Source organism: Microcaecilia unicolor, chromosome 12 (assembly GCF_901765095.1).
Source record: "Microcaecilia unicolor chromosome 12, aMicUni1.1, whole genome shotgun sequence".
In the NCBI taxonomy this organism is placed as follows: domain Eukaryota; kingdom Metazoa; phylum Chordata; class Amphibia; order Gymnophiona; family Siphonopidae; genus Microcaecilia; species Microcaecilia unicolor.
Window position 1 is genome coordinate 4,047,716 of NC_044042.1, and position 123,644 is coordinate 4,171,359.

General features: G+C 44.1%; 3 protein-coding genes across 10 annotated transcripts; all 3 read right to left on the reverse strand.

The window, feature by feature from the left end:
• Positions 1–8,946: 8,946 nt before the first annotated feature.
• TMEM81 (transmembrane protein 81) lies at positions 8,947–9,747 on the reverse strand. The gene has a single exon (XM_030221614.1). The coding sequence runs from the start codon at positions 9,745–9,747 to the stop codon at positions 8,947–8,949; it is 801 nt and encodes a 266-aa protein (XP_030077474.1).
• A 3,092-nt stretch (positions 9,748–12,839) lies between these two features.
• On the reverse strand, positions 12,840–42,835 carry RBBP5 (RB binding protein 5, histone lysine methyltransferase complex subunit). Of its 7 annotated transcripts, XR_003943962.1 has the most exons (16): positions 42,753–42,835; positions 41,542–41,567; positions 40,087–40,259; positions 38,179–38,319; positions 35,951–36,113; positions 33,341–33,450; positions 32,858–32,977; positions 32,470–32,623; positions 30,867–30,938; positions 29,495–29,612; positions 21,801–21,870; positions 21,143–21,372; positions 20,536–20,727; positions 17,898–17,971; positions 17,631–17,786; positions 12,840–13,193 (listed from the first exon to the last, which is right to left on the reverse strand). XR_003943962.1 is itself a non-coding variant. In XM_030220544.1 (15 exons), the coding sequence occupies exons 1-14, from the start codon at positions 42,769–42,771 to the stop codon at positions 17,904–17,906; spliced, it is 1,542 nt and encodes a 513-aa protein (XP_030076404.1). In that variant the 5' UTR covers positions 42,772–42,835; the 3' UTR covers positions 12,840–17,786; positions 17,898–17,903. The 7 variants fall into 7 exon arrangements, 6 of the variants coding, with proteins under 6 accessions (XP_030076404.1, XP_030076401.1, XP_030076406.1 ...); XM_030220544.1 differs by having other exon boundaries at positions 12,840–17,786; positions 20,650–20,727; XM_030220541.1 differs by having other exon boundaries at positions 12,840–17,786.
• A 16,773-nt stretch (positions 42,836–59,608) lies between these two features.
• Positions 59,609–106,433, reverse strand: DSTYK (dual serine/threonine and tyrosine protein kinase). 2 transcript variants are annotated; one of them, XM_030220793.1, is made up of 14 exons: positions 106,216–106,433; positions 91,643–91,651; positions 84,917–85,305; positions 74,043–74,700; positions 71,543–71,778; positions 71,084–71,167; positions 70,625–70,801; positions 69,171–69,300; positions 67,121–67,277; positions 66,859–66,991; positions 66,140–66,253; positions 65,632–65,746; positions 64,677–64,811; positions 59,609–62,266 (listed from the first exon to the last, which is right to left on the reverse strand). In XM_030220793.1, exons 1-14 carry the CDS (start codon positions 106,379–106,381, stop codon positions 62,079–62,081), a joined length of 2,691 nt encoding a protein of 896 aa, XP_030076653.1. In that variant the 5' UTR covers positions 106,382–106,433; the 3' UTR covers positions 59,609–62,078. The 2 variants fall into 2 exon arrangements, with proteins under 2 accessions (XP_030076653.1, XP_030076654.1); XM_030220794.1 differs by lacking the exon at positions 91,643–91,651.
• Between the last annotated feature and the right edge of the window lie 17,211 nt (positions 106,434–123,644).

Here is a 123,644-nt window from a genome sequence, read left to right on the forward strand (position 1 = left end):
CAATCCATGCTTTTAAATATACTCAGTAATTTTGTTCTTTATAATAGTCTCTACCATTTTGCCCTGCACCGATGTCAGGCTCACCAGTCTATAGCTTCCCAGATCACCTCTGGAACCCTTTTTAAAAATCAGCATTACCTTGGCCACCCTCCAATCTTCCAGTACCACGCTTGGTTTCAACAACTGCACTATCAGGACGTGGACCGTTCAGTCTGCTAAAAAGTTCCTTCAAATCAGGCCAGGCCGCAATATCACTGACGCCTTTTAACTGGGTCTGCAGGTATTGATCAAAGCAATCTCTGTCTGAAACACTTGACTTCCTTATAGCAAAGAATGCTTTATCATCATCATTGTCATTACCATCTGCATTAGTCTTACTGCTAATTCATCACTTGCATCTTCGTTATCATTGTCATGCTGTCCAATTACAGAGAAGGCAGTCACAAAGTTGAAATCATTGTCTGCTGTTATGCTATGTTTCATCTGATGACAAACTCTGAATATATTCAAAAGCTGATGCAAGAATGTCAAATGTATGGAACCTCTTCAGTCTTAAGGCCAGACAAGCAGACTATCAATCCAGTGGACTGTCAACCCAATGTAAAATTTTCCACGGTATGTCCAGCAGTCTGTTGGGATAGAGACATAGGTCTGTTTCACCTCTTCAGTCTTAAGGCCAGGCAAGCAGACTATCAATCCAGTGGACTGTCAAGCCAATGTAAAATTTTCCACGGTATGTCCAGCAGTCTGTTGGGATAGAGACATGGGTCTGTTTCACCAAGAACTGCAACCAGCTTCAGCTTCATCTCTGCTTCAAAGTGACCCAACTCATCACTGATCTGTTTGGCTGGAGACCCGTAACCAGTTCAACGAGCTCAAGCAACTCTACTGTTCTCGTAGGCTGTTTTCCCTGAACATCAAAATTTAAGATGAGATGATCCACTGTTTGTGTGATGAGCATGAAATTGCAAAATTCAGTTCCAGGTTTTGCTGTTTCATTTGGTTTACTGAGGAATCATCATTTAGATCTCTCTGCCACTTTTACTTTTAACTGCAAGCATCAGAAGTAACTAGGTAAAAGTAGTAAAAATTGGTAAAATTATTACTTCTGTAAAAGTAATAAATATTTCCTGTACTTCTTTACAAGTTAAAGTAACAAAAACACTTTTTCTTAAGAACTAGTTATATTTACTTAGGGCCTCTTTTACAAAGCCATGCTACTGATTCCCGGTGCAGCAAGCGCGAGGAAGCCCATTCAATTCCTATGGGCTTCCTCTCATTTGCCGCGCAGGAATCAGTTACGTGGCTTTGTACAAGAAGAACTTAGTTACTGTACAACACTGGTTGATGGCAACTGAATGATGTAAAAGTTGGTTTCCTAGGCTGCTTAAAGGTGGCTAAAGCCAACTTGATAAGAAATTTCTCAGCCCCACGGTCTCTGTGTAGGAAATAAAACTTTTAGTCCCTGCTCGGCCTGTAGTCCTTTCATGGGCTGAATGGCCCCAGATGTGGTTCACGCTTTTCTCCCAGGCACGGAGTGAAATTTATACAGAGTACCACTGATCCTTGGTAGAGATTCTTTTTTATGTCTGCATCTTTCCTGGGGTTGCTGGGAGAAGTGCAACAACTCTGAATCCAGTGAAGCCAGAAAGGTCAGGCAATTACATAAGACAGTGGTTCCCAAAGCTGGTCCTGGAGGCACTCCAGCCAGTCAGGGTTTCAGGATATCCTCGAGATAGGTCTGCATGCAGTGGAGGAAGTGCAAGGAAATCGCTCTCATGAATACACAAGTGTGGGTATCCTGAAAACCTGAATGGCTGGGGTGCCTCCAGGACCAGCTTTGGGAACCACTGACATAACAATATAAGCATTGCCATACTGGAACAAACTGAAGGCCCATCAAGCCCAGTATCCTGTTTCCAACAGTGGCCCAATCCTGGTCATAAGTACCTTGCAAGATCCCAAAGCTTTAAATACAAGAATCAGTATTTTAAACTGAATCCTCATCTCAACTGGAAGCCAAAGATGAGAGATCAATACTGAGGTTACATGATTACATTTTGAAGTATAATTTCTGAAGCAGAAGTTTGGGGAATCTGTAAAGAATTTAGGACATATTATGGAAGACCAATAAACAATGACTTACACTTGTAAAAGTGTGGAAAAAAAAACCTCTACAAAAAATTGTACCAAAATTCTCATAAGACAAATTCCAGAGTCTGCAAAGTAGGTACAATTAAAAAAAAAAAAAAAAGCTGTAATATTTTTAAAATAACTTTGGAAAGACAGGGAGGAAATCAAGCAAGACACCTACTGTAAGTACAGAATTTAAGAAAGGATAGGTACTGAACGGCCATCTAGCAAAAAAAACTAGATGGGTAACAATGAGATTTTCTTTGTGAGGGAAGAATCACTTAAGTTTTAGCAAACATTAAGCTGAAACCTGTTGGCAGCCATTCACTGTTCAATCAGCCGAACAGTGTGCTGTGTTAAAGCATCATCAATCCTTGACTCAAGTGAAAAAAGAACTGTAAATCGACAGCATAAAGCTTATAGTGTAATCTTAAACAAGATAATAATTTGCACATCATTGTCCTATATAGATTAAAAAGTAAGGCAGAAAACAACAGATCCCTATGGCACACCTGAATCAATCTGAGTCCACCATGAAAACGCAGTACTAGGTTCGAATCTGACAGGAGTGCTTCTTCAAGAACAAGCAAAAAAAGTTTGTTTCACGAAAAATGAAAAGGGCCCTAGGAAGGCTGTCGTCTAAGCGATTTCTCCTCTCTCCCCTGCCCTCCCCTCCATGTCCAGTGACTCTCTTCTAAGCGATTTCTCCTCTCTCCCATCCCCTCCATGTCCAGCCATTTTCCTCTCACCTCCCATCCATGTCCAGCGATTCTCTCATCCCCTCCTGCCCTCATCTCCCACAACAGCCCTCTTTTCCTTCCTGCCGCCTTGCCTTTAAAACTTTCCTTTTACCTCAGGTCGCAGCGGCGGCAGGCTCGGCTCACGTCGCCTCCAGCCTTCCCTTTCTTTCCCTCAAGTTGCAGCAGCGGCAGGCTCGGCTCACGTCTCCTCCAGCCTTCCCTTTCCTTCCCTCAAGTCGCAGCGGCGGCAGGCTTGGCTCACGTCGCCTTCAGTCTTCCCTTTCCTTCCCTCTCAGTGGCCCGCCCTGCTCTGATGTCATTTTGTCTTTCCGCGAGGGCGGGACACTAAAAGGGAAGGGAACGCTGGAGGCGAGCTGATGTAAGCTCATTTGCATACAGTTACGAACCTAGCCTGCCAGCCATCCAGGGACGCAGATGATTTCAAATAGGACAAAACTGTACCAACACTCCAAAAACTGTCAAGTCGATCAATTAAAATTGCCTTCTGCCTCGCTGCACCCTACGCCTGGAATAAACTTCCTGAGCCCCTACGTCTTGCCCCATCCTTGGCCACCTTTAAATCTAGACTGAAAGCCCACCTCTTTAACATTGCTTTTGACTCGTAACCACTCGCCTCCACCTACCCTCCTCTCCTCCTTCCTGTACACATTAATTGATTTGATTATTTTTTGTCTATTAGATTGTAAGCTCTTTGAGCAGGGACTGTCTTTTTTCTATGTTTGTGCAGTGCTGCGTAAGCCTTGTAGCGCTATAAAAATGCTAAATAGTAGTAGTAGTAGGGTTGATATATCAAAAGCAGCAAATATGTCAAGGGTTTTACCAGAAAATATTGTAAACTGCAATCAAAACCAAATACTACATTAATTTAATTCAGATCTTTTATATTCCACTCAACCAGCCAGTTCAGAGCGGATTACAAAAAGGGAGGCATCAATTAATACATACAATAAAACCAATCTAAAACAGAAACTGAAAAGTGTTTCAGTGTTTTGCATTGACCTAAAACCAAATGGATTCTTATCCAGATTATTTTGATCAATAAAGTTGCAAAAAAAAAAAAAAAAAAAAAAAGCCACGTGTTACAATACTTTGGATAAAAATGGAATTGATGATACTGGCTGATAATTGATTGGCAAAGATGGACTTGTTTGTATTTTATGTTTACTTTAATAATTCTGTCTATATGAAACTCTATTGTTAATTCCTGAAAAATTGTTTCCGTTCTCTTAACGTGATCCACACTGAACTTCTTTGAGGTATACGTGGAATGTAAGAAACACCGTTATGCTATGCATCTGATCTGTCACTTTTCTGGAGAAATGCAACAGCGTTCTCTTTAAAAACACAAGGTACAATGACCCTCTTTCAAAGACTTGTTTACACATCAGTCACAGAATCAACAATGGCGTCTTTCATAGCCTTAAATGTAGATATGGGGCACTCGTCAAACTTATAAAATGGAGAAAAATGATAACAGATAGAGACTCTGTGGTCAATCCAGTCTGCCCATCATACCATCTACTCTTCCTTCCTCTCTCCTTAGACAGCCTTATGTATTCATCCTATGCTTTCTTGAATTCCAAGATAATACTGTACTTGACTTTAATACATGGTGGAAGATGATCTCTCCGTATATTAAAATAGGGGATAGTGATTGCTGAGAAAAGCAGTTGCTTGTTAAGTGTCATCAAGTATGGAAGCATATCGCTATTTTTCTTCATACAGTTCAGAATGTGTTTAATGGCAGTAATTATATAATATTGCCACTTGGGTTTTTGGGCCGTTTGTATTTCTTTTACGGTATGTCAAAAATGTTTTTTAAAAATGTTGAACTGAAAGAATCATAGGATAGAAAATAAAGTTCTACATGTTTAGAGGCTGGAGAACAATTGAAATTTAATGGGGGAGAAGTGCAAAGTGATATACAGGGGACTGTTTCTCTGGTGCCGATAGGTACTCAATCCTAGTAAGTCACCACCCAGGAAAAGGACCTCGGGGTCACTGTGGATAATTTATTCAACTGCTCAGTTCAGTGAATGGCAGCAGTCAGAAAACCTAGGATGTGAGGAATTAATAGAAAAGCAACGGAGAATTACACAGAAGCATTCCGATATGTTTTGATTTACAGTGCAGCCACAATTTTGGTTGACCAATTTCTCAAAAAGAATACAGCAGAACTAGAAAAGCAAACAGAAGGGCAACAGAAATGATAAAAGGCATAAAAACTACTGCTAGACGTACGCAGTGCTGTACACCTGAACATGAAGAAACAGTCCCTGCTCAACAGAGCTTACTATCTAATCAGGACAAACAGGACAAATAAGGGATAAGAACAAAGAGTAGAAAGATTCCGTGCGGAATCCACAAGATTAGCAAGATTCCATGCGGAATCCCAAAGAGTAGCAAGATTCCATGCGGAATCCCAGACTACTACTGCTCATTTCTACAGCGCTACTAGACATACACAGTGCTGTACACTTGAATATGAAGAAACAGTCCCTGCTCAACAGAGCTTACTATCTAATCAGGACAAACAGGACAAATAAGGGATAAGAACAAAGAGTAGCAAGATTCCGTGCGGAATCCACAAGATTAGCAAGATTCCATGCGGAATCCCAAAGAGTAGCAAGATTCCATGCGGAATCCCAGACTACTACTGCTCATTTCTACAGCGCTACTAGACATACACAGTGCTGTACACCTGAACATGAAGAAACAGTCCCTGCTCAACAGAGCTTACTATCTAATCAGGACAAACAGGACAAATAAGGGATAAGAACAAAGAGTAGAAAGATTCCGTGCGGAATCCACAAGATTAGCAAGATTCCATGCGGAATCCCAAAGAGTAGCAAGATTCCATGCGGAATCCCAGACTACTACTGCTCATTTCTACAGCGCTACTAGACATACACAGTGCTGTACACTTGAATATGAAGAAACAGTCCCTGCTCAACAGAGCTTACTATCTAATCAGGACAAACAGGACAAATAAGGGATAAGAACAAAGAGTAGCAAGATTCCGTGCGGAATCCACAAGATTAGCAAGATTCCATGCGGAATCCCAAAGAGTAGCAAGATTCCATGCGGAATCCCAGACTACTACTGCTCATTTCTACAGCGCTACTAGACATACACAGTGCTGTACACTTGAATATGAAGAAACAGTCCCTGCTCAACAGAGCTTACTATCTAATCAGGACAAATAAGGGATAAGAACAAAGAGTAGCAAGATTCCGTGCGGAATCCACAAGATTAGCAAGATTCCATGCGGAATCCCAAAGAGTAGCAAGATTCCATGCGGAATCCCAGACTACTACTGCTCATTTCTACAGCGCTACTAGACATACACAGTGCTGTACACTTGAATATGAAGAAACAGTCCCTGCTCAACAGAGCTTACTATCTAATCAGGACAAATAAGGGATAAGAACAAAGAGTAGCAAGATTCCGTGCGGAATCCACAAGATTAGCAAGATTCCATGCGGAATCCCAAAGAGTAGCAAGATTCCATGCGGAATCCCAGACTACTACTGCTCATTTCTACAGCGCTACTAGACATACACAGTGCTGTACACTTGAATATGAAGAAACAGTCCCTGCTCAACAGAGCTTACTATCTAATCAGGACAAATAAGGGATAAGAACAAAGAGTAGCAAGATTCCGTGCGGAATCCACAAGATTAGCAAGATTCCATGCGGAATCCCAAAGAGTAGCAAGATTCCATGCGGAATCCCAGACTACTACTGCTCATTTCTACAGCGCTACTAGACATACACAGTGCTGTACACTTGAATATGAAGAAACAGTCCCTGCTCAACAGAGCTTACTATCTAATCAGGACAAATAAGGGATAAGAACAAAGAGTAGCAAGATTCCGTGCGGAATCCACAAGATTAGCAAGATTCCATGCGGAATCCCAAAGAGTAGCAAGATTCCATGCGGAATCCCAGACTACTACTGCTCATTTCTACAGCGCTACTAGACATACACAGTGCTGTACACTTGAATATGAAGAAACAGTCCCTGCTCAACAGAGCTTACTATCTAATCAGGACAAACAGGACAAATAAGGGATAAGAACAAAGAGTAGCAAGATTCCGTGCGGAATCCACAAGATTAGCAAGATTCCATGCGGAATCCCAAAGAGTAGCAAGATTCCATGCGGAATCCCAGACTACTACTGCTCATTTCTACAGCGCTACTAGACATACACAGTGCTGTACACTTGAATATGAAGAAACAGTCCCTGCTCAACAGAGCTTACTATCTAATCAGGACAAACAGGACAAATAAGGGATAAGAACAAAGAGTAGCAAGATTCCGTGCGGAATCCACAAGATTAGCAAGATTCCATGCGGAATCCCAAAGAGTAGCAAGATTCCATGCGGAATCCCAGACTACTACTGCTCATTTCTACAGCGCTACTAGACATACACAGTGCTGTACACTTGAATATGAAGAAACAGTCCCTGCTCAACAGAGCTTACTATCTAATCAGGACAAATAAGGGATAAGAACAAAGAGTAGCAAGATTCCGTGCGGAATCCACAAGATTAGCAAGATTCCATGCGGAATCCCAAAGAGTAGCAAGATTCCATGCGGAATCCCAGACTACTACTGCTCATTTCTACAGCGCTACTAGACATACACAGTGCTGTACACTTGAATATGAAGAGACAGTTCCTGCTCGACACAGCTTACAATCTAATCAGGACACACAAACAGGACAAATAAGGGATAAGGACAAGGAGAAGCAAGATTCCGTGTGGAATCCCAAAGAGTAGCAAGATTCTGGAATCCCAAAAACTACTATTACTAGTACTTATTTCTATAGCACTACTAGATGTACGCAGCACTGTACACTTGAACATGAAGAGATTGTAAACTCTGTCCAGCAGGGACTATCTAATCAAGACAGACAAACAGGACAAATAAGGGATGACAAAGATTAGAAAGATTCCATGTGGAATCCCAAATACTATTAAGTACATTATTGCCACACTGGGACAGACCAAAGGTCCATCAAGCCCAGTATTCTGTTTCCAACAGTGGCCAATCCAGGTGACAAATGCCTGGCAAGATCCCAGAAAAGCTCAATACATTTTATGATGCTTATCCCAGAAATAAACAGTGGAATTTCCCTAGTCAATTTAATAATGTCTATGTACTTTTCCTTTAGGAAGCCGTCCATACCCTTTTTAAACCCCCCTAAACTAACCATTTCTACAGTGCTCCTAGATGTACGCAGCGCTGTACACTTGAACATGCTCGACAAATCTAATCAGGACAAATAAGGGATAAGGACAAAGAGTAGCAAGCTTCCGTGCGGAATCCCAAAGACTACTACTAATCACTGCTACAGCGCTACTAGACATACGCAGCACTGTACACTGAACATTAAGACAGTCTGTGTTCGACAGAGCTTACAATCTAATCAAGACAAACAGGACAAATAAGGGACAAGGGAATTACTAAGGTACATCTGCCTTCTGAAGGAAGGCTAAACAGGTTAGAGATTTTTATTTGGGAGAAAAGGATGGGCTACGATATAGTTTATAAAATCATTAGCAGAGAGGACCAGGTAAATAAGAAACAGTTATTTTCCTTTTCAAATTGTTTCATATTGTTGCCCCTACGTGTATTGTTGAAAGGTGGGGGAGGGGTTTCACTCAATGAATGACCAAGCTGAGAGGCATCTAACTTTGCTAGATTTAGAAAGGGGCTGGACGCACCTTAGGAGAAATCTATAAACATATGGACTTAAAGAATCTGTGTGTGTTTTATTGTAGCCCACTTACAACTGTGGATTGTGCTCGATATAAACATATTTAAATAAATAAAACTACCAGTGATGCCTGGAAGCAAGAAGTAAGGAATGGATGCACTTATCTTAAAAGCTAACTTGTACAGAAACACGCACACAGGTCCTCAGAATTAGAAGTGTTTTTAAATCATAAATAGGGAAGGTTATACTACACAAGTTGCTATACACAACATTGAAATGAATAGGTGACAGGGCAATCTTGGCTTTTGCAAGGGACCAGACACATTTCAGTCTTCCTGCTCCTCCAATATGCTTTGCTTTTTTAAAAACAGAAAATACAGTATCAGCCCCACTATGAGGGCTGCAAGGAAGCCACTCCCTCCACCAATCAGGCAGACATACAGAGCCTTCGTCTGCCAGGGTATGTCCTTCTTGACCTCTCTATCCTTGGGCTTCACTTCTTCGGCAGCAGCAAGTGCTTCAAGTTTTTCCTTACTAGTCAAAAATTTTTCAAAGTCAAGATTCACCAGTTTTTTGGAGATAATTTTCACACCAAAATACACCCTCTTGATCAGCTTTAGGTTCACCACCAGCTGCACATCACAACGGTAAGTTCCTGCATCCTTCTCAACAGCCGGGTCAAAGCGAATTGTGTAATTCTTGGTCTTAAAGGGTTTGAAGAGAGCATCATCCGTGGTAATAATGCCCCTGGCAACCCTCCAGTTGTACAGTAGACTTTGGCTTCCAGTGCCGAAGACTATGGTGGTAAAGCAACTGATTTTAAACGGACTGCCTACAGCAACTGTGAACGTCTGTAACCCACACACCCAGTTGGTCAGGCAGCTCTGCCGGCGAACTTCACAGTTGGTTTTAGAGCCATCAGGGAGAATAAGGCACACCACATCATCCTTGTATCCAAGCCCACAGGTGACAGAACAGGTTGTGCTATTCACCAACACCTTAGCCGTAACAGTTCTAAACTCTGCTGGAAAAGTTATGGTCTGGAAAGTCACTTCTTTGGAAGTCACCATCCAAGGAACAGAGGAAGCAACCAATATCCTAAGATAGATAGCATCCAAGATCTTCATGTCTCCTGCACAGTTTTCAGAGCTGCATCACAACCCTCTAATGTGGCTGGAATTCCATATAGGTCTCCTCACGATGAAAGCCAAACTGACTACCGCCCTCTCCCTGGAAGCAGGAGTTAAATACAATCAAAGGGCCACGTCCTTTTCCATTGCACAGTAGATGTAACAGCAAGCACGATGCAGAACACATTTTAAAGATCAACAAAGGTCACAGATGGCAGTAGTGTAAGTCTCCTGAACCTTTCCTTTGACAGACTATTTTCCCCAATTCTATTTAGTTGCCAAGTGATGCAAACAAAACTATTAGCATTAAAGTGCTTATGATGTCACAATGATGCTAGATCAGCGTACATTTGCAACATCTTCTAATAATTTGCACCTCCAATTTTCTGAAGCTGACTCCGTGGCAGTGAAGCCGTGTAGTCTTCTTAGGGTTCGTAATTGCCCTGCCCTCGAGGGAACTCTGTATAGTTGCCAGGGAAACAAACGTGACGTCAGAAAGAGAAGGGACCAACCACAGGCAATCACACTTGCTCTCACTGCCCCGCCCTCAGAGGGAACGGAAGGCTGCATATAATATTCACCCACCGGAAGTTCGTTCCCTCCCTCCTAGTTCCAGGCTTGTCGTCCGTCCGTCTGTCCCCCCTCCCTCCCAATTCCAGGGTCCCCCCCCCACCCCCCGTCCAAATTTTAAAAGTCATCCTGACTTACCTCACACGGTAAAAAGCGTGCAGGCTCGGCACTTACTTCAGTTTTCCCTTCTCTGTCTCTCAGCTCTGGTCCCGCCCTTTCGGAAACAGGAAATGAGGGCGGGACCAGAGCTTAGAGACAGACAAGTGAAAACGGAAGTGCCGAGCCTGCACGCTTTTTACCGCTGCTGCCGGCCGCCGTAACCCCGACGAGGTAAAGTCAGGATGACTTTTAAAATTCGGAGGGAGGGGGCCTGGAACTGGAAGGGAGGGAGGGACAACGACCATGGAACTCGGAGGGAGGGAGGGACGACGACCCTGGAACTGGGAGGGAGGGGGGGGGGACCCTGGAACTTTCCTTAAAAGCATTAATGGCAGAAGGTGATTATTTTGCTCGCGCCAATTTCATTTCAATGAGAAATGGGCTTTTTACTACTACTACTACTATTTAGCATTTCTATAGCGCTACAAGGCGTACGCAGCGCTGCGCAAACATAGAAGAAAGACAGTCCCTGCTCAAAGAGCTTACAATCTAATAGACAAAAAATAAATAAAGTAAGCAAATCAAATCAATTAATGTGAACGGGAAGGAAGAGAGGAGGGTAGGTGGAGGCGAGTGGCTCCAAGGCGCGTGGAAGAGCTGGGCGGTGCCAAAGAGCCGAGCGCTGCTCCCCCAAGCTGCTGTCTGGGGCGCGATGGAGGAAATGGCTGGGTTTGGCCTGCAGAGGAGGCTGTGAGCATACTTCTCATTCAGCCTGCGCCTCCTCCGCTCCATCCCCGATTCCCCGGGGATGTTTACTCAGAATTTGCAATACAGACTTAACTAGAAGATCCAGGCTGTTGACAAACTAAAATCAGAAATTCCAAAGAGGAAAGGAACTACAACAACTTTTCTCTATTTTTCATAAGCTCACTACCCGTCGTCCCTCATGAGAACACTCGGGTCCAGCATCTGATACTTCAGCCAATTACTTTTCATCAAAGATTGAGACACTTCAAGCCACTTTCCCACCATTGTTTAATATCTCTTAACAAGTCCAGCTCTCTTCTTGGTCATCATTCAATATCCCTTCCTTAGAATTTCTCTCTAAAATATTCTAACAGAAAAGTGCTACATTCTGTTCTCTGGATCCAATTCCTTCCAGTTAGTTAAAGTTACCATCTCTTTAAAAAAACATTAATAGCCAACGTTGGAGCAATGTTTGAATAAGACGGGAATCAACAGCGGCTATTAATCTTTTTTTCATCTCTAGCCAATAGTCCATCCATATTGAGTATTTGGAGTGAAGTCACAAAAGCAGCAAGGAAGAGGTCCATCAGAAGGACTGATTGCACTATATATAATTTTAAATGACTATTATATATGATTAAAAGCTTTTATATGGAATTTAATTTTCACAATGATTATATAAGTTAGTAATTAATTGTGAATCATTGAACTAGGTTTATAACCATGTTGTGCTGTAGGAATGAATAGTCATTGTGGGCATCATGAAAACCTGACTAGCTGGGGAGACTCCAGGATCAGATTTGTCGGTGTCAGCTAAACGCGCTGTGATTGGCTGAGAGAGACCCAGAGGGGCATAATCGAAAGGGACGTCCAAACAGTTTTGATTTGGGCATCCTCGCACGTCCCGATCCTCTCCGGCGGTGGTCATTTCGGGCACGTAACAAAAACACGTCCAAGAGAAGGGTGCCCATCACAAAATCTGAAGAAAAAAACGTCCAAGTGCTTGTCAGGGACGTCCTTTTTTTTTTTTTTTTGAGAGTGAGGACGTGTATGAAGCCGTCTTTGGCATGCGCAGAGCAGCCAGCATAACGATTGGCTGCTCTGCGCATGCTCAGCTGGCCGACTGGCTTCCCCTCCTTAGGAAGGAAATCGCGTGCAAATGAGCTAACAGCGAGTAGCTCATTTGCATGCAATTTCCTTCATGCATGCCCGTTTTTTTTACCGATTCGCTAAGGGACCGGTAAGGGAAGGGCTCTTTCCGTGGATTTAGTGCATCTGGCTGCAAGTTGTAGCATCTGTGCTCCTACGCTGCCAGCTCACAGTACTGGTATAAATGCTTCATGGATCCTGTGCACAGACCAACCAGTTGTGGCCAGTTCAGTGGTCTATCATACAAAAGCCCAGCGTCTGAGCATCCTCCGTGCCACCAATCCACATTCTACTGATTGAATGCATAGTACAAGCTCTGGCCACAAATCCCTCACTCATAAAAGGCATAAGATAAAAGTTATTTTAACAAAATCCTCCCATTCCAAATAAGCTCTGGATTCTGAAGGACTGATCATGCCTCCAGTAGTATTAGGGAAAAGGGGGCCAGGAGCAAAAAAGAAGGGGAGAAAAAAAAAGGTAGAGGCCACCAATGAATAAGGAAACTCACAACATAATTATCATGAGGGTCAAGGCTTAGATGTCCAAGCTAGTTGTGTTTTATTCAGTATATACAATTAGACAGCGATTGACAAGTTCTGTACAAAACTACATAAAACAAAAATGAATCCAAAAGAAACAAAGTATGTACATAATAGGATATGGGAGATTTTTTTACACATTACCAGCAGTTCACATAACAAATGTGGTGCAAAGTTTAGCCTGGAGATTTCAGCAGCGTACAGTGACAGACACAGACAGTTTCTGCAGGCAGATGGCAGCAGTCTAAGAGAGCGGGGTTACTGAGTGGCGAGCGTCCCGAGACCTGCTTCAGAGGCCTGCTAGATGCAACCAATGATTTAAAATCATCTTCCCGGCACCTGCAATTAAATCGTCATGCTGATTCAGTAAAACATGTCATCTGCCACACTCTTGGGGAAAAGGAGAGAACAGGGGTCAAGCGATTTAAGGCTGTCCAACTTAAACGGGAGCTGTGTAAGCAAGATGTTAAAAGGTCATAAGAGACACATTTTACTTTTAAGTACTGAAGCACAGCAGTGTTGTCTAAACTCTGCAAAATGACAGCATTCAAACCACCTTACACTGGAGTACAATTTAAAAAGCAAACTTTTATTTATGCCTGTTCCAAAATAAGGAAATAATACCACTTCCCTATCATAATGCTCTGTGAAGAATGAGTTACTTATCAAAGCAGGATATTTCTCTACAGATCCCAGGATCACCAGAATACTGCAGGACCCACTGAGTACTGATTTCAGCTGTCTCAGCGTATACCGGTCCACCCCCCCACCCCTCCATTTACCAGAATGATTACTGCCCACCTGTCAGAATAGCCAACGATGCTGTAAAAACAGATGAGCCATGGAGCTACTGGGTGGGGGAGGGGAGAGGAGAACCTCACTTCAACAGGGAATTAATTAACAGGACCTGAATCAAAGCTTAGAGGTGGGTGGCCAGTACTACTGAACTTGATTAGGGCATGTCCATTACTATGGAAGGAATGCCAAGGAGCTGGTCTGGAGCATAATTTGGCAAAGGCAGGTGAAGTAACTTGCACACTCCACCAAAGCAAGGCTTGCTGGATGCCAGACGAGAGAGTTCGGGAGCAAAAACTAAGCAGTCAGCAACCGATTAACTACAGCACAGCCTAACAAATGCCTTCACTTAATGTTCCCTCTGAAAATCCAGGTTGTGGGGCTTATGAAGGAACACTGGAAGAAATAAAATATAATATCTTTCTAGGGGGGGGAAAAAGGATCTTTCACAGGGGGGGGGGGGGGACAGGGCACAGTGGAAGCTCGAGTAGGGTCTGAAGTAACACGGTTACGAGGGGAAACAGGAAAACTACACGAGCTCAGCATTCCTCGTCTGTCTTCACATTTGCAAGTCAGTCCTAAACGTCAGCCTTGCTCTAACGATAAACTGGAAAATGGTGACTGCAAAGGCTGAACTTTGCTGACTGGCAATCGAAGACACAAAGGCACCTCAGCTCTCCCTGATGTAGCCAGCTATCCCCCATAAACCCAAAAGCCAAGCAACAGACCTAAGGAAAGGAAGCAGAGGACAGGCTCCAGCTAACTAAACTTTGGGAAGCCACAATTGGTAATGGAAGCCAAGGACAGCACAGATCAGACGCTCACCAAGCATAAGACATGCCTCAATCCTGGCCATTTTATGTCTGGCACAAGCTGCGTTATCTCGAACAGAGAGAATGCTATAGCAGAAAGAACACGTGATCACAGAATCTAAACAGTACATAGGTCCCAATAATCCATCCCTGTACACTCGGTACATTTTACCAATCTGTTTTTCCATTGCTAGATAGTATATTTATTTTTCCTTTTATGAACGAAGCAAATCATATTGTGAAAATCAGCCTGCTGCCATATGATTCTGCTTACACCAAACTGGAACAGGATGGCTGAACAATGCCGTTTTTGGCCACATCTGTGTCAGTGGCATGGATTCCTGAGTGTACTAGGAAAAAAACAAACAAACCAGGGAGCACCACTTGTCTGCCAGTTACATTATAGATGGAACCCACGCTTTTCTGAACTGCTGGGAAAGCTGGAGCTGCTTAAATACAATCTGACATGAAAACACAGAAAAGCTCAATTCAGTCAAAGGTCAGGATTTCCCACCTGTCATACACTCAAAATTATTCTGTCCACTGCATTTGTTAAAAACCAAGTGTAATGACAGAGGGTAAACAGGGTTTTCAGAAGGCAGATAAGGTAAAGTCATAGCCCCTCCCGATGTTCAGCTGCATTTGACCAGCCAGGATCAGCATCTGGCCAGTTAAATGCAGGATAACCGGCTATCCGTCAATATCCAGCAGTACATGGCTGGCCATACAGCCCCTGAATATTGCCGGTTGTATCGGGCGATATAACCGGCTATCCACCGATTTTAAAAATCAGACCGGCCAAGCTTGGCAGTCATATTTGGCCACGTGAAACCCTGGAATTATCTTTGGCTGGTCTGACTAACTGGCCAGGGCTATTAAGCTTGATCAGTTAAAGTCTGACCAGCCAAAAGTTAAACCTGATATTCAAGGCTGCTCACCGTAAACTGACCGGCACTGAATATCGGCTCTCGGCACCAACCGCGGGGGTTAACAGGACTAACTCCCACGGTGTGAAAACTGGCCTCAATAATTTTTCATAATCACATATCGGCTTCTAAAGGAATCTGTGAAAACTCAGACAAGCTTAATTCAATGTTTAAACTAAATGAAGAATCCAAAGTAATTGTTTTACTGATTCACTTCCCTTAAAGAAAGAAATGGGAAGGACAGGACACTTCCTTTGCTTTCCTGGCTCTAGCAGTGGTGATAAATGGATCAAATGTTGGGAATGAACAAGAACCCCAGACACATGTGGAGAAATTAGCAGTTAACTGCACCAAACACTCTAGTAATTGGGGGTTTTCCCCATTAAAAACTGCTACCAATCACACCCAGGAAGATAAAAGGTTTAAATCTGGATGGAATTTGGTAGCATTTCAACCTCATGACCAGAGAAAGAAACGGCAGAAGGGTTAGGGACACTAAAGCTGTACCTGATAAACAAAAATCCGTTCGTTCCTGCAGATTCATCTTCTGGGCAGGGAATGGGGACAGGGAAAGTACATTTACAGAACCACAGAATTGAGAGATTACAATATCAGCATCAGCACAAAGATGACGATACCAATGGATGACAAGAGAAGGCGAGTCATGAGGGAAAAACTTTTAATCACGGGAGACTTTTCAACCAATAGGTTTTTTGTTTATTTATATCTGTGTGGGAGGATTTAATTTTCATTTTTAAGTATTAGGATAGCTGAAGTTGCTTCTGGATTGCTGCAGGACCAAACTTGCTGACCGTGTGAATGAATGCTGTGGGAAGTACGTGAGCCCTGTGATTCGAGACGTGTGTGGCAAAAATTCAAAAGAATTAGTCAAACTGCTGCAAAGAACTGTCCCTTTGAGGTGGTTATCTACAGCTCTTCAAGTCAATGCAAAGGGAAAATGAAATGCAAGAGACCAGGCTGTTTTTCCCTGAAAGATCACCACACAATCAAGCTGATCCTACGACACCACCTCAGAAAAGCACCCACTCTGTTGTATATTCCATCACACTTGTGACAAAACCACATGCGAGCCAAAGGATTTCAATCAGTGAGTGAGTCAGTCCTTAGCGCAGTATCATACACCGATAACAAGTGACTCAGCGATGGCCGTGATACTCTTTTATCATTTCACATGAACGTAATAGCTTATAATACAGAAACATTTTCATTCCCAGTCCAGAAGGGGAGAAACGTTTTGATAAGTACTTGAATCTGTCAGGGAACAGGAACTATCAGCAGCATGCACCGGCCCTCCGTGCATTTAGGGGGCTGTTCTATGACTGAGCACATGTTCTGAGGGACCCTTTCCTAGAATAGCATTTAAATACTAGTATAACCTGGTATCAGTGTGTCTTACGTTAATGTTCCTGCAGTTACTCCAACCGCAGACCTTGCTTAAGTGCGGACCCATGTCGTTTACAGTATTCTGTAAGCAACATGTATAACTGGCAGCCCCACCCCCACCTTTTACAAGCCCTTACAGACAGCACATACAAGTGCGAAGGCTCTACACATTTACATGTATAAGGGGTCTAGTTTAGAGAATCACCTTTTAATGTTCCCAAGTGCACATGAACCCAGAGCTGCTCCTGAAGGGCAGACTGCTATCGTAAGGTGGCAGGTGAAAAGCGGAGGGAAGAAAAGCTCCCACCAGCTTCTCTTTTTTCCAACAGCCAGTGACAAAGATGGTTAAAAAAAACAAAACAAAACACACAACTGAATACTGTTGAACCCTACAAAAGAGAGCCCCCTTTCCTGAACACAATGGCAAGTACGATGGGCAGCATGTCTAAAGCAGATAAAAGGACCTTCATTCAAAAAGTCAACATCCTGCAGTCCCGAGTTCATTAAAAACAAAAGAAAAACCACACGTACGCATTAAAAACTAGGTAAAAAAATGTTTCTCAGCTTCACAGCAAGGGGCTGATTTACATGTAGCAAAATCCGACTCCTCCAGAAAAAAGGATACGTTGAAAACAAGAGCACAGCCCCTCTTCCCCCCCCCCCCCCCCCCCAGCATGCCTTGTTCTCAATGCCTCTTCCCAAGATGCAACCCCCAGGTGTCCAACAGTGGAGAAGAGGGAAAGAATCTTCCAAGACCACCTTTTGACTTTAAAAATACATCCTGCCAACCAGAGACGTCCACTGATTTTAAAGGTTAACAGTCGCTGACCGAGCCACACCTTGTTCCATTATTGTCCAGCCCACATTGTAGAGGATGTTACCAGAACAGAGAGCGAGACGAAGAGGGATGCAGAGGGAGTAAGGTGGGCGTATGATTGGCAATGTGTTTGCAGGAATGCACAATCATCTTCACAACAGTTCTGAGATGCCACCACCTACAAAGACCAAAACAGACGTGAAGAAAAGGGTTGTTAGCAGGTCTTAAGACATGCGATACCACTGCAGAGCCAGCAAACTGCCTCTGGATTGTAAAAACTGTCAGTCACCTCGTTCTATAGCAAAGCAGACTTTAGGAGAAGAGGGAGCGAGGAGACCTCTTGGCCCATGAAACCTCCTGCTTCTAAAAACAGACCAGAGAGATGGTGTGTAAAAACAAGCAGATCAGACAAGGGGAGGCTGCCACAGCCCTGATCAGCTAAGCTATTCCAAAAGCAGTCTAGATTTCCAGCACCTTTCCTGTCAAGTTAGTTCTTCAGATTTGCTTTCTGGGTTGGGGGGGGGGGGCAAGATATTAGTTTTATAGTGCTGAGATTTATTTCTACCACCCTGAAACAAGAACAGAACAAACTGTTTAAATCAGGGTTTCCCCAAGTCCAGTCCTGGAGTACCCTTTGTCAGCCAGGTTTTCAGGATAATCAACAATGAATGTACATTACATAAGTACATAAGCACCGCCATACTGGGAAAAGACCAAGGGTCCATCAAGCCCAGCATCCTGTCTCCGACAGCGGCCAATCCAGGCTTCAAGAACCCGGCAAACACCCCCCCCCCCCACCCCCAAAAAAAAAAAAAAAAAATTTTTTAATAATGTTCAATGGACTTTTCCCTCAGGAATCTGTCCAAACCCCCTTTAAATTCCGTAAGTCCAGCTCCTGTCACTACATTCTCCGGCAACGAGTTCTAGAGTCTACCTACACGCTGAGTAAAGAAAAACTTTCTCCTATTTGTTTTAAATCTACCATATTCTAGCTTCATCTTGTGTCCCCTGGTTTTGTTGTTGTTTGAAAGTGTAAACAAATGCTTCACATCTGTCCGCTGTACTCTGCTCATTATCTTGTAGACTACATTAATACACTACTTCCATTATATGTGGCACGAAACGCCTAGCCACCCGCCTGGGGCTAATCCTGTGGCCACCTAGCGGGTCTATTCCCAGCACAGCTCGGGTCCACCTGAACCTGCCGCTTGTGCTCTACACTAGCAACCCTCCACCCCCACGCACTATATTCCACTTGCCTCTGGGCGAGTCTCTCACCCACAAGTTATTCCCCGGCGATTGCTAAGACACTGGGGCCACACTCCAGGGGTCTCACAGTTCCTAGAAAGCACCCAGACCCCAAAACACAAACCACCAGGATTCTTAGTCAGTCCAGACAAGCAGAGTCAATAAACTAAAAAAGGTTTATCGGCATAAAAATATTGAACAGCACACAAAAACAGGTAACAGAATATGGATTAATATTAAACTATCTAAACATTCAGTCACTACCTAGACAGTGCCTGGGGAGGAATGGAAATATAGATGCTCACAGATCACCGAGACCCTACGAGCATATATTCTGTAACCTTTCTCGCTCCTCTCCCTGGCTGAGACTGAAGGAAAAGCCAGTACACCCTGGCTGAATTTGAGCTCCTGGGCCAATCAGAGCCCAGAATAACATTTTTTTTTTTAAACAGCTGCCACATCACTGCAGGTTACTTCCTCTCTGTGTTAAACTAAAAGGAGGAACAGTCATTTTTTCTGCCAGCTTTAAACGTAAACATGCACCACCTGCTGGCCACACTACAGAAATGCACTTCATGAAATATAATTTATATGCTGGAAAATTCACCATTTTGTCACAATATGCAAATCTCTTTTATGCACATTCATTTTGGATATATGCTGAAAACCTAATTGGCAAGGGGTACTCCAGGACTGGATTTGGAAAACACTGGTTTAAATGACACCTTGAGTATTTTATGAAGGCAGGTAATCAAATGTAAACAAACTCCCAGATACATCTTTCAGGAAACAATATGCCCACACTGTCTGATCACCCTCTCCCCCTCCCAGTACAATAGACTATGTATCACATAAGCAACAGGAGCAGAGTTGTAGCAGGTCGGATTTAAAGTAGGGTCTGCATAGCAAGGGAGGGATTCACGACTGGACAGAAGCAGATCAAGTGAAGCAAAGGACATGCAACAGTCTAAATTCTTACCAATGACATGGAAGACACAAGAGCCCTTTTTAAATCCTATTGGTTGATTTGGAGGTCATGATCCCATGGCCACTGGATGTTCTGCGGATTGCCCATGGTGTCCATTTCAGAGGGAAGGGAATAATTTTTAAAAACGGAAAGCTATTCTGTTTCCACTGTTTTTTTTTTTTTTTTTAAGGAAAATATAGGTCAATATACGTCAACAACATTCTGAAATGCAAACTTCCTTCACTCTCAAAAACTGGGTTTATAAAACAAACAAACCTTAAGAATGCCTGTGGTAATTCCATCCCAACCAGTGTTAGGTGGGAACTGTGTGATCTGTGACGTAATCACCTCAGTGTGTGCATTATCCACTACTAACACATGGATTGCTTATTACCAGCAGGAAAGTGATCCAGGCTCTTGCCAATTCTGGACACAATGATTGATCACAGTACAGAACCTTCACCTCAGAAAAATAAAAATGCTCTTCTAACGGAGCAGTTTCTCAGGACTCCCACTGCACCATTAGAACATCTCGCTCCAAAGCTGTAACAGAAGCAGTTACACAGCAAGCAACATGCACCCGGCTCGTCACAAGTGTACCCATCCTCAGCAGCATGTTAACACTGACAAACAGTAAGCGAGCCGGGGAAGACAGGACAGAGTAGGGGGCCTGCAAAGCAAGCTGCTGCTGCCGCTCACACAGGGTCCTTACCTGTCAGGGGCTGTCCCAGCTCCGCCTGCACTTTACCCTTCACTGCTCCTTCCAGAGGCAAACCTCTGTCCCCTTTGTAGATTTTCGGTTTAAAGGGAGAGTCTCTCTCTTTACCTTTTGATCCCTTCGGCCTGCCTGCTTGCTTCTTCTTGGACTTCCCATCCCCCTTCACGCCCAGCAGGGGGTGCACTTCTGGAAAGCCAGAGACATGCCAGTAGTGAGTGAGTGCCACTTCAAAGACAGATATAGTACTATGAAATCAGGCCGCTCCTTCTGGATGCAGAACACCCAAGATATAAGGAAATCGTGAAAATGTTACAGCCAAAAGGGAAAACAAAGTTAAAAGAAACCTCTCTCGATATTACAAGATTATCTATGCTTCTTTGTTACCCACTCTAGACTCCTTGGAGTAGCAGGATATAGAATTATTTAAATAAATTACTATACTGAATTTTAAATGTGTAATGGAACAATATCAATAAATTCCTAAAATGCAAAAGAATAAAGTTTGCAAACAGTGTCACTGCTATTCACCATACAGAAATTGTTACAGAGAGAGACCGCTGCTGTAGAAGTGGTCAAGCCCTCTGGCGGCCGGTATACTCACCGTCCACAGGCACTCCTTGCAACTCCACAGTTGTGGTTTTCGGTTTTTTCTTTAGCGGCTGAGACCCGTCGGACATGGCTTGCCGTTTTTTCTCCGAACCTGTCCCGTCTTCGGCAATGGATATCTGCACAGTGTCAGGGGGTGGCCCATACGGGTTCTCCTCAGGGTCTTCCACCTCCGGAGCAATGGGTAGGTAAAGCAAGGCCTTGGCGTCTTCCAGTTCCTCGTCACTGTGTGAAGACGGAGGGTTGATTTGGTTTTCGGTGTACTATTTCTCCTTCAGTACAACGAGAACTCGCAGCACATCAGTAACTTCGTATTTTGAATAAAAGGTAACCCCCCCCCCCCCCAAAAAAAAAAAAAACCCACAGGACTGCAAGACATGGCCTTTATCATGAGAACAGGAAAGACATACCGATTTGTATACAAGAGGGAAAGAAACTGAACAGCAACAAAGCAGAAAAAACAGGGACCCATGCAAGCCCCAAAACCACCTTTTTCATTTGGTGGTAATAAGTTGCCCCGACTCTACCTTTAATCCAGATTTACAGTCTCCAAGTCAACAAATCAGAAAGGCCACCGTAGAACAAGGTTTGGAGAGTTCCATTTGTGTGTACACCTTTATTTAAAACCTGCCCAACTGCAGCCCATCCCTTACCTGCTACAAAACGCTGCTATGGGATCTACGCTGGTTACATCCACTTCCTCATCTTCGGCTGCATCTGCACCTGCACGACCAGATAGGAAGAGTTAAAGAGTACAAAAAGTCCTAAGACATCCAACTCTCCAGCTATACCTGTTCTTTGTTATAGACATGGTAGATGGTTGGCAGAAGAACTTGGTAAACTTTAATCCTGTAGCCACCAAATGCTTAGTTTACTGATTGCCAGACACCTTCATTCCATTTCAGCCTGTAACCCTAAGCATGTCTCCTCTTATCACCAAAATACGATGGCTACCTAAAACATAAGAGTAGCCATACTGGGTCAGATCAATGATCCATCTAGCCAAGTATCCTGCTTCCAAAAGTGACCAAGCCAGGTCACAAGTATAAATAGTAGAACCCTCCATGCTACCAATCTCAGGGCAAGCAGTTGTTTCCCCATGACTGAATCAATAGCAGACTATGGACTTTTCCTCCAGTAACTTGTCCAAACCTTTTTTTAAACCCAGATACACTAATTGCTGTTACCACATCCTCTAGCAAAGAGTTCAGAGTTTAACTATTCGCTGAGTAATACATATTTCCTCCTATTTGTTTTAAGATTTTTTCCATGTAACTTCATTTGAGTGTCTCCTAGTCTTTGTACTTTTGGAAAGTTCAGTTCTACTCGTTCTACACCACTCAGAATTTTGTACACCTCAATCATATCTCTCCTCATCTGTCTCTTTTCCAAGCTGAAGAGCCCTAACCTCTTTAGCCTTTCCTCATACGAGAGGAGTTCCATCCCCTTTATCATTTTGGTCGCTCTTCTTTGAAACTTTTCTAATTCCGCTAGATCTTTTTTGAGATATGGCAACCAGAAAGGAACGCAATACTCAAGGTGCGGTCGCACCATGGAGTGATACAGAGGCATTATAGTATTTTCGGTCTTATTCACCATCCCTTTCCTAATAACTCCTAGCATTCCGTTTGCTCTTTGGCCGCCGCTACACACTGAGCAGAAGATTTCAGGATATTACCTACAACGACACCCTGGTGGTCTGTACTCGTACTTCCTCCTGAGGCCGATACTCGGACTGCAAGAGTTAGCTGGGCTGCCTACTACTACTACGTATCATTTCTATAGTGCTACTAGACGTACGCAGCGCTGTACACTTGAACATGAAGAGACAGTCCCTGCTCCACAGAGCTTACAATCTAATTGGGACAAACAGGACAAATAAGAGATAAGGACAAAGAGTAGCAACATTCTGTGTGGAATCCCAAAGAGTAGCAAGATTCCGGAATCCCAAAGACTACTACTACTACTTATTTCTAAAGAACTACTAGACGTATGTAGCGCTGTACACTTGAACATGAAGAGACGGTCCCTGCTCCACAGAGCTTACAATCTAATTAGGACAGACAAACAGGACAAACAAGATATTCAATGCCGGGCCGTTTCTGGTGACCAGCATTGAATATTCGGTTTATTTTTGGCCGGGTTCAACTTAACTGGGCAAGTCAATATCCAGCACTAGCCGGTTAAGTTGAAACCGGCTAAAGATAAGCCTGCTATTTTGGCCGCCAAACTTAGCTGGTGATGCGCTGGATATTAGCAGATAGCTGGTTAAGCGATATTTAACTGGCCTGTTCAATAATGCTGCAGATGGTGGCCTGCATCTCTCCCTGTGTCGTACACTGTTGGTTCTCAGGCCTCCCATCAACTCAGCTCACTGCAAATGCAGCAGTTTCAGGCTCCACCACTGGAAGTTGCCTAAACTGTTTAAAATTAACTACATTTTGCAGTGCCTGCCAAGAACATGTGCCAAAGGACTGCACAGAAGGCTCAGACATGCTCATTAGTGTGCCAAGTTATTAAGATCCCACTCTGCCCCCCCCCCCCCCCTTCCTTCTTACTCTCTTATACAACATCTCTCCTCCTCCATCCCTGTAATTCTGGAAATCCAGAAAGGTCTACTTGTGGATTTATTTCTAAAAATGAGCACAAAAGGGTAAGACAGCTTGTTACAGTGTCCCTACCAACCTTTCCCAATCTATGTCAATCTGTCTGTCTCGTAACCTTATCTTGTCTTCCTTTCTTCAATAGTCCCTTTCCCCTATGTGTCCTGTCTGTCCTACCCTTATTTGTCCTGTCTGTCCTGATTTAGATTGTAAGCTCTTTTGAGCAGGGACTGTCTTTTCTTCATGTTCAATTGTGAAGCACTGCGTACGACTGGTAGCGCTATAGAAATGATTTATAGTAGTAGTATGTTCTCATGACCAGTGGTGTGCTGGAGCAGGCTCTCACAGGCTGTCGAGAGCCGTTTGTTAAGTTTTTAAGAATTTTGGGAGCCGGTTCTCCATGGCTACTTTAACAAATGGATCCCAAAATGTGGGCTTGGGCCCCTCCTGAATTCTCTTTTACTTTGCTGGCGAGAGAGAGCCCCCTGTTAACAATTTACCAGCACACCCCATCTCATCTCCTTTAGGCTTTGCTAACTCCGATACCTCTTGCCATAGGACTACAGAACGCGCTTTCCTTAAGAAACAAACATGACTTTATCTGAGACTTAGTTCATTACCATCATTTGGATATCATCTATCTCACTGAAATCTGCTTAGCAGATAGTGACATAAGTACATAAGTAATGCCACACTGGGAAAAGACCAAGGGTCCATCGAGCCCAGCCTCCTGTCCACGACAGCAGCCAATCCAGGCCAAGGACACCTGGCAAGCTTCCCAAACGTACAAACATTCTATACATGTTATTCCTGGAATTGTGGATTTTTCCCAAGTCCATTTAGTAGCGGTTTATGGACTTGTCCTTTAGGAAACCATCTAACCCCTTTTTATACTCTGCTAAGCTAACCGCCTTCACCACGTTCTCCGGCAATGAATTCCAGAGTTTAATTGCGCATTGGGTGAAGAAAATTTTTCTCTGATTTGTTTTAAATTTATTACACTGTAGTTTCATTGCATGCCCCCTAGTCCTAGTATTTTTGGAAAGCGTGAACAGATGCTTCACATCCACCTGTTCCACTCCACTCATTATTTTATATACCTTTTATCTTAATCAAGCTTGCCCTCTTGACTACCTATATCTACTTGATAGGAATGGGGGAAGTCTAGCTGTTACTTACAAAGTTTTCTCATAGAGTATCACCCCCTCCTTGCACAAAGACAGTTCAATTCATACTTGGAAAAAAAACACTCTCTAAAGGCTGGAATAATATTTCATCCACCCATACTCAGCTGCTTATTCTTTTCGTGATACCTCTGCCAATGCTGGTCCAGTCCCTCAGTTTCACACTAAGATAACACAAACTCACACTCATTGCTGAATCCTGGTAAATCCAAAGCTTCGATCTTTTTATAGGCATCAAAATTCCTCTTACCCTGATTCTCTTCTACTGCAGGAACACCCTATGCCCACTGACCCTCCATTTCAGATTCTCAGGACAACTGTGGAGAGCGAGAGCTTAAGCTCCAATTACAAATATCCACTATTAAAAAAATGTTGTGCGTGTTAAAAGTGGTTCACCCTGTTTGGTCAGTTCTTGACCCCCCCCCCCCCCCCCCCCCCGCCGCCAAAAAAAAACAAAAAAAACAAAACACGCTTTCAGACTTATTTGGACTTCAGCAATCAGCTGCCTAGATTACTGTAATCCACTGCTTCAAAGACTTCCAGTCAGATCTTACATGACTGAAAATACTATAAAATACAGCCATTAAACCAATTACCAGTTCTCCTAGATAAGACTATTTGCTTCCAGTTTCCTAATGGATCCCCTACAAAAGCCTGATGATTGTTCACTGAATCCTATGCACTGACTGTCCGCCTACTTGTCCAGTTTGTTACGCCTTACTTCCCAGCTCAGTGACTGAATCCATAGGCGGTCGGTGGCCCAACTGTTTGGGGGGAGCTTACATCCATAATTGTCTGACAACAGAAAAAAAAAAAAGTAAAAATAAAAGTCACAATTAATATATTTTAATAAATTTAGATATTAGATATGTATCATAAGTCAAAGAACAAAGTGGTTGCTCAAAGCATACATACAAACCACAATCGCTCAACTGCAAAACACTATGCACAAACTTGTGCAAAAACACATTCATAACCTTACCAAACCATAACAGTACTAATTTCAAGGACAGGACGAGCTACAACCTTATGCGTGGAAAGGCAGCACTGTAATTACACCGGGCTCTAAAACACCAGTACACAACCTAGTGAAAAAACAAAAAGGGCTGCAAATATTACACGCTAGCAGAATGCTGCACCTTGACCACACATGAAAAACACATGACAACAGATATGAAGGCAAAATACTGCACTGGAAAGTTACCAGAAGTCAGACTCAGCATGCAACCAATACTAGAAAAATTGAAACTTACACGAAAAATATCACAGATGCACATTTCAAAAAGCCGACATATTCCAATTAATACATTCTGAATAAAATACTTTTTTCTACCTCTGTTGTCTGATCATTTAGTTTTTCTACTCGCTTTGGTCCCAGTGTCTTTTTTCCATTTGATATTTTTTCTCTCACCATGTCCACCATCCTCCTGTGTCCTTATGCGTCCTGTCTACCATCTGTAGCCCTGTCCCTATCCTTTCTCCAGTTTCATAATCTGCCCTCAAAGTGTTCCGATCCAGCCCTTAAATTCAGCAATTTTTCCCCCCTCCATCCATATCCAGCATTTCTCCTCACGTCCCTCCCCTCCATCCATGTCCAGCATTTCTCCTCTCTCCCTTCCACTCCATCCGTGTGCATCTCCTTCCTTTGTCTTTCCTTCCCTCCATCCTTGTCCAACATTTCTGCTCTCTTCCCTGCCCTCCACTCCATGTCCTACATTTTCCCTCCCCTCCTTCCATGTGCATCTCCTTCCTGACTTCCCTCTCCTCCATCCACCCATGCCCAACTCTTCATTCTCCCCTGCCCTCTCCTCCATCCACCCATATCCAGCAAATTTCCTCTCCCCTGCCCCCACTCATCCATCGAGGTCCAGCAATTCTCCTCTCTCTCCTGCCCTCCACTCCATCCATCCATGTCCAGCAACTTTCCATTCTCCCCTGCCCTCTCCCCAATCCATATCCAGCAAATTTCCTTTCTCCCCTGCCCCCTCCATCCATCCATGTCCAGCATCTCTCCCTTGCCCCCTCCATCCATGTCCAGCAACTCTCCTCTCTCCCCTGCCTTCTCCTCCGTCCACCCATATCCAGCAAATTTTCTCTCCCCCTGCCCGCCCCTCCTCATCCAGCGATCTCTTCTCGCCCCCTGCCCTCCTCTCCTCTTCCAGCGATCACTTCCCCTGCCCCCCCCCTCCTCGTCCAGCAATCTCTTCTCTCCCCCTGCCCTCCTCTCCTCGTCTAGCGATCTCTTCTCTCCCTTGCCCTCCCCTCCATGTCCAGCGATTCTCCCTGCCCTCCCTCAGCTCCCCGACAGCCCTCCTCTCCGCTCCTTTCCCCCACCCCCCCACATTTACCCATTTTATTTTCAGGCACAGCGACGGCAGTGAAGAGGACAACACAGCGGGCTCGTCTCCAGCTTCTCCCTTCCCTCACACAGTGTCCCGCCTTCTGTGATGATGTATTTCCTGTTTCTGCGAGGGCGGGACACTGTGTGAGGGAAAGGCTGTGTTGTCCTCTTCACTGCCGTCGCTGCGCCTCAAAGTAAAAAGGTTAAACATGCGGGGGGGGGGAGGAATGGAGAGGAGGGACCGTCCGATGGTCCGAGAGGTGCCTGCAGCGCTGCGCCAGCCCTGCGTTTGGGGGGGGGGAGGCAGCAGCCAGGGGAAGGTCATGGTTGGGCACCTATGATTGAATCGTTCAACCAAGTCTGCACATGAGCCACACTAAGATCAGACTAGTCTAGCCATCGTACCAGAGCGGCCCTTTTCTTACAGTTGGAGCCTTTTAGTGACACTAAAAAATACATATTTTCAATTTTGCTTTCTTTTCCCGATTCCAGATGAAGCTGCTGCAGTTTTGTGACTGGGTTGGCCTGAGGCAAGTTAGCCAAAGACTGTTTTAGCCTATCCCTTCCCCCGCTTAGTCTTCCTGACCTACCCCTCCTTCCCTACATATTTTATTCTTTTGTTTTAATCTATATGCTTGTGAACTATTTCCCTTTGTTTTTAATTGCATTGTAAAGCACTAAGTTACTAGCTTGATAGGCTATATACCAAATAAGGAAGAATTAGATCTTACCTGCTAATTTCCTTTCCTTGACTTCCTCTAGTCCAGTTTAGACACAAGGGTTTCTGCCAGATACTTGTGACCTGGATTAGCCACTGTTGGAAGCAGGATACTGGGCTAGATGGACCACTGGTCTGACTCAGTATGGCTATAGATCAAGAACCACAGGCCCAGTGCATTAGAAGAACAAATTCTGGGGTAAAACTTTACACTTGTCATTCTAAAATCCAAAGGCTCTGAGGAGTTTTGTCTAAGCCCCCAACAAGGCTCATTACCGGGGAACCACCCACTTGGCAGTGTGTGGCAGTTTCCACCTAAATTGCTCCTTCTACAGTCCCAGATGCCTCTGGAGCCAGCACTGTGCATGCTTTCATGGACACTGCTGCTCCTGGTAAGGCCACTCAACTCTTCTACACACACGTGACTGCAGTCAAACTCACCGATACTGTAGTGACGACTGCTGCTGGCCACACAGCACCTGCTATGCTTATCCTGTGCTGCTATTTCAGCCACTTTTCCACATGACCTTAGCACTCCTCTAAAATCACGGCATCAACCTGAAACAGCCCTTCTCTGGCTGCCCCAGGAATCCCTGTGCTGCCTTTAGTGTTCCACTGAGCTCTTAACCTCTGGACTCCTCCGAAAAGAAGGGAGAAGCACCAAAGGCACAAGCCACTACAACTCCTGGGACAGACCAGGACGAGCATGGAGGAAGGCAGGGGAAGCCCGACACCACCAGGGTTGCCTAACCAGAATCAGCCGATTTAGCCTTCTTGTTTCTCTTTATCTGTGTGTGTGTGTGTGTAATACATATGTATATACACACACACACACACACATATACGTACACACATACAGAGTCAGGATCTGGTCTGTGGACCACAGGAGGTGCAGATTCCTTCTGTTAATTAAAAAAAATGTGTATATATATATATATATATTTTTTTTTTTAATTAACAGAAGGAATCTGCACCTCCTGTGGTCCACAGACCAGATCCTGACTCCACAGTCTTGCCTCAGCTACCGTCCACTGGAAAGTGAGACGTACCTGCTGGCTGTGGACTGCACAGGCCCCTATACAGGGTGACATAAAAAAAACAATAGTTCTCAGATTCCATTTGCTAGTGGGAGAATATAAAGCACATGTCTGTTTTTCAGGTGCCCTTGGCCTGGATTGGCCGCTGTCGTGGACAGGATGCTGGGCTCGATGGACCCTTGGTCTTTTCCCAGTGTGGCATTACTGATGTACAATGAATATGCATGAAATACATTTGCATACAAGAGAGGCAATGATTGCATTTAGCTTGCGTATTCATTGTGGGTTTCCTGAAAACCTGATTGGCTTGGTTTGTCCTGCGGACCGGGTTGAGAACCCTTGGTCTAGAAGAAAGAAAAGGAATGCTGAAACTTGAAAAACTTTCATTACCCTGTACAGCTCCTCTAGTTTTCCTGAAATACAAAAATCTCAGTGCATTATGCCTGGAGCTTTCTTGGGATTACCTGTCTGCTCCGGCTCGCTTTTGTCCTCATCTTCTATATCAAATTCAGACTCTCTCTCCTCATACTCCACGTTCTCATCCAGTTCCTTGAAGTCAGGAGCAAAGGCACTCCAGTTTTCCTGCACCATAAGGATAAAGTATTTTACACAGTGAAGACAGAATGAACTGCTGTAAAGAAGTTCGCTTCTGAAAAACAATTCTTCCTCTTCTGGGTCACACTGTTACCCGCCAGCCACAGCCCTTGCACACTTGTCATCGTGTTTAAAGGTGTGCCGGACAGCTGACGGCATCAATGTAGGACCGAAAAGAAGCCCAGCTAAAGCTCCTCATTAGAAGGTGCTCATATGCAACAGTCTCTCTCCTCTTCATGTTTAGCGCAAGTACAGAATTTATTTTACTACCTGTAATCTCCTCATCTGCCATTGCTATGGACCCCCAGATGTAATGACCCCTTGTAGGAAATGGCAGGAGACCTGTGGAGGTCCAGAAAGTTTGGCTGCCTGAAACACGGGGTCTGCAAACTACAGCGTGCATGTCACGTCTCATGTTCCTAATTCTATTCCTTCCTCTTGCTTCTCTGTTTCCATCCTTACTTTTCACCCTCTTGTTCTCTCCTCTCTGTTTCTCTCTCTTCTCATTGCAAATCACTGATTCTTATTCTCTCCTTTGCTTACCACATACTCTTATTCCCCAGTTTAGATCTCCCTCTCACATGCAAACATTCTCTTGCTTTCTTGTCCATAACTGTTTTGGGCTCTAGCCTCTTCTGCTCTCACATACTTTTACCTCTCCCACTCTTGGATTCCTTCCTTTACACACACACACGATCAGTTGCTCTCTATTACCTATTCCCACCCTTCCTCACTTTGTTACTTCCCTTTTCTCAGCCCCTGCCTCCCAAATGCACTCTCCTCTCTCACTCCCACCCCCCCCTCCTGTACCTTCACAGGTGATGAGCAGCCCCAGCGATTCAAGCAGGTGGCTGCTAGCTGGATCTGGGGTCTTCCCTCGATCACGTCCCGCCTGCACAGAAACAGAATTGTCATCAGAGGCGGCAGAACGCGGCCAAGGGAAAGCCCCTGATCCGGCCGTCTGCTTGAATCGCTGTGGCTGACAATCGTCTGCCAAGGTACAGGAGAAGGAGAGATGCTGGATGGACCCGAAGGGGGTACCTGGACCGGGGGAAAGGAGAGGGCGATATGCCAGTATTTCTGGCCACAGTACCAGGGCGAAAAAAACCCCCAAACGAACAAACCAAAAAAAACTGGCACTCCTGAAGTCCACATGGGAAGGTTCGATGGTCCAGATTGCGAACTGCCATTTGAGTAGCCCTGGTCTACATACTGCAAATGAATCCCAGGTTTAAAACCTACCACTTGATTCTGTGCCCATATAGACACCACGCCACTGGAAATGGAAGCTATGATGGGCCGGACAGGATGCCACTGGAACAAAAGAGCAGAGCAGAAAGCACAAGAAGAAAATCAGTCCACATCACATTGATTCATATATGAAGAGAATTCTACAGAGTTCTGTCTCTCACACAAACACACAACACACGCCACTTGCTCTAAACCTATAAAATCATACTACAAACCACTTTATTACAATATTTCAAAAACAATATATGTATCCTTTCAAAAATAGAAAATATATAAAAAAGTGTGCACACATGAAATCCCATTTGTCTCCCCTATTATCACACATCAAAAAAATGTAAACCAAGCTGTACTCAGAAGGCTTATTCAGTTCATCTCTGACTCTACAGGTATCGGATCATATCATACAGAAGTTTTCAAACTGAAGCATAACAAATCCAACAGACAGTTTCCTGTGAGTTCATAAATGCAAATTCCTCCAGTCCATAAGGGTGTTAGCGTTTTCCGCAGCAGCTTAGATATTCTGAGACAAGTGTTGCACTTGGTAGTCCTAGATTATGACCATGCTAATTTATTTATTTTTATTTGTAGCATTTGTATCCCACATTTTCCCAACAATTTGCAGGCTCAATGTGGCTTACACTTGCCGTAATGGCAGTTGCCATTTCCGGGTAACAGAATTACAAGTGGTAATGTGTTAAGTTGCATACATACATGGTAACATACATGTAACATACGTGAACAGATCATGGTATAGATATATATCATGTGCATATATATGTTAAGGAAGAATAAATTATAGTAATACATGAACGTTCCTGAGTACGAAATTGGGTTGTATCATTCTTTAGGTCATCGACTATGGAGAGACCATATTCGACATAGAGATTGAAGTGGTTATGCTTATTCATTAGTGGTAAGGAGGTTGATCAGTCAAGTGATAAGATTTCAGTTATGTTTAGGTCGTGTAAAGTCTTATTATTTAGTATTTAAGATGGGTGTTTATGGTATGCCTTCTTGAACAGATCTGTTTTCAGTAGCCTTCGGAAGATAGTTAGGTCTTGCGTTATTTTTATGGCCTTCGGTAGTGCGTTCCATAGCTGCGTGCAGATGTATGAGAAACTATGACTGAATATTATACCATTTAGATATACAGATCCTGAAGATGCCATTTTGGCGAAACACAGAACAGTGTTGGGCTGGAAGAATTTGCATTTATGAGCTCACAGGACGCTGTCTGTTGGATTCGTTACGCTTCAGTTTGAAAACTTCTGTATGATATGATCCGATACTTGTGGAGTCTGAGATGAACTGAATAAGCCTTCCGAGTACGGCTTGGTTTACATTTTTTTGGTATTTGTGATAGTGGGGAGTACTAACAGGATTTAATTCACGTGTGCACACTTTTTATATTTTCTGTTTTTGAAAGGATACATATATTGCTTTTAGAACATGATAATAAAATGGTTTGTTATAGTACAATTTTATAACTTCTTTATTTTGTTATATACAATTTAATTGTTTAGAAAGAACAATTAGTGTGCTGTTTCTATATTTTGTAATTGAGATTGCTCTAAACTTAACATGCTGCGCTCACAGCCACATCCAGCAGCAGCTCCCCACGGGTTCCATGCAGGATTTTCACCAGGTTCCCGATGCTTTTCTCCCAGATGTATAGTGCGTGCTGCCGCGCTGATCCCGCCACAATGTACTCGCCATCGCCAGAGAAGCAACACTTCTTCCACGGAGTCCTACAAACAAGGGAGTGTTACCCTTCTTATTGCACGAGGATAACAGCCAAAAAAGGTGTGAAAAAGAAGGTTTCTAGGGACATCGCAATAGTACAGGTGTACAAGGGATCACATTTCCCTACGTGTGAAAGGGAGACTGCAGACCGTGCAAAGACAAACTGGCTGCGTAGAAGGGATACAGCGCAATGATCATACTGCAGCACGATGGAAAAGCCGAGTGCCTTCTGCTCGTACCTGTTCACCAGATCCTGCAGCTTCTGCATTGGTTCTGGCTCGCCATCTCTCCCGCAGGTCAGGATTTCCCGTCCATCATACACTCGAATGATTCTGTCTGCTGTGTTTATTAAAAAGCAACTGTAATGACAAAGAATTTACAAAAAAACAAACAAACATAAAACAATGTAGAAGGCAGAGATTAGCTGCACGCTAGCTTTTCACAAACATGTACCTGCTTCTTAAGGAACCGGTTTTGGGTCTCAACTGACGTCTTACAAGGAACTGTCCCCATACAAATCACTCAGCTCTGCTATACGTGATACGTTGTTTCTGCTTTGGCCATGATTACAGTTAAAATGAGGGTAATTATTCACCTCAAGCCAGCAGTGGCAGAACTGTGTATGTGTGTGTTTAGGGGGTGTAGGGGGGGGGGGGGGGGGGGGTTAGTACTGGAATAGTAGGAGGTGCTACAGACCTACTAAGACTGATACGAAAGCTCACCTTCCTTTGCGTGCAAATTCTATGGATTTAATAGCTGTGGTGTTACTTGTCCCAGTTGTTACTCTGAAGGAGGCAACCAGCTCCTGATGGTCTGTTTTTAAGACCAAAATCTGTAGAGAAAAGAAGCAGGAAACAAATCAAGAAATCTCTTGTCGTGAAGACACAACGTGTAGAACACAAAAGGCTTCAGGTGAATGAAGTGTTTATACTAGAGAGATGTGCACAGTCAATTCTATTCCCCATCCTATTCCCAGTCAGTTCTTTTCCGTCCCTAAAACATCCCTACCACATTAAGTTTAATCAATTTGATAAACTGTCTCTTTCGAAGCACGAATTGAGGCAGTTTTACATATAACTAAAGATACTTGCACTGTCCCTGATGGGCACACAATCTAAGTATATTGTACCTGGGGCAATGGCGGGCTAAGTGACTTGCACAGGGTCACACGGAGCTGCAGAGGGAATTGAACCTGGTTACGCAGGATCTTAACCCACTGCCGACCGTTAGGCAGCAGTGGGAATCAAACCTGGTTCCCCAGTCTGCAACCCATTGCACTAATCATTCAGCCACTACTCCGCTTGCATTATGTAGCTATAGTTCAGGTTCCTCTTTCCCACATGCATCACTTTGCACTTGCTCACATTAAACGTCATCTACCATTTAGATGCCCAGTCTCCCAGACTCATTTCTCACAATCCTCTTATGGAGGGTTAAGTGACTTGCCCAGAGTCACAAGGAGCTGCCTGTGCCTGAAGTGGGAATCAAACTCAGTTCCTCAGGACCAAAGTCCACCACCCAACCACTAGGCCACTCCTCCACTGTTGCTACTATTTGGGATTCCACTAGCAACATTCCATGTAGAAGTCGGCCCTTGCAGATCACCAATGTGGCCGCGCAGGCTTCTGCTTCTGTGAGTCTGACGTCTTGCACGTACATCAGACTCACAGAAGCAGGAGACTCACAGAAACAGAAGCCTGCGCAGCCTTCTACATGGAATGTTGCTAGTGGAATAGCAACATTCCATGTAGAATCTCCAATAGTAGCAACATTCCATGTAGAATCTCCAATAGTATCTATTTTATTTTTGTTACATTTGTACCCTGCGCTTTCCCACTCATGGCAGGCTCAATGCGGCTTACATGGGGCAATGGAGGGTTAAGTGACTTGCCCAGAGTCACAAGGAGCTGCCTGTGCCTGAAGTGGGAATCGAACTGAGTCCACCACCCTAATCACTAGGCCACTCCTCCACTGTTGCTACTATTTGAGATTCTACATGGAATGTTGCTATTCCAACATTCCATGTAGAAGTCGGCCCTTGCAGATCACCAATATGGCCGCGCAGGCTTCTGCTTCTGTGAGTCTGACGTCCTGCACGTGCAGGACGTCAGACTCACAGAAACAGAAGCCTGCGCAGCCTTCTACATGGAATGTTGCTAGTGGAATAGCAACATTCCATGTAGAATCTCCAATAGTAGCAACATTCCATGTAGAATCTCCAATAGTATCTATTTTATTTTTGTTACATTTGTACCCTGCGCTTTCCCACTCATGGCAGGCTCAATGCGGCTTACATGGGGCAATGGAGGGTTAAGTGACTTGCCCAGAGTCACAAGGAGCTGCCTGTGCCTGAAGTGGGAATCGAACTCAGTTATGGTTCAATGACAATCGCATGCGACTGCTCCATATTCTCTGCCACAGATTTAAGTGTCAGTAGAACACTGAGTTAACACACCCTGCTTGAGCGTTTTCTTCAGTGAATGGTTGACTTTTGTTTACTTAGTGAGTGCAACTACCTCCTTGCACAATGCTAAAAGCTCGCTTACCTCACTGGGAGGTCATTCAGATCAACTTCAGTTTTTAATGGCTGGAGTCCATGAGAGAGTATGAGATTGCAATTATGGCCTACACAACCTATCCAGACCTCATCATGAAATGCTGCTTTCATATTGGCTGTATTATCAGTGCTCAGTGGAGATTATACTCTGCCAAAATGCTCAAAAGAAATTGATAAATATTTTCACCAGTTTACATCAATGGTCTTCCTCATTGCCACAATTGCTGAAGACATGCACCTGTTTTCATCAAGGTGATCTTCTCTTTCAAAATGTTTTTTTTTATTTTTAGCTGAGGTATTGGTGTTAAGTTTCCAAGAAGACGTGTACACAGGGACATAATGTGTTCCCCCCATCCCTTCTCTCCCTCCCTCTTCACTCTTGATCAATCCCCACCTGTCTCTGCAGTAGTAATGACTTTTTTTTTAGCACATTCTCATGGATTTCTGCAGGTTTCCCATTGTCCCCAACCCCGCGCACAACTCTAATTCATACCAGGGGGTTAAATACAAAGAACGCGTTAATCAGAATCTTCATCTGGAACAAACTAGAATCAGTTTTGACCAGATACCTCAAGTACAACTAAACCATAAAATGAGAGACCTGTAAAGCTTCTTTAAAAAATGCTAAAAAAAAAGTGGCTGGCATTACTCTGTTCCATGTCCTTTGTCCCCCCAAAAATAAAAGAATACATGTAAACTTTATTAGGGATAGATTTGAATAAATCCTCATGAAATGTTACATAAAAGCTACTCCCGAACATGGTAAGGGCCTCACCTTCCCTTTGGCGTTGCCTGTGTAAATATACTCCCCCCGCCGATCAAACGATGCCACCACATTGAGATCAGAATCATCATCCACAGGCAAAACCACATGCTTAGAATCTGACAGCGTCAGCATCACAGGGGCAGATTTCATAGGACACACAAGTACCCTGTTCCTGTTGCAAAAAAGGGGCAGGGGAGAAAAGAAAAGACTGCATCATTTAGTCTCTCTCACAGAGACAAACCTGAAGTAGAAAGCTGAAGCCAAAGCATGTAAAGAACAGAATAGCACATTAATCTAATCATCTCCTCATGAGCACAGCAAATAAAGGAACAATGATCTAAGGTGCAGTAATCTCGCAGAGACAAAATCTCAGAAGCTTTCTGAAAATTTAGATACGCTACATCAATTGGCTCTCCTTTATTCACTTGTATACCCAACACTGTCTATTAAAATGTTCTATTATGTACTCTGTTGACATTGTATACTATGGACGACGAGGGGCAGCCACAAAAAGTGGAGGAACCCTCAATTCCTGCGTCAAAGTAGTTCAGCAAAAACAGGAGTAGGATGATCTGGCCCTTTCAATGACGAGGAGGACGTATATACACATAAGGACAAAACTCAAAATGGAAAATATGTGCATATGGTCTCTATGGATTTTGATCTGATTTGTATACAATTTCTGTAGACTCCTGAAGCAGGCGCAAAGGCGCTGAAACACAGCTGCTGTGTCGAGTCACTTGATGTTCTTTAATAAAGACTTTTATTGGATATACGTCCTCCTTGGTCATTGAAACTAGTATACTATTAGGCATATTTTCAAAGCACAGCCTTCCAAAGTTCCATAGAAGGCTAAGTGCTTTGAAAATATGCCTCTATGCCATACTTTGTATCGTTATTTGAATATTTTTACTGCTGTAATTGTTACTTATGTTTAATTTATTCTTACTGTACACTGCATTGAGTGTATCGCTATGGATTTACAGCCTGTTTCACTAACAAAGTATTACTGTGGATTCTTTTGGATTCCTATTAGGTAAATGAGACCTTTATTAGAGGTTCTAAAATCTACAATGATTAAGATATATACAATGATTAGCTATATAACTAAAAAGAAACAATGCCTATCTATAAACAATCATTACATCACTGGTCTCTACATCTAAGCAATGCTAAGAGTTCCTAGACCAGGAAAAGAAGCAATAAAACAATCATCACTGGTCCTTACATCTAAGCAATGCTAAGAGTTCCTAGACCAGGAAAAGAAGCAATAAAACAATCATCACTGGTCCTTACATCATCCAGGCTCTTATCAGCTGGGGGGCCCTGTTCACAGCGTGTCCACCCATACATGGGCTTCCCACTTCACTGCCAGAGGCCCTTCTTTTTTTATTAGGTTTAGAACTCATGTTCAGAGCTATGGAAAATGACAGAATGCTTGAGAAACAAGCCATACTGTGGGAATGTGGTCTCATGTTTCTCAGTCCAGGTGGCCAGTCTGAACTGGAAACAGGCTCCACCTCCCCCTTCACATACCAAATTAATTAGAGCTGTGTCTTATCTTCTACATTCCAAAATATTTTCACACAAAGTTAAACAATCATTTTTAAACAGAATTACTTCTAATCAAAAATACAGACCACAAGTGCACTGGTTGGTCAAGGCAGAGTTGAAAAACAAATCTTTAAAATTCACTTATTACAATTGAGTGAATTCTTTCAAAAAGGTGGTAAATAAATACTATTTTTTAATAGTAACTATAAAAAAAACAGTAGGGTAGCCATGATTTATTTTTTTAAACGGGGGGGGCATCTCCCACACCCCCTCCATACCTTAAAATCATCCCTGCTGCAGTCTTTGCCCGGACAGCGGTACTCATAGGCTACCTGTGCCTGAACCAGGACTTCCTCTCTGAACCGTTTCACCATCCATAAAACAGGAAGTTGCATCAGAAAGTGCGGGAAAATTCAGGGAGAAAGTCCCAGTGTAGGTCGCATGAGTGCCGCTGCCCGGATGAAGACTGCAGCAGAGATGATTTAAAAGGTACCTGGTGAGATTGGGGGGGGGGGGGGGGGGAATCTGGATCAGACATGGGGGGGTGTACGCAATTCACGCACCTAGTTTAAATATGCCGCTGCTATAAAATATGTATTTAAAAAACAAATATTAGTAAAATTGCACAACTAAAGCCTGAGTTCTGTTAACACTTATCTTTTATTTCAAGTACATACACTTACTGATCTCTGGGGTGGAACTGGACTTTGAGAATCGGAGAGGGGAAGCGGAATCTCTGATCACAATCTCCAGACAGGACATCCCACAGTGAGACAATGTTATCTGTGGATGCACTCACCAGCTTGTGGCCATCTCGACTCCAACTGCAAGAAAAGCGCAGTTTAGATAGTGCTGCAGCAGGAAGAATCTCGCACACAAATTCTTCCCCGGTACCAATGCAAGTGATTCCCACCCAACAATGGCTCCTCTCTTTACAAATTACAGAATCTTTCACAGTCCATGCATACAACAGATTCCAAGAGAATCTGCAAGCTGACATAATGGCTTCAGAAGACCTCTTCCAGAAACAATACCACAGGGATAAGATGTATCCTGTTCACACCAGGGTTTGCCACACTACCTGGGCCTAAGAACATAAGAATAGCCACACTGGGTCAGCCCAGTATCCTGCTTCCAACAGTGGCCAATTCAGGTCACAAGTACCTGGCAGAATCCCAAATAGTGGCAACGTTCCATGCTACCAATCCCAGGAACAAGCAGTGGTTTAAATAAACAAAACAAACTAATATATTACTTTCCCAGTTGGAGACTGTTCAAAGCGGTGAACATTCAAAAAGTTACACTATAATACAACAAATCATTCAAATAAACAATACACAGGCAGTGCAAGGGTAGCGGGTGCCCTAGGGACACTTAAACATTATGCCCCTTTAACTTGACTTTCAGGCCACTACCTGCAATCTGCTCCCCCCCCCCCCCCAAAAAAAAAAAAAAAAAATTAATAAAGTCAACAATCATGATCATCAAACAAAATTCCTATAAAAATGCAAGTTAAAGTATGATCTGGCTATTCTTTGAGTTGTTGTGGCAGTAGAATCTACTGTTTGCTTTGACGGCAGCTGCTCTTTGCTGCCACCCCAGGCAAGTGCCTAGTCATGCCTAATAGTTGGGCTGACCCTGCACACACAAATGTAAACCAATCCCCAATCCCATAAATTGGGAAGGAAGATCCACTTGTTCACCTTCTTTTTTAAAAATCATATAACTGGACTCCAGTCTAAGTTCAAACAGCAATACTATTTCACAGTAAGACTACAACTACTACTACTACTACTATTTAGCATTTCTATAGCGCTACAAGGCGTACGCAGCGCTGCACAAATATAGAAGAAAGACAGTCCCTGCTCAAAGAGCTTACAATCTAATAGACAAAAAATAAAGTAAGCAAATCAATTGTGTACAGGAAGGAGAGAAGGGTAGGTGGAGGCGAGTGGTTAGGAGTCAAAAGCAATGTTAAAGAGGTGGGCTTTCAGTCTAGATTTAAAGGTGGCCAAGGATGGGGCAAGACTTAGGGGCTCAGGAAGTTTATTCCAGGCGTAGGGTGCAGTGAGACAGAAGGCGCGAAGTCTGGAGTTGGCAGTAGTGGAGAAGGGAACAGATAAGAAGGATTTATCCATGGAGCGGAGTGCATGGGAAGGGGTAAGGAAGGACGAGTGTGCTACAATCCACTGTATTACTCAGGAACTTTCATGCAATACCATAATGTTCTCTTCTTTACCATGTATGTATGCACATGGTATACACATATACCATGATTTATTCCATATATGTTATGTTCCATGTATGTTACCATGTATGTATGCACCTTAACGCAATACCATTTATAATTCTGTTTACCCGGAAATGGCAACCGCCATTACGGCAAATGTAAGCCACATTGAGCCTGCAAATTGGTGGGAAAATGTGGGATACAAATGCTACAAATAAATAAATAAATTTGATGCAGTAACCATTTCCACCAAACAGTATACACAGACCTGGCTTACATTCAAAAGGCCCAAGTAAGAAACTAAAAAATCCAGGAACATTTAACAAAGATACATGCTTAGTATTTAGTGAAAAATCCTTACCATAAAGAACAGACAGGATGGATATGTGCACTAATAATTTTGGCGATTCCCCTGGTTAAGAAATCCCAAATAACTATGCGGCCATCGTTACAACCCACAGCAAGTAACGTGCCCCATCTGTTAAAGGTACAAGTGAGAGCCATGCTAATACAGTCCAGTGTGCCATCAGCCTCCTGGCAAAGGAAACACAAATTTAGGATCAAACACAAGAGAATGGTTCATGCTACTGGGCTGCAGACAGCAATGACAGGACTTTAACACGTACATACAACAAAGAAGTTACTCATTCACTGTGTTCCCTCAGTGATTAATTATGACTAGATATCTAAACAAATAGTAAATATCAGTTTTGATCTAATAGCAAATTAAACAGACAACTACTACAAGAATCCAAAAATGATCAGCAATGAAAATGGCAAATGATGAGATTCTAAGAACTTAACCTGGAGGAGTCATCTCGGATTTTGGAAGTAGAAGTACATTATCAGTTTAATATGACTTCCTCAGTGAATAAAGTACAGTAAAGTCTCGATTATCAAACCTAAACAGGAGCAACCCGTTGCTGGATAAATAAAGTCGGATAATATGGAAAACAATGGTAACCCCTCAAATGGTGCAGAATCAAACACAGGGTCCCGGCTCACAACTGTGCTGTTTTGCAGTAAAAGTGGGGTCCCGGGTTAGGAAAACGGAAACAGAAGCTGCGTGACGTCACCAGGGATGTGTTGTATATGCTGCTGGATGGTCAGATCAGTGAAGGTTGGATAATTGAGACAGTACTATACTAAGAAATTCTCATTGTTGAAAAAGCGGAGAGCTGTTCGTAAATACTTTGAGCTGCCAATGTTTAGATTGCTTGTTCAATCTTTCGTTCTATTTCAGCTGATTACTGTAATTCGATTTACAAAGGTTGTTTGAAATTTTTGAAGCACAAGTTGCAGTTAGCACAGAATGCAGCTGTCAGGCTAACACTGTTTTTAGAGTTGCAGTAATTTCTAACATCAGTACTTTAACTCATAAGGAATTGTATGGTGATATACCTAATATCTGCCACCCTATTTTCAATATTTAACTGATAATAGAGTTTATGATCTTACAGACCAATTACTTTTAATTTTTTATCAGTCAGTCATGTGAAATCTAAATGGCCATTCAATGCTATGTTGTCCTATCAAACTGTGTTATTATGGAATTCAATACTTTTGTCTCTTAGATTAGTCCAGAATTATAATCAGTTTAGAAAACAGCTAAAATTGTTTGTATTCGCTAAGTTTGTGACCATGACTTAGATAATACCTTCCTAGCTTACTTTTGTATTATTATAAATTCCTAGACAATGCTGTAGTTATTCTTTTAGCTATATAAGTATATGCATGTTAGAAGACTCAGATGTAATGTAATACAGAACCAATACAGCAATATTGGAGTAATTAAGAAAGAATGCATTTGACTTACCTCAGGGTAGTTTTGGCCAAAGGACTCTGCAATAAATTAAAAACAAACACCTGTATTAAGTGTCATCTAAGCCTTTACATTAGATGTATTTTTTTAGGAGGGGGCACCAATAGGTGGAGGAGTAGCCTAGTGGTTGATGCAGTGGGCCTGCTGAACTGGGTTTGATTCCCACTGTACCTCTGTGTAACTCTGGGCAAGTCACTTAATCCTCCATTACCCCAGGTACAAAATAAGTACTGTATTTAATATGTAAACTGCTTTGACTGTAACCAGAGAAATATGACATATCAAGTCCCATCCCCTTTCCCAGCTCTGTCAGAATTAGTGCTGGATCCTGGTGCCATTAACCTTCTTTTGCAATTGGGGAATGTGTCCCCATTTCAGCAGATACGTCACCTCATTCTTATCCTGGTTACTTTACTGCATAACATTCCCGGTTGATAGTGACTCCCTATCCCCTGCGCTCAAAGGGCTGACTTTGTTATCAGTTGTGAGTGATAGATATAGTAACAAATTGTATATCTATGACTCACAACTTATTGTAAGCCACACTGAGCCCGCAAAAAGGTGGGAAAATGTGGGATACAAATGCAATAAAATAAAAAAATAAATAAATAGAGATACAGAAAAAAAAAAAAGCTGGTCTGGAAGTCAAACCAACAGCTAAGGTTCCAGTGAACCTTCCTCAAAATGGCCTGGGATGGTGTCATATTCGTTTCATAATAGCATGAAAATGTGCAAGATGATGTGTAACAAAACCCAAGTTGTCCTGAAAGCCTTAAATTCACTAAAAGCATTCTAAGAACTGAAAGCACGGGTACAAATGTAATAAATGAATAAATAAATAGCGACCCCCCACCCCCCCCAAACTCTGACAGATGCCCAATTTCTGTGGCTGCCAACTGGATCCAGATTCACAGAACAGGGTTGAATCAGTCCTGGGTTTACCTATTGCATACCCTTAAAAAAAGCAAAGACTACAAGTCCCAGCATGCACTGGGGTGGGGGGGTAAACCAAGGCTGACCAGATCAACCCTGTCCCGCGAATGAGCCTTAGGTGAAGCCCAAAGCACCAAATGCCCCACTGCAGAAGCCCCTGGAGCAAGGGAGCAGCGGCCCCGCATTGATGGGGTTCCGGTCGGGAGCCAGCGGGGGGGTGACGGGCCTTCACGTTCCAATCCCCACCCCCCCTTCCCCTCTTCCAAGCTCACCGAGCAGCTCCAGATTCATAGCTCCGATTCCTCCGCTCCGCTGTCGCCGCCGCCGCCGCCACAGCTCGCGCCTAACAACGAGGGAGGCCCCGCCCCCCGGCTAGGCCCCCCGCCGCGGGCTGCCCCGCCGCCCGCCTGACTCCGAGGCCTCGGCCGCCACAGCAAGGCCGGGGCTGCCGGAGTTGGACCGTCTTCTACCACGATCCCTTAGCTACTCTTTAACTCGGGAGAGGAGAGGAAGACGTCCCCGGCCTCCCGCCGCAACGATATCGGGGGAGCAGGCGCGCTGCAGTCGCCTTGAGAGCTGTTGTGCACTAGGGCGCAAAGTCCGGCGGGCTGCGCGAGGCCAGGCAACAAGGTTCCGGGGGAAGCGGCGTTTGCGCATGCGCCCCTAGCCATGCCTTGCGCTGCTCTTGGGGTGGGAGGGAGCACGTCATGATTGGGACAGAGAGAGCGCACCTGTAAGGCAGAAGGTTTGTACCCCTCCCTCCTCCTCAGGACCCTGGTGGTGGAGTAGGAGGTATAATATGAGACTCTAAGAAGAGAAGAAAGAGTTAACTGAAAGGGAAGAGAGACAGAAACAGACTATAAGACACATAACACCACTGAAGAGCAAAGTGGACAGCTATGACATTGCAGCAACAATGAGGTTAGACTTAATCAATGAACATGATACTTTTCAAGATAGTTCCACTACAAAACAAAGCCATGGAACTGTTTATGGGAAATAAAACAGCAGATCAGACAATACTACTACTACTTATCACTTCTATAGTGCTACAAGGCATACGCAGCGCTGTACACCATACACAAAAAAGACAGTCCCTGCTCAAAGAGCTCACAGTCTAAATAAGACAGGTAAATAATACAGCTCATCCATAGCATCTCCACTCCACGTTTCTTAAATTCAAATATAGTTGTATCCAGTGCGTTTTTTCTAGTAAAAAAAAAGGTGTCGGTACTCAAATGCTAGGTCACCCTTCACAAGTGGGGTGACCACTGAGGGACCCACCCCATAATTGTCAGGCCCCCTGCAACCAGTCACAGAATCTATGACAAGGCAGAATTGATGTGTAGAGCCTGAGCGCTTTCATTAAATCTTGGGGTCCATGGGTCAATTTTAGCAGACAAAGGAAAAGGTGCTGGTACACAGTACCCCCTCAAAAAAAAAGCCCTGGTTTTATCTCACCACTTTCCCCAGGAAGCCATCCCATGCAGCCATCACCATTTTTGGAAGAAGTATTGAGTTAGTATTACACCTAAGTATTACACCTAAGTTTGTCCCCTCATGCTAAAGCCATTTTTCAACTGAAAGAGGCCCACCTCTTCCTTTTATACTATGGCAGCGTTTAAACATGTGTTAGAATAACCACACTACTTGGAGTAAATGTTTCTAAAACACAATTAACATTTGCACTGACTGGGTAGAATCTCAATGGCTTTTTATTTATTTATTTATTAAGAACATTTATAACCCACACAACCTGTAGAGCTCTTCAAGGTTTACAATGAGTAAATTCACAGAGATCAAGAAAGCCTGAGCCGATAGGACTTCTATCTATTCAGAGGTATGCTGGTCACTAAATACCTCTAACAATGTTTTTAGCTCCTGCCTAAATTGATCCAAGACCTTCAAACACCTTATATATGTAGGTAATTTGTTCCATAATTTAGGCCCCCAAACTTTAAAAGAAGACTTGTGATATTCATCAAGCCTGAAAAGATGGCACCTCTAAAAGGTATGTGCTAGAAGATTGCAAAGCTCTTGCAGGTTGAGAGTATGCAAAGCAGAGGACATAACTGGAGAAACCAGATTATTTCTCACTTTGAAAACTAATAGTAACTTTTAAAAAGTGATCCTTTATTTAATTAGGGAGCCGATGCAAACTTTTTAAGATAGGAGTTACAATACTCTGAACAATTAAATTGAAGTTCAACCTTAGCCTGTAAAATACTTAATCACTTTTTGAACATGCAATTTCATTGTTAGGTTAGAATCTTATCAGCTGTAAAGGACTAAAATACAAGCTGATGCATGCAACTACCTTCTCTTACATGAGCACGAAGTTGTGGAATGCATTACCTACCACCTTGAAAACTATTGACGAAATAACCAATTTTCGTAAATCTCTGAAGACACATCTCTTCAACAAGGCCTACAAAGAGAACCCACAACCTTACTAAATCACCTCGCCAACTACCCAATTATGAAAGTCTACTTTCTATACCTATCTGCCTAAATCTTCTTTTCTCTCACTTATTTAACATTTTCACATCACTAATTGTATCTGGCATCCTGGAATGACAAAGCCATAACAGGACTCTGTAAGCTACATTGAGCCTGCAAATAGGTGGAAAAAATGTGGGTTACAAATAAATAAATAAATAAATCATGGGCATTTTCGATAGAGAAGGGCGTCCATCTTTCGATACAAATCGGGAAATGGGCGTCCTTCTCTCAGGGTCACCCAAATCGGCATAATCGAAAGCCGATTTTGGGCACCCTCAACTGCAGTCCGTCGCGGGGACGACCAAAGTTCACGGGGGCGTGTCGGAGGCATAGCGAAGGCGGGACTGGGGCATGCTTAAGAGATGGGTGTCCTCCCGATAATGGAAAAAAGAAGGGCGTTCCTGACGAGCATTTGGTTGACTTTACTTGGTCCATTTTTTTTCACGATCAAACCTCAAAAAGGTGCCCAAACTGACCATATGACTACCAGAGGGAATCGGGGATGACCTCTCCTTACTCCCCCAGTGGTCACCAACCCCCTCCTACCCTAAAAAAAAAATTTTAAATTTTTTTTTTGCCAGCCTCAAATGTCATACCCAGCTCCATGACAGCAGTATGCAGGTCCCTGGAGCAGTTTTAGTGGGTGCAGTGCACTTCAGGCAGACGGACCCAGGCCCATCCCCCCACCACCTGCTAAACTTGTGGTGGTAAATGTGAGCCCTCCAAAACCCACCTGAAACCCACTGTACCCACATGTAGGTACCCTCCTTCACAGGGCTATGGTAGTGGTGTACAGTTGTGGGGAGTGGATTTTTTTTTGGGGGGGGGGGTTGGGGGGCTCAGCACCCAAGGTAAGGGAGCTATGCACCTGGGAGCAATTTGTAAAGTCCACTGCAGTGCCCCCTAGGGTGCCCGGTTGGTGTCCTGGCATATGAGGGGGACCAGGGCACTACGAATGCTGGCTCCTCCCATGACAAATGCCTTGGATTTGGTCGTTTTTGAGATGGCCATCCTCGGTTTCCATTATCGCCGAAAATCGGGGACGACCATCTCAACATTTAGGTCGACCATCTCTAAGGTCAACCTAAATGTTGAGATTTGGGAGTCCCCGACCATATTATCAAAACGAAAGATGGCCGCCCATCTTGTTTTGATAATAGTGGTTTTCCCACCCCATTACAGGGCCGTCCTGCGGGGAAGCCCTCAGGAAAACTTGGGCGCCCCATTCGATTATGCCCCTCAATGTGACACCTAGATTTCTCATAGAAATAACAAATTGGGATAGACACAAAATAATAATAAAATCAGAAGGAATTCTAGCGATTAAAGACCCAGACAGAATGAAGAACTGAGTTTTCACCATGTCCAGTTGAAGAAGAATACCCCACAACCATTGATTAACAATATTCAAATAGTAAGTAAGAAAGTATGTCTTCTGCATACAATTTATAAGTGAGCTGAAAATTATTCAGGGGTCTACATAGGTAACAAAAAGATGTTAAACAGCATAGCAGAAAGAGCTGAACCCTTATGGCACCTGATATGGCAGCTTAGTTGAGCATTTAGAATCGACAGAAACAAGATATTTCCTGCCAACTAAAAAAAAGATTTAAACCAATGAAGGACTAAGCCACTCAGCCCAATAGATCGAAGTCTGTTGATCAATATGGTATGATCAACTGTTATCAAAGGCTGCAGATGTGTCCAAGCTTATCAACAACAGGGTTTACCTTTATCAAAACCCTCTGACAGTATCTACAATAGAAATCAGCAATGTTTCAGTATCAAGTATCATGCAAAAGCCTAAAACCAAATCGGTCCATATCCAAAACATTTTACCTGTCCAAAACGTCAAGGAATTGGTCATAAATCAGCTTTTCAATATGTTTCCCCAGGAAAGGGAGCAATGAGACAGGCCTATAATTAAGAACCACATCAGGATTAAGCGATGGGCACTTTAAAAAAAGGCCTAACAGATCTCTTCAAAGCATCAGGCATAAAACCTTCAGAAAATGACAAATTGATAAAATTACCTCACTAATTTGATGCTTCAAAGACTTAAGGATTGAAGCATGACATGCATCTAAGGAGAAGTAAGACAACTTCACTCTTGAGAAAGCCTTAACACTTAGTCAGTATTTACTGACTGAAAAAAGGACTATAGAACCAATGGACAGTTTAAGTCAGCCAGCAATGATTGGTTCTCAAATTATTGTTACTTTGTTCACAAATCCCTGGCCAAAATCTTGACAAAGAGGAATGAGGTACTGTCCATGCTAGGATCAACCGTTAAGCGCCGAACAGCAGAAAACAATTGCTGGGTTCCAGAAGGAACTGACAATAACCAAGTTAAGATGCTCCCTTTTTACCAACATGCATGTACTTTTTATATGCCTGCAATTCTAGATTGTAGGCTAGTATTAAGGTAGTTCTAGATGGACAGCCTCTCCAACTTCTGCTTATGTAATCTCAGATCCAAAGTATACCACGGAGCTCTATGGTGGCGTGCTCTGTGACATTCACTGTGTAGGGGCAACCAAATCCAGTGAGTTAGATAACATTGAATTCCAAGACTTAAGAGCCACGGAGACGTTTGTGCCATCAAACTTTGTCAGGTTTGCATTGATCGCCACCTTCAAATCCAACAACTTCAATGAGTCCCGTGATCAATAGCTCTCAGAACAGCTCAACATGAAGGTAGTGTCACCAATTGCTTGTAGCTTCATAAACAATTTAACTAACTAATGATCAGACCAAGGAACCTTTCTCACCTCAGTGGCCCCAACCCTCTAGGCCGACACCCATTTATCCACAAAAACTAAAGTACGGCCAGCAATGTGGGTAGGTTCCGCTATAATTTGTTTCTAGCCCAGAGCATCTAGCATCTAAAAAAAAACAAGACATACAGTTGTCTTGCCTGCTGCCACGAACCTGCAAATTAAATTACCCCAAATCAGATTTGCGAGGCTGATCACCACTCTGAGCATTTTATACATTCAACCTCCATATAACATGAATGTTGAGGTCCAAGATATTTGGCCATGTTATAAGTGAATATGTACTATAATAAAACTCACCCTCAACGTTCTGAGGACACTGACGTCAGTGAAGCCAAGCCCTGACATCCTTCAAAAAGGTTCGAAGGTTCGTGGTGGTGAAGGCACCAAAATCATAGTAACATAGTAGATGACGGCAGAAAAAGACCTGCACGGTCCATCCAGTCTGCCCAACAAGATAAACTCATATGTGATACTTTATACCCTAATTTGATTTGTACCTGTGCTCTTCAGGGCACAGACCGTATAAGTCTGCCCCGCACTATCCCCGCCTCCCAACCACCAGCCCCACCTCCCAACCACCGGCTCTGGCACAGGCACAGACCGTATAAGTCTGCCCCGCACTATCCTCACCTCCCCACCACCAGCCCTGCCTCCCAATCACCGGCTCTGGACAGACCGTACAAGTCTGTCCAGCACTATCCCCGCCTCCCAACCACCAGTCCCGCTTCCCACCACCGGCTCTGGCACAGACCGTATAAGTCTGCCCAGCACTATCCCCGCCTCCCAACCACCAGCCCCACCTCCCAACCACCGGCTCTGGCACAGGCACAGACCGTATAAGTCTGCCCCGCACTATCCTCACCTCCCCACCACCAGCCCTGCCTCCCAATCACCGGTTCTGGACAGACTGTACAAGTCTGTCCAGCACTATCCCCGCCTCCCAACCACCAGTCCCGCTTCCCACCACCGGCTCTGGCACAGACCGTATAAGTCTGCCCAGCACTATCCCCGCCTCCCAACCACCAGCCCCGCCTCCCGATCTTGACTAAGCTCCTGAGGATCCATTCCTTCGGCACAGGATTCCTTTATGCTTATCCCACGCGTGTTTGAATTCTGTTACCGTTTTCATTTCCACCACCTCCCGCGGGAGGGCATTCCAAGCATCCACTACTCTCTCCGTGAAAAAATCGCTCCGGGCCCCACCCTCGAGGGCGGAGCAATGGCAGAACAACGAAGGGGTTGGCAGGGAGGGGTGGGAAATCGCTCCGGGCCCCGCCCTCGCGTCAAACGTCATGACGTTGGGGGCGGAGCAATGGCAGAACAACGAAGTGGTTGGCCAGGGAGGGAGGGGGGGGGGGGTGTTGGCGACGAAAACCTTGCTAGCGCCCGTTTCATTTGCTCTGAAACGGGCCTCTTTTACTAGTTGTATTATATTTACTTCTATTCGTCCTCTAACATAAATTGCAAAGCAGAATAAGGAATGCAATAACAGACTTCTGCATTCAGGAGGAGCTTACATGCAACTTCAAACAATAAGAAAATGACATTATAAAAATACATTTTGATTGAGCAAAAAAGATTTTCTAAATAATAAGTATGAATCAGTTTGGTGTAAATCAACACGTAGGCTGTTCCAGAACCTTATACTTTGAAAGTCAATGGATTTTTCTCTCAGATTTACAGTTGACTCCTTTCAGAGATGGAAAATCTAATGTCAATCGTTGCTTGTTTCATGAATATTTATTTATTTATTTATACCCTGCGCTTTCCCACTCATGGCAGGCTCAATGCGGCTTAAGTGGGGCAATGGAGGGTTAAGTGACTTGCCCAGAGTCACAAGGAGCTGCCTGTGCCTGAAGTGGGAATCCAACTCAGTTCCTCAGTTCTTCAGGACCAAAGTCCACCACCCTAACCACTAGGCCACTCCTCCACTGTTGCTACTATTTCAGATTCTACATGGAATGTTGCTATTCCACTAGCAACATTCCATGTAGAAGTCGGCCCTTGCAGATCACCAATGTGGCCGCGCAGGCTTCTGCTTCTGTGAGTCTGACGTCCTGCACGTACGTGCAGGACGTCAGACTCACAGAAACAGAAGCCTGCGCAGCCTTCTACATGAAATGTTGCTAGTGGAATAGCAACATTCCATGTAGAATCTCCAATAGTATCTATTTTCTTTTTGTTACATTTGTACCCCGTGCTTTCCCACTCATGGCAGGCTCAATGCAGGTTACATGGGGTTAAGTGACTTGCCCAGAGTCACAAGGAGCTGCCTGTGCCTGAAGTGGGAATTGAACTCAGTTCCTCAGGACCAAAATCCACCACCCTAACCACTAGGCCACTCCTCCACTGTTGCTACTATTTGAGATTCAACATGGAATGTTGCTATTCCACTAGCAACATTCCATGTAGAAGTCGGCCCTTGCAGATCACCAATGTGGCCGTGCAGGACGTCAGACTCACAGAAACAGAAGCCTGCGCAGCCTTCTACATGGAATGTTGCTAGTGGAATAGCAACATTCCATGTAGAATCTCCAATAGTACCAACATTCCATGTAGAATCTCCAATAGTATCTATTTTCTTTTTGTTACATTTGTACCCCGTGCTTTCCCACTCATAGCAGGCTCAATGCGGCTTACATGGGGCAATGGAGGGTTAAGTGACTTGCCCAGAGTCACAAGGAGCTGCCTGTGCCTGAAGTGGGAATTGAACTCAGTTCCTCAGGACCAAAGTCCACCACCCTAACCACTAGGCCGCTCCTCCACTCCACAAAGCCTAATACCCAATCTAAAATATCCGATGGCATCCCTTCTAAACAGAATGCTGGACATTCATCTAATGAATAACTTATTTGAGGGGTCTCCAGTTTAATATGTAATAAAAACAGGGCCTAACCCTCAACTGTTTTAAGTTGCTGCATTATATAGGGTTTGTTCTATTCTCGTTATACCACTTTTTCAGGTCAGACACAAAGTCATTTACATAAGAGTTATGGGGGAAAAAAAAAAAGCAGAGAAAGCTCGTCTCAACTCCAGCACGTGGGCAGCTCATAACACTTCTTAAGACCCATCTGTGTTCAGCACATCAAGTTTTAAACAGGCCTTAACTGACTGAAACCACGGACGTGGAAACAGGACCCTGTTGGAGAACTACAGCTTTTGGACCAAATTTGGCACTTAGTATCGCAAAATGAATCAAAACATTTGAAGGAAATTTGAAAGACTTGGTGGTTAGGGTGGTGGACTTTGGTCCTGGGGAACTGAGGAACTGAGTTTGATTCCCACTTCAGGCACAGGCAGCTCCTTGTGACTCTGGGCAAGTCACTTAACCCTCCATTGCCCCATGTAAGCCGCATTGAGCCTGCCATGAGTGGGAAAGCGCAGGGTACAAATGTAGCAAAAATAAAATAGATACTATTGGAGATTCTACATGGAATGTTGCTACTGTTGGAGATTCTACATGGAATGTTGCTATTCCACTAGCAACATTCCATGTAGAAGCCTGCGCGGCCACATTGGTGATCTGCAAGGGCCGACTTCTACATGGAATGTTGCTAGTGGAATAGCAACATTCCATGTAGAATCTCAAATAGTAGCAACAGTGGAGGAGTGGCCTAGTGGTTAGGGTGGTGGACTTTGGTCCTGGGGAACTGAGGAACTGAGTTCAATTCCTTGTGACTCTGGGCAAGTCACTTAACCCTCCATTGCCCCATGCAAGCCGCATTGAACCTGCCATGAGTGGGAAAGCGCAGGGTACAAATGTAACAAAAAAAAATTGTTGTACAATTCTCACCTTGCTGACTTGAATTTTCAAGGAAGAACAATCCAGTAACTAGACTAAGAGATAGTGGTCTGAATACCACAAGGTGGAGAGAGAACAACAACAAAAAAAAAAAATAAGGAAGTTAACCAAGGAGCTGTTGAAGTAACTGAGGTGACTTTTTATGAGTCAACTCAAAGTATGAGAACAATTCTAAATTATTCATATTTTCAATAAAGTCAGCTTCTATTGAATTGGATACATCTATATGTAAATTGTTTCCCATTAATAGATTGATATTTCAAGGCAACAGCTATTAAGTTTGCTGATTCATCTATAAGACATTGAAGAGGGTGGAGGAGGATGATAAAGAATACAAGAATATTGTTTCTGAGAAAAATTAGGAGTGTTAGACAAGGAAAAAAGTGGTAAATGGTTAATGAGCACTTGAAAATAGCTCTGCAAATAGAAAAGCAAAGCAGTCTGACTTGCCTCAATTGTGCAGACCAGGGATGTCTAACCTTGGCCCTTGCCAGGTCATGTTTTCCTCCATGAATGTGCATGAGATTTATTTGTATACAATGGACAGTGCATGCAAATCGATGTTGTGCATATCTATTGGGGAAATCCTGAAAATCCAACCGGATTGTCTGCACCAGGGTTGTCCAACCTCAATCCTCAAGGACTGCAATCTTGGTGAACAAAATTAAAGCCACAAGGAAGCACCTTATGAACATGAGATGTCTGATGGAAACAAGGCGGAGGCCAGGTGACTTGGCCTCCATTGAATTAAGTCTACAATCGTTGAGTTATTAGAATGGAGAGCACACGTTAAGCCATCTCTTACCTCAGAACAATCCCAAAAGTGTAGCTTCTCATTTACAAAGATGTTAACTAGAGCCCTTTAAGATTACCAATTAATGATAAACTGATATTGACCAGTGGGAAAAAAAACAGTGAAGTGAATCCAGGAAGGATAACAAGTCTTTATTGAAAATGACTAAAATACAACCCGACACAGCCGTGTTTCGGCCAGAAAGCCTGCCTCAGGGGTCTTGATGTTAAATTGTAGTATTTAACAACAGGAAAGTGTGAAACAAGGTCCTGGCTGTAAAGTCCTTTGATTATCCTCTATTTCGTGAGAGCGCTGGAGAGCATTAGCCATGTGGCCGGCTAATGTAAGTGATACAAACTGATACTGACCAGCAGGGACCAGGATAGTAGATAGACGTAGCAAGCAAATCAGTTCTTTAAGAGAAAACAGCTTAATGTAAATGCCCCAAGGAGGTATATCTCTTGCTCCTTGGATGCTCTCCAGCACATGCACCCACTGTTTGAGACATTTGAAACAATTAAGAACCATTCATCATTTTCTTGGAAATCAATTTCTGCTATTAGTACAATCACTAATCTTATCCCAGTTCCATTACTGCAATGTCCTCTGTCTTGGCATGTCTACTAAGTCCTTAAAAACTTCAGAAAACCACTAAGTTGATTTTCAGAAGAAAAATATCATGCTTCACCCTTATTGAAAGATTTCCATTGGTTACTGATTAGGGCAAGAATATGTTTAAAACTAGCTTGCTTGCATGTTTTTCAAAGTTTTGTATGGAACAGCTCCAGCGTGTTTCTTTATCTCATGCCAATAGAACTATTAGTCTAAGGAATCACTTTCCCTTAATTAAAAAAAAGTGCTGAATTTTTATTTGTATCAAGCCATTCAAAGTTGGAACTCATTGTCCTAGTGCATTAGATTATTGCCTAGTTACATGTTTTTGTAAGAAATTGAAAACTATTTCAAAACTTTTCTCCTAAACCAGTCTAGTCTCTCTCTCTCTCATTTTAATTTCTTGATGAGAACTGCTTAAGTATTGTGTTCAATTCTGGTCACCCTAGCTCAAAAAAGATATAGCAGAATTGGAAAAGGTTCAAAGAAGAGTAACCAGAATGATAGAGGGGACTGAACTGCTCCAGTGTGAGGAAAGGCTAAAGAGGTTAAGGCTCCTCAGCTTGGAAGAGAGATGGCTGAGGTGGGACATGATTGAGGTCTACAACATCTTGAGTGGAGTGGAACAGGTTGAGGTGAATCAATTTTTCTGTCATTCAAAAAAGTACAAAGACCAGGGGACAGTCAATAAAATTGCATGGAAATACTTTTAAAACAAATAGGAGGAAATATTTTTTTCACTCAAAAAATAGTTAAGCTCTGGAACTTGTTGTTGGAGGATATGGTAATGGCGGTTAGCGTATCTGGGTTTAAAAAAAAAAGGTTTAGACACGTTCCTAGATGAAAAGTCCACAGTCTGTAATTGAGATGGACATGGGGGAAGCCACTGCTTGCCCTGGGATTGGTAGCGTATAATGGTGCTACTAATTGTATTTCTGCCAGGTACTTTGTGACCTGGATTGGCCACTGTTGGAAGCAGAATACTGGTGTTGAAACAGTTGTCGTTTATATGTTTGGAATAGAAAGTTCTGGCATCTGTGGTTTTCTTTTTATACGCTGTTTAGTGAAGCTTACACGCTTGTCCAGTAGCAGGTTCTTTGCTTCTCTTCCAAAGTTTTTCTAGGCGACGACATTCAGTTTTTAGTGGTGGACAACTCAGGGGTATACCAAGGAGCGGGGTCTGCTCATTGTGATGTTTTAAATTTTTATTGGCGCTCTCTCGTCTAGTACCGATGTAGCTAGTAAGTCTCAGTGAGATTTCATCTTGATGGATTCTAGGGGCAGACCACTTTGATTTGGGGCTATTTGATTTTGCCTCTTGATCAAATCAGTTTAGGGGAGTTCTGGTGAATCAGTTTAGATAGTATTTACCTATCTCTAGTAGGTAGTGGTCCAACCACAATATCACCCTCCAAGGTAGGTGGATCTGCCAGGTGTAGAAGGAATATCACCAAGGAATCGAGTGTGATCTTTTCCATGAGTGGGATTTGTGATAGTATAGGATAATTCCAAGGTTAAGAAGGTTTTAAGGTTGGTCACATTAGGATGTGTGTCATCTTCCATCTGTAAATTTAGGCCACCTACGACGACTCTGGAGAAAAATCGCAGGTGGTTTGGGCGATAGTTTCCAGCAGTATGGGTTCCGCTTTGGGCCAGGCAGTTGGTAAATCAGTAGTAGGCCAATTGAGTTCCCGCACATTGTTTCATCTTGTAGATTGTATAGCATAGCATTAGTTCCAGTTCAGGTGAGACCAGAGATTTAATCATAGTAAGCTGAAGAAAGCTCTTGTAGACTATTGCCAGCCCTCCATCTGCTTTTCCTAGATGAAGGGAGTTTAAGATTTTGTATCCCTGAGGTCAGAGGTTTCTACCATCCAGGTTCCAGCTAGAAACATATCTAGTTTTTGGGATACTATTGGATCATTCAGTAGTTGCTGCTTATTGCCCACCGATCTAATGTTAATGTAGTTAAATGGTACTGGTGGTGTGGTCTGACTGGGTACACTTGATTGGTTTTAGGTGGTTCAACTTCCTGTTGGAGGGACATGTATGTCTCAGTTTGGTCTTAACAATTGTTTTCTATCTGGGAGTAAAGTATAGACGAGTAGTTGATTGGTCCTTTCGCTAACGCCAGCGCTGCGACTTCAGGAAATGTTGGAAGTACAGTCTGAATGACAAAGTTTTTCCACTGATGAAACCGATGTAGATACAAGGGCGAAACGGGACCCATAAGCTGGTTGAGACCGGAAGTAAAATTTGGGTCTTTTTGCTTCCAGTTTGATTTGCTTCCAATATCAAAAAAGTAAAAAACAAAAAATATAAAATAATCAAGAATTGTGAAAGAATTAGAAAGAGAAACAAACATATCGTTTTTTTTTTTTGCCAATGAAGAGTCAGTTCAGCGAGTCTGTTAAGTTGAAAGAGATTCAGTCCGTTGACGAACAGAGGCATTTTCCCGTGCCAAGAATTCTTGTCTCTTTAAAATCTTTATAATGTCTAAAGTCTCCTGTGGCTCTTCTTACTAGAAGATTTGCAGTTTAGAAAAAAAAAATAGAGATGTATAAGCAATAGATTGTATATCATCTAAGAAGGAATATATAAGAACAGTCATACAGCATTATACAGTGAAACCACTTTGGATTTTGATGGGGTATTAAGAACATTAACCCTCCTGGGTTTGTGGTTATGTGAAGCAGTAGGTAGTACTGGGACGCTTTTGATTGGCGAGTCATGGCCCATTGTGGCAACCATGGTGGAAAGGCCCAGGAGACCTTCTGCCTTGCATCACCTTATGCCTGGAACAGACTTCCCGAGCCCATACGCCCTCCCTGACCATTTTCAAGACCTTACTCAAAGCCCATCTCTTCTCCCTTGCTTTTGGCGCCTAACCACCTTCTCCATTCATGATACCTACACTTACTACATAGCTTGTTACCTTTAGATTGTAAGCTCTCTTGAGCAGGGACTGTCCTTCCCCATCTTTAAACTTGTACAGCGCTGCGTAACCCTGGCAGCGCTATAGAAATGCTAAGTAGTAGTAGTAGTATCAACCAAGGCCACTCCACAGTTATAGTGGAAGGTTCAATGTTATTGAAGAAGCATAAAGGCTATCCACCACCCTTTCCATGAAAAAGGTTCCTGGCCCATCTACAGCTTTTCCCATAGGAAAAGGCTTGCATATTTATACCTTTAAAGATCTGTCATGTCTCCCATTCCTCTTCCTTTAAGGTTTACCTACTTTTATTTATTGTTATATTTGTATCCCACATTTTCCCACCTATTTGCAGGCTCAATGTGGCTTACATAGTACCGGAGAGGCCTTTGCAGGCTCCGGTGTGAACAAATACAAAGTAATGTTGTGGTAAGTTAGAGTTCATGTGGCACTGCCACATTAGGGAATCGTGAACAGAAGAGTTATGTCCATTATGCACTTTAATTTCGTTGTGTTGCAGAGATCAGGCATTTAAGTTGGATCTGTAGGGTATGCCTTTTTAAACAGGTTAGTTTTTAGTGATTTCCGGAGGTTTAGGTAGTCATACGTCGATTTCAAGGCTTTTGGTAGTGGTAGACTTTGGTTTCTGCCGTCCTTTAATTGATCGATGAAACCCTCAAACCTCCTTCCTAAACCACATATCCACTAGTGACTACCAACAGCTACGTGTCGCTAAAAGTACAGTACAGTTATACTACTAACCATTTAGAAAGTCTTTTTCTTGTCCCCAGCAGTCACTCAACTCCTTCATGCCACCTAGTTTAACATCCTTTTTTCCAATGAGAGCCAAAAGTGCTGTTGCCATCACCTCCCAAGGCCTACATGGGTACAACATTGTGCCGTCTGCTCTTGAAGGGTCCTGGACAACCAAAAGCAGGACTTTTATCTTGGGGTGGGGTAGTGCCAGCACTGGTGTGGAAAGGGTGGTTGGTTTGCAGCTGAGCCTCAATCACCTACTGCAGCTTTGCTTTCTCAGTCAAACAGGAGCATTCCTGCTTGCAAGCAGCATGGTAGCTGGTGGAGCATTTGCAGGCAGGTAACTAAAACAGAAGGTGCTCGACAGGTTTCCACTGTGTGAAGGGGTTTTTTTTTTTTTTTTTTGGGGGGGGGGGGGCTGAAAGTTGCAGGAGGGTGCAGTGCCACTGCAGTTGTGGCCAAGAGCATGCCAAGACTAAGGCTGACAACCACTGCTGTAGAAAACAGTATTATGAACTTTGGTTTAAGGTGGTTTTAATCTTTCACAAATAGGAATATGTGAGAAAAATCAGTTTAAAGTGAAACCTGAATCTGAAGCAGTGGTCCCATCCTGCTATTTATCTATAGCATTTGTATCCCACGTTTTCCCACCTATTTGCAGGCTCAATGTGGCTTACATAGTTTTGTTATGACATTGAGGCATATTTTTAAAGCACTTTGGGAGGCTAAGTTCCATATGTTTCTATGGAACTTTGGGAGGCTAAGTGCTTTGAAAATAAGCCTCATTGTCATTTCAGAATATCAGATAAAATTAGTGATGTGCAGAGATTAAGTAAGGGAAGAAAGAAGGAAGTAATTAGGGTTAGATATAGAAGGTGGACTTTCATAACTGGGTGGGTTGGTGAAGTGGATTAGTCAGGCTATAGGTTCTCTTTGTAGGCCTTGTTGAAGAGATATGTCTTCAGAGTTTTGCGAAAGTTAAGTTATTTCGTCGATTGTTTTCAGGTCAGCAGGTAGCTCATGTAAGAGAAGGTAGTGGCGTGCATCAGCTTGTATTTTAGTCCTTTAACCGATTATTGCTACATTTGCATTTTACCCCCTCACCAAATTGCAAGTGTCAATCCTTGTGACTGTCACATGGAAGGCTGCGTTTCAAACTTATTTTTCACATTTATACCCTACATTATCCTGAACGTACTCGAGTTCAATTGTGCTCCTATCTAAATATTAACATTGAAGAACATTCTCAAAAGAGTTCAGATCGGAGGACTGCTATATCATGCAAGCAAATGAGATAGGCCATGTTCATGCTGAAATCTTTCTTCTACAGCTCACGTCTCCACATTCTAACAAAATGCAACATTATAAACCAAAACTAGTTATTAACTGAGTGGTCTACAAAAAAAATGCACGTCCATGCTCAGCCCTCTGGTTTGGAAAGTAGACACAACAGGTCACAAGTCCAACAGAAGGCAAATTTGTTATGCATCCTCATTTGCATAATCAAAGCATTCCCTACTGAATAAACCACTTCACAGTTGGTTCTACAGAGGGAAATGGAAGGAGGCAGCTCTGGGTGTATTCCTTGAGCCACTTAATGCATTCCAGGTGACAAGATTGTCTTACAGGAAAATTACTTTCCTCTGCTTTTCCTTGCTGGGTAGTAGCTGCAGGCTCCATTAACCCCAGACAGCAGGGGCAGTGTAGATTCAGATGTTAAGACCAACAGTCCACATTTAAGAAAAATAAATGTGTAGCTTCAATTAGCCATCGGCTTAGGAGAAGGCGGCTCTGTTTTGTGTTTCTCTGTGCAGTGGAGCCTTAAACAGTAGCTCTGTAACCATCAACTGATCATTATCACCTAATGACAATGCTGGTGTTTTTAACCAAGCACTTCAGATCAAAAAAATCTTTACAAACTGAAAGCAACAGAAATCAGATCTTCCTACTTTGTGGTTTCAGTGTTGCCCAGCTTTCAGGAAACTGCGGCCTATCCAGTGAACATTTTATTCTGAATCTCAACTCAGATAAGGAGTGTATTGTGACTACAGATCTTGCCTAGTCGCTGTGCTGCCGTGGAAGCGTGTATGCTGAAAGCAACCATTCATCTTTCTGATTGCACATGTTTCTGCTTATTAAAATGTGAAATACAGTCACTGTCTTCATGACTGCCCGTGGTGCTCTGTCTTCTGTTTACAAGCAGTGTCAGCCCCAGACTGAAGCAAACCTGCCATAAAGTAAATGCCAAGTCAGCCAAACATGACTAATACAAATGCCAGAACTTATACCTTCAATGGTTTTATAGCAGTGGTGATTGAATATTGTGACAGCTTCTCCATCAGTCTAAGTCAGCTATGTTTCTCTCATCAATGCTCATCTCAGAGTCCAGGGGCATAGCCAGACTTTGGCGGGAGGGGGGTCCAGAGCCGAGGGGGCACATTTTAGCCCCCCCCCCCCGACCCTCTCAACCCTCCCCCTCCCGCCGTCAACCACCTTTGCTGGCGGAGGACCCCAACCCCCACCAGCCGAGGTCCTCTTCTTCCTTCGTTTTGTTTCTGAGTCTGACATCCTCATCAAACTCACAGAACGAAGCCTTGCGATCTGCAGGGCTTCGTTCTGTTTCTGTGAGTTTGACGTCCTGCACGTTGTACGTGCAGGACGTCAGACTCGGAAACAAAACGAAGGAAGAAGAGTTCTGCTGGGGGGGGGGGGGGGTTGGGGTCCCCAGCCAGCAAAGGTAGCAGACGGCTACGGCGGGTTGGCGGTGGGGGGGGGGGGGGGGGGGGGGGGGAGGGGGGTTGAGAGGGTCATCGGCAGGGGGTCCAGGGCCAAATCTACGGGGGCCCAGGCCCCCGTGACCCCATAGTAGCTACACCCCTGTCTCAGACTAGCATGCTAGAGAACTCACATGAACAGTCAAGGCACTACACAAATAATGGCAGAGTAAACAGTCAAGTGTACCTGGTATGTTTTATTTCTTAACATTTACCCTTGGAAGAAAATGCAGCATTTGGGATGAGTCAGATGAGATCATCAGTACAGCTGGCAAGATCTAAAAACAGACTCATGGTGAACATTTACCATGAAAAAAAGCAGCACATTGAGCATACAGAAGGCTTTATTCTGAGTAGGACAGATACACCAAGCAGCTTCAAGAATCTCACAACACATGTGACATCTGCCCTCCTGGCAATCTCCCAGCTCAAGTCTTGGGTCATTCTGTGCAGCACCTAACACTAATTCAGTATTACACCAATCTAAAGAGAGGCTGTTAAAACATTTCTTCAAATGTATCGTTTGAGCATTAAGACCAAGTGTGATGTGCATCTGTACAATACTCAGCTTGTAAAATAAAGTGAATGAAAACCCAAGTGTACAGTACATTGAAAGGAAAAGTGCAGGTCGTGTGTGAAGTGACTACAGGTCCAGACACACCTCTGGGGAATGAAAGCTGGAATCTAACTGCTATCAGTGCAGATAACCTGTAATAGGTCCTACTAGGAGCAGTAAAGCTGAGACTAACTGCTTTTGACTTTTTGCAGCTTAACTAAAAGGCAGCTGTTAAGACATCAGGGCAAGCAAAAGGGGAGAAAACTAGGCATGCAAACATTTGTTCTTTAATTGAATATATTTACCTACTTTTCTACAATTACAATACTGGCCTTAGCTGTCCTGTATTAGTCAGCAAGGCTACATATCATCCTGGATAGTGTTCACTAGTGTTATTAATACTGGTAAAATAAAGAGCCTGGTTACACAGGCACCATCTGAGACCCGGACCAGTGTCCTAAGCACACTGCATCCACGTGACAAATTTTTGCTTTCTAAATGTTGAATTGCTCCTCCATCACTAGATAAACACACTTTAAAAGCATTTAATGATGGGAAGAAGTCTGATGTACTTATGTGGCTTTCTATTTTGCATCTATGGGAAGTCACCTTTGAGAATTCCCTTCTCCACATAATCAACTAATTCTGTAAATTTAGGAAGCGAGAAACTTAGCAGGAGCTCTTGATGTCTCAGGCCAACAGTAGCTTGACCTTAAGCATCCCAAAACCACCAGGTGGGTATAAGTATCCTGGTATCCAGATATCCTGGGAATAGAGATCACACACAGTAGCAAATTCTGATCTTTGAAAAATGCCCCCAACCCATTACACATCTTTGGATACCGCCTGCCTCCATGTATGGATCCTAAGCCTTCCCTGTAAACAGGTACATGAAAGGGGCTACTCAGATCTGCACTTCAGCCTGAGATTGTACAAAGTCAACCCCAATATGCTAATGCCCTCGTCCATATACCTCATCCATTCTAGAAACTGGTTTCTGCCCAGCTCGAGTAGAATTGTAGCCCCACTGTACTGGAGAGAAAGTACAACCCCCCCCCCCCCCCCCCCACTTGCCTTAAAAAAAGTGTTCTGTATTCTGAAAAAGCTCATTAAAGCCTGTATGTGGAAGTATATGAACATCTTTCACTGAACAGGGACAGGAATCCCTGTTTTCATTCACTCAGGACCCTTTAAAAACATTTTAAAAAGTTCAATCAGTAAGAGTTTAAAACATTTAGTGCCTCTACATTTTCAACATAATTCTCATTCTCATAAAAAACTAAGTCCCCCACCCCCTGTGAACATGGTTACATTCTCCATGAGGCTGAGCCAACATCTTACCAGTACCTGCAGCTTTTCTGTACTGGAGACCTGAACATTAAAGTCCTCATTACAAACCAACATGAATGACTAAAAATAGGTCAATCTGCACCTCCCAGAGCCATCATCGAGTTTTCATATTAATGAAGTGTCAAATAGCTTATGTGAATTTCATTCCAATGGAACAGTGAAAGCTTCTATGGCAGCCCAGGTACCTCAAGTCATTTTGGTAATGTAAACAAAGTGCAGTGACAGACTCTGCACCTTTAATACAGAATTACCCTTGGGCCACACCCCCCAGACCCCAAGTGGCATCTGACTGTCCTTCTCCAGCTTAGCAATTTCAGTGTTTTTCCAGCTTGCCAGTGGTAAAGGGATGCCAAACCTGAATTCAATAAAGCACTTTGCAGAAAGGTCTTACTAAAAAGTAAAATTAGACAGAGCACAAGGTCATCGATGGACTGACATCACAGGTGTCCCACAGTCACTTCCTGCAGTGCAGTAGAGATTAAAAGTTGCTTTGGTTTTCATCAGATCTAAAAGTCCATAGGCCATTCTTTTTTAATCCCTAGAAGCAGGATTTCCTCTTAAGTAGAGAGATGTCATCTCACCAAGCAACTTCTGAAAGTACAGAGAATGCGTGATCCTCAAGTTCAGATAAGGCTGTGTTTTGAACACGGAGTTACTCAGGAGACTACACTACCAGGGATCAAGCATCAACCATCCGGAAAATTTAGTCAGGGGAAATTTGGTTCATGTCCTCTGCCTTGATCAGGTTGAATCATCCAGTCCTTTGTTCAAATGTTTTGCATCTGACTTGCAAAGTCTTTCCTTAATACCTTGCAACATAGGCTGTACAATGCCCAAGAGGGGGCGCTGGGAAGGGTCTCCATTCCAGCATGCCTTCATCAGCTCCCAGCATTCCTCATCGAATACATCAAGCTTTTCTGGGCGCACACCTGAGAACAAACAGCTTCATTAGATTGATTTAGGACTACCTGCTAAAAAGCAGCATCCACCCCGGTCAATACAATCTGTTCATGACTTTTGGAAGGATCTTTCCCATGATGCACAAAAGAAGGCATCCTATAAAAACTTAAAAACCTGGCTGAAGACCTGCTACTCTATGCAGGCATTTGAAACAACACTCAGGTTTATAGGGTCAGGGCTGGTGCAGGCCTGTTTAAATTCCAGGTTCTGAGGACCTGCTTGGCTACTTTTGCTTTAAACTGCCATACGACCAGCTTTTTGGACTGGGAGACAGACTACTTGTGAAACTAAGACAATACACAATGCAGGTCTGTGTTTACGGATGTAAATATATTTCAATATGTATATCCCACAAAAATCCAAAGAATTCAGCTCTATCTGGCTTACAGAAATTTACAATTGAAATGACCAAAAAAACATAAGGAGGTGAAAAAGAGAAGTTAGTTAATATTGATCATAGGATAGAACAAATTTAAATTCCCTGATCATGATTCATCCATCAGAAGGAATCTTAGAGAAGTCTTCAAGTTTCTAAACTTCATGTAATGGGATACCGTTGTGTAATGCATTCCACCATGTGGTGGCCTGATACATAAAACCTGCTGTAAAGATCAATTTATAAGCCTTGCTATTTTGTGTTATACAATTGTTTTACTAATGGCTTATTAATATAACTTGTGAACTATATAATTATGTAATTGATACAGAGTTTATTAAATTGGAAACTCAGAACCACACTGAATGACATTACAAATTGGAAGATTGACAGATGAGGGCAAGTGACTCCTGTTTTCACCTGGAAGATGTGTCACTTTATGCTAATCTCTCAGTTCAAACACTGAAGTACTTTAGTTGGTGGGGAAGGGGCTGGGGAATGTCCCTGTCTGCTCAGTGACAGCAGGCTTTAGATGCTGACTGAATTTTTGTTTCCAGCTGAAAATGCCTGTGCATTTTCAGCTAAAACTGCCCCTCCCCCACCTTGCCCAACATCAGTAGGCCATTCCCAGGCCTAACTTAGGAAGGCCTAGTGTCTACTGGATTCTTTGGGGGCACTGTTCCAATGGAAATGGCTGTCGAGACTGCTGTGGGAGGTCCTGGCAGCCGTTTCACAATTGGAAACGGCACGTGCAGGAGCAAAGTCCCCATCGTAAAATGGCTGCCGGGACCTCCCACAGCAGTCTTGACAGCCATTTCCATTGAAGCAGTGCATGGGGCAGGAATGAGTGGGGTTCGCTCCTGCCCAGAGCTTCCTGGTAGGTTTGAGGAGGGGGGGGGGGGGGTCGGGATTTTTCATTTACGTTTCAGTTTCTACTACTGAAAGAGTGGGCAGTTCCAGTCAGATTCGGATTTGGCAGGAACCCAACATTCTGGGTTCGATTGGGCTCTAGCAGGCTTTAATACCATCCTGAAGTGCCCTTCCCTTTTTTCTCCATTGATAACATCATCGTGCACCTGAAGCAAACAGTTACTACAGCTCCAAGAGACTGACACATCAAGCTGAACTGCCCGTTCTACAGCCATAAAGAATCAGGCACTGCTCAGGGAGTGGTAACTGGTTCCCAGATCCATTTTCATTAAACGAAATTACATACAGCAGAACCATCTCACTTGATCTTATGGAGAACTTGTACTACTACTGCTACTTAATATTTCTAGAGCGCTACTAGGGTTACGCAGCGATGTACAAATTAACAAAGGACGATCCCTGCTCAAAGGAGCTTACAATCTAAAGGACGAAATGTCAAGTTGTGGCAGTCTAGATTTCCTGAGTAGAGGTATGGTGGTTAGGTGTTGAAGGCGACATTGAAGAGGTGGGCTTTGAGCAATGATTTGAAGATGGGCAGGGAGGGGGCCTGGCGTATGGGCTCGGGGAGTTTATTCCAAGCATGGGGTGGGGTGAGGCGAGGCAGAAAGGGCGGAGCCTGGAGTTGGCGGTGGTGGAGAAGGGTACTGAGAGGAGGGATTTGTCTTGACAGTGGAGGTTAAGGGTAGGAACGTAAGGGGAGATGAGGGTAGAGAGGAATTGAGGGGCTGCAGATCGAGTGCATTTGTAGGTTAGTAGCAGAAGCTTGAACTGAATGCGGTACCTGATCGGAAGCCAATGAAGTGACTTGAGGAGAGGGGTGATATGAGTGTATCGGTTCAGGCGGAAGATAAGACGTGCAGCAGAGTTCTGAACGGACTGAAGTATACAGTATACTTGTCAGCAGCAGGCTCACAGGCTGCAACTGAAGCAGTAAGATACCCTGTGCTGTTACAAATAACCTCTTTCCACTGTGAGCGAGGCTTCGGGTCTCAGTATTCGAGCTGTCCATAGTCACCTTGCGATATGAAAATACTCAGCATGCAGAGTTTACAAAACCCAGAAACTTAAGATACCTTTTTTGACGTTATTCCAGAGGTGGTCCTTGCTGGAGCATCTCTCAAAGGTGTCAGGTAACCTCACTGACCCGGAGCAGATATACCAGAATAGGATGCCAAATGCATAAACATCCACCGAGTTGTCATATTTTCCTGAAAAGGAAAAAGACAGATTCATAGCCGACTCTTGCACAGAGCTCCGTGGAAAAAAAAACCCAGAGAACTTACAAGTGCTGTAATCAGAATTCCTAATATCAGTGGGCATGTAAGAGGACTGCGAGTGAACTAAATCCTGCTTTAGTATTTAAACTACTACCCCGGAAAGTGGTCCAAAACAGTATACATGTTAAAATATTGTCAAGTTTATTGTAACTTTAATAGCAGTCTAAGGTAAAGTTAGGGATAAATAATACCTGCATGAGGGGAGATAGGATAGAGGTCTATAAAATAATGAGTGGAATTGAATGTTCACGCTTTCCAAAAATACTAGGACTAGGGGACATGTGATGAAGCTATAATGTAGTAAATTTAAAACGAATCGGAGAAAATTTTTCTTCACTCAATGTGTAATTAAACTCTGGAATTCGTTGCCGGAGAATGTGGTAAAGGCGGTTAGCTTAGCGGAGTTTAAAAAAGGTTTGGACGGCTTCCTAAAGGAAAAGTCCATAGACCGTTATTAAATGGACTTGGGGAAAATGCACTATTTCTGGGATAAGCAGTATAAAATGTTTTGTACATTTTTGGGATCTTGCCGGGTATTTGTGACCTGGATTGACCACTGTTGGAAACAGGATGCTGGGCTTGATGGACCTTTTGTCTTTCCCAGTATGGCAATACTTATGTACTTATGATGAACAGCTGTGCTTCCTCAAGCCCCAGCACACACCTGCTCTTCTGCTCCAAAGCGTGCCTGTGCTAAATGGCTCAGACAGTGGGACAGTAAATGAACTCCCTACTTGGCACAGGTTCTTACCTGTGAACAGCTCGGGGGCCATGTGTATGGGGGTTCCCACAATGCTCCCAGACATCATTGCCTCAGGTTTGCAGAATCCCAAATCTGTTATTTTGGCCCGATTATTCTCATCCAGCTGTAAAACAAGTTTCATTGACATCCGCTATAAATTTTATTTGGATGTTCTATGCCGCTTTTGCTAACCAGACGTTAAAAGGGGTGTATAAACAAGAAAAAAAATAAACGGAGCAAATAGATATGGAACTACAGTAAGTGATAGGAAAATCAGGGTAGCCATGCATTTGACAGAAGGAAAAGCAGGAGGGAAAAGGGAAACTAGGGTTAAAACAGGCTTGATCACAGTGAAAGAGCCCTCAAACCAGTTGCAGCATTTAAGGTAGGGAAGGGGGCCAACATTTTAGCTCAGCAACACAGTAGAGTCCCAGCAATTTGTCAGAAATTCCTCCACAGTCCAAGTACATTCCCAAACCACTGGTACTCCTCTCCTGTGAAGCAGAAAGAATCTTACCAGGACATTTTTGAGTTTGATGTCACGGTGGACCAGCCCTTGGCTGTGAAGAAACCGGATTCCTTCTACAACATCTAAAGCAATCTGTAATCGGACCTCCAAAGCCAGCTCAGCCTGCAGCAAGAAGAGAACCACTAACTGGTCACTATCGAGCATTTCATTGTTGTACAGTATGAGAAAAGCAAAATCCTACAGATACGAAGAAGTAACTACTTACAGCACCAAAAGCATACAGACCAGTGTGCTTATACCAGCAGTGTGGTGTAGGAGCTGCAGCATGGGAGGACAGGGCAGATTCCACACCATTACACCTTCTTTGTAACAAGTAACTTCCTCATGTCCCAGCCAGACAAAAAAAAGTCTTAGTTACGGCTTGGTGCTCAAGGCAAAGCCACAGTTCAGAAGTATTTCTACAGAACGTCCTGTAATCCTGAGGACATTTGTGCCACCAGGTTGCAGGGGGAACTGCACAGAGTCCAACTAGCAGACTCATCTCATTTTTCTGAGTTTTGAAAGTACAGGAGCATATGTTGTACATGAATCTTGCAATTCTGAGCACAACTCCTGAATTAGTTAGATCTAACGCTATCAAACACTTTCAGATCTCCACAACTAGAGACTCAGGCTTACACTTAGTATAAAAAGCCAGCCGAGCCTGTGCTGGTTACACTTCAGTCTCATGCATGCACACAGCCTTGCCTCAGAGATTGCCTTCTCACCTTAAGCGCTGTGTAGAGGTCTCTGTGTAACCGCTCCATTATCAGTAGAACTGCAATGCTGGAGCCCCCACCATAGCTGTAATCTATAACTGATCCATGGAGGTCAACCAGACGCTCATGTTTCGGCAAAGACCTGCCCCAGAAGAAAGACTGCCTTAGATGGAGTTTCAAACAACTGTATAGTGCCCATCCATCCCAGATCACAAATTATCTACAGCAAGATGGAGACCGGCTGAATAGTAACTACGCAGTCAGCTCTTACCTCATATAGTGAAACTCAAGAGCGAGGTCATTCCAGTGTTTCTCGTCTGGTGGAACAACAGATTTCAGCGCGCAGGGGAAGTGTCCACCCCACTCATTACACAGGTACACCACACCATACTGACCTCGGCCTAATTCTCGGCCCAGCTTGGGCTTCCCTGCAAATGCCAAACAGCCATGTAAAACCAGTGAAACGGCCTGCCCCCTACACATCTGCCCAGAAGTATATGGGAATGGATTACAAAGCGTGAACATGGAGATACACCTCCTATGAAAGCTAATCTCCAGGCCTGTTCATTTCATCTTTACTGGCTTCTGTAGAGGTGCTGCTGCTCCAAGACATCACTTTCATAAAATTAAAGTCCAATTTTGTCATTTCAGTAGCCAGTAGTCAGGTGAAAGTATTCTAGGCAGAAAGAAATCAAAGGACTCTTCCGTTTAACAGCTGTTCTGACGCATTCTAGTGAAAAAGCAGTTTGTTTGTTTGTTTTTTTTAAGTTACAAAAGGTCACCAAGTTCCTAAAAATTCACCCCAGGAGATGTTTCTTTGAGTAGCTTTGATGTTGGATGGTAAAAGGACCCAGAAAGATTGGCTAGGCAGCAAGATGCAAATTATGGTGGTAAAGAAGTCCCCTCTGATGTCAGTGGGATTTCCCAGCATTCAGTACTGACACCTGTCATTGTTAACCTATGAGCAACATTGCAGACTTGAGGGAAATATGCAGGAAAGTGGACTTAAACTGGAATTAAAAGCAAGCGTTAAAGAAACTGTAGGGAAACAATCTAGTTACTTGAACTGGAGACCTAAAAAACCAAAACGCTCTGGAAGTAGTCAATGTAACAGGGAAGGCTCTCTTTATAGGCCACATGCAAGTTCCTGCAGTCTGTGCCCTTAGAGAAACTGAATGGATGAACATCTTCAAGAAGGGGGCTAAAGTGAGCCCTCGACAGTTTAAACACTACTTGCTGGAGGAAAAAGGGACCGAGGTATCCAAATATTTGACAGGCTTCAGTAAAATTGAGATGGGTATAAATTCTCCATTGAAAAGGAATTCCAAGGACAAGGAGGTCAAGATATGAAGTTAAAGATAAAGGAAATTCGAGAACAGTTTAGGTCCCACAGCTTGTCAGCAGAGACAACAACAACAAAGCCATGACAATTTACTCTTGGCATAGAAAGGACATTGCAAAGGGCAGGTAAGGAAATAAGAAATGAACAGCTTAAACTTTGCTTGGTCATATGAAACTTGGAAGGCCAAAGAGGAGAAAATACAAGCTTCCAGAATGCAACAGTCATGGTTACACCCCAGCCCTCAAGTAACCTGCATACTGCAATGGCACAGCTGAAGGGGGCTTCAAACATGACATGGGTAAGCCTCACTCAGCACAGAGGCCTAATGCTTAGGACAACCTCACAGGGCTTGGTAATGAGCAATGAGGGCCATAGTGATACGTTTCCACAAGACTGACAACCAAGATAACACCTGATGAGGCCTGGAACGTGTGTACTTGTCTAGCTAGGCTGATAGAGAACCAGACGAAGAACCTCAGCTGGGCAGACTGGATGGGCCAACTGATCTTTATTTACATTCACTTATTTTCTCAGACATGGAAGGCACACCACTATCCTGCATTGGGTTGTCTGCTGCTTATGTACTCTCCTGCTTTCAGCATTAGGTGCTCCAGGGCTTGCAACTCACTTAAGTGACAGGCAGGATATAAATGAAATTTAGTCACTGCTCCCCATCTGTATATTAAAAAAAAAAAACATCCATTATACTACAGAGTGTATTAGTAATTTATTGCATGAGAGTCCCTTGAACTGTCCCACACTGAGAAAGACTTGTAGATAATTATGCTTACCCAAAAGCCCTACTAAAACCACAAGCGACGATCTGAGCTAAGTGACAGTTATGGGGAAATGAGGGTTTAATGCTGGTTAACACTGGCAAGGAAACAGGGTCCAAATCCTTTGTTCAGAAGTAAACCTAACAAATTTCAGCCAGTACGAGATTAAAACCAGCATTTGCTGAAAGACCAACTCTGCTTACCATGTAACAAAGCGTCCTGCAGGGATCTGCTCTCCAACGAGAGGCGGGCCAGCCGTGGGGCATGCTCCTTCCGCACCTTCAACCAAAGGTCCTCCGTCTTCTCCAACCTCCAGGAATGGCCAACTTCCAGCTGCGGAGGAAAATATCCAGAGCAAAACTTGGATCCACTTTTCTAATCAACACACAATTGGGGTGTAAACAAACAAAAACGTTCAGTGCAGTCAGCTCATCTGTCGTGTCCTCCCGAATCCTCACTTTATCCTCCAGCAGAGTGGCCTAATGGTTAGAGCAAATGAGCTGAGAACCAGGGAAGCCAATCAACCCCCACTTCTGCCACTGATAGTGACATGGCCAAGTCACTATCCCCCATGGCCCCAGGCACCCACTTAGACTAAGCTCTTCAGGACAGAACATCATTTAGTGCTGAATACGTCCAGAGCACTATTGAAATGATACCGTTCATCAGGTGCAGAGCTTACTAACATGTATACCCTGGAGGAAAGGAGGAACAGGGGTGATACGATACAGACGTTCAAATATTTGAAAGGTATTAATCCGCAAAAGAACCTTTTCCGGAGATGGGAAGGCGGTAGAACGAGAGGACATGAAATGAGATTGAAGGGGGGGGACAGACGCAAGAAAAATGTCAGGAAGTATTTTTTTCACGGAGAGAGTGGTGGATACTTGGATTGCCCTCCCGCGGGAGGTGGTGGAGATGAAAACGGTAACAGAATTCAAACATGCGTGGGATAAACATAAAGGAATCCTGTTCGGAAGGAAGGGATCCTCAGGAGCTTAGCCTAGAATGGGTGGCAGAGCTGGTGGTTGGGAGGCGGGGCTAGTGCTGGGCAGAGTTATACGGTCTGTGTCAGAACCGGTGGTGGGAGGCGGGACTAGTGCTGGGCAGACTTATACAGTCTGTGCCGGGGCTGGTGGTTGGGCGGCGGGGATAGTGCTGGGCAGACTTATAGGGTCTGTGCACTGAAGAGGACAGTACAAATAAAAAAGTAGCACATATGAATTTATCTTCTTGGGCAGACTGGATGGACCATGCAGGTCTTTTTCTGCCGTCATCTACTATGTTACTATGTTACTGGCATCTACTGAAAGAGCAGCAAAGGAGCCCACTAACATACTGAAGTCATGCCGTTGTTCCCAGAGGTCTAGCTCTCTGCATTCCAGAATCAACCGCTGAAATTGTTCTCACACTGTGTGAACGAACCATCAAAATTACTGCGTGTTAGGCATAACTAACCGCTTGAGTCTGGCCACTTGTGGCATGGGCTTTATTTTTTTTTATGGGGGAGGGGGTGGGAGGGGCTGCAAAAAGGAGAGAAATCACCTCCCTTGCTCAAGTTCTACTTTGTATTTTTTTTTCCTAAAGAAGAAAGGGGAGCATAACAGGAAGTGTGCTCATCTCACTGCCCCAGCTCAACTGGGATACTGAACCATACCTGTCGGAGGGAAGCTGCAAAAGCTTCATGGGAGCTGTTCAAGCGTTTACAGAACTGGTTACATATCGTCTTAGCCAGCTTGGCAGCACTGAGACTCTCGATTGCATCCTGAGCAACTTTCCTCTTCCACTCCGTGCTGATGGCAGGGGGACTAACCCAGGATATCCGCTGAAAGATCTGTTGACAGCACAAAGCAGTAGGCTTAGGAGACGTAATTGTGTGTGTCCCATCAGCAATGTATATTTTGCTCATAAATTTTACCAAACCTTTGGTGCAAGACCCGTACTAACTCTCTGAAAATCACATTTGGCAACAAATCTCACATAATGCACGAGATAAACAGATCGAGTAGCCAAGCTACACCACGTTTACAGCCTTTTGGGTTTTGCGGCATGATTTCCGCTGGAGGATCAGAGGCGGCGGCAGTCTGCATTTTCCACCCTCCACCTCCCCCAGTACCTGTTTGATCTGCTCCCACACCATCCGACTGACACTGGATCCAGAATGAAAAGTCACTTCAACATGATAGGCTGCATTCAATATCTGAGGGCAAAAGAAACCTGAAGATTAAATTCTGTTCACTGCCAGCTCAGGCACAAGTTCTCTAATCCTATAATAGAAAAAAAAAAAACTTTACAAGCTGGTAAATGCAACAAAATCACCGTAGAACAGTTCAAAATTCAGCAGTAACATTAAGGGCACTTGTTAACTACACAGCATGAACGCCAATGTGTGGCCTGGCAAACGGAAGGGCAATGCACTAAAGATTCTTATGCCAGCAGCTTCACAACTGTCCACATCGTACTGTCTTAGCAACACAGAGAGTGGGTTTTTTTGTTTTGTTTTTTTAAGTATATACTGGTTTACCACCTCCTGAGCTCAGTGCTTCACTACTGCCACTCTATACTCTGGTCGTACCTGTTTGAGATGGTTGCTTGTCAAGTGCACAGAGGACTCCAGCTGCGACTTCTCCAGGCTCTCCAGGCATCGCTCTAGTGTCCCAACAAAGCTTTCCCTCAGATAATCCATTGAACTGATCAGCTTGTTAGCTACAGCTTGGTTTAAGTGAGAAATGATCAGATCCTGGATCTGCCTGATACAGCATTTAATGTCCCGTGTGCTAATTGGTTCTCCGTTCTCTGGAATAATGATATCTGTTGGAAGGTATGTAAATAAATCAATGAGTGCATTAATCAGGGTATGACGTAAGCCCCAGAATTCAAAGATGCATACCTTATTAGAAGAGCAAGATGAGATACACCAGGACTAGAACAGAAGTCAGAATAAGACAGGCTATGATAAGCAACGCACACCACCGCTTTGAAGCAGCAAATCTGACCTCACTTGACTGCTGGTAAAGCTGATCCACAGTCCTCAATGTATCTAATTGATTAGAGAATGACGCAGGGACAGGGACAGAACCCATGAGGACAGGGACAAACTTTGTCCTCGTGTCACTTTCTACTTTGAAGCCTGTTAATGAACTGGATTGTTATTTATGTTTGCTTGTTTTTCCAAAAAAATAAAATATTTGTCATCTGCATCATTCAAACATGCTGGCCATAGCTAGCAAAATTTGCATGGGGGGGATCCTGTCCACCCTGCTACCAGCACATCTTCTAAGAGGACATCTTCTATTGCAGGAGGGACTGTGGAAGGCAGGAGAGCTAGACTGAACCCTGAGATTATTGACGACTTCTTATTCATCCACAAATCCACTCATGGCAGGCTCAATACGGCTTACATGGGGCAATGGAGGGTTAAGTGACTTGCCCAGAGTCACAAGGAGCTGCCTGTGCCTGAAGTGGGAATTGAACTCAGTTCCCCAGGACCAAAGTCCACCACCCTAACCACTAGGCCACTCCTCCACTGTTACTACTATTAGAGATTCTACAAGGAATGTTGCTATTCCACTAGCAACATTCCATGTAGACGTCGGCCCTTGCAGATCACCAATGTGGCCGCGCAGGCTTCTGCTTCTGTGAGTCTGACGTCCTGCACATACGTGCAGGGCGTCAGACTCACAGAAACAGAAGCCTGCGCAGCCTTCTACATGGAATGTTGCAACATTCCATGTAGAATCCCCAATAGCAGCAACATTCCATGTAGAATCTCCAATAGTATCTATTTTATTTTTGTTACATTTGTACCCCGCGCTTTCCCACTCATGGCAGGCTCAATGCGGCTTACATGGGGCAATGGAGGGTTAAGTGACTTGCCCAGAGTCACAAGGAGCTGCCTGTGCCTGAAGTGGGAATCAAACTCAGTTCCTCAGTTCCCCAGGACCAAAGTCCACCACCCTAACCACTAGGCCACTCCTCCACTGTTGCTACTATTTGAGATTCTACATGGAATGTTGCTATTCCACTAGAAGTCGGCCCTTGCAGATCACCAATGTGGCCGCGCAGGCTTCTACATGGAATGTTGCAACATTCCATGTAGAATCTCCAATAGTAGCAACATTCCATGTAGAATCTCAGTAGTAGCAACATTCCATGTAGAATCTCCAATAGTAGCAACATTCCATGTAGAATCTCCAATAGTATCTATTTTATTTTTGTTACATTTGTACCCCGCGCTTTCCCACTCATGGCAGGCTCAATGCGGCTTACATGGGGCAATGGAGGGTTAAGTGACTTGCCCAGAGTCACAAGGAGCTGCCTGTGCCTGAAGTGGGAATCGAACTCAGTTCCTCAGTTCCCCAGGACCAGAGTCCACTGCACTAACCACTAGGCCACTCCTCCACTAATGGTACTTCATAGGGTGTATTTCTCCCTTCTAGGGCATATAGAACGGGTTGTATTTTATACCCCTGGACATTTTAACAGGGTGGATTAGCATTCCTTGGGGTAGTAGAAATCAGCTGTTGTTGGGGTTGGAAGGGTAGAGGGTGGTGGTGGTGGGAGGGTTTATTATAGCTGCTTATTGTTATTGTTTTCTATTTGTAATTTATACATATTGTTCCTTTTTATAATAAAAAGATTTAAATATAAAATCATAAGTGTTCGAGGCTTCTGCAGATGAGAACAGAGCCCACAAGGACAATGCGGGGATGGAGACAGGGCCTGCGGGGGGGGGGGGGGGGGAAGGGGTGGGGACAAATTTTATCCCTGGGTCATTCTCCAATTGTGATGCTAAACACCCAAACCTCAAACTGCTCATTTGAAAGTTATGCATTACAGAATCAAAGTATGTGCTATCGTGGACCGCTATTAAATGGACTTGGAAAAATTCCGCATTTTTAGGTGTAACTTGTCTGGAATGTTTTTACGTTTGGGGAGCGTGCCAGGTGCCCTTGACCTGGATTGGCCACTGTCGGTGACAGGATGCTGGGCTAGATGGACCTTTGGTCTTTCCCAGTATGGCACTACTTATGTACTTATGTAAGCAGAGCACAACTGCATTTAAGCAGTCTGACCTTTGAACTCCATGGTGGCAGCATCCTCCAGCAACTCCTCCTTCATGCAGTTGAGGGTCTCTACAATCATCTCCTTCATCTCCTCCTGCTTGATATCAGCAATACTCATTAGGGACTCAAAGAGCTCATTCTCTTTGCTTCGGGTGTACTCCAGCCGCTTGGGGGTGATCTGCAAGTCCCGCTGCATGTCAAATGCTTGATTGATAAAGATATCCAGCCAGTGGCAGTGGACTCTGTTCAGGGCTGTGGCCTCGTTCACTAGGCGCTGTTGCAGCACCTGCTTGGAGAAGAGGCACAGGCGTCGCAGCTGCTCAAACTGTTCCACCAGCAGGCTACACGGCTCGCCTCCAGGAACGGAAGTCGCGCTGCTGCTCTTTAAGTAACCCAGGTCCTGCAGCTGATAGTACAGAAGGGAACGCTCACTCTCGGGTTCCCTGGGAGCAATCAACTCCGAGTCAAAAGATGGAACTTTAAGGAAGAAAATCGGGAGAGAAGAGAACTTCTCTTCAATGCCCTTAAGTTCGTTTTCATCTACTTCGGACAGCTTATCCTTGCAGATAGCAAACATTACAACTGGCTGGATGTGGGGAAGATAACTGTCCAAAGTGTCCTCAGCTGTCTGAAATCCTCGACAAGGTGATACCACAATGTCCACTTCCTAGAGAGGGAAAGGCAACAGTAGAGCTGTGTTAACGCTGGCTTTGAGTGCTTAATGTGCCACATGTGAAGAAACACCACAATATGCATCAGTTAACCCAATCAAGATGAAGGTATTGAAAATAAATTTTATCCACTCAAAAGTTTAGTCCGTAATTAATGAGGAAAGTAAACCTTAAAGAACTGAAGCTTATTAGTCCACACCAGAGCCTGTCCACTCAGTTGCCTATGCTCCAGCATTCTAGACAATTGCCTTGAACAAAACAATGAACCCAAAAAATTCTGGAGACTGTACTTTAGGACACAATGACCAAGGAGTCAACACTGTAGTACGAGCTGTGTCACCTGAAAACATCCCCTGTCCCAACCAAGTCATAATCAAGCACAGGGCATGCTCTCCACGCAACACTAAAACTCATAGGACTACTGAGTACTGTACTGTCACCGTGTCAGTATTACATATTTTCTGGCAAGAATCCAGTTGAGCTCTCAGTGTATATGCTAAAAACTGCCAATTTTTACCCACATTAGGCTTTATAAAGGTGTGAATGTGCAAATTTAAAGACTGTTTTAACAAATCTGATTAAAATGATTAAAACTTGTAAAAAAAAAAATCTCAAAGCTCAATAAAATTAATCCTTTAAGGCAAGGCTCTTCCTGAATATCTGAGATCAAATCTAAGCTAAAATGAATTCTAGACCAGTATTTGGGGAACCTATTTAATGATATTTCTTAACTACCTTTATGAAGTAAGTAGGGATCGATTGTGTCAGTTTTCAATCTAGATCCACAACTACAAGATCTACACAAACACGAGAGAGTCCCTGCTTGACAAACAGGACAAATCCGGGATTCAGGAGTTACACTTATGGGAATGATTAACACCATAGATAAGAAACAAGTGAATAAGGGGTTAAGAGTTAAAAGCCATCTTTAAAAGGTAGGCTTTTAGCCTGGTTTGAATAGTGTCGGAGATGCAGAATGACATCCCGACTCAGGAAGTCTTTTCCAGGGCTACAGTGAAACAAGTTGGATGGAACAGAGTCCGGTGTTAGCAGCAGAGAAGAGAAGGATACAGATAAGAGTGACTTTCCTGATGAACAGTTCCTGGGGAGGGATGTAGAGAGAGAGAGGTGAGAAGAGATATTGAGGAGCTGCAGAATGAATGCACTTGTAAGTCAGTAAAAGGAGTCTATGTGGGAATGGAGTCAATGAAGTGACTTGAGAGGGATTATATGAGTAGCAACAACAGAGGAAGACAAATTGTGCAGTAGAATTTTATAGGTTGAAGGGGGAGAGATGTGAGGAGCAAAGCACATTAATCTAAACAAGAGGGGGAGAGTGGATAAGAGTTTTGGTAACGTGCTTGGAAAGGAAGGAATGAATGTTGGTGATATCTGAAAGAAATAAAGTTTTAGCAGACTGTTGGATATGTATATTTCAACATTTTTATTATTGATAATTCAACAACTTTAACATTCCATAGTTCAAGTTTGTTTTTGATTTACAAATATCACAATTTAGCAATATGTCAGTATCATATATATTTTCCCATTTTGTTGGATATGTATAAAGAAAGAGGAAAAACATAACACGCCAATTTTTAGAAAGGGTTCCAGGGGAGATCCGGGAAATTACAGACTGGTAAGCCTGATTTCAGTGCCAAAGAAAATAATGGAAACTATTATAAAGAATAAAATTATAGAACACTTAGACAAACATGGTTTAATAGGACAGAGTCAGCATGGCTTCAGCCAAGGGAAGTCTTGCTTCACCAATCTGCCTCATTTCTTTGAAGGCCTGAACAAACGTGCATAAAAGTGAGCAGGTGGATGTAGTGTATCTAGATTTTCAGAAATCGAAGATACTTACCTGTAGCAGGTATTCTCCGAGGACAGCAGGCTGATTGTTCTCACATGTGGGTCAGCGTCCATGGCGGCTCAGGAACGGAGATTTTTCCAATAAAATCCACAAAGTTTTGCAACAGCCTCCAGAGCATGGGACGGACGCACTGCGCATGCGCGGCCATCTTCCCGGCCGCGCGCCTCCATTCCCGCCTCAGTTATATCAAAAGCAAAGAAAGAATAAAAAAAACAACTCCAAAGGGGAGGTGGGCGGGTTGGTGAGAACAATCAGCCTGCTGTCCTCTGAGAATACCTGCTACAGGTAAGTAACTTCGCTTTCTCCGAGGACAAGCAGGCTGCTTGTTCTCACATGTGGGGTATCCCTAGCCCCCAGGCTCACTCAAAACAATGAATAATGGTCAATTGGGCCTCGCAACGGTGAGGACAAAACAAAGATTGACCTACGAAGAAACATCTGAGAGTGCAGCCTGGGGGGGGGGGGGGGGGGTGGAGTTGGATTCTACACCCCAAACAGATTTACTGCCCAAACCGACTGTTGTGTCGGGAATCCTGCTGAAGGCACTAATGAGAGGTGAATGTGTGGACTGATGACCACGTCACAGCCTTGCAAATCTCTTCTATAGTGGGTTTTTTTTTTTTGGTACTGGAAAAAAGACAGACAAAAAAGGCAATGTAAAACAAAAAGAAAGCGCTAAAGAACAACGCGAAGGACGCCTAAGTCTTTTCTTGGGCCTGAGGGAGAGAGACCGACACGCAGCCACTCTCCACCTCGGAAAAAGAAAAATTGAGGCAGGAAGATGGCCACGCATGCGCAGTGCGTCCGTCCCGCGCTCTGGAGTCTGTCGCAAAACTTTGTGGATTTTACTGGAAAAATCTCAGTTCCTGGGCCGCCGTGGACGCCGACCCACATGTGAGAACAATCAGCCCGCTTATCCTCGGAGAAAGCTTTTGACAAAGTTACTCATGAGTGACTCCTGAGAAAATTAGAGAGTCATGGGATAGGAGGCAATGTCCTTCTGTGGAGTAGGAATTGGTTATTGGACAAAAAATAGAGTAGGCTTAAATGGCCATTTTTCTCAATGGAGGAGGGTGACTAGTGGAGAGCTGCAGGGATGTGTACTACATAAGTACTGGGACCGATTTAACACACTTATAAATGATCTGATTAAATTTGCAGTTACAAAACTATACAAAATTGTCAAACGCATGTGGATTGTGAAAAATTGCAGGAAGACCTTAGGAAACTGGAAGACTGGCCAACCAATGATAGATGAAATTTATTGTTGCACAAATACAAAGTGATGCACATTGGGAAGAATAATCCATCACAGTTACCGATGCTAGGGTCCACCCTAGAAGTTAGCACTGAAGAAAAAGATCTAGGTATCCCTGTATACAAGAACCTGAAAGTTTCTGCCCAGTGTGCGGCAGAAGACAAAAAAGAAGCAGGATGCTAGGAATTATTAGGAAAGGGATGCAAAATAAGACCAAGATTGTTATAATGCATCTGTATCGTTCCATGGTGCGACCTCGCCTTGAGTCTAGTGTTCAATTCTGGTCACCGTATCTCAAAAAAGAAATAGTGGAATTAGGAAAGGTTCAAAGAAGAGTGACCAAAATGATAAAGGGGATGGAACTCCTCCCATATAAGTAAAGGCTAAAGAGGTTAGGGCTCTTCAGCTTGGAAAAGAGATGGCTGGGGGGGGGGGGGGGGGGGGGGGGGTATGTTTAATGTCTACAAAATCCTGAGTGGTGTAGAACGAGTAGAAGTGATTTGATTTTTCACTCTTTCAAAAAGTGAAAAGACCAGGGGACATTCAATGAAATCTCATGCAAATACTTTTAATAGGAGGAAATATTTTTTCAAAGAATAGTTAAGCTCTGGACCTCGCTGCTGGAGAATGTGGTAACAGCGGTCAGCATATCTAGGTTTAAAAAAATGTTTGGACAAGTTCCTGGAGGAAAAAGTCCACAGTGTTACTGACATGGATATGGAGGAAGCCACTGCTTGTCCTGGGCTTGGTAGCATGGAATGTTGCTCCTAATTGGGTTTCTACCAGATACTTGTTACCTGGATTGGCCACTATTGGAAGCAGGATACTGGACTAAATGAACCACTGGTCTTACCCAGTATGGCTAATCCTTATGTCCTCATGTTTTCAATTGCTTAAAATAATAAGCAACAATTAATGGCCGCCGAGGCAGCCCATTCCAGGCAAACCTTGGCCAGGTCAGGTGCAGTTTTCACCCCTCCAGTGTTGTTTATACCTTGGCCTGCTTTGGTCCGTTTTTGGTCTGCCCACCACTCTGCTGGTCTGGCTTTTGCAGACTGTTTGCCTACGATTTCTGGGATCACAGCAATGCCAGGAAATAGTGTTTCACTTCTGTTACAAAAATTACATAGGCTCTTGGTTCATTTTTCTATTAAATGTTTATCAGCACTTAAATTTCACATGATCTAAGCAAAAAAAAAAATCACAACACACAGGAAGGCAAATTTAAATACCACAAGTTAAAATGAATGCCTTACTCACCTGAGAAAACAGTTTACATGTTTCTGAAATGCTGATACCCAAAACACTTTAGGTTTTGCCCTACTTACTCTTCCTGAATAACGCACTGTCATACTTGTGTGGTATTTCATAGTCAGCTCTCCACAAAAATTATGTTTACCTACCTCAACTGAATCAGATTAGTTAACGGCAAAGAAAGGTTTGGCGACTACTTATGACAGTTCTGCAAAGGATTTAACAGGACAGCTACTAGGGTTTCTGGCACCTTCCTGCAACCTACAAATTGGCACCTTCCAACCATCACCCCCTTTCTCTTCCCCTCACCAGCAGCTTCTCTTACCTCTCTCTCCACTACCCTCCTACCTACCTCATCCAGCCATGACCTTCTTCCTATCCCCTGTCCAAATTATGTCCCCCTTCTCCCATCCAGCATTTCCCTTCAAACCTATCACCCTCCCTTCTGCTGCCACCACCATACCTCTCTGGGCCCATGGCAGCAATGAATGTAGTAATCACAAGTGGCCCCTCAGTGCTTTTAAAGCCCATGAGCTCGCAGTCGCAGTGGCCCTGCCCCCTCCATCCAGTACTTGACATGTCAGAGGGGGCAGGGCCGTTTTAAGCGCACAGGCTCTAAGGCTCTTTGGTGCTTGCTGCGATTGCTGCTATGGGCCTGAGGCAAATAGAAAGGATGGAGAAGGAAAAAAATTCAGCCCAGGCCCTGTGGTCTGATGCCTTTCCTACTGCTCCCTCAGGGCCAGTAAAAGCTTTTGGGGGCCCCCCTTCCATGCAGTGCTTACCAGGTTGTCCTGGCTCTGCTTTACAAGCATCAGAACATTTAATTACAGCATAACTCTAGACCTTCCCAGCAATGGTAAAAGGCGGCTGGCTATATGCATGCACCTAGACTGGATATAGCACCTCAGACACGTTATATACAACGTAAAAGTCTGTTCTGAAGTACTTTCAAAATATTTCAATACAAATTGGGGAGGGGGAGGGGGGTTAATGATAGGTGAGCTAACTTCCTCAAAAGGGATTTAAAAAAAAAAGGTGCTTCCCCACAGTCAGCCAGGTTTTTAAATATCCATGCTGAATACGTTATTTCCACTGGAGATATGGAAGACCAATTGTGGGGTCCCCAGGGTAGGCATGAAAAGCCCTGGAATAGAACCTAAGCCAAAACTAGTTGTACACCAACCACCCAAGCTATTTGGGTTATCTACAGTCTTTACATACAACCTTGAGACACGAACCACCCAAGGTCTGCTAAGTTCTAACATACTAGCATGCTATGCAGTGACATGAAGTTCACATTAAGCCCCTGCCCCTGATTGGAGAGGTCCAACTCAGAAAATCTATGAGCAGCTGTAACTGGGCCCCTTGCATTGCAGAGGCCATGTGAGTAGAATTCATACACCTCACCCTGTGGTGAAAGGACAGTTGTGAAATCTCGTGCCTTCATATTTACAGACGGCAGATAAGAGCAGCAATGTGGCCTGAGCTGTACCTGCCACTTCATGGTTAGAAGTAAGCAGGACTCTCCAGAAGGAAGAGGATGTAACCAGAGGCAGATTACTGGGTAAGGAGAAACAAGATTGAAGTTTATCTACTTTATTTTCAGACACCAAAGCAACAAATTAAAATGCAACAGATGCAAAATTACTGGTCGACTTCAGTTCATGTGTGCAGAATTACCTAGATTGCTAGGCTGTATAGAGAGAGGAGTGACCAGCAGAAGAAAGGAGGTTTTAATGCCCCTGTATAAGACGTTGGTGAGGCCCCACCTGGAGTATTGTGTTCAGTTTTGGAGGCCGTATCTTGCGAAGGATGTTAAAAAAATGGAAGCGGTGCAAAGAAAAGCTACGAGGATGGTATGGGATTTACGTTCCAAGACGTATGAAGAGAGGCTTGCTGACCTGAACATGTACACCCTGGAGGAAAGGAGGAACAGGGGTGATATGATACAGACGTTCAAATATTTGAAAGGTATTAATCCGCAAACGAATCTTTTCCAGAGATGGGAAGGCGGTAGAACGAGAGGACATGAAATGAGATTGAAGGGGGGCAGACTCAGGAAAGATGTCAGGAAGTATTTTTTCACGGAGAGGGTGGTGGACGCTTGGAATGCCCTCCCGCGGGAGGTGGTGGAGATGAAAACGGTAACGGAGTTCAAACATGCGTGGGATATGCATAGAGGAATCCTGTGCAGAAGGAATGGATCCTCAGAAGCTTAGCTGAAATTGGGTGGCGGAGCAGTTGGGGGGAAGAGGGGGTGGTGGTTGGGAGGCGAGAATAGGGGAGGGCAGACTTATACGGTCTGTACCAGAGCCGCTGATGGGAGGCGGGACTGGTGGTTGGGAGGCGGGAAATACTGCTGGGCAGACTTATATGGTCTGTGCCCTGAAAAGGACAGGTACAAATTCAAGGTAAGGTATACACATATGAGTTTGTCTTGGGCAGACTAGATGGACCATGCAGGTCTTTTTCTGCCGTCATCTACTATGTCTACCTAGCTGTACACTCCAGCAACAGCAGAGCCAGATCTGAGAAATACAGCTATTCAGCTCTGTACATACAGGGCCACAGAACATTGACTATGCCCAGTCTAAGCACACACTTCCCCTGTCAATACAGCAGTGGACCAAGCAAACCATTAGCACAGAACCAAAAGGCAGGGGGTGGAAGATACTTAGAAATCTTCCACAGAAATGGAAATCTGTCCCAGAGGAAGCCAAGCCCATCCGATTCTCAGGACTCCTCGTGCATATTTTTTTTTTTTGTTACATTTGTATCCCGCGCTTTCCCACTCATGGCAGGCTCGATGCGGCTTACATGGGGCAATGGAGGGTTAAGTGACTTGCCCAGAGTCACAAGGAGCTGCCTGTGCCTGAAGTGGGAATCGAACTCAGTTCCCCAGGACCAAAGTCCACCACCCTAACCACTAGGCCACTCCTCCACTGTTGCTACTATTTGAGATTCTACATGGAATGTTGCTATTCCACTAGCAACATTCCATGTAGAAGTCGGCCCTTGCAGATGACCAATGTGGCCGCGCAGGCTTCTACATGGAATGTTGCTAGTGGAATAGCAACATTCCATGTAGAATCTCCAATAGTAGCAACATTCCATGTAGAATCTCCAATAGTGGCAACATTCCATGTAGAATCTCCAATAGTAGCAACATTCCATGTAGAATCTCCAATAGAAGCAACATTCCATGTAGAATCTCCAATAGTATCTATTTTAGTTTTGTTACATTTGTACCCTGCACTTTCCCACTCATGGCAGGCTCAATGCGGCTTACATGGGGCAATGGAGGGTTAAGTGACTTGCCCAGAGTCACAAGGAGCTGCCTGTGCCTGAAGTGGGAATCCAACTCAGTTCCCCAGGACCAAAATCCACCACCCTAACCACTAGGCCACTCCTCACTACATTTTTACATATTTTTACATTCTTGTAAACCCCCTAGTCGTGGAGCAGGTAAATTTGAATAATTGAAGAAATAAATATATGAGTGTCACAGTTTTAAATAGGGTTCCCAAATAAACTCCACACAACCAAGGGATTTAGCAAAAAAAAATATATTAAAGGTTTTATTAAAGGGTAAAATGAATAGAGGGTAAAGTAAATAGAAACACTTGTTGGTTATGTTTCTTAAATGTTGGTACCAATTTTTACAGTTTGATGGTATTAAATAAAATTAGTGCAAGATGTTAAATGCTTTGAGATAAGTTACAAAGGAAATAAAGGCAATAACAATTTTAAATCTACAATCACAGTCACCAAGAATCACAGTTATCAAGGATCACATCTATCAAGACCCCAACTCCACATCTGCAGTAACCCAAAACATCCCACACATGTACACAGCACTAATTAGTGTGCTCAGATCTGATATATATAGTTTTCAGTTTCACCACAGATTCACTACAGAATCTGCATGCAGTAGAGCACCACAAATTGTGCATCTTCAGTGGTACCTCCAGAACAAGTTTTGTAACCACTGATGTCAACGAGGCATAGCTGGGCTGTTTGACCAGTGTTCTCAGGACCCAACAAAAGATCTGCCTCAGATTTTACAGCCCAAATACAAACCCCACTTCTGTGCAGCTGAAGTCTGCAAGCACTCCTTTCATTTCTGCCACCTCTGTTCTAATGAATTATTTGTTTTCCTCCAAGTCATCCCAAATATAGCACAAGGCAGACAAAGCAACCTTTGTCACCATCATGAGAAATCCGCACAGAGGCTGTGAACAGCTGAGCCCAGCTATCTAGCTCCCAGTTGACCTACATAAATCAAATGTATTCCTTGATGTTAGGTACTTTGCTCGCACTCCTACAAACCCAGACCCAAATTGGAGTGGTGCTGAGCACCGATTGAGGAAAGAGGTGGAGCCAAAGTCTACCGTATTACAAGATCTTAGACCATTTCTCAATATCAAGGCATTGAAAGGTTCATGCTCTTCCTTGGCTTTCTATCAAGGAACGTTTTGCCTTTAAGATCTGCACCTTGATTCATAGGATTATTTACGGTGAAGTTCCTGGATACATGTTATATTTAATAGATCTACCATTCAGAAATAGTTCCAGTTCTCGATCCTACTTAATCTTACATTACCCAGATTGTAATGGCCTCAAGTACAAATCTACCTACGCGTCCAGTTTCTCCTTCTTGGGAACACAACTATGGAATGCACTGCCTAAATCCTTAAGATCAACTCAGAATCATCTAGACTTCAGGAAACTATTGAAGACCACCCTGTTCAAGAAGGCCTACCTTCCAGACGTTACTTAGTTTATTTAATATCTGTTACAGCAAATATATGGACCTTGATAATTTTCTTTTATATTTTATTATCTTGTTTTAGACGATACGTTTACGATCACAATTTTTACTACGACATTGTTTATTATGACATTGCTTATTGATATTGTAGCATACCCTTGTTATTGTGTAAGCCTGCAACTAGTGGGAAAATGTGGGGTATAAATGTGTTAAATAAATAAAATAACTAGATTATAGTAAATTTGTTAGGAGTTTCCCCTTTCAAGCGTTACACCTACAGTGATAGCAAAACAGAGAAGCCTGACTGCTGTATTTTGCAAAGTTTTCCCTGATTTCATGCTAAGTTCTACATTTTGATTTTAGCTCCATTTATAAAATGTTGAACTACAAGGAATAACCAAAGCGTAGCTAATCTTTGCATGCCAACCTTTCACCTACTCTTCCACCTTCCAGAATGAGACCTGTCTTTACCCCTAACAAACTTTCAGAAGGCCGATTCCACTGGAACATATGTTGGAAGGCAAAGGTCTGGCCAAGATTTCTCAGGCCTTTCATCCCTTTTGTCCTGTTTCTTTATTGGTCTTGGTAAAATGCTATTACATCAATTTCCCTTTCCTATCGTGACCCCTAATTGCATTTCCAGTGCACCTCCTGTTATGAAAAACTAATTATACACTGCAATGATGCCCAAGTTTGTTCTAATGTCAGTATATCTTAAAAAAATTAAAATAAATGCACTCTCTTAATGTACTGAGACCATCCATGCTAAAACAATTTGATCAAGATCACACAGTGGTTGACCAGTTCCTGCTGAGGGAGCCCTGCGTGTTTCAGCACTATAATCTCTTATCTTAATTGTAGCCTCAAACTGTCCTACACTGAACGGACTTTTGATTTTACCCTCCTCCTTTTAACTTATCTTATAAAATTTTAAAATGTAAAACTGCTCTGAAAGTTTTACTTAAGGGTGGAATACGGAACTTAATAAACCTGATGACTCAGGAGTTCAAAGATTCACTCTCAGACTCATAAAGAGAACAGCTAATCACTTACCTGCAGGAGCGAGTGGGGCAGAGTCACCTCCAGCTCTGCCAGTCTGTGTGCAGGGTCCTCGTCCTCATGGATTTCGAGGTCCTCTTCCGGTATAGTGACCCAGTGCCCTTGATTGGCTGCCATTAGGTGTACTAGTTCATACTGCTGGGGCAGTGCTAGGCTAACCTGCGTCTGCTTCCCGTGTTTGAAGCGGATTCGCCGTCTGGTACAATTCTCCTCACCGGTGTGCTTGTTGGTGGGTAGAAGCCGGCTGCCCAGAAGTGCATTAAGAACTTGACAGCGGGCATTGCAGGTTTGCCCCAGTATAACGATACACGGGTAGCAGTGGTTCACCATTAGTTTCAGGTACTCCTCCTCATGGCAAGGAATTGAAATGCAGCACTGCTGACCTGGCAAAGAAAGGACATAACAGATGATGACCAAAGAGCACCTATTCCATACCAACCGTACAATCCCTTCCTCTTCGTTAGCTCCTCCTATGCTCATCTTATGCTTTTTTTTGGCTTCAGATATATCCTCATCTCCCTCACTTCTGGAAAGAAATTATTTTATTACTCCTCATTCAGGCGGAACCCATAATTACAATTTCTGTTATAGCTGTCAAGAGATAAGCAAATGGAATTACAGAAGATCACATGAGACTGAAGAACTAGGGTTGTTTTGTTTTTGTTTTTTTACTAAGTTGTGCTGAAAAATGGCCTCCAGTAGTGTAGAAGCGTGTTTGGACGCACACAATCATTTTTCAGCACACCTGCAAAAAAGGCCTTTTTAAAATTTTTGCCGAAAATGGGCCTGTGGCAAAATGAAAATTGCCACACGTCCATTTTGGGGCTGAGGGCTAGATGCACTAAAGTCCTCGGAAGAGCTGTTCCCTTACCAATTCCATAGCGAATCGGTAGGGAACGGCCATGCATCAAGGAAATGGAACGCAAATGAGCTGCTCGTTGTAGCTCACTTGCATTCTCTATTTCCTCGGAAAACAGTGGGCCAGTCGAGCATGCACAGAGCAGCCAAGCGTTATGCTGGCTGCTCTGCGCATGCCAAAGACGTCCAAAAAGGACGTCCCTGACGAGCACTTGTTAGAGCCGCACCAATTACCACCGCCTGCATCGGGACGTGCGAGGATGCCTAACATGGACGTCCTTCACTGGAACATACAAAAAAGGATGGCCCTGAAGAGCAATTGGACGTTTTCCCCCAGATTATTTTGTGATGGGTGTTATTCTGCGAGGACGTCCAAATAAAAAAACTATTTAGACGTCCCTTTCGATTATGCTCCCCTCCAGGTCTCTCTCCGTCAATTACAGCGCGTTTAGTGGAACTGGCAAAAGTATAGAGAAGTTCAACAATAAAGGGGGATGAACACCTCCCTTATTGAGAAAAGTTTTTAAATGATATATGGCTTTTCAACTCAGACAACTTTAAAAGGGGATGTGAGATGTTTACAGGTGATGAACACGTAGCCAGAACAGTTATTGTTGCCAACACTGACTGACCAAAACAGAAGAAATCCCTCACAAACAAGAACAGCACACAACCACAGTGAAGGAGACAAAGATCACACATTACATCCCATAAAAGACTCCTAAGGAAGGCCCTTTGGCCGAAACACCGGTCCTTGTTGAGTGGGTAGAAAATGTCTCAACAATTTAGCAGAATGGGATGAAACTTGGCATGAGGGGAAAACTAAAAAAAAGTTTGTAAATGGGCCAAAACTGATTGGGGGTTCCAAAGAAATAAGCCCCCCCCCCTTCTAAAAATAAAAAATAAAACAGGCCTACTGCATTTCTGTGGGAGGAGTTCCAGCTTCTGTACCACAGAAAGAGTGAAATGCAGAAGTTACAGAACGCAGCATAGTTCAACATATGGAATTCCTTCCAAACCCTCAAACTGTCCCTACCCCCTTGCACCTGGCCCCCCCTCAAAAGTGCCACTATAGCACAGAAGCTACTCACAACTGTCTCACCGCCCTGTACACAGTTCTCACATCCAAAAACACCCAAACTACCCCACCCTTAACTTACTCCCTGCAACTGCCTCCATCTCCCAAACGAACCCTCCACAACTGCCCCGTCATCCTGTAAACTACCCCACAAACCGACAACCCCAAAAACTACCTTCCTGCCACTACCCCGCCACCCCACAAACTGCCCTACCTCCACAGCTACCCTTACTGCCTAAATTCACTGGCTTATGAGTTGCCCCTCGCTCCTGCTACCCTCTTCCCACAGACACCACCAAGCACAGAGAAAACACAAAGTACATGCAGACCTGCACAGACAGGGAACGTTTTAAATTGATTCTGATCTTGTTTTTTTCACTTGTTCATTTAGGCTAGTGATTAATGATCATTTGTCAAGAAACTTTCCGAGATGAAAACGGTAATGGAGTTCAAACATGCGTGGGATATGCATAGAGGAATCCTGTGCAGCAGGAATGGATCCTCAGAAGCTTAGCTGAAATTGGGTGGCGGAGCAGTTGGGGGGAAGAGGGGGTGGTGGTTGGGAGGCGAGGATAGGGGAGGGCAGACTTATACGGTCTGTACCAGAGCCGGTGATGGGAGGCGGGACTGGTGGTTGGGAGGCGGGAAATACTGCTGGGCAGACTTATATGGTCTGTGCCCTGAAAAGGACAGGTACAAATTGAAGGTAAGGTATACACATACGAGTTTGTCTTGGGCAGACTGGATGGACCATGCAGGTCTTTTTCTGCCGTCATCTACTATGTTACTATGAGTACTTTTTATGCTGACAATATTCAGCTGATTACTGCAAGTGAGTCATGGAATTCTCAATTTCAAGTACAACTTGAGTATAAATTAGATCAGATATCTATTTGCCTTATTGTACATAAGCTTTTTTTTTTTTTTTTTTTTAACTGAAGCTTTGTGGATCTTTAAAAAGTCAAATTTTGCCTTTTGTTCCACTAAAGTTATCCAATTCCAGTTAAAGATATTTTGTCACTAGGGGTAATTTGGGATTCAAAGTTATCTTTTGGCCCTTATCTCAAAGATTGTGAAGACCTCTTTTCTATTTGAGACAAATTAGATCGTTAAGAGATTTTTTTTTGGATAGGAGGGCAAAGAATACCTTGGTTCTGTCATGAATCTATTACTGACCTTCTCTGTTGGTGGAAGGTTCCTTCAGCTCAATTGAATCGTTTGGGTTAGTTGAAAATACAGCAATTAAACTATCTGATGCTCTGAACACACTGGTTGCCAGTGACGGCCAGAATTAGATATACAATTTCTGTGAATGGTTCATTTAGCCATTGTTACAGGTAGACCTCCAATACCTGCACTCATTAATTCCTCAACCTTTTAGAGGACTAGAGTCTTCACAAGCTCCTTTGTTTGGTTATTCTGTCCTATTCAAGGTTCTGGATTTATTCTTCTAGTAAAATATAGTTGGCACCACATTTTTGGAATACTTTGCCATTGGATTTGAGACTGGAAAATTCAACTCCAAGTCCTTGAAAACTTGACTATTTCGGCAACCTTTTGATTAGTTGATGGCTTAAAAGCCTTGAAAATTTGGTTATTAAATAGTCAGTGATTTTTGCTTGACTGTTTTTGGTATTGGAATTTAATCTTTCACCTACTTTTGTTTGCTTGTCTTGACACGAGCTCCAGGATGATGCCTGTATTGGTTGTTTTTCCCCTCCAATCACATCTCTAGGTTTTACGTTAAACATAGTCTTAAGGTTTTAGTTGTTGTGCTAACCTAATACCTTTCCTATTTGCATCTTGTCCTGTTTGAGTTTAATGTTTTATTTGCTTTTTTTTTTCCCCCAAATTGTACTTTTACTGTAAGTCACTTTGATGTTCTTGTGCTTAAAAGGTGGTATATTATAAAATAAATAAGTTCCCTATCCATTTATTCTCTTTGCAAGCTATTCTGTTAAATACAAATCAGTTTTCCTACCATTTGCTATGTGTTTCGCCAATATACTGTCATGGGCATGGCCAGGTTAAGCCCGTGTCAAGTTTTGAACATACCGTGTGCACATTTGGGGGCCTGCAAAATGTGTGCATAAGGTTAGGTTCGCCAACTCTCTGGATTTTTACAGAAGTCTGCAGAATTTTACATTAATGTGCAGACGGTAGAAGTATGGGTAGTATATCTCGACAAAAAACCTCTACCTACAGTTCACTAGTTCTTCCCTAGGCTCCCTTGTGAGTCAGCCTGCCCTGCCACCATTGTAACTAGCAGCAGAGAATGTGGGTAGAATCCAGCCAATGGGAACCTGGAAGGCAGCTCTAAGAACAGGAAGGGAAGAGGATCAAGTTAACTTATTAAAGGAAAAGTCTGGGAAAATTAAAGTACAAGTTGCCATTAATGGCAAAGAAGTGTTAAATAGAAGAATGGAGAATTTGGAAAATCAAGTGAAGGAGTAGCCTAGTGGTTAGTGCAGCGGACTCTGATCCTGGGGAACTGGGTTTGATTCCCACTGCAGCTCCTTGTGACTCTGGGCAAGTCACTTAACCCTCCACTGCCCCAGGTACAAAATAAGTACCTAAATCGCTTTGAACTTGCAAAAACCTCAGAAAGGCGGTATATCAAGTCCCATTTCCTTTCCCTTATGACATCACAATATCAGAAGTGAGCCAAGTATCAGGCAATCAAGCCATTGTGACATCACTGATGAGGTTGGCTCTTATTGGTGGAATGAGTGGAGGAGTAGCCTAGTGGTTAGTGCAGTGGACTCTGATCCTGGGGAACTGGGTTTGATTCCCACTGCAGCTCCTTGTGACTCTGGGCAAGTCACTTAACCCTCCACTGCCCCAGGTACAAAATAAGTACCTAAATCGCTTTGAACTTGCAAAAACCTCAGAAAGGCGGTATATCAAGTCCCATTTCCTTTCCCTTATGACATCACAATATCAGAAGTGAGCCAAGTATCAGGCAATCAAGCCATTGTGACATCACTGATGAGGTTGGCTCTTATTGGTGGAATGAGTGGAGGAGTAGCCTAGTGGTTAGTGCAGTGGACTCTGATCCTGGGGAACTGGGTTTGATTCCCACTGCAGCTCCTTGTGACTCTGGGCAAGTCACTTAACCTTCCATTGTCCCAGGTACAAATAAGTACCTGTATATAATATGTAAACCGCTTTGAATGTAGTTGGAAAAACAGAACGATAGTATATAAAGTCCTATTCCCTTAATCTTCGGGTGTTAAATTTTCCTATAAGTGTGGTTTCACCGTTGGAAACTGTTAAAAGATCTCTTACAGAAGTGTTAGAGTATCCTTTGGAAGCAATACCACCTATTGGAAAAATTTATTTCTTACCCAAAAGGAAGGAGGAGTCAGTATCTGTGAGAACTATGGGAACTAATTTGGATGCTTCTCTGGGTTCAGTGGATAGTTTGGACACCTCAGGAGTTATTCAGTAACATAGTAGATGACGGCAGAAAAAGACCTGCACGGTCCATCCAGTCTGCCCAACAAGATAACTCATATTTGCTGCTTTTTGTGTATACCCTACTTTGATTTGTACCTGTGCTCTTCAGGGCACAGACCGTATAAGTCTGCCCAGCACTATCCCCACCTCCCAACCACCAGCCCCTCCTCCCAACCACCGGCTCTGGCCCAGACCGTATAAGTCTGCCCAGCACTATCCTCACCTCCCAACAGCTGTGGTGGAGAGACCTAACTTGCTTGTTTCTTTTGTGTTCGAACAAGGCTTGAACTCACTGATGCGGATTTATTTTAGGACAGCTTCAAAGATGTTTGAGGGTTAAAAAATTTGGATTTTTAAAGACCTCTCCAGGGCTACCCAGGAGAAGCATATGCTATTTCTAGCAATGCGCCAAGAGAATCTCCGAGCGTAGTTTTTTAGTTGACCTTTCTTTGTAAATGTATGGTTCAGTATAATAATGAACAATATATTTTCTTTATCCCTCAACAACTGAGATCCTTTCTTAATGTGAAGAAAGTTGCCTCTGGGGCAACAGAGGTTTGACCTAAGTGCCTGATGAGATTCTTTGGAAGATAAGTCTAGTTAAATATGTTAACTGCCCGCTGTCAATCAGTTTGTACTTTGGTTTAGTTTCTTAATTATCTCCCTGCTGTTTTCTTTGATTTCCCTCCCCCCTCCTTTTGTGGGCTAACAAGAGTAGAAGTATATAGTATATTTCCTTTATTTGTAATTTGATTGTTACATTTTATGCCTCTATTCTGTATTTCCTTATGCAAGAGTGGTCTTGTATTTATATCTGAAATGACTATAACATTTAAACAAATGGATGACTATATGGTTTTGTTTTGGAGGCCGTATCTTGCTAAGGACGTAAAAAGAATTGAAGCGGTGCAAAGAAAAGCTACAAGAATGGTATGGGATTTGAATTTCAAGACGTATGAGGACAGACTTGCTGACCTGAACATGTATACCCTGGAGGAAAGGAGAAACAGGGTTGATATGATACAGACGTTCAAATATTTGAAAGGTATTAATCCGCAAACGAACCTTTTCCGGAGATGGGAAGGCGGTAGAAGTAGAGAACATGAAATTAGATTGAAGGGGGGCAGACAAGAAAAATGTCAGGAAGTATTTTTTCACGGAGAGAGTGGTGGATGCTTGGAATGCCCTCCTGCGGGAGGTGGTGGAGATGAAAATGGTAACGGAATTAAAAAATGCGTGGGATAAACATAAAGGAATCCAGTTCAGAAGGAATGGATCCTCAGAAGCTTAGCGGAGATTGGGTGGCAGAGCCGGTGGGGGGGAGGCGGGGCTGGTGGTTGGGAGGCGTGGCTACTACTAGGCAGACTTCTACGGTCTGTGCCCTGAAAATGGCAGATACAAATCAAGGTAAGGTTATACACAAAAAGTAGCACATACGAGTTTATCTTGTTGGGCAGACTGGATGGACCGTACAGGTCTTCTCTGTCGTCATCTACTATGTTACAATGCTTTGTTTTTTTAAAAACCCACCTTGGTCAAAGTGAGGGACTTGAAGCACTGGGCTGAGACCCAAGGAGAATCAATGAAAAACAACAATCCTCTCTAAACAACTATTACTGGGATGATATTCTTAGCCTAATACAAAATTGAAGTTCCAGTGACGATTAACGTGCTCGTTAGAAAATGAAGAAAAAGCCCTCAGAAACCGTGGGTAAAATACCCAGGGTTTAGTGTGCGGTTATATAAACTTTTATGACACGCACCACGATTCGATCATTGGGCTAAAAAAACTTCATTCTGTAGTGAGCTTACAATTTTATAGCTTTTTTTTTATACTATATTGTTATTATTATTTTTTAATTATTTTCTAATGCATTCTTATTCTTTCCCACGTTGGAATAATCAATTCAAATATCCAATCACTAAAATGTGGTAATAAGGTATAGAATGTTGCGCTACTTAGCTTTAGAATCGGGCACTCTTCATTGTCCGTTCGTGCTGCTTAGCTTTAGAATCAGAACGGACAATGAAGAGTGCCCGATTCTAAAGCTAAGTAGCGCAACATTCTATACCTTATTACCACATTTTAGTGATTGGATATTTGAATTGATTATTCCAACGTGGGAAAGAATAAGAATGCATTAGAAAATAATCGTCACTGGAACTTCAATTTTGTATTAGGTTACTTTTTTTCTCCAGTGTTACTGCTACGTTCTATTGTTTGGTCTTATAATGATATTCTTAGCCACATAAATTGCAGATATAGGACACAATGTCATAAACAAATGGAGGTAAAGCCTCAACAGACTCCATTTTACTGGGCTCACAAGCCGTTAACTTCTAGGAGTACTTGCTGTCATCATAGGCAGAAAACCTCCACAGATCACTTTACTTTTAAAGTTCAAACACAAAAGTCAAAAACGTATCTTATACAGATGCACAATCTTTATCTTTATCATCGAAAAGGACAAACGTGCAAGGCCCAATTCACATGCTTGAGATCCAGAATCAGATGTAAGGAACCCTCCTTTCTGGGCACCACGAAATAAATGGAATATCTCTCAGAACCTCTCAGCTGGAGGAACAGGAATCACCGCCCACAAGGCCAATAGTCCCTCCAAGGTCTGATGGACGATCCTTACCTTGACAGGAAATAAGAGGAAGGCGTCTGGAAGAGAACGACAAAACTCCAGCGCATATCCATTCTTGAAAATATCTAGGACCCACTGATCTAAAGTCACATGGACCCCACCTCCAGGAAAACAGCTGCAGCCTGCCGCTGATTGGTGCAACCAGAGGCTGGGCCCCCAGATCACCATTGTGAAGCTCTGAAACTTCCAGAAACTCTGGAAGCACCATGCATCCTCCCCTTTGATTACCCTGAAAGGAAGGAAAGGACTGAAAGGCCTGGCCTCTATTCCAGTTAACTACTATGCTGGGAACCGACCCCTCAACCCGGTCGATACCTCCGTAGCTCCCAAAGGCGCCCCCTACCTCCTGAACGGGAAGCAAACTGGGACTTGCCCTCCAGAAGCAGTTGGAGAAGCTAGTTAAGAGCTTGTTGTGAGTCCAACTCATCCCCAAAAAGCAAACTGCCCTTTTAGGGGTGCTGACTCAAACAAACCTTGGAGGTCACATCTGCCGACCAATTCCGGAGCCATAGAAACAACTCTTAGCTACCACTAGAGCAAGGTTCTTCGCGGAGGAGCGGACCAAGTCGTACAGGGCATCTGAGAAAAAGACAGTGCCAAATTCCAAAATTAATGACATCCAAAGAAGACTGCAAGGAAGACTACATCAGAGAGTCTAGCAGTCAGTCAGTCCACCGAAAGCAGGCTTGAACCATGTAATCACCATAGTTGGAAGCCTATAATGCCAAAACTGAGACCTCAAAGGAGCACTTCAGGACAGGCTCCATCCAGCGAGGATCCTTAAGGGCCTCCCCACTCTTTGCTGGTATTGCCATCTTCTTGGTCACCGCCGTCACCAGAGTATCCACCTTAGGAACCTGAAAGGGCTCCAGATCCACCAGAGGGAGCTGGTAGTCACTGCCTGACCAACGCACAAAGGAGAATCCAGGATCCGTCACTCTCCACCAGCTCTCACAAATCCTTGTGGTAAGGAAAAGTCTGGGGCGGCCAGCATACCCCCTTTAAAAGCTGATTGCCCTTTCTGGTCACCAGGAGATACTCCAAAGCTTCAGAGCCCGCAGGAGCTCAGACACCACCACCACCAATTCTTGGCATCTAAAAATCTGCTCAACTGAGGGATTCTCCCCCAAAGAAACCTGACAAGGCTCGTTGGATCCCCCTGATCTGCATCCTCATACAACAGAAGCTCTGACCCGAGGGAAAGAACTTCTTCTAAGTCCTTCCCATGAGACAGTCAGGTGTTGTCACTCCAAAAGCCCCAAGAGACCCCTCACAGGGGCTTTCGGAGCCAGAGGGTCCCCCAAAGACTCCATAGAAAGGCCCCTCTTCAGGCAAAAGCCTGATATAGCAGAGCACTGATGGTCCCTCTCTCGAATTCCAGCCCTTGAGCCCCCATGAACTTAACATGGTGGACATTCCCAACAAAACCACGCCTGCATCACTACGTGTGCCTGGAGCATTCTCCCCCCGACGTGACCTCCTTACTCTGCTGGAGAGCCTTACTCGCACCCCTAACCACCAGGGCAGATGATTCCAGGTCAGGGCTCAACTCTGGCACCGCCTCCTCACAAATACATGAAAGACCGCTGTGAAAGGAGACCACGCAGCAAGCTGAATAGGCCGTACACTGGCACGCTTTCTCGGAGGTCATGCTGTATCCCGTCACTAGCTTCCTACCACGACTATGGTTTCCTGCCCAAAAATAAGCTCAGCAGCTGCAACTGGCACTCTACACGTCTCTTTTTTTTTTTTTTGCTCTCCCTCCCACCCCCACGTCACAGCATGCTCTCTTCAATCCAAGGGCCTGCCTGCAGGTACTCCCTCCCAGGCCAAACAGGGAAGAAGGCCAAGACACAGCATTCACTACAGGAGAGCAGGGGAGGGACCCAGAGACTGGAGTGTGCACACCAAAAGACACAGAGGCCCAAAGTCCGAGACCCAGTTGTGGTGCATTTTTTCTTTTAAATGATTTGTTACACAAACCATTGTTCGAAGGAGCAAAGTCTTTTTTTTTTTTTTAAATATACGGGGCAAAAACAGCATACCCAACCAAATAGGAGCAGAGCTGCGCAAACTCACCTACATCTGCTGGGAGACTGAGAAATACTGAGGTCAGGGTTGCAGTCCCTTATACAGGTGTCACTACTCAATAGTTCTGTCTCCTTCTGCTGGTAGGAGTGCATATAACCCACTTGACAAGAATGGATAAGGAAGCACTGCTGGAGTTTGAGATACTTCACATGCTCCAGACTTGGACCAAACCTTTTTCCTCCTCTATGGAGTATATGCCTGTCAAAACTACAATCTTCAGTATCCGAGCACACAATTGTACATCCCAATATCAAGTAATACTAACCATCCTCTTGCCTAACCCCCGTGGACTTTCCTATAAGCTATCCTCGGCTTCCTCCCACCCCAACAGAACTCCTTTATTAAGATCTTAAAGAAGTAAACCAACTAATTTCAAGGGTATTTGTAGGATAAAGCTACTGTGGAAATATTGTAATTTTAAAAAGGTCAACTGTCCCACATGACCATGGGAGATCTCCAGCTCCCCAATGTCCACTGTAGTTGATTAAGCAGGGGTATAACATTAGACCTGTACAACTTTGGTCACAGTCAGTGATCACGTTAATTCCCAGACACTTAAGGAGTCCTCTACCCAACATAAGTTAACCTCCCACTTATTCTGTACCACTGGTTGGGTGGGCAATGCCTCTGATTTAACAAGGCCTACAAAAGACCCAAAAGGTTTTCAATTCTGCCATTAAATTCTTAAGACAGATCTGGGGGTTCACAACACGAATCAAAATATCCACAAATGCTGATAGCTTGAAGACCCATGCTACCAATTTGACCCTCTAGCCACCCTAGGGTTACTGGACACCATGTAATCAAGGTTCTATTCAGAGAAGAAAATGTGATATGGGGGCGGGAACAACCATCTTATGCCCCGCTACAACTGAAAGTTGGGGATAGTCAACCATTTGCCACTACTACTGCATGGGGATCATGCTATAAGTTGTAGGCGTCACATCCTTAAACCACCCATTAAACCCTATTCATGCTACCACCACAGGTGCTCTCAATGAATCCAAAGGTCTTTTCTGAGGAAAAATGGCCCAAAGCAAAGGTTGTGTTACAGGTTTCTATCAAAGCTAATAAAAGCCTCATGATTTTGAACAGGTAACATCAGTTCAGCTAGTAATATGGTAAACAGCCTAGAGGAAATAGCAAAGCTCAGTGTTAATAGCTTGAGTTTGTTTTGGATGGGAGGAGGGGTAATCTCCATTAACTTAATAAAACTCTGGCCTACTTGAATGCCAAACAAGAAACAGGCAACAACATCAGCGAGGGCAGGACATGGCAGATGGAAGCATGCAGGGCCAGCGCACGCAGCGAGAATGAACTGCTGCAGGCGCTGAGGATGCCTGTACCAGCATTGGGGAGTGATGGAGATCAGAGACAGGAGCGCAGATGCTGGAATACCACAGATGACAGGGAGCTGTGGGGTAGGTGAGGAAAAAAAAAACTGTCTCATGCTCTTAAAAAATATCTCCAGGAAGATATTTGTGGTGTGTGGTTTGGGGGGGGGGGGGGGGGAGGGGCACATGCGCATGGAAGAGCTCATCCAATATGCCAAGTCTAGCTATGCCTCTGAGCTGGATGGAGAGAGGACCAAATGTGAGAGTGGGAAGAACTGTGGTGTCATGGTGGGGAGGAGGACAAGACTGAACAACGAGGGAAGGGACCTCCCAATATCTAGGATTTTGTTGGAAGAAGCAACCTAAAGTAGCATTAATCAGTTACCAATCCCCAAAAGGACACTACCTTCTACCCCATAATGATCTGAGGTGTCTGAGGGACTGTCATAACACCTGAAAATCCAACTGCACTAAAGGTTCATGTTTATCCAAACTTATTTGCTCAAATAAGGAAAAATTAATTCTTACCTGATAATGTTCTTTCCATTAGTCCCAACAGATCAATCCAGAGACTTGTGGGTTGTCTCCCTCTACCAGCAGGTGGAGATAGAGAACCTCCGAGGTTTGCTATACGTGGACCTGTGCAGCCAGCTGAACCTCAGTATGAACGATACCAAAGCAGTGGAATGGAAACAATAGAAAACTCTCTTGACATTGTCAGACCAATTGCCCAACATACTTCCACCACTTCTATATTTATTTACTTTATTTTTTAATCAAACGAAGGAACATTCAGAACGGAACCCGAAAAAAAACCTAACAACTGCAACAAAATCGCAGACAGTAAACCCGGGGGGGGGGGGGGGGGGGGGGCCTCTGGATTGATCTGTTGGGACTAATGGAAAGAAAATTATCAGGTAAGAATTAATTTTTCCTTCCATGGCGTCCTACAGATCAATCCAGAGACTTGTGGGATGTACCCAAGCAGTCCTCAAGTAGGGCGGGACACCCCCAACTCGGCAAAAATCACTGACGAGCCAAACACCACATCTTGACGAGCTGCCACATCCACCCGATAATGATGAGTGAATGTATGGACCGAAACCCATGTGGCTGCCCTGCAGATATCTTCCAGAGAAACCAAACAGGACTCTGCATAGGAGGAAGCTTGAGCTCGCGTAGCATGAGCACAAACTTGCAAAGGGGCTTGCTTGCCCAATGCCACGTATGCCGAAGAGATGGCCTCCCGCAACCAACGGGCTATGGTGGCCTTGGACGCCATATAACCCTTCTTACTGCCTCCAAAAAGGACAAACAGATGGTCAGAAAGACAAAATTCATTCGTCACCTCCAAATACCTGAGAAGAGCCCATCTCACGTCGAGGCAGCGAAGAGCCTGGAATTGCTCAGGGTAATCTTCCCGGTGGAAGGCCAGCAAATGCAGGGAGTGCCTCAAGTGGAAACGAGAAACCACCTTGGGCAAAAACGAAGGAACTGTCCTAAATGATACCCCCGCCTCCGTAAAACGCAGGAAGGGGTCTCTGCAACAAAGGGCCTGCAACTGTGAAATTCTCTGAGTGGAAGTAATGGCTACTAGAAAAAATTGCCTTCAAGGTGAGATCCTTAATCGTAATCCCCGATAAGGGTTCGAAAGAAGGATGCTGAAGCGCTTTGAGAACTAGATTAAGGTTCCAGGACGGCAGATCTGGCACGTGAGGAGGGTGCAAACTATTTACGCCCCTCAAGAAACGAACCACATCCAGGTGGGAGGTGATGGACGCCCCCTGAAGCCGGCCTCTAAAACATGCCAGAGTTGCCAACTGCACCTTAAGAGAACTCAACAAGAGGAGGCATCTGTGCAGTTTTCTCCCAAAAGCACAAAAGAAAAAAAAAAAATCACTCCCCTGTCCTGCAATCTTCTAAGTCAATAAACCTAGGTGTAAGAACATCTACCACTGAATACAAGGTGGATCACAGAAGAAAGTGAACACAGAATGTTTCCAAAGGCATCTTCCAGACCGTGTGAACCTGTAGAGCAGTTAGAAACCCAAGTGGCCCTCACAACCACAGTTCCCAGCCCAGATTTCGAAACCTGACCTGGTGACCCCGTTATTTTAGCATTCCTACAACTAAATAGAACAAAATGGGTCAAACAAAATGTGACATACTGAGTTACTCCCAAGAAAAATTCCACCCACAGATTCTTTAATGCTAAACTAGTTTTGTACATGTGAGTAAAGTATAATGTAATGTTACTACCTTCTACATTTAAATGTATACGATTTGCTATGTGCAAATTTGTTTCATGTAGTCATTGTGAAATGTGAACATCCTGAAACACAAATGAGAAGTACCACAAAAAAAAAAAAAAAAGTCACACCAAAGTGCACAAGAGTTCAATTCCAAAAGCCTTCAGACACTGGTATAATGCAATACCCAAACCCAGACTAAACAGCTACTTGTATACCACAAAGAAGTTAATTACTATACAAATATATTCTTAATTAAGCTATCCTGCACAAGCACCTAAGCTATATGGAAATATATGCCTCTATGTTATGAAAGCAAAAAAGCACCATAAATCCAAATGGAGCAATAAATTCAGATACAGTAACGCTGTTTTCCCTGTTTACATCTGTTCCAGTTCAATAAAAGTGCTACTGAATTTTATAGTATCTGCTTATGAGATTTAGTGGGTGACTTGTTGACCTGAACATGTATACCCTGGAGGAAAGGAGAAACAGGGGTGATATGATACAGACGTTCAAATATTTGAAAGGTATTAATCCGCAAACGAACCTTTTCCGGAGATGGGAAGGCGGTAGAACGAGAGGACATGAAATGAGATTGAAGGGGGGCAGACTCAGGAAAGATGTCAGGAAGTATTTTTTCACGGAGAGAGTAGTGGATGCTTGGAATGCCCTCCCGCGGGAGGTGGTGGAAATGAAAACGGTAACGGAATTCAAACATGCGTGGGATAAGCATAAAGGAATCCTGTTCAGAAGAAATGGATCCTCAGGAGATTAGCCGAGATTGGGTGGCGGGGCTGGTGGTTGGGAGGCAGGGATAGTGCTGGCCAGACTTATTCGGTCTGTGCCCTGAAAAAGACAGGTACAAATCAAGGTAAGGTATACACATGAGTTTATCTTGTTGGGCAGACTGGGTGGACCGTGTAGGTCTTTTTCTGCCGTCATCTACTATGTTACTATCAAGCTCATTTTCAAAGCACTTAGCCTCCCAAAGTGCTTTGAAAATATGCCTCTAAGTTACATAATATGTATCATTAGTCTTATGCTAACATTGCATTATATTCTGGTATTTGATTTCCAGTTCTGTTAAATGTGTATATTTTTGATACTGTTTCACGGTAGTTCTATTATTAGGTTTCAATTTACTGTTTTCAAGTTTTCCTCATTTATTGTATTTATATTTATTCTTTGTCATTTTACTATTGTTATGCTGTTAACAAAATTGTAAGTTTTATGTTAAACATAAATAGCAAAACATATACTGTACGCAAATGTACACCACTACACTAGCCCTTAAGCCTACTGTGTCACCTATATATAGGTACAGTACTCACCGGCCTCCCACTCAGCCATCTATCCCCCCTTCAATCAGTTCAGAACGCTGCTGCACGTCTTATATTCCACCAAAACCGATATACTCATATCACCCCTCTCCTCAAATCACTTCATTGGCTTCCGATCAGTTATCGCATACAATTCAAGCTCCTCCTCCTTACCTACAAATGCACTCAGTCTGCAGCTCCTCACTACCTCTCCACCCTCATCTCCCCCTATGTTCCCGCCCGTAACCTCCGCTCACAGGACAAAGCCCTTCTCTCAGTACCCTTCTCCACCACTGCCAACTCCAGGCTCCGCTCATTCTGCCTTGCCTCACCCTATGCCTGGAACAATCTTCCTTTACCCATACGCCATGCCCCCTCCCTACCCAGCTTCAAATCTCTGCTTAAAACCCACCTCTTCAATGCTGCCTTCGGCGCCTAACCGCTTGAGAAGTATAGAATGCCCCAATCTATCCCCCCTATCAGATTAACTGTTCACTCGTCCTCTAGATTGTACACTTGTCTTTAGATTGTTCTCTTGTCTTTTAGATTGTAAGCTCTTTGAGCAGGGACTGTCCTTCTATGTTTAAATTGTACAGCGCTGCGTAACCCTAGTAGCGCTTTAGAAATGCTAGTTAGTAGTAGTAGTAGTAGTAGTAGTACAGTAGGTGGGCTCACACTTTCTACCACAACTGTTCCAATTAGAGTGGGATATGGGCCTGTCTCCCCTTTTCTGCAGTCCACTGCATCCACCACTAGGTTACTCCAGGGATCTGCCTGCTGCTCTAAGAGGAATGGCCATTATATGTGCAGCTGTCAGAGCCTGCTGTGTATCGTTACTTTCACTTCTTAGGGGAGTGGAAGGGGGGTCAGTGACCCCTGGGTGATTAAAGGGAGGGAGGGGAATCATGTCTGTGTCCTCCAGCGATCTGGTCAGTTCAGGCATCTTTTTGGCACTGTCGTTACTGAAACGGATCCAGCCCAAAATGTAATTTTTTGCCCTGCATGTTTTTACAATGTTCCGTTACCACAGAAAAAAATGTGTAAATCATAAGCCCAGCTCAGCCCCGCCAAAATACACCTCCAACACACCCTTTTAAGATTTAGTCAAACTGCATACGAACTACATAGCAAAGTGACTTAATTGATTTTTTTTACAAAATGTCCAAATTGCTATTTTTGAAATCCACCTGCCACATTGTACCTCTTTTTGGACATTTTCCTGTTTTGAAAATGGGCTGTTCTAGAGGGCTGTGGCCTTTTTGTATATAGAAACATTTTGGGAACACTACTTGTAACTGTTTTAGCAAGTGGAGTGGAGGAGTAGCCTCATGGTTAGTGCAGCAGGGTTTGACTCCCACTGCAGCTCCTTGTGACCTTGGGCAAGTCACCTAACCCTCCATTGCCCCTGGTACAAAAACCTAGACTGTGAGCCCTCAAGGGACAGAGAAAATACCTATATATAATGTGTACTAGCCGTTGAGCCCATAAAAATGGGCTGGTATTGGAGTTTTCCTTCCCCCCCCCCCCGCGAGGTCGCCACCGCTCCCCCCCCTCGGAGTCGCCGCCACCGCTGCCACCCCTCCACCCAGCCCGGGCCCTCTCTTCGCTTCTGAACTTACACATCCATTTGCCGAACACAGCAAGGCACATCAGCTGAGCTGCCGTGGGCCCTTCCTTCTCTGCCTGTGGCCCCGTCCTCCTGTGACGTAACGTCAGCAAGGGCGGGACACAGGCAGAGAAGGAAGGGACAGCTCAGCTGATGTGCGTTGCTGCGTTCGGCGAATGGATGTGTAAGTTCAGAAGGGAAGAGAGGGCCCGGGCCGGGTGGAGGGGTGGCGGCGGCGACTCCGAGTGGGGGGGGGGGGGGTAGGGGTAGCAACCTCGGCGGCGCAGTTTCCCCCTCTGTCCTGCCCCTCCCATCATCACGTATTGACGCGGGGGCGGGACAGACAGGGAAGTCTCTACTGCGCATTTGCGAGTGAGTACGGTCACTCGCCGTTTATATGTTTGATAGTGCTATGCACATCTAGTAGCGCTATAGAAATGGTTAGTAGTAGTAGTAACAACAAATTCAGAGCTTTCCAAACTCCCCTACACGCCCATGAAAAACGACTGGTTATGACCCTCAGTATCCAGGATGCAGTGCCAATTCTTAATAAGTTAATACTATTTATTGGAATTTATTAACCGCCTTTATGAAGAGATTCACCCAAGGCGGTGTACAGTAGGTACAGTTTAACATAAAACTTATAATTTTGTTAGCATAACAATAATAAAATAACCAAGAATAAACAAACACAATAAATGAGGTAAACCTGAAAACAGTAAACTGAAACCTAATAATAGAACTACTGTGAAACAGTATAAAAAATGTACACATTTAACAGCACTGGAATTCAAATACGTTGGAACCACTGCTTATTAACATATGTATGAATGATTTGGAAAAGGGAATAATATGTGAGGTGATCAAATACTGCTGATGGCACAAAATTATTGAACACTGTAGTTAAATTGCAAGGTGATTGTGAAGAACTGTGTAAGGATCGGTGGGATCTCTACGAGACTAGGGGGATCAGGCAGCAAAATCCAAGATCTGTCTTCCGCAGTCTAGTGCAATCACTTGTACTCAGTCACCTGGACTACTGCAACTCATTATACGCAGGATGCAAGGAACAAATACTGAAGAAACTTCAAACAGCCCAGAATACAGCAGCCAGACTCATCTTCGGAAAACCAAAATACGAAAGCGCAAAACCCTTACGGGAGAAACTACACTGGCTACCACTCAAGGAACGCATCACTTTTAAAGTATGCACCTTAGTCCACAAAATCATTCACGGTGAAGCCCCTGCATACATGTCCGACCTAACTGACCTGCCACCCAGAAACGCTAAAAGATCGTCCCGAACCTTCCTCAATCTCCATTTCCCTAAGTGCAAAGGCATAAAGTACAAAGTACTGCACGGATCGACTTTCACATACATGAGCACACAATTCTGGAATACACTACCACATACAGCCTGAAAATGACCTACGAACTGACCGACTTCCGCAAACTACTAAAGACTTATCTCTTCGAGAAAATCTACGGCAAGGATCAAAACACATGAAGCCCATACAATCTCATAGACACGCGCCAATACGCTCTCTGAAATCTCTTCTCCCGCGCTCTCACCACTCCTAAACCCTACCCACAGATAAAATTGTCAGACCTCCCTGTTCCCTCTACTATGTTTTGCCCCCCTCTCAACTCACCACTGTTATATTCCACTGTTCTATCCCCTAAGAATATCCTGAATTTACTCTGCCTTATATAATTCTTCACAATGTAACCCATAATTGTACTGCAACCAATTGCACTTCCATCATTTACAATGTATTGTAAGCCACACTGAGCCTGCAAATAGGTGGGAAAATGTGGGATACAAATGCAAATAAATAAATAAATAAAATGGCAGAGAAGTTATGGTGGGCAAGTGTAAAAGATGAAGGGAGGAAAGAAAAATCCTAACTGCAAGTATACAGTGCAGGGATCTATATTAGGAGAATGTGTGTTTTGTTTTTTTTTTGGAATCAAATCCTGGAGTTTCTCTGAGGTGAAGCTTCCTTTAAAAAAATTTAAGACACATACTGGGACCCTTTTACCAAGCTGCGGCAAAAGGTTGGTGTTGCTTAAAAATGGGAATTTTCTACTGTTTCATTATCAACAAAACAGAAAGCAGTATTTCTAAAGCTACCATGATAAGAATGCCAAAAATGTTACTTAACACTTCCTTTTTAGTCAAGCAGTTTCCCTCATTTCCCTCACAGCCAGTAAGCGTGTTAGAGAAAAGGATTTAATATCACTGCACTGCCTACAGTCTCATCCATCTAGTCATGACATGACTTTTTGCACCTGTAAGTTATAGATGCTGCTAGCTTTCTGCAGGATCCTAACTGGATCATAACCACAGTATCGGTCAAAAGTCTCATCACCTGCTTATACCCAGATCTGACTTCTTTGCACAATGTAAGCTTTGATCCTAAAATAAAAAAAAACTTTCTATTTCAAAGCAACAATCCCAGACCAACCCTCAGACATCATGTACTGTACTATGAACAGAAATGGCAATGTTCCAGGGCCTTTTTCTATAGCGAAAGGGAATAGCCTAATGGTTCGAGCACTGGGCTGAGAACCAGGGAAGCCCAGATGATACCACTGCTGTTCTTTGCAATCTTGGGCAATTCATTTGGCCCTGTTTTAGCTCAGGTTAAAACAGATGGTAAGACCTCCCAGAGCAGGGAAATACCTATTGTGCCTGGCTGTAACTCACCTTGTGCTTGCTTGGAAAAAGGTGTGAGCTAAATCAAATAAAATATCTGTGCTCACCTTATCATCATGCATGTGGAGTATTCAGAGGGAGCTTTTGCTACGATTGTTGCAATTTAAACAAATTGTCTGATGTCTGCTAGAAAGAAAAAGTCACCTCAAGCCTGTAACATTTCCTCACACCGCTATTAAAAATGTCACAGGCACCATTTAGAACAGATACACTGGCATGGCAACAAGAATCTGGGGATAACTGTTGGCAAGAAAGCTATTTAAACTTAGGACATACAGACCCCCCTCTTGCAGGTAGACAAATAAAGCTTAATGAACCTCCAAAAGACCCCAAATAATTGATATATAGTAACAGGGGAAGACAAGGTCCAAACTTTTTTTTTCTTGTTTGTTTTTTTTGCAACTATGGCAATCTCAATTAAATCCATGCTTTCATTTTATAAAAGGCAAACAAACATTACAAGTTCAATAAAAGTAGAGGAGTGTGGTAGCCGTGTTAGTCCACTCTTAAGGTTATCAAAAGAAATCAAACAAAAGAAAATAAGATGATCCCTTTTTTATTGGACATAACTTAATACATTTCTTGATTGAGGAAGAAGGGCAACCTTGGAAAGCTAATCAAGAAATGTATTAAGTTATGTCCAATAAAAAAGGGATCATCTTATTTTCTTTTCCATGTTTTATTTTGTTTGATTTCTATAGATTCTACATGGAATGTTGCTATTCCACTAGCAACATTCCATGTAGAAGTCAGCCCTTGTAGATCACCAATGTGGCCGCGCAGGCTTCTGCTTCTGTGAGTCTGACGTCCTGCACGTACGTGCAGGACGTCAGACTCACAGAAAAAGAAGCCTGCGCAGCCTTCTACATGCAATGTTGCTAGTGGAATAGCAACATTCCATGTAGAATCTCCAATAGTAGCAACATTCCATGTAGAATCTCCAATAGTATCTATTTTATTTTTGTTATATTTGTACCCTGCGCTTTCCCACTAATGGCAGGCTCAATGCGGCTTACATGGGGCAATGGAGGGTTAAGTGACTTGCCCAGAGTCACAAGGAGCTGCCTGTGCCTGAAGTGGGAATTGAACTCAGTTCCTCAGGACCAAAGTCCACCACCCTAACCACTAGGCCACTCCTCCACTGTTGCTACTATTGGAGATTCTACATGGAATGTTGCTATTCCACTAGCAACATTCCATGTAGAAGTCGGCCCTTGCAGATCACCAATGTGGCCGCGCAGGCTTCTGTGAGTCTGATGTCCTGCACGTACGTGCAGGACGTCAGACTCACAGAAACAGAAGCCTGCGCAGCCTTCTACATGGAATGTTGCTAGTGGAATAGCAACATTCCATGTAGAATCTCCAATAGTAGCAACATTCCATGTAGAATCTCCAATAGTAGCAACATTCCATGTAGAATCTCCAATAGTAGCAACATTCCATGTAGAATCTCCAATAGTAGCAACATTCCATGTAGAATCACCAATGGTATCTATTTTACTGTCATAGTAATGCTTGAATGTTTTCACTTATATACACTGTCAGCTAGCACATTTGCTTATTTCCGATCTGAGGAAGAAGGGCAACCTTCGAAAGCTAATCAAGAAACGTATTAAGTTATGTCCAATAAAAAAGGGATCATCTTATTTTCTTTTGTTTGATTTCTATTGATAAGTTCAATAAAACAAATTCCCGGCCCCCCAATACACAAATGCATCAGAAAATGCGGTGCAGAAGGAAACCTGCCATTGAACCTGCGATGCAATTGGGGGTGGGGGGAGGGGGTGGTGCAAGAGGTCAGTTCAAAGAGGGGTGGAGGAGGAGGTGGCATCCCCCGGGGCAGTGCCAGGACTCTCTAGATGGGTAAAGCGAGGGGGGAGGGTGTGGGGAAGTAGCAGCCAGTCCCCCTCCCCCCTTTCTCCTCACCGGGGGGGTCGGATCCTGGCGCCCCCTGGCTGTAGGTCAGCCTGACATCGCGCAAGAAGCTGTGGGTTTCGCACACGTTGTGCTGCAGCCGCCCCAGGTACTTATTGTAGCGGCTGAAGACGCGGCTCAGGTCCCGGCTCGCGCCACCGCCTCCACCGCCCTCCATCCTGCGCGCGGCCTCCGCCGCCGCCGACAGCAAACAAAACCGCCCCCACCACCGCGCGCCACGCAGCCCTTATCCGCCGCGCGCCGCCGGGGCCGCCGGGACTCGTAGTTCCCCGCCACGCTCTGCCGACGCCCGACTCCCTTCCCACTTCCGGCCGGCTGGCGCTGCTGGAGCTGTGCGCGTGGCGTCACGCCGTCACGTGACGCGTCACGTACGCTGGCTATCGCTCCGCCTCCCCTAGTTTCTTCTGCTCCTACGCGAAATAACTCATCATGTAAATGTGCGCTAGACGGGAACCAGAGCCAGGTTACTTACAAGAACTCTGACTTCCCTTCCTCCAGCGTGTTAAGCTCCTTCCTGTCACATTCAGTAATTTTACATTCAACATTTTGTTTGTTGACGTTCCTTTCTATGTAGCTATTAAGTGAACTAATTGCTACCACTTTGTTTTGCTTAGCCTTCAGTGGAGGTGTAGCCTAGTGGTTAGTGCAGTGGACTATGATCCTGGGGAACTGGGTTCAATTCCCACTGCAGCTCCTTCTGACTCTGGGCAAGTCACTTAACCCTCCACTGCTCCTGGTACAAAATAAGTACCTGAATATATGTAAACTGCTTTGAATGTAGTTGCAAAAACCTCAGAAAGGCGGTATATCAAGTCCCATTTCCCTTTCCCCCTTTCCCTTATGACATCACAATATCAGAAGTGAGCCAAGTATGGGGCAATCAAGCCATTGTGACATCACTGATGAGGTTGGCTCTTATTGGTGGAATGAGTGGAGGAGTAGCCTAGTGGTTAGTGCAGTGGACTTTGGTCCTAGGGAACTGAGTTCGATTCCCACTGCAGCTCCTTGTGACTCTGGGCAAGTCACTTAATCCTCCATTGCCCCTGGTACAAAATAAGTACCTGAATATATGTAAACTGCTTTGAATGTAGTTGCAAAAACCCAGAAAGGCGGTATATCAAGTCCCATTTCCCTTCCCTTACCAAGTTGGAGGGAGGTTACTCATTTACTAAGGCTAAATAATGTGGGGTTAATGCACAAGAACAGACTACTGCAAAATGTACTAAAGCATTTTGGTAATTTGCCTATTTTCATTCAGTAAACCCCACATTATCTAGTTTTTTTTTAATATTTTTTGAGGGGGCAGAGAGTGGGCATTCCTGCGTTCCGGTTAGCAAGTTATGATTAGTGTGCAATAACTGGATAACACAGAGTGAACATGGGAGCACCGAACACCTCCTAAATAGGAAGTCATAAGTGCTCTTGCATTAATTTTTTTGCAGGTTGTGTGCAGTAATGGCAATATGAGCTTATGACCTGCAAATAAAAAACATAAATCACTAAAATAGTATTCAATCTGGGCTTAGTGCATGGAAAACTCCCACCTTAGAACACATTAAGTACAGATTTCACTGCACTTTAGTAAAAGGGACTCTTAAGTGCCCAAGATTCTGGGTGAATGTAAATTCAACACAAAGGTTTTCTTGTGCTATTAAAAATTTCCTATTAATTTTTTCAATTGAAAGAATTACTCAAAAAGCATAATGCCAATGACTATTAAAGCTGCAAAATTGTGCTTTCATCCTCTCCCCCTTCCTTCAGCTCCAGGTAATAGGAAGGGAAACAAAAGCCCTAATTCCATTTTTACTAGTATTTGTTAGTACTACTACTACTACTACTACTTAGCATTTCTATAGCGCTGCCAGGGTTACGCAGCGCTGTACAAGTTAGTAGTAGTGAAATAATGACCTTTTCACTTTTCCCACTTCCAGGAAAGCAATGAAAATGGAGAGTTCTAACTCTTGGTTTTAAGTATGTTTATTCTACAGCGCTACTATCTGGTATTTGCTATGTTGCTGATGCATATTTAATTGACTTTGTGTGTAGCTGTCAAGTGTTTGAGTAACAAAAGGCAGAAATGTTCATAATTTATGAACAAGGGAGGAGCCTAGGCTGCAAACTGTCTTTGCCTGGTGCACCAGGGCCAAAGGTTCTACAGACCTGCCCTGCTCTAGCGAACTAAACCTCGAATGCAGACCACATGGCAATACACACATACACTGTAACACAAGTGGGACTGTGATAGAAGTGTCATTTTACATGCATTAAAAAAATTAAATTCACTCAGCCCGGCCGTTTTACTAAACTACGTTAAGTGCTAACATGCTCTTAATGCAGGAATAAAGGCTTACCGCAAAATCTGTTAAAAGCATTTTGTGATCATTTGCCTGTCAGCGTGAGCTAATTGTATGCTATTTATTTGTGGAGGGAGGGGACATCATGGGTGGGGAATGGGTGTGGAAAGGAGGTGGTAAGTGCTCCCAATATTTTTGCAGGTTTCATACACTAATGGAAAAATATGCACAGGACCTGAAAAAAGGAAAAAGCCCTATATTTGGGTTGTGCTACAAATGGGCTTAGCCCACAGGAAAGTCCCGCGTTAAACATGCTAAGCCCATTTCTTAATGCCTTTCATCAAAAGGGTTCCTAGATTAGGGTTTCCCAAATCTGTCTTTGGATCCCCACAACTAGTTGGGAGTGAAGACCAAGGGCTTACAGGTTATTGTGGTTCTGTAAAATAATAGCAGTAGCCAGGGAGTGTGGACCTCTTTCTGCTGTACCCTAGATATTCTCAGCTCCTCTGTCAGTGGATCCAGTCAACCCAACCAACAATGTGGTACAAGTCACACTATTAGACAACAGGCATCGTATTCATTTATGCAGCATACTAATTAACTACAATATCTGTAGGACATCGATTCTCAACCCAGTCCTTGAGACCCTACAGCCCGACAAGTTTTCAGGATACCCAAAACGAATAAGGCAATAATAACAAAATAATCCACAACAATGTCAAAATTATATCAAAATAGTACAAAATGTATGTAATGAAAAAGGAAGGAAAAACCTCAAAGAAGCTCAATACCTCAATGAAGGTTTAGAGAGCTGATGGATCCCATTGATCCTTGCTTCATCATAGGCAAAAACCTTCCGAAAATAGCAACAAATCAATCAACATGCCAAAAAGGCTGATGAGAAATGACAATCAATTATCTCAGAAACAGAAGCTGAGTACTTCAAACAGCTTCTGGTTGCAAACATGTCCCTAAGCCAACGATGGCCAGTGTTTCGTTGAAAACTGCTTTAGGGTCCCAGAAGGCAAAAAATGTAATTTAAACATTGTTTCTTTCTCTATAATATCACCAAAATTCATCTTTCCTTTCTGAGCACACTACCAGAACCCTTATCCACACTCTTATCACCTCTTGCTTTGACTATTGCAACTTGCTTCTCACAGGTCTCCCATTTAGCCATCTCTCTCCTCTTCAATCTGTTCAAAATTCTGCTGCACGACTTATATTCCACCAGTGTCGCTATGCTCATTTTAGCCCTCTCCTCAATTCACTTCACTGGCTCCATATCTGTTTTCGCATATAGTTCAAACTCCTCTTATTGACTTACAAGTGCATTCACTCTGCAGCTCCTCAGTACCTCTCTACTCTTATCTCTCGCTACAGTCCTCCCCAGGAACTCCGTTCACTGGGTAAATCTCTCTTATCTGCACCCTTCTCCTCCACCGCTAACTCCTGACTCTGTTCCTTTTATCTTGCTGCACCATATGCCTGGAATAGATTCCCTGAGCTGGTATGTCAGGCTTCATCTCTGGCTGTCTTCAAATCTAGGCTTAAAAGCCCACCTTTTAGAGGCTGCTTTTAACTCCTAACCTTTACTCACTTGTTCAGTTCCCAATATTTTATCATTCCCACCTTAGTAATTCCCTTACCTCTTATTTGTCCTGTTTGTCTGACCTAATTAGATTGTAAGCTCTTTCGAGCAGGGACTGCTTCTTCATGTTCAAGTGTACAGTGCTGCGTACGTCTAGTAGCGCTATAGAAATGATAAGTAGTAGTAGTAGAAGCAAGGATCCATTTGGATCACATCAGCTCTCTAAACCTTCATTGAAGTAATGAGCTTCTTTGAGGCTTTTCCTTCCTTTTTCATTATACACATTTTGTACTATTTTGATATAATTTTGATATTGTTGTGGATTATTTGTTATTATTGCCTTACTGCATTGATAATCCTGCACCTATATTTTTTGCATCTTTAGTTGTATCCAAAACGATTATACATAAGATCGATTTGCATATACTGGAAACAGCATATGCAGATCTATCTCCCACATATTCATTGTGAATATCCTATAAAGCAGACTGGCTGGGTGTGTCCTGAGGACTGGTTTGAGAATTCCTGAATTAACATAATGTACCATCCCAATCAGCACAGAATTCCTGGCACACAAAAGCAATGACATCACAACTACACTGTTGGATGCCATTCATAGAGCAAAAATCCAGGTACAGTAATTCCTACGAAAGTAGTCAGATAAAGGAGAAGGGGGTAGGGCAGGTTGGCTCTATCCAAAACCAAGGGAGATGTGTCGATTTCAAAACCTTTATTGAAGAACATTCAAATGACTCAACACAGCTGCCATGTTTCGGCACAAGAAGCGCCTGTGTCAGGAGTCTACAAGATATTAAGACATATATAATATATGCAAACAAGTTGAAAGAAACTATGAAATAAAAATGTGTATGTGTTATCAAATAAAACATATTGGTAATATATTAAAAAATATATATTGAAAATATTCTAAAATACATTAAAAATATCAGAAAAAGGAAACATGTCACATTAAATAATAATACCATAAAAATGGAAATCATATTATACATACAAAGAAGCAATAATAAAATACATGTTACATTTAAAATGCCATAATAAAATACATAAACAAGATAATATGGAGTGAATTAAGACATACTCATCATAAATGGAATCAGATGCAAATCAAATTGTGGCCCTTGAGCTGGGACTACAGGAATAGGATGTAAATTTCATATTACAAATTGTATTACTACAGAAATCTAAATCATATATATTAACATTTTTTAAATAAAGTTGATAATATAATATAACAAATATGCAAATAATACAACATAAAATAAACATATCTGACACAAAAATCCAGTAGAGGAGTGACCTTATAATCAGATATGAATATTCATTAATGTGGCCTTTTAAGCTCATGGAATCAGAATCTGCAAAGAATCCAGTTTCTTGTTCTTTTTCTAGTTGTCTTGCAGACTAAAGCCCAAATAATGTTGGTAAAAGCTTTAATGAGAACATCTGCAGAACCGGTCACTATCTAAACATTTGTGGTTTGTTTCCCCTGTTTTGTAAGCAATCAGCAAGCTCTGGAGTGTTCTTTGTTTATTACCCTGCCATCCCACACTACCCCCTCTAAGCTGAGCAGGAGTCCTCCAACTGCATTCCTACCACTGGGGGGTGGTGTTTCAAATGCAATATTGTGCTTTCAATTACTGTTCCCTGGAATCCTGCAGAGCTTGCCTGTCCTTTATTTGTGAAAATATGAAACAGCACCCCCTACCGGCATGACTGTAGGTGGAGGACTCCTGCTCAGCTTAACGGAAGCAGTAGCCATCTGTCTCCAGCTCTCCTTTTCACTCCATTTGTGCTCTAGTGGTTCATATGAACTGTTAAGTCTCATCTTAAAATGTTATATTTCCCTCATTGCCAGCACATGCATGATGTGCCACCTACACTGAACTTCTTCCATCCAGGAAGAAACCTGGACACTCCTTTTCCAGGCATTGTTTTGAGGAAAACTTTGCGTTAAATGGTATTGATGCATAGTATGATCCTTCTTGCAGAAAGGTGGTACAGAAACAAAAAAATGTGACTATTTCAGGTGTTCAATAGCTTAGAATTCTACAGTCTAAATTTTGTTTCTGGTTTTGTGTTTGTGTGTGTGCATATAATATGTGTGTGTGTGTGTGTGTGTGTGTGTGTGTGTGTGTGAGAGAGAGAGAGAGAGAGAGAGAGAGAGAGAGAGAGAGAGAGAGAGAGAGAGAGATAATACGGTCTCTGCACCTTTAGTTCTAACATAGCAACCAGAGAATCTCAATTCTTCTCCTTATGTCCCTTGAGCAACTGCCAAACTTATTGCCAGATTTGTTGCCGGCAGCTCTGCGAAATTGGAAGAGCATGAAGGCAACTGACGTTTGTCAAGCGGCTGCCAGGATAGAGCTGGCACAGGAGGGGTTTCCATGGCAATAGGAGCCAGGCAGGACCAGAGATCAGACGTGCAAGACTGGCACAAGGCCCACAGGTGCCAATTCTGTAGGTGCAATGGACACTTGGGCAGCCCCGGGCACTGTGTCCAGACAGGGGCGTTATTTCTGTTGCATTTAACCAATGCAACAGGGTTTAAGCAACCGGAGCCGGGATTAGCAGCTCTGGCATCGCCGGCTCTGCCCCGGCACCTCTGCAGCACCATTTCCCAGTGACAGCTCCCAGGGTCGCAGCTCAACCAAACTTGAAACCTAGCTCTGGCACCGCCCCTTGCTCCTCCCTCCTCGCCCAGCCTCCGCGAGCTATTGGAGGAAAGTACTGCCGCTCTCCGCACAGCCGCCGGCAATGGGCTAGGTTGCGTTTTTGCACCCTTGCAGCTGCTTCTTGGGCTGCGGGAGATTTGCAGACCCGGGACCCGGTGATCGGTGCAAAGCGCACGGGGCTCGGGCCCAGGGAGTGTCGGGATCGGTGCACCGGGCTCGGGGTGTGGAAGAATGAGGTTAAGGAGGAGAGCAGGAGGCGCTGCCGAGCGGCCGGTGAAGGATCCCGGTCACAGGCGCTCATAAACCCGGATCGGTGATCGGGAGTCGCCCCCTCCAGCCTTTGCCCTTCCTGCTCTTCCGGAGGCGATGAAGCGCTGCAAGTCCGACGAGCTGGAGCCCGAGGAGGACGGGGCTGAAGATGGACCCAACCCCCAGGCAATGGATCCCCGGGCCTGGGAGGCAGCTGCAGAGCCGGGCATGGCCGCCTGTGCCCCCCCGGGGCCCCCTGCCATCACTCGGAGCAAACCCCCGGACCTGAAGGTAAGAGCAGACCCTGAGCTGTCCCTTTGCAAAGGGCTGAGGGGGGAGGGAAGAGAGGGGCTGAGCTCTGATGGGGGGGGGGGGGGGGGGCTCTTCCCGTGGGAGACAAGAGCACCTGGACCAGTGATGGAATGAATGAATCTCGGGGGATGTGGTGGGTCGGTTTTCCTGAAGCATCCTGAAATCTGGATTGGGGGGGGGGGGGAGGAGCTTTTTTCTATGGACAGGACCCAGGAGAGATCCAGAAAGCTTGTCCTGCTGCTGCCCTGAAATTCACAGACTCCAGGCTGATGTACGATCATAAACAGGCTCGTTTACTTGAAATTTCTCCCTCCAAGTTTCCTTCTGTTTTTCTGTCTAGAGAGATTTAGAAACTTTCCATTCCTAATGTGGCCATCAGAATGCGTCAGTGCAAGACGAGGAGATTAGCCAGCACAGAAAATTATGACGACCTTAGCTTTTCATGTGTCTATAATTATTTCCTAACGACTTTTATTCTGTGCAATTTTTTTTACAAACTAAAAACAGAAGCAAGAAAATTGCACCGCTGTCATGGTATTATGACAGGTAACCTAAAGCAGACCTTTCTTCTTTGCAAACTTAATTAGCTTTTCATAAACTAGATCTCTCTTCTCCTTCTGCCTTTCCAAATAAGGACATAAAGCGTCACTCAGCTGATGACATCATCTTCTGCTTTGCATCGCCTATTATCTTTCAGTCTTACTGTATTAAAACACCCCCTTGGATTCATTCAAAAAGGCAGTAAATAAATCTTAATAAATAAATACATGCTTACATCAGGGGCGTAGCCAGACCTCGGCAGGAGGGGGGTCCAGAGCCCGAGATGGGGGGGCACAGTTTAGCCCACCTCCCCTGCCGCTGACCCCCTGCCACTTTTGACGCCCCCTCCCGCAGCCGACCCTCCCCGCCACTTTCAATTCCGCCACTGCTGCCTGGTACCTTTGCTGGTGGGGGTCCCCAACCCCCGCCAGCCATTCAGCACCAGTCTCCGGTGCCTTCACTGATCTGCACTGAAGAAGACTTCGGCTGGCGGGGGTTGGGGACCCCCGTCAGCAAAGGTACCAGGCAGCAGCGTCGGCGGGGGAGGGTCAGGGAAGGGGGATTGAAAGTGGCAGGGAGGGTTGGCGGGGGGGGGAGGGGGGTCAAAAATAGAGGGGCCAGGGCTAAATCTGTGGGGGCCCATGCCCCTATGACCCCACCTAGCTATGCCTCTGTTACATACATACAGGGTTTCTTAAGCCTGAGTGGGGGAGGATGTTGGACAGGTGAAGCTATATTTGGAGAAGGGGATTATGACTTCTCAACTAAGTACAGCAGGAAAGTTAGAAGAGATTATCAGGTCTGCAGACATTGCTACTTGCCTCTCCTGACTTAATATTTGGGTACTCTGTTTAAGCTGTAGGAAAAGACCCAGTAATAGATTAGGAGGGGGCAGTCACACCTTCAGTTTACGCTTTCTTTTTTTAATTGTCATTTATCAATTTACATCTCACTCCAGAGACGAGGAATATATTTTTACAGAAACAAAAAGAAAGTGGAACGAAATTGAAAATAACTAAGCCTACATCACTAGCATAAAAAGAGAATTTAGAGAAATAACCCAACATATACCAAAGAAATTAAAATGACTTTGAAAAGCCCCAACATACCACCTGCAATAGTTTCAAAAGCTCCCTAAACCCCCAACCTAATCCTAACTCCTAATCTGTTCACATGGAAATTTCACCAGATGGGCAAAACTACATGTCACCCTGTTGTTGCTGTAGGGAATCGTAAAAGAGGGCAGCCCCTATTTCTAAAGCCTGTGGTTTTTCAAATGAAGAATACATTTCCTGTACATCTGGCTGGCACATGATAACGTCGTCCGGGAATGCTCGAACCCTCTGACCACAAAGCACAACATTTTTCTTCTTGAAAGAAGCATTTGACACAAAATGCTCTCAGTAAAGAATAAGAGGCTGCATCTTGTATTGATGGTAGCCAGTTAAATTAATGCTTCCCGAAGGCTCCAAACGATCCCCTCACCCACCCCAGTTTGAGTCTCCACTGGAGTTAATTTAGGTATACAGTAACAATTATCCACAGAAATTATCTCAGAATTAGGAATTCCCAGTTTTTCAGTAATGCGTTTCTTTAAAAAAAAGTTTTTTTGAGCAGAAAGCAAATGGGTCACAGGGAAATTAAGAAACTGCAGGATTGTTTTCAGAACTTCTAATGTAAAATGAATATTGAGACTATCTTCAATACCAGAAGCCCCAACAGACTGAAGCGAACGGACCTGAGGTTTCAAGGTCACACATTTCTTTATAAAGCAATTCAATCTTCTGTTCCAGTTCCTGAAGGAACGGGTACGAGAGGTGGTTTGAAGACGCCAAGTTAATCCTGGGAGGGGCAACTCATCTGACAGGAGGGCTTGCTCGTGGGATTCTGTGGCCTTCCAGAAGCTTGGGGTAGAAGGGGGAGGGAGGGTGAGCATTGGAAGCTGGATGGGCTTGCCGTATTGGCTCCTTTTAATTTTAAATGCAAAACCCACTTAATTCCTGGGCTTTAATTGGTCCTCAAGTGGACAGTAGGTGGACTGGATGGACACAGTTCTATTAATTGGAGCCTCTTCTGAGTTACTGGGCTTTTCTCCCTGCTTCTAAGAGGCATCTTTCCCTCCACCCCCCCCCCCCCCCCCCACTCCAATTTGTTTTCTTGTTTTTCTGGAACATTTGATGTTTTCTGTTTGTATGTCACTGCTGGCGGAGCTTCGGGGTATTGGCTCATAAGGGATGAGCCAGGAACATAAGTATTACTGCAAAATCAAGTTTGTAAGTGGGATTAGGTGACTTGGATGTAAATTCTTCATGAAGGTCCATGCTATCTTTTTAGCCCTATCTGCTGAAATGGGGGCGGGGCGGTGGTTGAGGGCTGCTTAGCTGCCAGGGCAAGCAGAGGGGGGGGGGGAGGGGGGCGATGTCACCTGTACTTTATTTGTAGCTTGGGGGAAACACTACTGCTATTTACATGTTGAAATATTATAAATAAAGGGATCTGCAGTCTAATTGGTGCCTTGAAGCAAACTTTCAGCTCTTGTTATAACGATCCAGATATCTAATAATGAAACCTTAGAGGTAGAAGCTATCTCTTTCTGGAAAGATTCTTCTGATGAAGGCTTAACCATTGTAGTCCTTTTAAAGAAACTATTTTCACCATTTCCCACTAAGGGCAAGGGCATCCCTACAGACACAATACTGAAAGAGACAGACATGGACCAGGGAAGGCTTTCTGCTGCCTGAACTGAAGGAGGGACACTCCCTCAGCGGGGAACTAGCAGACCCTCCATCCAGCTGTCAATAAATGTTTATTCATAGGGCCAACCCTTACCTGGATTTCTACTTTTAACCTTTCTTTTGCCATCTTAAAAGAATGAGGAGACTCATCTACCATCCAGATCAGCTCCAGGGAAAAAAATTCTTCCTTCCTCAGATATGCCCAAAGCTCAAAGTCGCTCTGAAGGGGCTCCAAAGTGACCAGTCATGTCCCTTTGAGGATGCCCTTTCGGGCACCTGCCTGCAGCCTCATACTGGAATAGGAGCTTGCTTATGTTGGCTGGCACCACTCAGATCGTGTCGCTAATGCTACTGAAAAGACCCTCCTCTCATACAGTCTTGGGCAGTCTTCTTCTCCCCTAGTTTATTCACCCTATGAAGTTATTAAGTAGCATATTTAAAACAAACTGGAGAAAATAGTTTTTCACTCAACATTTAGTTAACTCTGGAACTTGCTGCTGGAGGATATGGGAAAAGCAATTAGCAGTGGGGTTTAAAAAAGGTTCAGACAAATTCCTGGAAGAAAAATTCATAAATCATTATTTAGGTAGGCCTGGGGAAAGCCACTGCTTATCCCTGGGGGGGGGGGGGGGGGGGGGGGGGGGGTCAATAGCATGGAATCTTGCTAGTTTTTGGGACTCTGCCAGGTACTTGCTGGAAACAGGATACTGGGCTTGATGGACATTTGGTATGACCCAGTGTGGCATTTCTTATGCTCTTATGTTATCAGGGCAGATTAAGGGTGACAATCAGGCTTATTTGCGAAAGAGAAGGACGCCCATCTTTCGACACAAATCAGAAGATGGGCGTCCTTGTCCCAGGGTCGCCCAAATTGGAATAATCGAAAGCTGATTTTGGGCGTCCCCAACTGCTTTCTGTCGCGGGGACGACCAAAGTTCCCGGGGGCGTGTCGGAGGCGTAGTGAAGGCGGGACTTGGGCGTGCCTAACACATGGGCGTCCTCGACCCATAATCGAAAAAAGAAGGGCGTACCTGACGAGCACTTGGACGACTTTACTTGATCCTTTTTTTGTTACAACCATGCCACAAAAAGGTGCCCAAACTGACCAGATGACCACCGGACGGAATCAGGGATGACCTCCCCTTACTCCCCCAGTGGTTACTAACCCCCTCCCACCCTCAAAAAAATTCTTTAAAAATATTTTTTGCCAGCCTCAAATGTCATTCTTAGGTCCATCGTAGCAGTATGCAGGTCCCTGGAGCAGTTTCAGTGGGTGCAGTGCACTTCAGACAGGCGGACCCAGGCCCATACCCCCTACCTGTTACACTTGTGGTGGTAAATCTGAGCCCTCCAAAACCCACCAGAAACCCTCTGTACCCACATCTAGGTGCCCCCCTTTCACCCATAAGGGCTATGCTAGTGGTGTACAGTTTTGGGTAGTGGGTTTTGGGGGGCTCAGCACTGAAGGTAAGGGAGCTATGCACCTGGGAGCAATTTCTGAAGTCAACTGCAGTGCCCGGTTGGTGTCCTGGCATGTGAGGGGGACCAGTGCACTACGAATGCTGGCTCCTTCCACGACCAAAGGGCTTGCATTCGGTCATTTCTGGGATGGGCGTCCTCAGTTTCCATTATCGCCGAAAATCAGAAACGACCAAGTCTAAGGACGACCACCTCTACGGTCGACCTAAATTTCCAGATTTGGGCATCCCCGACCGTATTATCGAAACGAAAGATGGACGTCCATCTTGTTTCGATAATACGGGTTTCCCCGCCCCTTCACGGGACGTCTTGCGAGGATGTCCTCAGAAAAACTTGGGCATTCCTTTCAATTATGCCCCTCAATATGTACTTAACTAACAGTGAAGTAAGTTTTACCCAAGCAGTCACCACAACGTGGTGGAGCCCAAAAATGAAGGGACCCCCCCCTCCTCTTGCATCTGTTGTCTCATAACAGCTGTTTGTTTATCTCCCAGCCCCTGCTCCATCTGGGAAGGGGAAGCTTTTTCTCTTGGATCTCTGAATGGGGTCCCCCACTCCCACTGGGAGGTTTCATGACACAGCCCAGGGCTTCCTGAAACGTCCTGTAGTTTTATTTCCAGGGGGTGGGAAAAAGAAAGAAGACATTTCATTCCACTTATTCCTCTGTCAAGAGAAGATGTGGGTTTCCACTTATTATCTAACAAAGTGTTCCAGTTGCCATGGAGATGCCAGAAATAGCAGAATCTTGAAGTCATGCTGGTGGTATGTGGAAGGGAGCCAGGGAATAGCTTTACTCTTCTGTCTATCTCCTGTCCTCCTTTGCTCTTGATGGCTGAATGCTTCCTTTGAGCAGATGCAGCGCCACCGAGAGGGGCGGGGGGGGGGGGGGGTAAGATTCCCTGAGCCCGACACCATCGATTGAGAGAGACTGCTCTGCTGGCTATGGGTTCTTCTTCCTGCCGCGTCCCGCCTCCTATGCGAAAACAGGAAGTTACTTCACAGGAGGCGGGACGCGGCAGGAAGGACCCGTGGCCAGCAGAGCAGTTTCTCTTGATGCCTGCTGTGGGGGCAGGGTTGGTGGCTGGGGGCCCTGAAGATTGTTTGCCCTGGGCCTGGCTTAATCTCTCGGCGGCCCTGAGCAGATTGTGGTGGTTTTCTGTTCTGTTTTGAACTGATGTATGCCAGATAACATGGGTGTGAATAGGAGATTCATGTTTACAAAAGACATCCAAGCATTTTAACAGCTGAATGTGCAGCCACTCCCAGGATGGACATGAGTGAGCAAGTGCAAGCAGTTTTGTGCTGACGACCAAAGAACAGAAAACCCCAAACAGGTCTGGTTCTCTGGATATCCTAAATGAATATTCATAAGTTCGATTTCAGTTAACCCTGAAAAGCAGATGTGGACTGGGGTTTGAGATCCCCTTTAGGTGACCTGACAGGTGGCTGCAAGGGTGCTTGGGAGTAAGAATATTTCAACATGCCCTTGGAAAGGCGGGCAGGGAAATATGGAATTGTAAAGACTGTGCATTGGGAACATCAAGGTAACTTTTGTATTACAGACAAAAAAAGATCTTTCTTTGGGAAATGTGAGCCTTTTTAATGGAGTTTAGTAAAGGAGAAAAAAGGAAAAGAGATTACGGTACATAACCTCAGAACAAACGGTAGAACTATAAAACCATGAAATGGAATAGGTAGGAATGGGTGAAGCGTAATAAAGGGGTCCTTTTACTAAGGCGCGGTAGGCCTACCACACGGTAAAAGGGCATCATCGCGGGACGCACTGAGGTGTCCCACAGCAGTTTGGGCAGCAGTGTGGCTAACTCCTACGGTAAAAAATATTTGTTATTTTATGCCACAGGAAACGTGTTTGGGGGCGGAGAGTAGGCGTAAATCATGTACTGTGTTGGGCCATAATTGAACGGGGGCGCCCATCTCTAAGGGCGGAGCCAACCATATTAACGAAGATGGGCGTCCATCTTTCGTTTCGATAATACGGTCGGGGACGGCCAAATCTCAACATTTAGGTCAACCTAAATGTTGAGATTGCCGGACTTAGAGATGGCCGGCCTCGGTTTTCGCCGATAATGGAAAGCGAGGCCGGCCATCTCAAATCCGGCCAAATCCAAGCCATTTGGTCGTGGGAGGAGCCAGCATTTGTAGTGCACTGGTCCCCCTCACATGCCAGGTCACCAACCGGGCACCCTAGGGGGCACTGCAGTGGACTTCAGAAATTGCTCCCAGGTGCATAGCTCCCTTACCTTTGGTGCTGAGCCCCCAAAACCCACTACTCACAACTGTACACCACTACCATAGCCCTTATGGGTGAAGGGGGGGGCACCTAGATGTGGGTACAGTGGGTTTCTGGTGGGTTTTGTAGGGCTCCCATTTACCACCACAAGTGTAATAGGTGGGGGGGGGGATGGGCCTGGGTCTGCCTGCCTGAAGTGCATTGCAGTACCCACTAAAAGCTGGTCCAGGGATGACATGAGGCTGGCATAGAGGCTGGCAAAAAATGTTTTTGTTTGTTTTTTTGGGGGGTGTGAGGGGGTTGGTGACCACTGGGGGAGGAAGGGGAGGTCATCCCCGATTCCCTCCGGTGGTCATCCGGTCAGTACAGGCACCTTTTCAAGGCTTGGTCGTGAACAAAAAAGGACCAAGTAAAGCCGGCCAAATGCTCGTCAGGGCCGGCCTTCTTTTTTCCATTATCGGCTGAGGCTGGCCATCTCTTAACCACGCCCCCTCCTGCCTTTGGTACACTTCCAACACGCCCCCTTAAACTTTGGCCAGCCCTGCGACGGAAAGCAGTTGAAGCTGGCCAAAATCGGCTTTCGATTATACCGATTTGGCCGGCCTTAGGAGAAGGCTGACCATCTCCCATTTGTGTCGGAAGATGGCCGCCCTTCTCCTTCGAAAATAAGCAGGGATAGGCGCATTACCGCATACTACCTGATTAGTGCAGGGGTAGCACGGGAACCCTTACCGCTTCCTAAATAGGTAGCGAGCGGTAAGGGCTCCTGGCGGTAACGGCCACACACTAATGGGAAATTAACGTGTGACCATTAAAAAAAAAGGAGCCAAGCGCAGCTGTTTTTCTTGGCTGGAGCACGGAACAAACCCACGCACTAACCACAGCACTGGCACCTTTCTAGTAAAAGGGACCCTAAAATGAGATGTGGAGGGGCGTTTTCCAAATGACGTCTAACTGCAAAAAAAAAAAAAAAATGTCCACACGAAACAGCCCAAAACCCCATCCATCTCACAGCCATTTTCAAACAGGAAAAACATTGGGGGTGGGGGGGGGGGGGGGGGTTCCTGTTTGAAAATATGTGAGAACATCCAAAATGAACAGCCATTTTCCAAAATAAAGCATCCAACGTGCAGGACGTCAGACTCAGCAACAGAACGAAGGAATAAGAGGACCTCGGCTGGCGGGGGTTGGGGGTCCCCCACCAGCAAAGGTAGGCGATGGCGGGGGAGGATTGGCGGCGGGAGGGGGGGTCGAGAGGGTTGTTGGCAGGGAGGGGTCAAAGTTGGTGGTGGTGGCGGCGGCAGGAGTGTGTCGGCAATGGCGGGGGGGGGGGACTAAAATTTGCCCCCTCATCTCGGGCTCTGGACCCCCCTCCCGCCGAAGTCTGGCTATGCCCCTGCTTTGAACCAAAACTTGCTTTTGGATAATAGTGTAATACAAGAATTAATTAATAAATAAATACGTAATTTAAAATAACTTAATAAAAATAAACAATAAATAAATATCACCAAAACTCTACAATTGAACAGAAAAGTGACCACTACCTTTTCCACTTCAAATCTATCTTTTCAAAAACTCTATGAATAGCCACACGAACTATAGACGCCCTTTCCACATTGCACAACACCATTGTAACTCCACCAAAAGGTAAATTGTAAGCCACTTTGAACCAAAACTTGTTTTTGGATAATAGTGGGATACAAGAATACATAAATAAATAAATAAATAAAAATTGACTAGGCAGGGAGATCAGTCTCCACACTAACAGTGGTTAGTGTATCTGGGTTTAAAAAAGGGTTCGACAGATTCCTGGAGGAAAAGTCCGTAGTCTGCTATTGAGACAGACATGGGAAGCAACTGCTGGCCCTTGGATTTGGGTTTCTGCCAAACCCAACACAGTCTTTATTGGAAACTAAAATCTAATTAAATCTAAATAACATAATAATATGTGAGTGTTCCAGAGAGAGCAGACACTTTCGTTGTGCTTCTGAAGAATGGATATACTGCTGAATTCTATATATTGCGCCTAGCGTTCCGCACCTAAATCTAAGCATATTCCATAACAATGCGCATAACTTAATTGGCTTAACAAGCCAATCAGCATTGTGAATAGCACTTAGCAGGCAATAATAAGCACTAATTGGCAATAAATACAATTACACGCATTACTCGCTAAACGTATGTTGTAACTCACTGCACCTAAATTCTAATGCGCACGTCTAAAAAGGGGCGTGGTTATGGGTGGGGATATGGTTGTTTCATGGGCATTCCCAAATTCAGTTGCGTTGTTGTGGAATTTGGCCCAGTCTGCATAACTCTACGCTTAGGGATTTACGCCACATTTTTGTTGGTGTAAATGATGTGCTGGGATATCAACTAAGCGTATTCTATATACCACGCCTAAATCTTACAGAATACGCTTAGGTGAAAATGATTTCCACGCGGATTTTCCAGGCGCTATATATAGAATCTCCCCCATTAATCTGTCCGCAGAGTATTTTCAAACAACGCCAAGGGGATAAAAAGTCCCTCTGTCAACACTCATGAAACCACAGAGTGTTTGCAAACGAGGGAAGGATCCAGTGTTTCTGGATAGCATGGAGCCCCTGACAGGAAGAAAAACCGGAATTAGGACTTCTTTCCTGTCCACCTGATGATTACCTGAGAAGCTCTCATTTCGGGGTAGGTTAAGGTGACCCAAATGACCTGTCATTATTGGAAAATGTTTGCAGGTCCAAGGCTGGTTTATGGTAGTTCTCAAAGGGGCAGAGAATGAAATCAACCCCTCGGGACCCACAGGGACAGATGCAGAGCTGGGGAGGGAGAATGCAAGGGGCCCTTTGGTAGAGCTGCATTTTTTAGATCATTTTCATAGGAAAATCAAATACTGCTTTCTTTTTGAATATTACCAAAAAGATGACCTTGTGAAAAGTGTCCAAGCTTTTAACCACTCGGAGAGGAGTAGTTTATAACGAAGATGTAAAATCCCTTGAACATTATCCTTCAAAAGCCTAAGTTCAAGGTGGGGACTGATGGGGCAGAAGGATTGATGGAGGTGGACCTTGAGGGTTCCAGTGAGTCTGTATTACAGAGGTGCTAGAGAGACAGCCAGAAGCAGCATTACATGTAAGACAGCGACAGGGAGCTCATTTTCCCATCCTGTCAGGGACTGATGCGCCTTTGATGTGTCCAATTTTCACATCACATTTCAAGGAGGAGGTAGAGATTTTGGAGGACGGGCAGCTTTTGTAACTTTCAAATTATGACACTGATCTG

Excerpts from the sequence above, each read along its gene's own strand:
- TMEM81 (XM_030221614.1), bottom strand. The coding sequence starts at position 9,747 with ATGAAGATCTTGGATGCTATCTATCTTAGGATATTGGTTGCTTCCTCT.
- RBBP5 (XM_030220541.1), bottom strand. Across the intron at positions 36,114-38,178 it reads CAGTTCCACCCCAGAGATCA|GAACAGGGTACTTGTGTGTC; the intron begins GTAAGTGTATGT and ends TTTTTGCAACAG. Across the intron at positions 17,972-20,535 it reads GCTGGGACAGCCCCTGACAG|AAGCAGGAGGTTTCATGGGC; the intron begins GTAAGGACCCTG and ends GTCTGTTTTTAG.
- DSTYK (XM_030220793.1), bottom strand. The coding sequence starts at position 106,381 with ATGGAGGGCGGTGGAGGCGGTGGCGCGAGCCGGGACCTGAGCCGCGTC. Across the intron at positions 71,168-71,542 it reads CAAGCAACCATCTCAAACAG|ATATTGAATGCAGCCTATCA; the intron begins GTACGACCAGAG and ends TTTTGCCCTCAG. Across the intron at positions 62,267-64,676 it reads CTGGAATAACGTCAAAAAAG|GTGTGCGCCCAGAAAAGCTT; the intron begins GTATCTTAAGTT and ends GTTTGTTCTCAG.